At 39.7% G+C, this 144179-nt stretch overlaps 2 protein-coding genes and 3 non-coding genes across 6 annotated transcripts; all 5 read right to left on the minus strand.

Moving 5' to 3' along the window:
• Nucleotides 1-4052: 4052 nt before the first annotated feature.
• Nucleotides 4053-12358, minus strand: LOC120856981 (geranylgeranyl transferase type-2 subunit beta). The gene is made up of 9 exons (XM_040232544.1): nucleotides 12282-12358; nucleotides 11147-11254; nucleotides 10322-10519; nucleotides 8862-8967; nucleotides 7994-8046; nucleotides 7802-7912; nucleotides 7082-7207; nucleotides 5200-5349; nucleotides 4053-4642 (listed from the first exon to the last, which is right to left on the minus strand). The coding sequence occupies exons 1-9, from the start codon at nucleotides 12282-12284 to the stop codon at nucleotides 4502-4504; spliced, it is 996 nt and encodes a 331-aa protein (XP_040088478.1). The 5' UTR covers nucleotides 12285-12358; the 3' UTR covers nucleotides 4053-4501.
• Nucleotides 10119-10190, minus strand: LOC120857128. The gene has a single exon (XR_005719599.1). It is a non-coding gene; the product is annotated as a small nucleolar RNA SNORD45 (small nucleolar RNA).
• LOC120857129 lies at nucleotides 10798-10880 on the minus strand. The gene has a single exon (XR_005719600.1). It is a non-coding gene; the product is annotated as a small nucleolar RNA SNORD45 (small nucleolar RNA).
• LOC120857127 lies at nucleotides 11425-11503 on the minus strand. Its single transcript, XR_005719598.1, has one exon. It is a non-coding gene; the product is annotated as a small nucleolar RNA SNORD45 (small nucleolar RNA).
• A 24973-nt stretch (nucleotides 12359-37331) lies between the features above and the next one.
• Nucleotides 37332-78175, minus strand: LOC120856983 (medium-chain specific acyl-CoA dehydrogenase, mitochondrial). 2 transcript variants are annotated; one of them, XM_040232546.1, is made up of 12 exons: nucleotides 77910-78175; nucleotides 74626-74713; nucleotides 68454-68551; nucleotides 68278-68347; nucleotides 67062-67162; nucleotides 66194-66274; nucleotides 54845-54975; nucleotides 53120-53228; nucleotides 48361-48501; nucleotides 47686-47781; nucleotides 39869-40117; nucleotides 37332-38252 (listed from the first exon to the last, which is right to left on the minus strand). In XM_040232546.1, the coding sequence occupies exons 1-12, from the start codon at nucleotides 77937-77939 to the stop codon at nucleotides 38181-38183; spliced, it is 1266 nt and encodes a 421-aa protein (XP_040088480.1). In that variant the 5' UTR covers nucleotides 77940-78175; the 3' UTR covers nucleotides 37332-38180. The 2 variants fall into 2 exon arrangements, with proteins under 2 accessions (XP_040088480.1, XP_040088481.1); XM_040232547.1 differs by lacking the exon at nucleotides 67062-67162 and having other exon boundaries at nucleotides 77910-77990.
• Between the last annotated feature and the right edge of the window lie 66004 nt (nucleotides 78176-144179).

Consider the following 144179-nt stretch of genomic DNA (forward strand, 5'->3'; position numbering starts at 1 on the left):
GCTATGGTTCATAGGATCGCAGAGGGTCAGATACGACTGAAGGTATTAAGCACAATATCTGTAAATAACTCAAAAATAATTATCTTTTAAAAGTTTTATAGATTTTTAAGTCTATCTTCCCTACTGAACCAAAAGTTCTTTGAGAGCACAGAATATTATTATCCTCAGCTCCTAAGATAACTCAGCTCCCCGGTGACTAGGTGGTAAAGAATCTAAAATGCAGATATGGGAGAAAAAGTTTCAAACCCTGGGTCAGGAAGATCTCCTGAAGCAGGAAATGGCAATGCACTCCAGTATTCCTGCCTGGGAAATCCATGGACAGAGAAGCCTGGCAGGCTACAGTCCATGGAGTCAGAAAGAGTCAGACACAACTGAGCACGCACTGAGCACCTAAAGTAACTATTTCATCAATTTGGGTCTTGGCTCCCTCTTAAATTGGGACAAAAGAAAAATCTTACAGATTTACTATAAGGATCAGAGATACAACATGCTAAGTAAGAAGCTAGAACAGAGGAGCAGTCATTAATTAGTGGACGCTATTATTGTTGAAAATAAATAGGTGACAGAACATTTCATGAAGAAGGGGATTATACTGATAAACATGTATGTTGCCTTGAAGGAAGTGAAAGTAGGTTAATTAAGTTATAAAGTAGGGTAATTATTAAGAAATGATGAGATATAAGACCACAAAAACTGAAAACATATCCCAAGTGGACTTGGATATGCTACTAAAGAGTACAATTTTTTTACCTGCAAATAGAGTCACTGGTTGAAGTGCCACAGGATGTAAGATTTTCATTTTCCATATAACTCTAGTGACACTGTGAGTAAGCTTAGAAGAAAGAAGCATTAGGAGTTTGAGGCAATAATTCAGACACAATATTAAAAGGGCCTGTAATGGCACAGAGAAAAGGACAGAATTATTTAAAAGATAAATCTAGAACTTGTTAACTTTGGATGTTATGAGTGAGGGAATATTTGAATCACTGAAGTCTCCTAAAGATTTTAAAAATCCAATGACTGAGATAAGAGAAACAGGTTGAGGAGCTGCAGAGAGACGAATTCAATTAATCATATAGTGAGTCTGAGGATGTCCACTGGTTCCTTACTAGAAACTTCAGAAGACAGTCTGAAACAGGAATCTAGGGGCAAAAATGAGATCTGGGCTGTGGTGATAATCACGATCAGACAGAAGTAGCCTAGAAAAAAACCTCTAAGGACAAGCCAATAATTTGTAAACTAACAAAAGTAAGCATAGTTCTATGGAAGGTAGGCGAAAAACAGGGAAGAGTGGAATCAAGGAAATTAAGACAGTTCAAGACAAGACTGGTGAAGAACATTAAACAGCGGGAAGTTTACATAACATGAACTGAAAAGTGACCACTGGATTTGGCATTTGTTACCTTACCAGTGAGTGGCAATGCTGTGTGGGCAAAAGGTGACGGTTTTGTCATGGAGAGTCACTGACTATTAAACGAGTTGACTACTCCTTAAAGGGCATTTTTCACACTAAATGTATTATTCACCTCCATTAGAGAAAATGTTAAATCTGGTCTGTTCTCAAAGCTTATTTGTTTTCAAGATATCCTAGAAGGACTTGGAGGCTCAGGAGCCAAAAGGTTTACCACTCCAATCACTAAACTCGTGCACAAATTCATTCATCTGTCATGCAGCGCGGGCGGAGGCACATTACCCCGGATATGAATATAGCCTGCCTCAGAACTGAGCCATCCGCCATTACGGCCTTGTAAGAAAACCAACGTGAGGAAGAGTCCAGCCCTTAAATCACTCAAACCCACTCAATTCGCAGAGCACTCCATCCCTAAATTTCAAACAGACACCAACTGAAACTTCTGTGGTAACCAGAGGCCACGGTTCCCCGAACATCCAGAAGTTCACACAACTCCTTGCCTTGAGGCGGCAGGACGCTGGGCGGGTGCCCAGGTAGACTGCTGCTGCCGCTCCTGTCACCCGCCGTTCCAGACGTGCCTGGTGGGGAAGACGCAGAGGCGGCTTGGGCTGAAGGGCGGCTCAGAGGAGTCTCCTGGAGTCCGAAATTGTAGCGGGGACCCTGGGACCGAGCCTCTGGTGAGCAGGGGGAAGCCGCAGGGACAAAAGGAAACGTTGGTGATATGTCAGGCCGCAACATCCTTCAGAGCAATTCTGCTGTGGGACAAAGCGACGCGGGGAAAATACGAAAGCGCGGCGCGCAGAGTCGCAGTGCGCAGGCGCAGAGACCTCGCCCCAGTTTACCACGCCCACCCACATTTATCCCCATAGACCAGTACATGGAGTCTCAAAAAGTTGGGCAGGACTGAGCGACCGAGCACACAGGTGATTAAATGCTTCCTTTGTTAAAATGACTTAAAGACAGAACTGGAGACTGTACTCTCAGGTGTCCCGGTCCTGTCAACTGCTGCAGAATTTGGTCAAGCTTAATCTCTTCTAAAGAATCGCCTGCAAGGCAGGAAACCTGGATTCAACCCCTGGGTCCAGAAGATCCCCTGGAGAAGGGAATGGCAACCCACTCCAGTATTCTTGCCTGGAAAACCCCAAGAACAGAGGAGACATTAACACTTTCATAATGCGAGGTAGACCCCCTCAACTAAACGGAATTCAGGGCCATCAATCCAACTTGTGTGTGTCCATGCTCAGTAGTGACCCAATGGACTGTAGCCCGCCAGGGTCCTCCCTCCATGGAATTTTCAAGAATACTGGAGTATGTTACAAGTTCTTCCTCCAAATACAACTTGGGAGTCTCATCATTCCCACTACACCTTATTCCCCTTATCACACGACATTCTGTGCTAATATTTCCAAGTTCAGTTCACTCTCAGTCGTGTCCCACTCTTGGTGACCCCATGGACTGCAGCATGCCAGGCCTCCCTGTCCACCACCAACTCCTAGAGTTTACTCAGACTCATATCCATTCAGTCGGTGATGCCATCCATCTCATCCTCTGTCGTCCCCTTCTCCTCCTGCCCTCAATCTTCCAGCATCAGGGTCTTTCAAATGTGTCAGCTTCTCGCATCAGGTGGCCAAAATATTGGAGTTTCAGCTTCAGCATCAGTCCTTCCAATGAATATTCAAGACTGATTTCCTTTAGAATGGACTGGTTGGATCTCCTTGCAGTCCAACGGACTAAGTCTCCTCCAACATCACAGTTCAAAAAACATCAACTCTTCAGCGCTCAACTCTGTTTATAGTCCATGACTACTGCGAAAACCATAGCTTTGGCTAGACGGACCTTTGTTGGCCAAGTAACGTCTCTGCTTTTTAATATACTGTCTAGGTTGGTCATAACTTTCATTCCAAGGAGTGTCTTTTTCATGGCTGCAGTCACCATCTGCAGTGATTTTTGGAGCCCCCAAAAATAGTCTCTTACTGTTTCCCTATCTATTTGCCATGATGAGATGAGACCAGATGCCATGATTCTCTTGAATACAGACACAGTAATTCAACATGGTAGAGAAACCAGGATTGAGAAAATACTCTAGATACCATTAGATGTCCATTACCAATTCATTCAATTGTGAAATCAGATACAGAATATGAAACCACTCAGTCACCCACGTGCAGTGACTGCAGTACTCAAAATTTCCAATGATACCACTTATATAAAATTGTGTTCCATCCAATGGCTTCCAAACTTTCAGAAACACTGGTAATTCAACCCAAACTTAGTGAACTATCAAAAAACAATGCCAGACATTTCAATAACATGAAAAGCAGACATTGCTCAATGTGTTAAGAGAAATCATCACTATTCACATGTAAAATTTTTTGCAAACTTGCTTCAGCAAATTTCAACTTCATCAAGAAAAATGCTCACTAAAATAATTTTTCTGCAAGAACACAAAGATTAGTGTGGCAAGTATCAGCTTGTATTTCCTTACTGGGCAGGAAAAAAAAGCCAACAATCCCTTGGCATTCTGACATAAAATATTAAAAAGTGACTAAAGTGTTAGTCCAGATTGCAATCCTCATCTTAGTGAATTCTCTTCATTTACCTAACCCACTCTGTACCCAACTCATTAACCACAACCATGAAATATTCCCAAATTTCAGCCATTTATTTTTATTTCATCTTTAAATTCCTATGTGGTTCATCAACTCTTTATCAGTAACATTCTCACTGACAAAGACCAATCTACATTAACTATAGTTATATATAACATATCAAGGGAGTACCCAGGAAAATCAGAACACAAGACTTAATCAGCTAAAGAGAGTTCAAGTTTGCTGTTATGAAGACATACAAGAAAACAAATATACTGAAGCATAAACAAAAAAAATCAGAGTAACAACAGCATTCCAGAAGGAAAGATACAATAAAGATCTTAATTTACAATATGTATAATTATAATTTATTAAAATTAACACAATTCATGTACAAAATATTAACACGGTAGTTTGTTAAGTTTTTTAAGCACTTCAACTACTGAAATGTTAAAACACAATAAAAACTATATTAATCAACTTCTCCATCAAGGGATCTAATCTAGCTCACTAGTTCAGGCTGAACATTCACCCTCCGAAGTACTTCTTCAGGCATGCAAAAAACAGGGCTAACGGGTTTAATCTGTTCTTCTCCCAAAAGTGACAATCCAGCAATTCCAAACAGAGTATGGAAAGGATCTACCTATTAAAAAACAAGAATTTATAGAATATTACAAAATGAAAACTTCTAAAACCCTGCTTTTGAACAGAGATTATACTGGAGCCCATTGCACTCTATATAAATATTATCTTAAAATTTTCTGAAATAATGGTTTCAAACTGCACTTTTTAAACAGAGGACTTGGCACACACACTCATTTCTTAGGCATAAGTACTGTAAATGTGTTTCAGATCTTTCATACACTCTTTTGTATGTGTTAGTCACTCAGTCACGTTCGAATCTCTACGACCCCATGGACTGTAGCCTGCCAGGGTCCTGTCCATGGAATTCTCCAGGAAAGAATACTGTGATTGAACCTGGGTCTTAGGCATTGCAGGCAGATTCTTTACCATCTGAGTCACCAGAAAAGCACCTTAGTACATTTTTAAATGACATTTTAAAAGCATCTTTCAAAGCAACACTTGAAAAATACTATTTGTTCCCCACCAATTCCTAGTTTTAAAAATGTAGAACCCTTAGAATCTTAGAACAACGCTGAAAATTTTAACTGTTACATTAACAGTCATAAGTATACTTGCCATATCTCCTGGCCTATCTGCAAATCCTCCTGTTTCTTCATCTTGACATGCTAGTATGAAACTGCGGAGTTTTTCTCTATCAATCCAATGAAGCCTTCCAATTATCTTTAGGGAAGCCAACACCCACCATGAATAGCATACATCTGGTAACTAGGAGGAAAAAGCCACAAGTTGCCACAAATGTATTTTCTAAATATCTAGGGTGGGAGGGGAATCAAGGGATATATTGACAATGCAGTGTTTGAAACACTGAAATCCAAAAATTGCTTAGAATTAAAAGATAATCATTGGAAAAGAGATCAAATGCTTCATTCCACAGAACTAGAATGAGTATGCAGGCATGCTTAGTAATGTCTGACTCTGCAACCCCATGCAACACCAGGCTCCTCTGTCCATGGAAATTTTCAGGCAAAGAATACTGGAGTGGATTGCCATTTCCTTCTCTAGGGGATTTTCCTGAGCCAGGGATCGAACCCATGTCTCCTGTGCTGCCTACATTGCAGGCAGATTCTTGATTCCACAGAAACCATGCTAAATGTTTCAGTTTCAGTATTCACTGATAACCATCCATCCACCTTAATTTCTATATGAAATGAATGCCTACATGAGTCCCTTTTCCAAGAAACTGGTAAGTAAGCCTTATAAACTATGGCAATATACGTTCCACTGCCATGGGCAGCATTTTCAATTAAGTGCTGAACAGGAAGGTATACAACTTGGTTTAAAAAAATAAAATCACCCTTGCTCATCAAATCATAACTTAAATGCAGAAGACCCCACACCTTACACTGAATTTCAACTAGATCCCAGGGTGATCCACAAGAACATTAAAAGCTGTCCTAGATTGTACATGCTATCCCCACCCTCACCCATTTCCTAATTATTGAAAAGCTGCCCAGATTTTTCAATGGATTTTAACTAGGTACCACTTATGGTTTTTAAACTTATTCACAAGTAACAAGCAAGCAAAATTACACAAAAATACAATGACCCAGAATAAAAGCATCACTATGCTTTATCGTATTTTAGCTCAAGGGCCTAAACTGAAGAACAGCTTTTATATTTGTAAATGATTTTTAAAAACAGTATTGTGAAAGGAAAATGATTATGAAATTCATACTTGTCCATTAGTAATTTTAATGGAATACAACCACACCCATTCATTTTTTATTGTCTGTGGCAACAATGTTCTTCAGGGCAGCAGTGTAGTTGCAACAAGCTCATGGGGCAAAGATAAAAATATTTACTATCTGGTCTTTACAGACCCAATTTAAAGTATGTGGAGAGCTAAACAGAATTGAATTTTTCTTTGAAAATAAAGATTTTTAAATGAAAATGTTGTAATCCAGTTTTTAGAAAGAAATCTTTCTTTTGGCAAATCCATTATCCTTTCCCATCTGTAAGTGAGCATGGAGATTTCTGTACAAGATCCAAGTGTTAATAGTGGCCTTTGATTCCCAGATATGTATAATGCACGACTGTGAGTGCCCAGTATAGTTTAAAGAAGAAAGTTTCATGTAGGTGAAAAACAGAAAGCCTTCAGAAGGAATTTTATAAATAAGTATAAATTTTAAGAATTTATACTATGAATACAAACACATTTTAAAGCCCAGAGTTATTTGTCAAAGAAAATCAAAAAGTACCAGGCAATCTTGTCATGACTATCTTTTAAATGGACATCAGGATTAACAGGCATTTCAACTTTTGCTTTACTTTTGCCAAGAGCATTTTTAGAAGCTACAACTAAATTTTGCAAAGTATTAAAGTAAAGTAAAAAAGCTCATGATCAATTTATAAGAGCAATATTACAAAACAAAAGGCAAAAAAAAGCAGTCCTCACTCAAGTTTATAAAATTTAAAGATTAATCTTAAAAAACAATACCTTCTCTGGCCTTCCATTGAGTCCGCCTGATGGAAGCTGTCGTTCACAAAGCCACCAACCGAGTAAATCAGAATTTACTTGGTGCAACTGACTAGTAATAGCCAAGAATCCTGTGCAACAATAGATCTAAAATTACAGACATAAAGTACATGTGTATAATAGTTTTTCAACAGTAACACTGATTTTTAAAAACCTACTTTAATTATTAAAGCTCCATTTTCATCTAAAAATTTGCTGACAGTAAAAATCACAAACATAAACATCACATAGTTATTTGAACAAATCTGAAGCATACTACTAGGATCCAACTCTGCAATGAAAGACTACCACCAGTTTTTTCATGGCTAAGAGCAAAGTGTTTGACAATTGTTTACATATACAACGTCCTCTAACACAGGTGCTCAGGATAGGGCGATACAGAATGTTTTTTATCTGCTTACTGAAAATTAGAGAAGGGAATGGCAACCCACTCCAGTCTTCTTGTCTGGAGAATTCCATGGACAGAGGAGCCTAGCGGGCTATAGTCCATGAGGTCGCAAAAAGCTGTACATAACTGAGTAACTAACACACACACATAAAAACTAATGGAAAATCAAAATGTATTTCTGGTTAATTACAAAACTACTTATGTTTATCTGGGCCAGAAGATTTTACCAATAGGGGACTCAAAAGTCAGCAACTGTAAAAATGCCTACATTTGAATCTGGATTAATGTATTACCTGCCCAGCATGGGATTCAGAACCTGGTCTGCAACCGAATCCACCATCAAAGTTCATACATGATAAAACAAATTCGATTGCCTTTTCCACATTAATTGCATCCAACTTCCCCTGTAAACAGAAAACATGCCTTTTAAGTTCCAGAATAATCATCAAAAGTTAATCATTTCCAATACAACGTTTGAAACTTACCAATAGGGCCAAAGTTGCCACTGCACAAAAAGAGAATCTTGTATCAATTTCTCCTAAAAATAGAGCAAACCAAAGCACTATGTGTTATCAGAAGCTTCTAATCATATTATATAAAGTTAATTAAAAATCTCTGTACAACTACCATAGTTATATTTCCAAAAGTTCAGGCCTAACATGTACTACTACCATCCAGGAGGAAAACTACATCTGAAGTGTATATTCACTTACTTTACTTCTAAGGAAACTAAGTACTAGAAAATGGCTCAAAAGTACTGTGAATTAATTGCTTACCGAGCACCCAGAAAGATAAGGTAGCTAGTTAATTTCTAAGAATGATAATAAACTTACCCTATTATATAAAAGTAGATTTTCACATCCCATGAAGCAGCTGGTCTCTCCGGCCTGCACTGTATTCAGCCCTAAAGCAGAGATTATCTAGATTTATCAAGTAAAATACTACTCCCTCCCTCCACTCAAATATTCAGTAATTTTGTAAAGTTTTTTTAAAAATTATTTTCCCCTTGCCAGTTAAGTTTTTGAAAAACTTTACAAAGCCACCAAATACTGGGGAAAAAAGTTTCACCTACCTTATCTTTTAGACTTGCCCTCTCTGTTCCAGTACTCCTGTATGCTGCTATAACTAGCACAGTGCATGCTGGAACTTCCAGCAGACCATTAACTCCAGTTAGACCAGCTGCTTAGTGGGACCTGAAAAAATGAAGAACTTATAATCTCCTTATAAACTATTAGCAAAGCCCCCAACTTATTATACTTTAAAATCTGCAGCCAAGCTTATTACTGTAATAAACACCAAAGCAAAACATTTTTCTATTGGTATTCTAGGTGCCATGGATTAAAGTGACATTACCCCAAATATCTCCAGCAAAAGAACCATCTTCTTTCTGTAGACTCTGAACATATTCCACAACTTTATTTATGTCAATAACGTTAATACTATCATAGAGAGTAAGTATCTGTAACAGAAACAAACCATGGTAAGTAGATACCTCGCCACTGGTCAGTTTGTTCTCATATGTTCTTCTCAACTACCTTCTAAGTTGTCAAGCATGCATGTCCTTTTGTCTATGCACCTTGAAAACTTTTCTCAAATATGCAATTCTATTACGGAGTAAGGGCTTCCCCGGTGGCTCAGAGGGTAAAGCGCCTGCCTGCAATGCAGGAGACCTGGGTTCGATCCTTGGGTCGGGAAGTTCCCCTGGAGAAGGAAATGGCAACCCACTCCAGTATTCTTGCCTGGAGAATCCCATGGATGGAAGAGCTTGGTGGGCTACAGTCCATGGGGTTGCAAAGAGTTGGACACGACTGAGAGAGCTCACTTCACTTCACTTCATCACAGAGTAAAATTATAGGTATTACCAACAAGTCTTTAACCATTGTTAACACTGAGACTCATTTATGAAACTTATGCAGACTTTAAACCCTTATTTGTGAATCTTCACAAATACCAAAATCAAAGCTAACTCCAGATGGACATCCCTGGTGATTCAGCAGTTAGGATTCAGTGCTTTCACTGCCTTGACTCCAATTCAATCTCTGGTCAGGGAACTAAGATCCCACAAGCCAGAGCAAAGCCAAAAATTTTTTTTTAATTTTTAAAAAGTCAACTCCACAGTAAAGAGCAAAGTCGTGAAATGGCAGAGTAAAAGCAGGGAACCATAGGCAGCTTGGCATTTCCAGAAATTAGATGAGAAGATGAAACTAAAGGGAGGAAATGGCCAGCCATGTAAGAAAGCAAATGCCATGTAGGAAGTCTGACCAATACAAAAAAAGCTGAATGAAGGAGGCTTCTACACATATTGTACACAGGCTTCAAGCAGTTTATATAATCCATTATGCTATGCACTGTTCTCTGAATAAGTTCCACGTGACAAATCTTTAGAATATACTATCTGCTTTAAAAAATGTTATCATCAGGTAAGACTTACATGTTTTCTATCAGGATAGGGTATAAATCTATTGGGATAGAGTAGGTCATGCTGTACAATAAATAAATCAGATTTCAGTGCCTTAACACCAAAAGAATTTTTCTTGCTCAAAAAAAAAAAAATTCCACTTAGTGACTTCCAGACATTTACATATACATAAGATAAACATTTTACTGTCCAAGGTCTCAGTGCCATTTTAGAATTTACATCAACTTTGAATTCAGCTAATACATGCCATCACATCATTGACCTTGCTTTGAAACAGATCTCATTTGAAAAGATATGGGTAACTTTTTACATAGATAGTGATTCCTATTTTCAATTCTCTTATTCAGGTAACAGAATACACTACCAAGACTGCTGAATTTTCATTAGTATTTACCTGAACAGCACTAAGAGTATACAAAAGATGAGGATCATGTCCAATACTAGCACTTATTCCACCACACTCATGCTGACAAGACTTAATAAATGTCAGAATTTCTTCTCTATTCATGCGATGTAGTTGTCCCATGAGATCCATTACGGTCAGACCCCAATAGATGCCACTCATTCTCAAATATTCAGACATGCAATATTCCTAAAACACAGAAATTAATGTCAGTCTGAATTGGTGTCAGTTTAAAGATACTCAACACAGAAGCTAAATATCCATACTGTTATATGGCTCTAACAACTCCATAGCTGCAGATTATTCATAGGAATTCATTAGTAGAGCTGTTTCCCAACATGGTAAATAATTCAGCTCTTTCTATACTATAGGGAAAATATTTACTGCTAATTAAGCTGTTTAATTCAGTTTTCCCTAAGGATCCCAGAGATGAAAACGGGGAACATTCTTCGAGGTAAAACTTTTTCAAGGTCTCAGCATAATTCTAGAGCTTAAGTGTTATTACACATCACCATAAACTCAGGTAATACATGCCAACACATCACTGACCTTGAAAGTAGCTCAACTACAAAAATAGAAATCTATTGGCTATCTCAAAATTCTTACATATCTGGGCAGAAGGTCATCTACTTTGCCTGCCAAAGCCTCTACATAAGTATTGCTAAGAATCAAGGTTAACTTCCATGCTAGTCAACCACAGACATCAGTCCCTGGTATGCAGGAGTTGGAAACCATTTTTAAGAAACACAACCATCCTGACCAAATGATTTGACACGTTTACAGAACAAAAACTTTTCAAAACAGACGAATACATACATAATCATCTTTCTTTGAGCCATAGGATGCAATATAATCAGCATGCTTCTCCAGTAACAGGGTGTCAGGGGCATCTGACTTAATGATAACATCCTTCTGCGGTGTACCCTTTCACACACAAGAGATTTCATAAATTTTTATCTTTTAATGTTTGACCTCAGAGCATACATTTCAATATATACATGAACTCTTATTTCATCTTGCCATACAGAAGCTTTCAATTTTAAAAGTAGCTGACTAAAAAGAACTAAAGCTTTCATAAAGTTTCAGGTATTCTTCAGGTCTCAGAGTAATTCTAGAGCTAAAGTAGTAATAATCAACTTTAGATTCAGAATACATGCCAGCTCATCATCGACCCAAAAAACTACCGTCCTCATCTCGGCTTAAAAGTTAAGTAAAATAGACTATGAAAATTTTAAACTTACGATTTACACGTGGCAGAAAGCAAGCTAAAGCATTAAATAAAAACCTATCTGTCCCATAATTTGCAGTTGAGTTCTCTAGTGAGAGTCCATTAATCTTAAAAACTCAGGTTTCAAAGCACCTTCCAGGCAAGCCAACAGTTCTTTACCAGGTTAACAATTCTTTTCCGGCTTTAGTGTTAAGTTTCTGCATTTGTAACAAAACCCCGGGTGATGACTGTTGTTGCTCTAGATCGGCATTTTTCAGCTACATCTTTGTGACTGAAGCTACATTTTAAGTAGTTCGAGATCATTACCAATAAAAATGAAGCAGTTAATTTCCTTCATATCCCATTAAAACTTACTAGAACGAGACCATACCATTAACAATTCCAAATATTTCGAGCCACATATTATACACGGCTATATGGAAGCTAAGAACTAACCGGCTTTTGTGGCGGGGCAGGGGATTAAGAAAGAAGGTCGTCGAACCCTGAGTCCCGCCCGATAGCAGGAAGTCCGGCCGCAACCGCACCCGCGGTATCAGCAGAAAACGCTGAGTAACCCTTCACATTGTCTGAGGCCTCAAAATACCTTCCAAGGCCTGTGTCTTAACCCAATCATTCTCCAATACTAAGAAAACTACCCACTAGTGACTAAAGAGCTTAAATATTACCCTATTCATTCTCCTATGGACACATCTAGACAGCAATACAAAACACGTCCACACTCACCATGACTGAGAGCGAAAAGAGAACTTAGCTCGTCAGTGGGCGGACTTAGTAGGCAAGCGCCTGCGCAGAAGCGCTCCTCAGGCCCCCTCTCCGCCCCGACATAGCTGACCACCGTTCTCGCCTGAAGGAAGCAGCAGTTCCGCGGCTGCCCTAGGACCCCCACCGACTGCTCGTAGCTGTTCTCGCTGCCTGCGCCGAAAATCTCTGGCGCCAATTTTCTCCGCTCATTTTCGCCGCAGTTTTAAGACAGTTTTAAGGAATATTTAGGGCTTCGCTAAACACTGCACAATAAACTGTGGAAAATTCTAAAGGAGATGGGAATACCAGACCCCCTGACCTGCCTCTTGAGTAACCTATATGCAGGTCAGGAAGCAACAGTTAGAACTGGACATGGAACAACAGACTGGTTCCAAATAGGATAAGGAGTATGTCAAGGCTGTATATTGTCACCCTGCTTATTTAACTTATATGCAGAGTACATCATGAGACATGCTGGGCTGCAGGAAGCACAAGCTGGAATCAAGATTGCCCGGAGAAATAGCAATAATCTCAGATATGCAGATGACACCACCCTATGGCAGAAAGAGAAGAACTAAAGAGCCTCTTGATGAAAGTGAAAGAGGAGAGTGAAATAGTTGGCTTAAAGCTCAACATTCAGAAGACGAAGATCATGGCATCTGGTCCCATCATTTCATGGCAAATAGATGGGGAAGCACTGGAAACAGTGGCTGACTTTATTTTGGGGGCTCTAAAATCACTGCAGATGGTGATTGCAGCCATGAAATTAAAAAACGCTTGCTCCTTGGAAGGAAAGTTATGACCTATCTAGACAGCATATTAAAAAGCAGACATTACTCTGTCCACAAAGGTCCATCTAGTCAAGGCTATGGTTTTTCCAGTAGTCATGTATGGATGTGAGAGTTGGACTATAAAGAAAGCTGAACGCCAAAGAATTGATGCTTTTGAATTGTGGTGTTGAAGAAGACTCTTGAGAGTCCCTTGGACTGCAAAGAGATCCAACCAGTCCATCCTAAAGCAGATCAGTTCTGGGTGTTTATTGAAAGGACTGATGTTGAAGCTGAAACTCCAATACTTGGCCACCTGATGCAGAGAGCTGACTCATTTGAAAAGACCCTGATGCTGGGAAAGATTGAGGGCAGGAGGATAAGGGGACGACAGAGGATGAGATGGTTGGATGGCATCATCGACTCAAAGGACATGGGTTTGGGTGGACTCCAGCAGTTGGTAATGGACAGGGAGGCCTGGCATGCTGCAGTTCATGGGGTCGCAGAGTTGGACATGACTGAGCAACTGAACTGGAACTGGAAATACTGCTTTAAAGAATTCACCTGCAATACAGGAGACCCAGCTTCCATCCCTGGGTTGGGAACATCTCCTGGAGAAGGGAAAGGCAACTCACTTCCATATTCTTGTCTGGAGAATCCCATGGATAGAAGATCCTGTCTTGGATGCAGTCCATGGAGTTGCAAAGAGTTGAATGGGACTGAGCAACTAACACCAGGAATTGAGGCGCTTCCCAATCTGCCTGTAATGTGGGAGACCTGGGTTTGATCACTGGGTCTGGAAGATCCCCTGGAGAAGGAAATGGCAATCCATTACAGTATTCTTGCCTGGAAAATCCCATGGATAGAGTCTTTCTGGCTATAGCCCACAGGCTCACAAAGAGTCTGACTCAGCTTAGCACATATACACACATGGCTTCCCAGGAGGTACTAGGGGTAAAGAACCTGCCTGATGTAGGAAACAAGAGACTGGGTTTGATCCCTAGGTCAGAAAGATCCCTTGGAGGAGGGCATGGCAACTGACTCCAGTGTTCTTGCCTGGAGAAAGCCCATGGACAGAGGTGACCTACATTTTAAGTAGGTCATGATCATTACCGATGAGAATGAAGTAGCTAATTTCCTTCATATGTCATGATATCCAATACAGTTCATAGGGTCTAGAAGAGTCTGACAGGACTGAAGTGACTAAGCTAGTAATATTTAAACAATGGAATAACTTTTAAGAACTCGTTTATTCTTGAGACTCTTCGAAGATATGAAACGGACAGTAATTAAGAGAGTTGCGTGTAATTAGTTCAGTTCAGTTCAGTTCAGTCGCTCAGTCGTGTCCAACTCTTTGCGACCTCATGAACTGCAGCACGCCAAGCCTCCCTGTCCATCACCAACTCCCGGAGTCTACCGAAACCCATGTCCATTGAGTCGGTGATGCCATCCAACCATCTCATCCTCTGTCATCCCCTTCTCCTGCCTTCAATCTTTCCCAGCATCAGGGTCTTTTCAAATGAGTCAGCTCTTCGCATCAGGCGGCCAAGTATTGGAATTTCAGCTTCAACATCAGTCCTTTCAACAAACACCCAGAACTGGTCTGCTTTAGGATGGACTGGTTGGATCTCTTTGCAGTCCAAGGGACTCTCAAGAGTCTTCTTCAACACCACAGTTCAAAAGCATCAATTCTTTGGCGTTCAGCTTTCTTTATAGTCCAACTCTCACATCCATACATGACTACTGGAAAAACCATAGCCTTGACTAGATGGACCTTTGTGGACAAAGTAATGTCTCTGCTTTTTAATATGCTGTCTAGGTTGGTATTAACTTTTCTTCCAAGGAGTAAGCGTCTCTTAATTTCATGGCTTCAATCACCATCTGCAGTGATTTTGGAGCCCCCACCCCCAACCCCGCCAAAAACAAAAAGTCAGCCACTGTTTCCACTGTTTCCCCATCTATTTGCCATGAAGTGATGGGACCTGATGACATGATCTTAGTTTTCTGAACGTTGAGCTTTAAGCCAACTTTTTCACTCTCCTCTTTCACTTTCATCATGTAGTTAAGTGTTCAGTAAATGTTTGGGGGTGAATGTTCATGAAATGTTCATGTTCCCCTCCTGTTTGCCTTGGCCATTACAGTTGTCTCTCACCTACTCCTCCCACTTCTTTAGGAGGACACTGGTATCTGAAATATTTGGTACTTACCTTCAACAAAGAAACACCCAGGTTCCTTTTAGGAGCTTTCCACAGAATTTGGGTTTGCTAGGTGTGATCACACAGCTGTTATCAATTCTTGTTTCTCACTACTGTCATGACTATCATGACTGTCATTAGAGTATACTGGCACCCTCACATCCTTAAAATTGCTTTCATTCAGTAATCATTTGGAGAAGGGTTCCTGACACAGTGACATATGTGGGTTATCAATAACTGAGAGAGTGTTGAATCTACTGTGATAATAGTAGTTTTGTTGATATTCCAATTTATAGTTTGAAGGTACTTTACTAAATGCATATTAGTTTGGTGAGTTGAGATTTTTTTCATTAAGTGATGACTGTCTCTAGCCCTAATATTTTTTTTATTTTAAAAAGTCTGCCTTGTTAAATAGTGTGCATACCTGCCAAATGGCTTCAGCTCTTGAGACCCAATGGACTGTAACCTGCCAGGCTCCTCTGCCCATGAGATTTCCCAGGCAAGAATACTGGAGTGAGTTGCCATGCCCTCCACCAGGGGATCTTCCCAACCCAGGGATGGAACCTGCATCTTCTGCGTTGGCAGGTGGGTTCTTTACCATAAGTGCCACCTGGGAAGCCTTGGTTAAATAATGCCAATGAAAAATTAATCATGGAAATTTTTATTCAAGACAAATTACAACCCAGGAAGAGCATATCAGAAAACTTTGAGAACTGTTTCTCAGCTAGAAGTCTAGACTCAGTTGTGTAAGTTTTTTTGAGACAAAGGACTGTACACCAAATGACATTATTGACAGTTTCCTCAACCCAAGTCTACCCGTCGTTGTGGTACATTATGTGACTCCCTTACAAGATCAAGAAGGAATGTTATTTTTAAGAAGTTGTCTTGTTGATGCTGGGAGAATGTTGCTCTTTATGGCTGAGCAGGTATTCCTGCTAAGGTGGGGAGGTTTGGTCAAGGCATAATGCACAGGCACAACACAATGAAAGGAGAGAAGAGCCCAAAGGACAGAGAAGAATTTTTTTTACGTTTAAAATTTTCTTGTCTTGCCATATTATATAAATTTTATATCACAATAGTAATGTAATTTCTCCAGCTTTCTTTTGCTTCTAAATCAGATCAGAGAGGAATGTTCTACAGTGAGAGAAACCAAGGGAGAGAGGAGGAGGTCAAATCTCTTGGGAAAAGCAATGCTCAATATAAGAATAACACGAGCATCAAATCCAAAAAGTAACATTCAGATCGAGTCAATAACTGCTGAAATAATGAAAAGTAAGCCTCTCTTCCTACTTACAAAGTCATTAATCAAATATGTATTGGATGCCTGCTGCTGCTGCTAAGTCGCTTCAGTCATGTCCAACTCTGTGCGATCTCATAGACGGCAGCACACCAGGCTCCCCCGTCCCTGGGATTCTCCTGGCAAAAACACTGGAGTGGGTTGCCATTTCCTTCTCCAATGCGTGAAAGTGAAAAGTGAAAGTGAAGTCGCTCAGTCGTGTCCGACTCTTCTCGACCCCATGGACTGTAGCCCACCAGGCTCCTCCATCCATGGGATTTTCCAGGCAAGAGTACTGGAGTGGGGTGCCATTGCCTTCTCCGATTGGATGCCTAGAATGTGCCAAATATTATTCTAGGTTCTGAGAGTACAATGGTGAGCAAAATGGAAGTATATATAGGGAGCATATGTTCTAGCAATTCTTGAAATTACATTCAGCAATTCTATTGCTAGCTATTTATCCTGAAGATATACTCCCTTGGGTGTGAAGTGACTTATGTGCAAAAATATTCATAGCAGCAATTATTGTAATAGCAGAAAATTGCAAATATTTTAACTATCAAACGTTAAATAAACTATGGTATATTCATTATGCAGCCATTAAACATGATACAGAAGCTCTGCAAACACTGTTCTGGAAAGATATACAAAGTATGTTAAGTGATAACAAAAACAGAATGTACCATTTGCTACTATCTGTGTGGGAAACAGGGGGAAAAAATGTGTGGATATATTTGGGAAAGCACAAAGGAAAGAGTTGCCTACTGGAGGAGAAATGTGTGGCTGTAGACGGGATTTAAGCAAAGCTTTTCATTGAACTGAAAGTTTTTCACTGAACTGGGTTGGACCCCTGGGTTGGCGAGATCCCTGGAGAAGGGAAAGACTACCCACTCCTGTATTCTGGCCTGGAAAATTCCACAGACTGTATAGTCCATGGGGTTGCAAAGAGTCAGACATGGCTGAGCGACATTAACTTTCATTTTTCACTGAATAATCTGATACTTTTGAAACTTTGTATGTTTTACCTCTTCAAAAGTAAAAATATATCCCCTGCAAAGAAAAGTGTGGTGTTCAACTCTGTGACGCCATGGACTGTACCCTGCCAGGCTTCTCTCTCCATGGAATTCTCCAGGCAAGAATACTGGAGTGGGTAGACATTACCTTCTCCAGAGAATCTCCCAACCCAGGTATCAAACCCAGGTCTCCCACAGTGCAGGCTGATTCTTTACCATCTGAGCCACCAGGGAAGCCCATGTATATATATAAGGGGTAACGAAAGAAGGGGGTGGTGGAGATAAATTAGGAGTTTGGGATTAACACATACACTACTATAGCACAAGGAACTATACTCAATATCTTGTAATAACCTATAATGGAAAACAATCTGAAAAAGGATATACATATGCATATATATACACACATACACATATATATATATATATACTGCTCAGTTGCTTCAGTCGTGTCCAACTCTGTGCAGCCCCATAGACGGCAGCCCACCAGGCTTCCCCGTCCCTGGGATTCTCCAGGCAAGAACACTGGAGTGGGTTGCCATGTCCTTCTCCAATGCATGAAAGTGAAAAGTGAAAGGGAAGTTGCTCAGTCATGTCTGACTCTTCGCGACCCCATGGACTGCAGCCCACCAGGCTCCTCCGTCCATGGGATTTTCCAAGCAAGAGTACTGGAGTGGGGTGCCATCGCCTTCTCTGATATATATATACACACATATATATAAGCACTAGTGGTAAAGAATCTTCCTGCCAATGCAGGAAACACAGGAGGTGCGGGTGCATCTATGGACATAGTTTCATTAGCATTCAATGTATAAACTGTTTCTAGTTTTTATAATGTCATGGAATAACATTTCTGGGAAACAACAGTATCATATTTTACCTAAGACTTCACTGACTATAAGAAACACCCCAATTGCCAAGACATCAAATGTAGGGGAAAAAAATAGCCAATGGCTAGTAACAAAATTTATCCAGATTTCTGAGATATTAAATTTTAAAATGTGCATTTGAAATCAATGAAACGTAGTAACTGAGTTGTTCATTTTTTAAATTGAAGTATAAATTATTTACAATGTTTTAAGTCTACAGCATAGTGATTCAGTTATACATTTATATGTGTGTATGTATATGTATATATATGTGCATATGTATATCCTTTTTCAGATTGTTTTCCATTATAGGTTATTACAAGATATTGAGTATAGTTCCTTGTGCTATAGTAGTGTATGTGTTAATCCCAAACTCCTAATTTATCTCCACCACCCCCTTCTTTCATTACCCCTTTAGTAACCATAATTTGTTTTCTATGTCTGAGTCTATTTTTGTTTTGTAAATAAGTTCATTTGCATCTTTTTAGATTCCACATATAAGTGATATCATATAATTGTGTTTGTCTGACTCACTTCACTTACTATAATAATCTCGGTCCATCCATGTTGCTGACAGTGGCATTACTTCATTCTTCCATTAGATTTCCCAGGTGCCACAGTGGTAAAGAATCCACCTGCCAATGCAGCAGACACAGGAGACAGGGTTTGGATCCCTGGCTTGGGAAGATCCTCTGGAGGAGGAAATGGCAGCCCACTCCAGGATTCTTGCCTGGAAAATCCCATGGACAGAGGATCCTGAAGGACTGCAGTCCATGGGGTCACAAAGAATTGAACATGAGATTGACTGAGCATGCTCACAATATTCCGTTGTGTGTGTGTGTGTACGTAGAGCACATTATCTTGATCCATTCATCTGTCAATAAACATTTAGGTTGCTTCTATGTCTTGGCTATGAGTCATTTATTTCTGAAATAGCAAATGTAGAGGCAGAATATTACATGCTCCATGCTCCATATTACACTTGCAAAGTTTTATTAACTTGTATACATTTTATGACATCCCTGATTTTCTTATTCCCCTCTTTTTGGATTCAGTTTAAGCAAATGAAATCTTGTCTAAAGTTTTTAAATTGCAGCCTTCTTAACTAAGTAGTTCTAATAATAAAAGGAATTCTGGATAGGAAAGATGCAGTGTATAAGGACTAGAATTCTGGAGCAATCTAAGAGAAGCCTTTTAAGTTGGAGATGAAAACATTTAAAAGTGTAAAATCCTGTCCTTAATTACAAAAGAAGAAATATTGAGACATCTAGGTTTTAAGGTTTAAATTGGTTGCTGGAAATTGGTTTTAATATATTATTGGTTCCCTCCTTTAATAATTAAATAAAAATTTTGACATGTGTTCATCTTATATTATATACATCATGATTTTACTATTTTGAAAATTATACGTTTGCCCTGATATCCATGTAAGCAGAACATATAGAGCCAAGTAAACTGCATTGCTTGAGAATGGCACCTCAATATCTACTTAAGCCAGGGCAGTTCTTTTCTTGGCTGTCACAGTGACTTGCTTGGCTCTCACAGCCACTCCATGTGGCAATCAGGCCTTAACTGTTTTGGACCTTAAGGTAGGTTTTGCCCTCCTTACTGATTTTATGTCTTATTTTTGTTTCTGTTTCAGTCATAGTTCATAATTTAATCTCATTGGTAGCAATGATTGAGACAATGTTTTTATGACCCATTCATCTACTATAGAAGACAATTTTCTCATGGATGAGAGACAATAGAGAATCTTGTTTACCCACTCTTGTCTCTGTGTGAAAGCAGAGCTAATCAGCTAAGAATTTAGAGCCCACTGAAAAGGTGAACAACAACTTTGAGATCTGGATTGGTAAGTTTACTTGCCTATGGCTGAAGTTACTATAGATCTGAAACTTTTAAATTCTCAATGTGTATGTATTAAATCGAGGAAGGCTTTGACCTCTTATTGAACATTTATGAAGTACCTTCCAACTTCTGGACAGTGTAAACTAATAAATCAGATTATTCCTCAGATTAAGGAACTCTGTCCTGATTGGTTTATAGAGATAAATAGGCACTTATGTAAATGGATTAGTCCCCAGATTAACAGAAAAAAATTTTTAATTCTAATGTTTTGCATGAGATAGACTTCAGAGGAAAACAATCATTCTGATAGAAACCACTAGCTTAGAAACACTTTTAAAAATTCATGTTCACATAGTAAGAATTTGTTCTTGATATGAAAATGTAAAATGAAAGACAAACTTTAGGACTGTGAATTTTATTTGCCTTGGTGTGTAATACTTGAGTCTGAAAAACGCTGAAAGGTGCTAAAATTTTGGCAAAGTTCACTCCGTTTTATGGGACTTGCTTCAGTTCAGTTCAGTCACTCAGTCGTGTCCAACTCTTTGCGACACCACGAATTGCAGCACATCAGGCCTTCCTGTCCATTACCAACTCCCGGGGTTCACTCAGACTCACGTCCATCGAGTCCGTGATGCCATCCAGACATCTCATCCTCTGTCGTCCCCTTCTCCTCCTGCCCCCAATCCCTCCCAGCACCAGAGTCGTTTCCAATGAGTCAGCTCTTCGCATGAGGTGGCCAAAGTACTGGAGTTTCAGCTTTAGCATCATTCCTTCCAAGGAAATTCCAGGGCTGATCTCCTTCAGAATGGATTGGTTGGATCTCCTTGCAGTCCAAGGGACTCTCAAGAGTCTTCTCCAACACCACAGTTCTAAAGCATCAATTCTTCAGCGCTCAGCCTTCTTCACAGTCCAACTCTCACATCCATACATGACCACAGGAAAAACCATAGCCTTGACTAGACGGACCTTAGTTGGCAAAGTCTTGTCCCTGCTTTTGAATATGCTATCTAGGTTGGTCATAACTTTTTTCCAAGGAGTAAGCATCTTTTAATTTCATGGCTGCAGTCACCATCTGCAGTGATTTTGGAGCCCCAAAAAATAAAGTCTGACACTATTTCCACTGTTTCCCCATCTATTTGCCACGAAGTGATGGGACCAGATGCCATGATCTTCGTTTTCTGAATGTTGAGCTTTAAGTAAACTTTTTCACTCTCCACTTTCACTTTCATCAAGAGGCTTTTTAGCTCCTCTTCACTTTCTGCCATAAGGGTGGTGTCCTCTGCATATCTGAGGTGATTGATATTTCTCCTGGCAATCTTGATTCCAGCTTGTGTTTTTTCCATTCCAGCGTTTCTCATGATGTACTCTGCATAGAAGTTAAATAAGCAGGGTGACAATATACAGCCTTGATGTATTCCTTTTCCTATTTGGAACCAGTCTGTTGTTCCATGTCCAGTTCTAACTGTTGCTTCCTGACCTAAATACAGATTTCTCAAGAGGCAGGTCAAGTGGTCTGGTATTCCCACCTCTTTCAGAATTTTGCACAGTTTATTGTGATCCACACAGTCAAAGGCTTGGCATAGTCAATAAAGCAGAAATAGATGATTTCTGGAACTCTCTTGCTTTTTCCATGATCCAGCGGATGTTGGCAATTTGATCTCTGGTTCCTCTGCCTTTTCTAAAACCAGCTTGAAAATCAGGGAGTTCATGGTTCACGTATTGCTGAAGCCTGGCTTGGAGAGTTTTGAGCATGTGAGATGAGTGCAATTGTGCAGTAGTTTGAGCAGTCTTTGGCATTGCCTTTCTTTGGGATTGGAATGAAAACTGACTTTTTCCAGTCCTGTGGCCACTACTGAGTTTTCCAAATTTTCTGGCATACTGAGTGCAGCACTTTCACAGCATCATCTTTCAGGATTTGAAAGAGCTCAACTGGAATTCCATCACCTCCACTAGCTTCGTTCATAGTGATGCTTTCTAAGGCCCACTTGACTTCACATTCCAGGATGTCTGGCTCTAGGTGAGTGATCACACCATCGTGATTATCTGGGTCGTGGATATCTTTTTTGTACAGTTCTTCCTTGTATTCTTGACACCTCTTCTTAATATCTTCTGCTTCTGTTAGGTCCATACCATTTCTGTCCTTTATCGAGACCATCTTTGCATGAAATGTTCCCTTGGTATCTCTAATTTTCTGGAAGAGATCTCTAGTCTTTCCCATTCTGTTCTTTTCCTCTATTTCTTTGTATTGATCACTGAAGGCTTTCTTAACTCTTCTTGCTATTCTTTGGAACTCTGCATTCAGATGCTTATATCTTTCCTTCTCTCCTTTGTTTTTCACCTCTTTTCTTTTCATAGCTATTTGTAAGGCCTCCCCAGACAGCCATTTTGCTTTTTTTGCATTTCTTTTCCATGGGGATGGTCTTGATCCCTGTCTCCTGTACAATGTCACGAACCTCATTCCGTGGTTCATCAGGCACTCAGATCTAGGCCCTTAAATCTATTTCTCACTTCCACTGTATAATCATAAGGGAGTTGATTTAGGTCATACTTGAATGGTCTGAATTTATAATAAGGAGTTCATGATCTGAGCCACAGTCAGCTCCTGGTCTTGTTTTTGTTGACTGTATAGAGCTTCTCCATCTTTGGCTGCAAAGAATATAATCAATCTGATTTTGGTGTTGACCATCTGGTGATGTCCATGTGTAGAGTCTTCTCTTGTGTTGTTGGAAGAGGGTGTTTGCTATGACCAGTGCATTTTCCTGGCAAAACTCTACTAGTCTTTGCCCTGCTTCATTCTGCATTTCAAGGCCAAATTTGCCTGTTACTCCAGGTGTTTCTTGACTTCCTACTTTTGCATTCCAGTCCCCTATAATGAAAAGGACATCGTTTTGGGGTGTTAATTCTAAAAGGTCTTGTAGGTCTTCATAGAACCGTTCAACTTCAGCTTCTTCAGCGTTACTGGTTGGAGCATAGACTTGGATAACTGTGATATTGAATGGTTTGCCTTGGAAACGAACAGAGATCATTGTGTCGTTTTTGAGATTGCATCCAAGTACTGCAATTTGGACTCTTTTAGCTGACTATGATGGCTACTCCCTTTCTTCTGAGGGATTCCTGCCCGCAGTAGTAGATATAATGGTCATCTGAGTTAAATTCACCCATTCCAGTCCATTTTAGTTCGCTGATTCCTAGAACGTCGACGTTCACTCTTGCCATCTCTTGTTTGACCACTTCCAATTTGCCTTGATTCATGGACCTGACATTCCAGGTTCCTATGCAATATTGCTCTTTACAGCATCGGAACTTGCTTCTATCACCAGTCACATCCACAGCTGGGTATTGTTTTTGCTTTGGCTCCATCCCTTCATTCTTTCTGGAGTTATTTCTCCACTGATCTCCAGTAGCATGTTGGGCACCTACTGACCTGGGGAGTTCCTCTTTTGGTATCCCATCATTTTGCCTTTTCATACTGTTCATGGTGTTCTTAAGGCAAGAATACTGAAGTGGTTTGCCATTCCCTTCTCCAGTGGACCACATTCTGTCAGACCTCTCCACCATGACCCGCCCGTCTTGGGTTGCCCCGCGGACCTGGCTTAGTTTCATCGAGTTAGACAAGGCTGTGGTCATAGTGTGATTAGATTGACTAGTTTTCTGTGATTATGGTTTCAGTGTGTCTGCCCTCTGATGCCCTCTTGCAACACCTAGCATCTTACTTGGGTTTCTCTTACCTTGGGCGTGGGATATCTCTTCATGTCTGCTCCAGCAAAGCACAGCTGCTACTCCTTACCTTGGATGAAGGGTATCTCCTCACCACCACCCTTCTTGACCTTCAAAGTGGGATAGCTCCTCTAGGCCCTCCTGTGCCTGTGCAGCCACCGGGACTTGCTCAGAAAAGTAAAAGATTCCTCTTTACCTTCTGCCTAGATAGCAGAGATTTTATCTTACCAGAATACATTTTCTGTGTTCTATATGTTGAAATTCTGATGTCTTAATTATTTTTTTAAAAAAGGAAAGAAAGTTTCCTCATTTGAGAAACAAAGTTCCATATAATCATGTTATATTTTTCTGTGCTTGTTTCTATTTATTGCACCTTTGACTAAATAGGTACACAAGTGTTCTTTCTCAGGTACATATAAGCCTATCTTAAGTAATCAGGTCATTTATGACATCTCTTGATTTTGCCTTCTCAAGGTTAAATCTTAAATCTACAAAAAGAAAACTTTCAGGATATATTTGACATCTCAATGTATATTTGAAATTTCCTAGAGGAGAAAGGTTGGGAGATTGGAAAATTAAAAATTTATTCTTTCACCTCGTAAAAAGAAAGATATTTGAAATAATTAAATTTATTTCATATGCTCCATATTTTTTATTTTACCAGCACCATACTCAGGGAGCTTTATAGAAAAATTTGATAAGTATATCAGATCAACTCAGCCTTCCATAGCTTAAAGTTGTCTAGGTAAAATGTTATTAATAAAAAATTAAATAAAATAATAAAATATTATTAATATATATATGTCCAAAATTGAGAAGGCCCTGGAGCTTTGTCAATGCTCTTGTTTCCCTCAGGGGAAGTAATGGTTAGATTCTTATGAAATAGCTATGCACTGTAAAGATTTTCACTAATTTCTATTCTGATTATTATCTTACTATCTGATTATATTATATATATTTGATTATAACAATCTGATTATATGATTGGGTATAGTAATTAACTGTAGCTCTCTGTCTTGGTTTTTGGTATTTGATTGAATGCTTCTGTCCCCACACAAATTCATATGTTGAAATCTGAATCCCCAGTATGATGGTATTAGGAAGTGGGGCCTTGAGGTAATTAGGTCAAGAGTAGAGTCTACAGGAGTGGGATTAGTGCTCTTATCAAAGGGACCCCAGAGAGCTCTCTCACCCTAATTTTGCCAAGTGAAGATACAAGGAGTTAGAAGTCTGCAACACAGAGAAGGCAAAAATCTTGATCTTAGACTTCCTAGCCTCTAGGACTGTGAGAAATAAATTGTTGTTTAAACCACTTGGTCCATGGTGTCAACAGAAAAAAACATACAACATGAAAGCTGTGAGTTGCACTGATCAGATTGGCCACCATCAAAAAGTCTACAAACAATAAATGCTGGAGATGGTGTGGAGAAAAGGGAACCCTCTTACACTGTCGGTGGAAATGCAAACTGACATAGCCACTATGGAGAACAGTGTGATTTCTTTAAAAACTGGAGGTAGAATGACCATACCACCCAGCAATCCCACTGGGTTGTATGCTAGGCATACACATCAAGGAAACCAGAACTGAAAGAGACTCATGTACCCCAATATTCATTGCAGCACTCTTTACAATAGCTAGGGCAGGGAAGCAACTTATATGTCCATCAGCAGACGAATGGATAGGGGAGTTGTGGTACATGTACACAATGGAATATTACTCAGTTTTAAAAATAATGCGTTTGAGTCAGTTCGAATGAGGTTGATGAAATGGGAGTCTATTATACAGAATGAAGTAAGTCAGAAAGAAAAACACCAATATAGTATGTTATATGGAATTTATAGAATTTAGAAAGATGGTAATGATGATCCTATATGCAAGACAGGAAAAGAGACACAGATGTAAAAATAGACTTTTGGACTCTGTAGGAAAAGGCAACGGTGGGATGATTTGAGAGAATAGCATTGAAACATGTATATTACCATATGCAAAACAGACCACCGGTGCAAGCTTGATGCATGAAGCAGGGCACTCAAAGCCGGTGCTCTGGGACAACCCAGAGGGATGGGGTGGGGATGGAGGAAGGAGGGGGGTTCAGGATGGGGGAACACTCGTGCACCCAAGGCTGATTCATGTCAGTGTATGGCAGAAACCATCACAATATTGTAAAGTAATTATTCTCCAATTAAAATAAATTAATTTTTTAAAAAGCTGTGAGTTGAATTTACTCAGTGTCTTACTGAGAACTATAGCCCAGATGACAGCCACTCAAATAACTCTGAGAAACTGTTCTGAAGAGGTAAGGAGGAAGGTCAGTATACATGTTATTTTGGTGAAAGGGGTATGTGCAACCAAGTACAGATCTCCATAGAAAACTGCTGCTAGTCAGGAAGAACAGATATCTTAGTTAATGGCTTTAGTGCTTTCCTAAGTATGAGAAGATGCAAGAATCCAGGATCATAAAAAATTTCTCCTGAAAATACCTATCTATCTGAAGGTCGGTTCTGGCAGTTTTCCCAAAGCATAGAGTGCTTCATTCTGTCCTAATTCCTTTCAGGTTGTGTTGAAGGTCAGTGACTATAGTGGCTAATAGCTTAATTCTTTTTTTTTTAAATCTTCTTTAAACATTCTTTTCAGAGAGGGAAATGAAAACCCACTCCAGTATTCTTGCCTGGAAAATTCCATGGACAGAGGAGCCTGGCAGGCTACCGTCCATGGGGTCCCAAAGTTGGACACAAATGGGCAACTTTCACCAACATTAATTTTTAATTGGAGGATAATTGCTTTACAATGTTCTGCTGGTTTCTGTCATATATCAACATGAATCAGCCATAGGTATATATATGTACCCTCCCCCTTGAACCTCCCTCCAACCACCCACCCCATTCACCCCACTAGATTGTCACAGAGCACCAGGATGAGCTCCCTGCACGAAGCAAATTCCCACTAGGTATCTATTTTATATGTTATGGTAATGTATATATGTCAGTGCTGCTCATTCAATTTGTCCCACCCTCTCCTTCCTGCAAGACAGATTTCACACCATACCTGCTTCCCTGGTGGCTCAGATGGTAAAGCATCTGCCTGCAATGCAGGAGACCCGGGTTCGATCCCTGGATCTGGAAGATTCCCTGGAGAAGGAAATGGCAACTCACTCCAGTGCTCTTGCCTGGAAAATTCCATGGACAGAGGAGCCTAGTCAGCAACAGTCCAGGTGTCCCAAAGAGCCAGACACAACCAAGCAACTTCTCAACTTCACTCCTTCCCACACTGTGTCTACAAGTCTATTCTCTATACCTGTGCCTCTATGCTGCTTAAAAAATGGCTTCATTCTAACAGAACTGGATGGCAAGTGACATTTCTTTAAAACAGTAGCCTGAATCACAACAGTTATTTGTAGATGGCTTCTGTTTTATTATGATGCTAGCTTGAAGGCTCTACCTATAGTCCTACAGGTCAAAATTAGTGCATTCAGGAGGGGACAGTCTCAGAGCCTCATGGAAAGAATCCGGTACCTTGAACTATCAGCATATATATCAGAGAATAGTTTTGCGAGCATACATTTTCAAGTTGTCATAGCTAGACAGATTTCACACCATACCAGTGGATCCAATCAGGATTTCTAGAACTCTTTTGTCTTGAAGCAGAGAGCCTATTGAAAGTAGTTTACTGATCCAAGATCCAACAGAGCACTTATAGAAAACTTAATGGACTGATGAGAGAAATTTAATCATGGCTACTTGCTAGGAATATTATTTATGCGTGCAGCAATTATGTTCTATTTTTATGGATATATGAGAAAACCCTTTTTAATTTTTAGGCTCTCTCATCTTCAGTTTAGTAGACTCTGCTTTTATAAACTGGAACTTTAAAATGGAATCTGTTTCTCACTGTTTCCCAGGATTTAGAAACATTTACTAAATCTCCTTACATTTCATGGCAGTATTCAAAAGGCATATTTATTCCTGTTTACCAGGATATAAGTAAACAAATTGATTGTATAACTAAAGCCTTGTCTGTCTGTGTCAGTAGCTCTGTTGTGTCTGACTCTTTTGCGACTCCATGGACTATAGCCCACCAGTCTCCTCCATTAATGGAATTCTCCAAGCAAGAATACTAGACTGGGTTGCCATTTCCTACTTCCCAACCCAGAGATCAAATTGCCAACATCCACTTTATCATAGAAAAACCAAGGGAATTCCAAGAAAAATCTACTTTTGCTTCATCGACTATGCTAAAGCCTTTGACTGTGTGGATCACAACAAACTGTGGAAAATTCTTAAAGAGATGGGACTACCAGATCACCTTATCTATCTCCTGAGAAACCTGTATGTGGGTCAAGAAGCAACAGTGGACTAGTTCAAAATTGGGAAAGGAGTACATCAAGGCTGTATATTGTCACCCTGCTTATTTAACGTATATGCTGAGTACATCATGTGAAATGCTGGGCTGGATGAAGCACAAGATGGAATCAAAATTGCAGGGAGAAATATCAATAACCTCAGATATGCAGATGACACCATCCTAATGGCCGAAAGTAAAGAGGAACTAAAGAGCCTGAGAGTGAAAAAGTTGGCTTAAAAGTCAACATTCAAAAAATAAAGATCATGGCATCTAGTCCCATCGCTTCATGGCAAATAGATGGGGAAAAAGTAGAAACAGTGACAGACGTTATTTTGGGGGGCTCCAAAATCACTGTGGATGGTGACTGCAGCCACAAAATTGAAAGATGCTTGCTCCTTGGAAGGAAAGCTATGTCAAATCTAGACAGGGTATTAAAAAACAAAGACACCACTTTGCCAACAAAGATCTGTATAGTCAAAGTTATAGTTTTTCTAGTAGTCATGTATGGATGTGAGATGTGGGCCATAAAGAAGGCTGAGTACTGAAGAATTGATGCTTTGGAATTGTGGTGCTGGAGAAGACTTGAGAATCCCTTGGACAGCAAAGAGATCAAACCAGTCAATTCTAAAGGAAAGCAACCCTGAATATTCACTGGGAGGACTGATGCTGAAATTGAAGCTCCAGTACTTTGGCCACTTGATGGGAAGAGCCAACTCATTGGAGAAGACCCTGATGCACGGAAAGATTGAAGGCAGGAGGAGACAGAGTCAACAGAGGATGAGATGGTTGGATGACATCATAGACTCAATGGACATGAGTCTGAAGAAACTTTGGGAGATAGTGAAGGACAGGGAAGTCTGGCATGCTGCAGTCCATGGGGCTGCAAGGAGTTGGACAGGACTGAATGACTGAACAGCATCAAGGTATTATCTCATGGATCCTCTGGGTATTTTCTGAACAGTTATATATCTGTGATTTTCTATTGGCTGGGTTAACTCTTTTACAGCTCTATAAAGTTAAAAATTGTAGGAAATGGAGAGTTATGGAAATGAACCATGAACTACAACTGGTTTCTCCTTTTCACCCTACAGGTTATTAACCAATTTTACACATATAAGCAAATTCTTTTAAGCATTTCCAACTGTAGATATGTCTGTTCTTTAAGTTTTCCCTTATACAATTTAACATCTTTTTAGATCTCTCATTCATTAGTTACATGAAACCTTAAAAAAAACCACTGTTGCTTACAGGGTTCAACCTTTAATCTCCAAAGAACCTTTTATTATCTGATTACAGGGATATATTCAAATCAATGGATTTCATTCTAGAAGCCATATAAACAGTTTTTTTTTTTTTTTTTTTAATCCAGAGGGGTCTTGGAACAATCTCTTTTTTCTATATGCAAATTGATTACTCTGGTAGATTCCTTAAACATTCACTAAACTTGTCATAAAAGTACCAGATCTTAACAAAATATACCAGATGTTTTATAAAATTGTCTTTTCCAGGAATCATCAAGTCACAGATGTAGGCAATCAAAAATCATACTTGTAATCTGACCTGTACTCCAGGCTATAATGGCCCTAGCCAGTCAACATTTGTAAGGGGTGGGGAATCTAATATATAAAGTGCTAGATTTTATTTTATCTTGAGATCAAAATAGTAGAGGAAGCTAGTCTATAGATCAAGAAAGAATGCAACATAGCAGAGAAGGTAGAACTGAGAGATAGAAAAGTACTATTTCATGGGTTCCTAAAGACTATTTCGGTTTTGCTGCTGCTGCTAAGTCGCTTCAGTCGTGTCCGACTCTGTGCGACCCCATAGACGGCAGCCCACCAGGCTCCCCCGTCCCTGGGATTCTCCAGGCAAGAACACTGGAGTGGGTTGCCATTTCCTTCTCCAGTGCATGAAAGTGAAAAGTGAAAGGGAAGTCACTCAGTCGAGTCCGACTCTTAGCGACCCCATGGACTGCAGCCCACCAGGCTCCTCCGTCCATGGGATTTTCCAGGCAAGAGTATTGGAGTGGGGTGCCATTGCCTTCTCTTCTTCTTATATATACTACATAAATTATATACTGTGCATACTGCCTGTTCTTCCATTCCTTCCATAAAACAACCTGTAAGGCAGGATCTTTGTTTTGTTTATTCATATATCAAGTGCCTAGAACAGTGCTCACTAAATTACGTAATAGGTGTTAAACAAAGACCTTCTGAATGAATGAATTTTTTAATAACTCTGCCAGTTACTGAGCTAAGCACTTTATATACACTATTTTATTTAATCACTAGGGCCACCCTGGGACACATGCATTAACCTCCTTTTATTGAGGACAATAAAGATTAAATAACTTGCCCAAAGTTACAGAATAAATGAAGTAGTATATGAAGCCAGGACTTAACCTCAATTTATATGTAACTCTAAAGGCTCAATTTCTCAAAGCTGGGTTTGAATGGGAAGAGAACTAAGCTGCTTTAGGACCTAACTAGGTTGAAAGTACGTGGAAGAAGAGACACTGATTTTGGATTTAGTATAAGGAGCAGAGGCAAATAATTAACCTTTAGGGAAAGTGCTTCAATTCGCTTTGCTTCTAGTCTTATGGGGACAGAAATAAACGCTAATGGTTATCAGAAGAGAAATAAGAGACCCCACAGCCTGAGCTCTATGGATGAGAAAACATGGGTTAGTATCTTTCCTCTAAATTCATTGCTATACTTATCCCAGTGGTAAACAGCAAAATACTAGCAGGGTTTTGTTTTTTTCCCCTTAATGTTGTTGGGTTTGTTTTTTTTTTTTTATTAAAATGCTTTATTTTTCCTAGATTCTACTGGTGTAGAAAGTATTGGTAAAATTATATATGAGAAATATATCATCTATACACAAACATTTACCAATTTAAATCTGAGGGAAAGATACAGATTTCTGCCAGTATTACCATCCTTGGAACACAGCCACGTTCATTTGTTTACACATTGTCTATGGCTCCTTTCACATCGTAACAGCGAACCCGAGAAGCTGAAACAGAGATCATATGCCTGCAAAACTGAAAATATCTACTCTGGCACTTTGCAGAAGAAAATCACAAAACAAATATTAATAAAATATAAGTTTCTGGATTTCTTGCATCAGTTCTATCATTTTTCTTGATATATGTGAAAACACATGCTCTAAATTCTAGAACAAGTTATCTAAGGTTTTTGTTCTTGTTGATCATATAACTAAAAACATCTCAACAGCTTAAGTCCAAGGAAAATATGGTCTTCAATCTACTAAACAGATATCATTAATTCAAACAAACATATTCTAGTAGAATTAACACCCATTTACTAGTTATTAAATACTAGAAGATTTTAGTAACATTGAGATGTCAGTCATGAAATCCTAAAAGAGTTTAGCATAAAAGTTGAGAGGAAAGAAATTTTTTGATTTATGTTTTTAGTATCTGAGCTAACAAGTTAAAATTTAAGGAAGAGTTTGGAAGAAGGAAAACAACATTCACACATTCACATACCCAACAGACAAAAAAGCAATAATCATACACTGTCATTACTTTCCAATTTCTCCTTTATATATTAATTACCAAGTAGTAAAACCTGGAACATTTGCTTTTAATCTTCCAAGCAAACAAGTCTAATACATAAAAAAGCAAACTTCAAACTTATTATGCATTTTAAAATTCTGTAATCTATTTTCCCTCTCCCCATCATAAGATTAGTTGGTTTGTAACTCACAAAAGATCACACTTTATTTCACAAAATTAAAAAGGGAAAAAAAAAAAACAACTCTTCATTGTATATATACATGATATGAAAATCCTTTTTATAATACAGCCTAATACAGAAATCTTTTAAGTTCCTCAAAGGAATATTTAGATGTTCCTGTTTCGCAAATAAAGTGATAGGTTATACTATTCAGAATGACACTTAGAAAATAATTTTAGCAAGTTAATAAAAACAAGTATAGAAACATGCTGCAAAGGAAACAGCAGAAAGACTGAGTACAAAATGAGGTAAAAAACTTTTTTTCTTTAAACATTTTATTTCAAGAGGTCAATTTCTACATTAAAAGATGAACCAATCCAAGACAATATTCATTAACATTTCATCAAAAGCACATAGTTCATTTAACTTAGATTTTAATAGGGCTCTCAACTTAAACATCTCTACCTACACTTTTCATATCTTTGATCTAAAACTTCCTACATAAAAATTTTAAGATATTTGTTCCCCAGAAGCTTTTCCTCAAAACAAAAAAATATTTCCACATTAACATTTTCATATTTTCTCAAAATTAAATTTGCTACATTAAGAAGTGGAAACCTATCCATGAATCATTTCTATATACTATTAAATTTTAAGCCTAAGCCTTTTTCCATTTTTCTCTAAATTTCATTAAAAAAAAAAAAAAACAAGTCACACACATTTTAGTAAAACAAAAATTTCTTGTCCACACTTCTGAAGGAATTAGGTTTCAAATGTTACATATAAGAAAGCACACTACTCTCTTTAAGGGTGAGAACTTTCTGTGGCAAATGACATAAGCATGATATTAGCAATGAAATTATATAAAACACTTGATTTTTAAAAATTGTATATTTTTAATATGGAATGAAAGCAAATCTGATCACACGTCTATAATCAGACCTGTGATCTCTTTCTTAAAATATCAGTCATCAGGTAATCTCTAATAGTAAACCAATCCACAGTACTTCAAATTGCAAAGAAATGTTTCTTACCTTGCCTTCTTCTCTTTCTACTGACTCCATTCCAGCCTTCAGATCCATGAGGCACTTCAATATACTTACATTTGTCCGTATTTCACTTACATAACTTAAGTTCATTCTGGTTACTTGTGACTAAAATCTCTTAATTGATAATTATATAATCGCTTAACATATCATCAAAGGTACTTTAATATTTTCATTATATGGCTTTAGAATACAATTAAATGTCTAGAAGCTTTATGTAGGTGAATTTTTTAACTTAGCTAAATGCAAATTTACATTTGGAACATTCATATTACATGTAACTTGTAATTTCAATGTTCAGTTCAGTTCAGTTGCTCAGTAGTGTCTGACTCTTTGCCACCCCATGAAGCTCAGCACACCAGGTCTTCCTGTCCATCACCAACTCCTGGAGTCCACCCAAACCCATGTCCATTGAGTGGGTGATGCCATACAACCATGTCATCCTCTGTCGTCCCCTTCTCCTCCTGCCCTCAGTCTTTCCCAGTATCAGGGTCTTTTCAAATGAGTCAGCTCTTTGCATCAGGTGGCCAAAGTATTGGAATTTCAGCTTCAACATCAGTCCTTCCAATGAACACCCAGGACTGATCTGATTTAGGATGGACTGGTTGGATCTCCTTGCAGTCCAAGAGACTCTCAAGAGTCTTCTCTAACACCCAGGGCTGATCTCCTTTAGAATGGACTGGTTGGATATCCTTGCAGTCCAGGGGACTGCAGTGATTTTGGAGCCCCCCAAAATAAAGTCTGACATGGTTTCCACTGTTTCCCCATCTATTTCCCATGAAGTGATGGAACCAGATGCCATGATCTTCGTTTTCTGAATGTTGAGCTTTAAGCCAACTTTTTCACTCCTTTTTCACTTTCATCAAGAGGCTTTTTAGTTCCTCTTGGTTTTTCCAGTGGTCATGTATGGATGTGAGAGTTGGACTGTGAAGATAGCTGAGTGCCGAAGAATTGATGCTTTTGAACTGTGGTGTTGGAGAAGACTCTTGAGAGTCCCTTGGACTGCAAGGAGATCCAACCAGTCCATCCTGAAGGAGATCAGCCCTGGGTGTTCTTTGGAAGGAATGATGCTAAAGCTGAAACTCCAGTACTCTGGCCACCTCATGAGAAGAGCTGACTCATTGGAAAAGACTCTGATACTGGGAGGGATTGGGGGCAGGAGGAAAAGGGGACGACAGAGGATGAGATGGCTGGATGGCATCACCGACTCGATGGACGTGAGTCTGAGTGAACTCCGGGAGTTGGTGATGGACAGGGAGGCCTGGTGTGCTGCGATTTGTGGGGTTGCAGAGTCGGACACGACTGAACGACTGAACTGAACTGAACTGAACTGAAGAGGAAATGTATTTGGTCTTTGTCCTCAGTCCCTGGGTGAACTTGTAACCAAAATTGTGGTGTGCCTGTTGCCACTCAAAAGCCAATAAAGAAGAAAGTTGGGTAGAAAACAATAAATGCTGGAGAGGGTGTGGAGAGAAGAGACCCCTCCTATACTGTTGGGAATGTAAATTGGTACAGCCACTATGGAGAACAGTATGGAAGTTCTTTATAAAACTAAAAATAAAGCTAACCATATGACCTTGTATTCCCATTCTGGGGCATATATCCAGAGAAAACATGATCCGAAAAGACACACGCACCCCAATGTTCATTGCAGCACTGTTTACAATAGCCAACACGTGGAAGCAACCTAAATGTCCATCAACAGAGGAATGCATAAAATGTGATATGTACATATACAATGGAATTTTACTCAGCCATTAAAAAGAATGAAATAATGCCATTTGTAGCAACATAGATGGACCTAGAGAATGTCATACTAAGGGAAGTAAGTCATACAGAGAAGGAAAAATATAGTGTATAACATCCTTCTATGCAGAATCTAAAAGAAATGATACAGATGAACTTACTTGTATAACAGACTCAGACTTCAAGAATGAACTTACAGTTGCCAGGAGGAAGGGACAGTTAGGGAGTTAGGGATGGACATGCACACAATGCTATGTTTAAAGTGGATAACAAATAAAGACCTATGGTATAGCACATGGAACTCTGCTCTATGTTATGTGGCAGCCTGGATGGAAGAGGAGTTTGGGGGAGAATGGATACATGTATATATATGGCTGAGTCCCTTCACTGTTCATCACAACATTGTTAATCAACTATACCCCAATACAAAATTAAAAAGTTTTTTTTAATCACCTAAAAACAACAAGAAAAAAAAAAGAAGCAAGTTTTGTGGAACGTTTGCTTTATTTTGGATGCTGGAAATGGCTGGGGGTGGGAGCAAGGAGGAGGGAGACACATATAAAGCCCGACTCACCACAACGTGACAATCAGGGAGAAAGAGATTTTCTAGACAGAGAGGGCCACATGTAGAAACAGCAGTTAGCTCTGACAGTCATCTTGAAATTGGTCATGTGGTGGTCTGACCATTATCATCTTGATTGCTTTAAATACAGTTAATCTTCAGTTCCAGGGTCAGTTTATTTCTATTTCCTTGAGAAAAATTATCAGAACTGTGGCAGCTTATGTCATGGCTACAGTCTGGTCATTTTGTAGTTAACTTCTTTCACCTGGTGGGGCTTTCAGACTCTATAATACAGCTCACAGGATATGGCTCAGAATACTTTCTATAGCTTTGGAGGAGGAACTAAAGGTTCTTGACTTTGCTCACTGATTAAACAGTTACTGTTTTGTCCTGTTTGACTGCTTTTCTTTGCTTCTGCATTTTCTCACTTCTCTGATTAAATAAACTTTTTATTTGGCTGAAGTTTCCCACAGACAACAAGCAGGCGAAGGACATAGGGAAGTGGGAGTGGTGGTGGGTAAGGACCATAAGGCCCTGCTTCCCTTTCTGGTTTTTTCCCCAATATTTGGTCATGCCTGCTCTAAGTTCATCAATTCCTTGGAATTTCCTGAACAATAGAAGTATGTTATATTATTCCTAATGAGCTTCTTTCAAAAGATCCAAGTAGAGTTATGCTAATGAGGTGACAGTGTGGGACCCCTAAAGAGGCTCGGGATGGGGCTGATCACCAAAAAAGACCAAGTAATTAGAGGGTACTGTTGTGGTCTAGAATGCTGCCCACAGCACACCTCCCCCCTGCCATCCAACATATGCTGAAGCCCTTAACCGTTCTCATGTGAGCATATTTGAAGCTTTGGACTTCAGAGAAGTAATGAAAGTTAAATGAGGTCCTAAAGGTATGGTTCTAATCTAATAAAGCTGGTGTTCTTTAAGAAGAAGAGACACCAGTGCCTGCTGTCTCCCTACAGTTGTGCACAGACATGAATCCAGTGAGAACATAATGAGAAGGTAGCAGCGTATTACACAAACCAGGATGAGAGGCCTCACCAGAAACCAACCGAGATGGTACCTTGGTCTTAGACTTCTAGCCTCCAGAACTGTGAGAAAAAAATTTTCTGTTGTTTAAGTCACCCAGTCTGTGGCATTTTGTTACAGCGACCTTAGCTGACTAATGCAGGTGGGAATTTCAGCCCCACCTGACATCTGGGGAGCAAAGGAAGGCTGAAGATTCTCCATAAAAACTTGAATGATGAGATTCAGGAGTTTCCAGATTACACACTGAACTATGCTTCCAAGGAACACACTGAAGTACTGGAGGGGTGGTGCACTGGGAGAAGTTATGAAACCCTGGTGTCTCTCCTTATACCTTGCTCTTTGCATTTCCTCCTTTGTAATAAACCAGTAAGGTGTTTTATCTGAGTTCTGTGAGTCATTCTTGCAAATTATCAAACCTGAGGGCAGGGACACAGAATACCCAAATTTGTAACCAAAGTGGACAGAAGTGTGGGTAGCCTGGGGATCCAGGATTTATAAGTGGTGTTGAAAGTGAGATACCATTTCAGGTGGAGTGGGCCAGAGTTCTTAAACCTGTGGAGTCTGATGCTAACTATTCTGCATTATTGTCAGATTAAGACTGAACTGTGGATGTCCAGTTGGTATCAGAACTGGAAAATAAGTGACATAAGAAATATCATCTGGTATAACATATTTTAGTGGTATTCAACATTTAGAATTACAAACAAATAGTAAATTCACATTTGGCCCTTTCATTATTGCATCTTGATATTTTCTGTGGTATCTAATAATGCAATCTAATGAAAATATGGACAGCTAACTTTATGGAGTTCAAAATCAAAACATGAATTTTTTTCCCAACATAGTAAATAAGTCAAGTATACACTATTACATGAAATAATAAGACTTTTTGAAAAGAATACAAACATATACAAATTGACGGATACATAACACAGAACAAATTTAAGTTTATTTTTAGAGTGTATGTGCATGAAATCAGATTGTACACAACACACCAAAGGTTAACCATAGACCAACAGAGTCATATAAAAATAATTTAAGGGAAACTGTATTGATTTTTTAAAAATAAGGCAAGTGAAATGTGGGCTCAGAATTATGTGGGTTCAAAATTAAAAACTTCTATGTAACTTCTGGTCACTGTTTAAAGGGAGAATATGAACATCAAATTTTTTACTATTACTGTACAAAAGAGAAACCAAATGCTTTCCAAACTGCAGTAAAATTAATTCCTCTAATATAAGACCATTAAGTTTACAAAGTCACTGACAAGTTATTTAAATCCTAGAATATTTTCTCAATGTAAATTTTGGAACATTCTGAATACTTTATAAACCTTCTTTTCTGTCTTTGGAAAACCACTGAAATTCCAAGAAATTTCTGTTGCTCTAATTTTCAGAGGTTAAAACAACAACCTAAATGTATTTTTCTAGGTTAATGTAATTCAGGTACAATGAAACTAAAGGAAAACACATAACTTTAATAAAATCAAATGCATTATAGAACAGGCAAGTTATAAAGTGAAACAAAAGTAGAAAACTTGGGTTGGCCCAAAAGTTCATTCAGGTTTTTTCATAACATTACAGAAAAACCCAAACAAACTTTTTGGCCAACCGAGTACTATTAGAATCAGTTATACAGGTTTAGTACAAAAGAATCTATGTTAAAATTTTCATTGGAAAAAAAAACCTTAAAGCCCTTCTTCTTTCCTGGAGTTTAAATAGTAGATCATATTCTAATTACTCAAGAATTATTAACACGGTGATCTGGTTACTTTTTATACCTGCCAATGTGTTCACGGGCTATAATAAGCCTTTGAATTTGTGCTGTACCTTCATAAATCTGGAAGAAAAAAAAAGTAGGTTAAATATAGTTCATATGTAAGTCCTCAGAATTTTAGACAGTACTCTAAACTCCATTCCAATACTAAACTGAGTCAAACCATACATATGGTCTATAATCTACAGTGATTCTGAAACCTGATTTTCTGAAAACCATGAAAATACATAATTCTCTAAACATTAGTTAAAATTGTTATAAGAACTCTACCAAAATTTTGGAGGACAGTCTTAAAAGGATATTGACTTTCAAAAAGTATTTGGGATATCTAATGTTTAATGTTGCTGAAATATTTAACTAACTTTTTTGAGCTGTTTTAGCTAGTTGTCACCTTCAGTCATTTTCTATTCTTACTCTCAAACCTGATTTTTACTTTTTGTTCCTAAGGAACTGAGTTGCTAATGAAAAAAGATCCTGGAAGGATTTGTTTTGTTCAGTTAAGTATTCTTAGAAGACAGCCCTCATTTCCAGTTTAAACTTCTAACTATTTGTTCAGATGCCAGAGAAAAGTAAAAAGGTAATAATTATAGGCTCCAGGGAAGGGAGAGCATTATCAAGTAAACTTGGAACTTTAGATAAGGCACAAATTATGGTCCTCAGTTTTTTCAAATCTAAATTGAGGGGCTGCTGCTGCTGCTAAGTCACTTCAGTCATGTCCGACTCTGTGTGACCCCATAGATGGCAGCCCACCAGGCTCCCTCGCTCCTGGGATTCTCCAGGCAAGAACACTGGAGTCGGTTGCCATTTCCTTCTCCAATGACTGAAAGTGAAAAGTGAAAGGGAAGTCGCTCAGTCGAGTCCATCTCTTCGCAACCCCGTGGACCGACCGTAGCCTACCAGGCTCCTCTGTCCATGGGATTTTCCAGGCAAAAGTACTGGAGTGGGGTGCCATCACCTTCTCCAAATTGAGGGGCTGTACTGTCTAAATTTCTTTCTTTAACATTCTATGATTCTACCTCTGGATTTTGAATGACTAGATTTATCAAATAATTTCCTGGGGGTTGAGGGAAGTAATGGAGGAGATATTGAGAAGCATGGCTTATAAATACTTAAGATACATGTGGCATGAGCATTTATATCTTATTTACTAAATCACTACTATCTCTTCACTACCATCTCTAAGTTTTCTTAACCATCAATTTAATTTAGAAGACAGAGTCATATCACATTCTCTTCATGTTTTATTACCTCCCAAATATGACCTCAAGAGTTGTCAGATAAGATTCAAAATAAAATAATTTAATTAGTTTACATGATATATAAACTTTTAGGAGAGCAAAGAGTGGGTTACAATTAGCTAGGATGTTAAGAATCAAAGAAGGGTTATTCAGATAAATCTACATGTCTACACTATTTGCTTTGTTAAGTAATTACTTTGTAATTACTTTGCAAAAGTAATTTGCTTTGTTAAGTCAAGTAATCTTGCTCACTCAAGGCATTTACTTCAAAGTAACATTCTTCTTTGTGTTAATTAGTTCTAAAAATTTAGGCTCACAGCCACTTATTATGATGATTTATTATTACCTATGACATAAAATCTTTAAATAATCAGAGATCTACCGTACAATTTATGAATATTATGTTTCTTAAAAATCAACCATAAACATTTTTAACATTACCTGATAGATCTTGGCATCCCTCATTAATTTTTCTACAGGATATTCGGTATTAAATCCATTGCCTCCAAAAATCTGAACAGCATCAGAAGCTAACTGATTTGCGATATCTCCGGCATATGCCTTTGCAATAGAGGCATAATAGGTATTTCGGTGACCAGAATCAACTTCCCAAGCTGCTCTCTGGTAACTCAATCGAGCTAGTTCAACTTTCATTGCCATTTCAGCCAGCAAAAATGATATTCCTTGGTGCTAGAATTAAACAGAAAAAAGTTTAAGGTATTTATTGAATAATTTAAAATTATTTCCCCTGAAACTTTTTTTAACTTTAAAAACTAATTTTAGACTTAAAAAGTTACACTCTGCTTCCTCCAGTGGTAACATATTACAAAACCGTAGTATAATTAACATTGGTAAAATATTATCAGCTAAACTATACATCCTTATGGCAGAAAGTGAAGAGAAACTAAAAAGCTTCTTGATGAAAGTGAAAGAGGAGAGTAAAAAAGTTGGCTTAAAGCTCAACATTCAGAAAACGAAGATCATGGCATCTGGTCCCATCATGTCATGGGAAATAGATGGGGAAACAGTGGAAACAGTGTCAGACTTTATTTTGGGGGACTCCAAAATCACTGCAGATTGTGACTTCAGCCATAAAATTAAAAGACGCTTACTCCTTGGAAGAAAAGTTATGACCAACCTAGATAGCATGTTCAAAAGCAGAGACATTACTTTGCCAACAAAGGCCCGTCTAGTCAAGGCTATGGTTTTTCCTGTGGTCATGTATGGATGTGAGAGTTGGACTGTGAAGAAGGCTGAGCGCCGAAGAATTGATGCTTCTGAACTGTGGTGCTGGAGAAGACTCTTGAGAGTCCCTTGGACTGCAAGGAGATCCAACCAGTCCATTCTGAAGGAGATCAACCCTGGATGTTCTTTGGAAGGAATGATGCTGAAGCTGAAACTCCAGTACTTTGGCCACCTCATGCGAAGAGTTGACTCATTGGAAAAGACTTTGACGCTGAGAGGGATTGGGGCAGGAGGAGAAGGGGACAACAGAGGATGGATAAGATGGCTGGATGGCATCACTGACTCGATAGAAGCAAGTCTGAGTGAACTCCGGGAGTTGGTGATGGACAGAGAGGCCTGGAGTGCTGTGATTCATGGGGTCCCAAAGAGTTGGACACGACTGAGCAACTGAACTGAACTGAACTGAAACTATATATACTTTATTCAAATTTGGCCAAGTTTTCCACCAATGTCCTTTCTCTGTTGTAAGATCGCATCCAGGATTCCAACTGAATTTAATTGTTATTTCTTCCTAGTCTTTCCAAGGCTGTTAAGATTCCTCAGTGTTTCCTTCTCTTTCATGACCATTGTGCACTTGTGAAGAATACCAATTGGTTATATTTTGTAGAATGTCCCATAGATTGGGTTTGCATGATGTTTTCTCAGGATTGGAATGAGGTTATACATTTTTGATTAAAAAAAAAAAACACAAAAATTATATGGATCCTTCTGAGCAGCTCCTGGGATTTTTAAAAGAAAATTGCCATAGACAGTGAAAAATAATGTGGCACTGTTATCAGGTGTTGATGGGAAAATGATAAGGACAAATAAGATGTTTTTTATCCTCTAGAGGTTCATAATCAAACAGGGAGAGTGTTAGTCACTCAGTTGTGTCTGACTCTTTGTGACCTCATGCACTGTAGCCCACCAGGCTCGTTGGTCCATGGCATTCTCCGGGCAAGAATACTGGAGTGGGATGCCATGTCCTTCTCCAGAGAATGTCGCCAACCAAGGAATCAAACATAGGTCTCTTGCACTGCAGGCAGTTTCTTTACCATCTGAGCCACGAGGGAAGCCTAATCAAATAGGAGACTTATGTAAATATTTTCAATAGGAGACAATAAGTTACCTGTGAGTTATATGGCCAAGATATGTTATAGGATGGAACTATGTCCACCATACCTTGATACATGAAAGTTTCAAATATGAAGTATGCTTACAACTTTGGAAAAATTTATTCATGACCCCAAAAGAGCAGAGTAAACATTCTATTTAAAGAGTTAGTGAAACATTCTACATGATAGATAACATGTTAGACCACAAAAAAAAGTCTCATAAGGGTAATAAGGTTGAAATCATGTCAAATGTCTTTTCTGACCACAGTGGTAGAAACTATAAATCAAAAACAGAAACAATCCTGCAAAACACATGAAAAATGTGGAATGTAAACAACATGCTATTAAAAAAAAAAACAAACAAACAATGGATCTCTTAAGAAATCAAAGAGGAAATTTTAAAAAATACCTGGAGACAAATGAAAACAGAAACATAACGTTCCAAAATCTATGAGACATAACAAAGGCAGTTCTAAGATGGAAGTTTATGGCAATTCAGGCCTTCCTCAAGGATTAAATGAATTAATGCATGCAGTACTATTTGTTGAGAAGTTCACAGTGCAAAACATATCATAAATGCTAGAAGTATAAAGGTTTCCAAAACAGAAATTTACTACTTGTGCGGAGCTTACATTCTAGTGAGGCAGTAAGAAAGATAGCAGACAAACGCATACATGATATGATGTTGGGCAGTGCTAAGAGCTATGAAGAAAAGAAGCGAGATCTTCCCAGGTGGCACTAAATGGTAAAGAATCAGCCTGCCAATGCGGCAGACACAAGAGATACAGGTTCGATCTCTGGGTTGGGAAGATCCCCTGGAGGAGGAAATGGCAGCCCACTCCAGTATTCTTGCCTGGAAAATCCCATGGACAGAAGAGCCTGGCAGGCTACCATCCATGGCATCGCAAAGAGTCAGACATGACTAAGCACACATACATCAGTCACCGTCATCATTATATCAAATGTTTCAGGTGTAACTTTACACAGGGTAATCAACCAGACCACCTGACCTGCCTCTTGAGAAACCTGTATGCAGGTCAGGAAGCAACAGTTAGAACTGGACACGGAACAGACTGGTTCCAAATAGGAAAAGGAATACGTCAAGGCTGTATACTGTCACCTTGCTTATTTAACTTATATGCAGAGTACATCATGAGAAACGCTGGGCTGGAAGAAGCACAAGCTGGAATCAAGATTGCCAGAAGAAATATCAATAACCTCAGATATGCAGATGACACCACCATTATGTCAAAAAACGAAGAGGAACTAAAAAGCCTCTTGATGAAAGTGAAAGAGGAGAGTGAAAAAGTTGGCTTAAAGCTCAACATTCAGAAAACGAAGATCATGGCACCTGGTCCCATCATTTCATGGGAAATAGATGGGGAAACAGTAGAAACAGACATTATTTCTTTGGGCTCCAAAATCACTGCAGATGATGACTGCAGCCGTGAAATTAAAAGACACTTACTCCTCGGAAGGAAAGTTATGACCAACCTAGATAGCATGTTCAAAAGCAGAGACATTACTTTGTCTACAAAAGTCCATCTAGTCAAAGCTATGGCTTTTCCAGTGGTCATGTACGGATGTGAGAGTTGGACTGTGAAGAAAGCTGAGCGCCGAAGAATTGATGCTTTTGAACTGTGGTGTTGGAGAAGACTCTTGAGAGTCCCTTGGACTGCAAGGAGATCCAACCAGTCCTTTCTAAAGGAGATCAGCCCTGGGTGTTCTTTGGAAGGAATGATGCTGAAGCTGAAACTCCAGTACTTTGGCCACCTCATGCGAAGAGTTGACTCATTGGAAACGACTCTGATGATGAGAGGGATTGGGGGCAGGAGGAGAAGGGGACAACAGAGGATGAGATGTCTGGATGGCATCACTGACTCGATGGACGTGAGTCTGAGTGAACTCCGGGAGTTGGTGATGGACAGGAAGCCCTGGCGTGCTGCGATTCATGGGGTCGCAAAGAGTCAGACACGATTGAGCGACTGAACTGAATTGAACTGAATCAAGGGTACATTCTTTAATGAAATGAATGAGGAAGTGGATATCTGCTGGGAGGAATAAACATAAAAACAACAACAAAAGGTCACTGTGGATGACAGAAGACCACTGCAAGTACTCTGGATTTTGATCTGAGTGTGATGAGAAGATATTGAAAGAATTTTGAGCATAAAGTGGTTAAAAAAGGAGATATAAGTTTTCTTTCTAAGTATATCTTATTTCAGTCTCAAGTCCCAAATAGTATTTCTCCTCATTCATTTTCCCACCAAGACATGGAAATCATGGGGAAAAGATATTGCCTGCTAGCAATAATAATCAATGCAAATGACAGTTACTCACAAGGGATTCTTTCATATCATCCCAAACTACTCCAACTTTAACCTGGATGGAGGATTTTGACTAGACAAAGGAGTAGGCAGTTATTGCCTACTATTAAGAGATTTTATCATCCTGTAATTTGTTATCGGTGTTCCTAGTTTTACTTTTTGATAAGAAAAAGTACCATCCTCTGTTTTTGTCAGTTTTCTTTACCCACAGCAAGTTAAGCACTAGAGGATAGTGACACAGTGTTCTCTTGAAGAGAGAAGTAGTAATAACAACAATGATAAACATGGGAGTGGACAGGAGAGCTATGATTAGAATACTATACTCAATAATATCCCTTAAAACAAAACTAAAAAAAAAATCTTTTTTTTTGAAGTAACAGATCAAAGCTATGTATAAATCAGTAGCTTAATATCTCCTTTGTTTAGTTTAGAAAAGTAGTAAGCAAAAACACACTTTCTATACTTAACAGTAAGAGCCCATGGAGGCAAAAATATCATTGTGCAGATAGTAAGAATACAAAAAAGAATCTTCAGAGTCTGTAAGAAAAGGAACATAAAATATTCTATTTTGAGTTGAAAATAGCCAGAAGAATATCAGATAGTTGGTGAGAAGGACCTGAAAATGATGTTATCTGTTTACGATTAAACTAAACTAATACTTAATAATAAACATACATTTCACTAATCTGTATACATATAGCTCTGGTGACATAAATGAGCTAATATAAACTCTCCTTTTGTCCATAAACACAAAGAAATGTTTGATTTAAAAACAAAACAAGGGGGCTTCCCTCGTGGCTCATTGGTAAAGAATCTGCCTGCTAATGCAGGAGACATAGGTTTAATCCCTGGTCCAGGTAGATTCCACATGCCATGGAACAACTAAGCAAGTGTGCCACAAATATTGGGCCTGTGCTCTCGAGCCCAGGAGCTGCAACTACTGAGCCCACGTTCCAACTGTTGAAACCTCTGCACTCCAGAACCTGTGCCACACAACAAGAGAAGTCACTCCAATGAGAAGCCCGCTCACCACAACTAAGAGAGTAGACCCTGCTCACTGCAACTAGAGAAAAGCTCGCAAGTATAGTAACAAAGACCTAACACAGCCAAAAATAAAGTTATTTTAAAAATAAAAGTAAAATAAAACAACTCAAAGGAAAGAAACTAATCTCCAAGGGCCTCCAAAAATTTAATCCTGATTGAGAAGCAATGACATGGGGAAGGAAAAAAAATCAGACTGAGATTTGAGTCTAATGTGATAGGAGTTGGAGTTTTAATGAACACAGAACAGGAGACATGTGAGAATGAAAAAGATGAGGGGTTGAAATTGAGATTCTCTGCCTATAAGAACTTCTCTTTCCTAAGGAAGAACTAAAAGTCTCAGCTCATCAAGGCAAGAAGGCCACAAAGAAGCTTATTTCTTGCCCAAGACTCTGTCTGGGAGATTTAAAAAAGGAATATCTTTCAAGCATGTAATCAACGTATACAGCTATGGTATAGGATTTCACAATTGGAGAAATTCATGTGAAAAAAACAGCTCTAAGAATGCTGAAACCTCTGGGCTACCTGATAAAAAGTATAAAAAAGTACGAAAACTGGTCTCCTGAATACTTCCACAATGCATTGAAGGAAACTAATGAATGCTGCTGCAGATAAGCTTATAAGCAAAAATCAAGACAGGAAAAAACTGGTCGTAACAGAGAGATCAGATGCAGTAGACCAAAATATTAGCCACCCTAAGAACTTGAAATAACAGAAAAAAAATCAGAAAGTGACTATAACTGAAGTTTTATATAATTAAAGAGATAAAAAAGGAGAAAGAAAAGCTATGTTGAAAAACCAGGCCACCATACAAGAAAGGGTAGAAATGGAAAAGAACCAAACATAAATTCTATAAATGAAAAAAGTCATTAAATGGATTGAAGAGGAGATTAGATGTAGGGTTGAAAAAAACTGAAAAGCAAATCTGAGAAAGTTATCTAGATTATAGCAAAAATAAATTATATAATCGAGGTTGAGATACAGAAGTATACTAATCCAAGTTTCATCTATAGACCACAAATTGTTACTGGACTGGTTCATGATACACAAAGTGAGAGTAAGCATTTGTAACAATTTGATAGTGTTGTGACATTCTTGGAGAGGGCAATGGCACCCCACTCCAGTACTCTTGCCTGGAAAATCCCATGGAAGGAAAAGCCTGGTAGGCTGCAGTCCATGGGGTCGCCAAGAGTCGACACGACTGAGTGACTTCACTTTCACTTTTCACTTTCATGCATTGGAGAAGGAAACAGCAACCCACTCCAGTGTTCTTGCCTGGAGAATCCCAGGGATGGGGGAGCCTGGTGGGCTGCCGTCTCTGGGGTCGCACAGAGTCGGACATGACTGAAGCGACTTAGCAGCAGCAGCAGTGACATTCTTATATTTTATAAAAATAATGGTACACAGTTGACTGGAAATCAAAACCTATCTTCTACCAGATCGTTTGAGAACCACTGACACATAGGGATAGAAACAGGGACTGTCCACTGTACAATCAATAGTTACAGGAGTTATAGAAGAGAATACAGAAAATGGGGAACCATAAATGTTTGAAAAGGTAAGATTAAAAAGTTCTTGAGAACTGCCCGACAATCCAGTGGTTAGGACTGAGTTTCACTGCTCCAAGGGCCCAGGTTCAATCCCTGGTTGGGGAATTAAGATCCCACAATACATGCTGTGTGGCCAAAAACCAAACAACAATAACAAATAGTACTAAAATTGTTTCATTATTTGATAAACAAGAAGACATGAGAAGTAACACGGATTAAGAGCATGAAGTAGAACTCTGGATCTATGATTTCTAAATTGTGTGTTCTTGGACAAATTATTTATTCTAAGCTGCAGCTTCCTGGTCTTTAATGGAAATTGTATAAAATATGGTGGCTCAGAGGGTAAAAGCATCTGCCTGCTGTGCGGGAGACCCGGGTTCAATCCCTGGGTCAGGAAGATCCCCTGGAGAAGGAAATGGCAACCCACTCCAGTACTCTTGCCTGGAAAATTCCATGGATGGAGGAGCCTGGTAGGATACAGTCCATGGGGTCGCAAAGAGTCAGACATGACTGAATGACTTCACCGATGGAAATTGTAGTACAAACAAAAAAGAGTGTACTGGTGGAATTAGATAATACAGGCACTTAAATATTAGCTGTTCTTTTTCTTCTTAATTAACATAAATCCCAAAGCAGACAACAGATATTAATAGTAGCAGAGTCTAAAGAAAATCTACTCTTGGCACTTCCCTGATGGTCCAGTGGCTAAGACTCCACGTTCCCAATGCAAGGGGCTGGAGTTCAATCCCTGGTCAGATAATTAGATCCTACATGCTGCAACTAAGACCTAGTGCAGCCAAATAAATTTTTATATACACACACACACATATATATACATATGCAAATCTATTCTTAAAACCCACCCTGACACTTCCACTTCACATTATCTTCTTGTTACCAAAGCAGAAATAAACTATTTTTTATTTAAAAATAGTTTTCAAATATTAAGTGAAAATGAATGGTTTTACATTTGAACAAAACAAGTATAGTATTATAATTACCTCTACAAGCAGCTTTCCAAAAGTTTTTCTGTCCAGGGCATACTTGGTAGCTTCATCCAAAGCTCTCTGTGCTAGTCCCACAGCAGCAGCTGCAACCTAGCATTACATTTTACAAAGCAGAAGTTCATGTTGTCTTTAAAACACACATATAATGGCTACTTGCCTAAAATCTAAGTTAAAGTTTGCACAAAGAGAAGCTGACCTATACTTAAGGCAATAAAGAGTGGGGGAAGTGACAAGCATTTAAATTTATATTTTATATTTTATATGAATTAAAGGTTAACGGAAAAAAAAAAAAGGTTAACGGAAGGCATTTGTAAGGCACAGGATCATAGCCTAGAGATAAATCATTCTTTCTGTTTAACAGGGGAAAGCTTCTCAGGGGAAATATTCCTAATGAGCGAGGGAAGAGGAATGAGTACACATCAGCAGGAATGATTAAATTAAATGTGAAATGCTTCTTTGTAAATCTAACAACTATAGTAATTTTGCTTTTACTAAAATAATTTCTGTAACAGCAAGAATGTTGATGAATTCTTAGGAAAAAAACCCCTCCATCTTTAATAAAAGCAGATATTTAAAAAGAAATACAGACCAAGCAAATAATGTTAAAATAAAACTATTCAATATAATAAATGAAAACTCCTATAAAGGTTATTAAGCCATCTTACTTACTGGTGGTCTGGTTTTATCAAATGCTCCCATTGCAATTTTGAAACCAGCTCCCTCACCAATTAAAACATTTTCCTTAGGCACTCTCACATCTTCAAAGACAATTCCTCTTGTATCTGAACATCGCTGGCCCATATTTAATTCCTAATAAGGAAAACAATATGTAGTATGAAACATATTTTGAGCTAGCATAAATTCTTGCTTTAAGCACTGTTAAAGACTTTAAGATTTTCTGCAATTGCCTATTTATATGGAGGTGGACAAACTATGGTCTGCAATGCCTATTTTCTAAATACAGCTTTACAGGACTACAATCACACCTATTCATTTACATATTTTCTGTGGCTACTTTCTTGCTCCAATGGTAGAACTGAGTATTTGTGACAGAGACCAATTGGCCCTCAAAATCTAAAATACTTGTGTATGCTATATCTTTGAAAAAAAAAGTTTGTGAAACTCTCATCTAAAACAATGTTTCACAAACTCTGAAACTGTTGACTACAAATTGTCACTTACCTGTCAATGACAAATGGCACTTGCTGAGAGCATCTGCCAGTGACTGAACAACAAGGGCAGTCGCCATTTGCCTCTGCAGAGATTGAACCCTGTGCTGCTGCAGCTGCTGACTTTACCTCCCCAGGGAGTTCAGGGTGGAACAAGGCACTCTGTGCTCCAGGGAATCTGGCAGAACAGGTCTTTAGATGTGTGCTGTGTGCTAAGTTATTCAGTCATGTCCAACTCTTTACAACCCCATGGACTGGATTATAGCCCACCAGGCTCCTCTGCCCATGGGGACTCTCCAGGCAAGAATACAGGATTGGGTAGCCTATCTCTTCGCCAGGGTATCTTCCTAACCCAGGAATTAAACCCGGGTCTCCTGCACTGCAGGGGGATTCTTTACCAGCTGAGCTACCAGGGAAGCCCTGGTAAAGACCTACCAGTTCTTTAGATAGTTGGATATTTTCAGGAGCTGATTTCATGATCCCAGAGTCTCCTGGGAAACTTAACAGTCCTATTAAGACACTCCTCCTTCCCATTTCCCTCTAGTGGCTCAGATATTAAAGAATCTGCCTACAATACGGGAGACCTGGGTTTAATCCCTGAGTCAAGATCTCATGGAGAAGGGAATGGCTAGAAAAATCACTAAATCCCTTCATGGTGACATTAGCTCCTTGGGACTAGCAGAAAACCTCTGTAAAGTAAGCACTTGATTGCACTGAACTCCCTCTTCACCAAGATCTTATATATTGACGTTCCCTGACTGCCTCTTTGGAGCTGTCTCTCAGAACTATCTGAGGTCCTGTCTCACAGGCTGCAGTCCTCATTTTGCCCCCAGTAAAACTTAACTCACAGCTCTCAAGTTGTTCATCTTTTTTCGTCAACAAAACCAACAGTAGTCTAAAGTTTACATGTACATATTACCCACAAAGACAAATTTCATTGTATGTTTGAAGACTATCTTTTTACCACAAATGTCAGTAAAAGCATTTAACATAACTTGCTTTGGAACATTTAATTTTAGCTTAACTAATAGAGCTAGCAATGTACTGAGTAAAAGTTGAACTTCTATTAATATTTATCTCCACCTCTGAGAATTAGGTGTTCTGAGATGGAATTTACATATAGAAAAATTGACTCCTTTAACATATACATTTCTAATAGTTTTGACAGATGCATATGTACTATCACCACAATGAAGATATTTCAGCATGCCTAAAAGTTCCTTTGTACTCTCTTAGTCAATTCCCTTACTCTACTCCCAATCCCAAGAAATCACCAATCTGATTTCATCCATAAGTTTTTCCTTTTCCAGAATGTCATATAAATGGAATAAGGTGATCCTTCTGTGTTTGACTTTTCACTTAGCAAAGTGCTTTTAAGATTCATCCATGTTGCTGCTGATCAGTATTTCAGAGTAGCATTCCCCTAAATGGATGTACCATATATCCTTTATCTGCTCGCCAGCTGATGGGCATCCCTCACTGCCCTGCCACTCCCAAGTTTTCAGTAATTATAAATAAAGCTGCTATAAACATAGGTCCTTGTTTTTATTTCTCTTGGATAAATATCTAGGAGTGCTGGGTATGTGGTAAGTGCATGTTTAACTTGCTAAGAAATTGCCAGGGACATGAAAAGATACTCTTCATCACTAATTATTGCAGAAATGGCAATGTAAACTACAATGGGTACCTCACACTGGCCAGAATGGCCATCATTAAAAAGTCTACAAATAAATTGACACAGCTACTATAGAAAACGGTATGGAGATTCCTCAAAAAACTAGGAATAAAACCACTATATGACCCAGCAATCCCACTCCTAGGCATATACTCTGAGAAAACCAGAACTGAAAAAGACACATATATTCCATTGTTCATTGCAGCACTATTCGCAATAGCTAGAACATGGAAGCAACCTAGATGTCCTGGGGATGTCCTAGATGAATGAATAAAGAAATTGTGGTACATATACACACTGGAACATTATTCAGCCATAAAAAGAAACACATTTGAGTCAGTTCTAATGAGGTGGATGAACCTACAACCTATCATACAGAGTGAAATAAATCAGAAAGAGAAACATAAATACTGTATTCTAATGCATATATACGGAATCTAGAAAAATGTTACTGAAGAATTCATTTGCAGGGCAGCAGTGGAGAAACAGACATAGAGAACAGATTTATGGACATGAGGAGAGGGAAGGAGAGGGTGAGATGTATGCAGAGAGTAACATGGAAACTTACATTACCATATGAAAAATAGATAGGCAAGGGGAATTTGCTGTATGTCTCAGGAAACTCAAACAGGGGCTCTGTATCAACCCTAGAGGGGTGGGGGGATGGGAAGGGAGATGGGCAGGAGGTTCAAAAGGGAAGGGGTATATGTATACCTACGGTTGATTCATGTTGAGGTTTGACAGAAAACAAAATTTGGTAAAGCAATTATCCTTCAATTAAAAAATAAATAAATTAAAAGCCTACAAATAATGCTGGAGAGGGTGTAGAGAAAAGGAACCCTTTTACATTGTTGGTGGGAATATAAATTGATGCTACCACTATGGAAAGCAGTATGAAAGCAGAAATGGTAGTCATTCAGTTGTGTCCAACTCTTTGCAACCCATAGCCCACCAGGCTCCTCTGTCCATGGAATTCTCCAGGCAATAATACTGGAGTGGGTAGCCATTCCCTTCCCCAGGGGATCTTCCAGACCCAGATATTGAACTTGGGTCTCCTGCATTGCAGGCAGATTCTTTACCATCTAAGCCACCAGGGAAGCCCAGAAAACAGTATGGAGGTTCTTCAAAAAAACAAAAATAGGGTTACCATAGGATCCAACAATTCCACTCCTGGGCATATACCCAGACAAAACTATAATTTGAAAAGATACATGTACCTCTAGTTTCTAGTGGCACTATATACAATAGCTGAGACATGAACCCAACCTAAATGTCCATCAACAGATGAATGGATAAAGAAGATGTGGTATATATATACAATTGAATGTTCCTCAGCCATGAAAAGAATGAAATAATGCCATTTGCAGTAACTTAGATGGTCCTAGAGATTATCCTACTAAGTGAAGTAAGTTAGAAAAAGAAAGGCAAATACAATATGATATCACCTTATATGTGGAATCTTGGAGTAGTAAATAACAACTCACTCCAGTATTCTTGCCTGGAAAATCTTACGGACAAAGGAGCCTGGCAGGCTATAGTACATGGGGGTCACAAGAGTTGGACGTGACTGAGCACATATATGCAATCTAAAATACAAGACAAATGAACATATCTACAAGACAGAAACAGACTCCCAGACACATAGAACAGACTTGTGGTTACCAAGGTGGGTGGTGAGGGAGGGAAGGATTGAGAGTTTGGGATTAGCAGATGTAAACTAATATATCCAGAATGGATAAACAACAAGGTCCTACTATATAGCACAGGGAACTGTATTCAATATCCTGTGATAAACCATAATGGAAAAGAATATGAAAAAAAAGATATATATATAACTGAGTCAGCCTTCTGTACAGCAGAAATTAATCCAACATTATAAATCAACTATACTTCAATGATATATATATATACGAAAAAAGAAATTGCCAAGATAGTTATTTCCCCTCAATGTTTTATTTTTAAAATTTTCAAACCAACAGAAGAACTGCAAGGAGTAAAACGAATACCTATATACCTTTGCCTAGATTCACCAATTTTGGCACATTTGCTTTATTTCTGTGTTTTTTGTGTGTGTATAACGATTAGCTATTAGCATTATTTGTTGAATTATTTGAGAGGAAGTTGTAGATACCATGACCCTTCTTAAGAAAAAAATATAATCTGGTTTTTAATAAGCAGCATGAGAAGCAGGAGCAATGAGAATATAGACAAACTGTAAACATAAAGAATTGTATATGTATACAAATTGTATACAATTTGGCCACTCTTTCAAATGACTTGAAATGACTATTCTCAACTTAAAAATCTTCAGGAAGGAATATTTTACCCGATAACATCAAATGCAGCTTTATTTTTATTGCAACTTAATACAAACAAAATGTTTTCAATAAAGGAAACTGAAATTAGTAATTTTTTTTTTCATAACAAGATTATAAACATATGCATAATTGTGAGTGTGTGTGTGTGTTTTTCACAAACACTCAAATATTTTTCCCCTTTTGGGCCCATACTCTCAAATTAGTAATTTTTAAATTTATAGTTAAAACAATATTGGAGGCCTTGATCACTATAAGTACACACTTACCTTTCTTCCAATCTGTATTCCTGGGGTGTCTGCTTCCACAATAAAGCCAGTAAAGGCTTTACTAGCAGGAGCCTTAGGATCCGGATCAGAACGAGCCAATAAAAAATACCTAATAAACATGATGATAAAGATAACAGTATCAGATAACAACATACAACATATGATGACTCCCATCTCAGTTAACCCTCCCAACAACCCCAATTATTATTACTCCCATTTTATAGAAGAAATGAAGCATCAGAAAGATTTAAAAGCTTGCCCAGGTCATAATCTTATGATGTGGCAGAGCTAGTATTTCAACCCACATCTACTTCTTTCCCAGAAAGATTTTAAAATGCAACATGAGGAGAAAAGGCAAAAACATCCAAACATCCATGTAACCCATGTTCTAAATAGCCTGGAATAGAAGAATTTTTTTTTTAATTCCTTAAACAGCAAATTTAGTTTTTGTGCTTAAAACTAATAAAACTACCACTCATTCTACAGTTTTGCTTAATAGTTTAAAAAAATAGTAAAAACTCCTTTTCCAGTTTCACATTTTACCTAATTTGTCTTATTACATGATGAGTTGTACTTAATGAATTCTTATAGTTGTGAAAGTTTCTAGTCCCATTATTGGATTTCTCTCACTTGTTACATTGTAATCATTTCTTCACTTTTTTATTACTTGGTGATATTATGATAACTCAAAAATAACAATATCTGCTGCTGCTGCTAAGTTGCTTCAGTCATGTCCGACTCTGTGCAACCCTATAGACGGCAGCCCACCAGGCTCCCCTGTCCCTGGGATTCTCCAGGCAAGAACACTGGAGTGGGTTGCGATTTCCTTCTCCAATGCATGAAAGTGAAAAGTGAAAGTGAGGTCGCTCAGTCGTGTCCGACTCTTCTCGACCCCATGGACTGTAGCCCACCAGGCTTTTCCGTCCATGGGATTTTCCAGGCAAGAGTACTGGAGTGGGATGCCATCGCCTTCTCCAACAATATCTAGCACTCCATAATATTGAACACTCATAAAGTGGTGGACATATTTAAAGTGTTTCCTAGTCCTGCTGCCATTTTTTCCTGTTTGTTTCACGCGATACTTCAGCAAGAAACTACATTCACTTCTTAAAAGCAGATACATTGGATGGTTGATTCCTATTGACCCTTTTTTCATATTTTTTTTTTCACAAATAGTGCTATCAAATATGTTTTCCTTCAATATTTTATATTTATACAAGTGATTTTATGGCATTCTGTTGAACTTCATGTCACTATTTTTGAACTTACGTATTTGGGCCTTTTAGATTTTATTAAAGTAAAATTCTGTCCACTCTAAAAGATAATGCTTATTGCTCAGGATTAGAGAAATGTGCTATACCAGTGACTTTCCTTTTTCCCTCAGAGTCTTAGGGGAATGGCTCCAAGGAGGTTCTGGTGCAGAGTATGGAGAGTAGGTGTAGCGAGCCAAGTAGATGGAGCTCTAGCTTTCCTAATTAGATTCAACTAGAGCAAGTGTTTTTGTTTTATTTTACAAATTAAACTTCTGAGACAATTTGAAGAAATAGCTCAGGACTTAGAACTTTTGAAAATTACTCAATTATTTATAATCTTTTATGGACCATCCAGTTCCGTGAATAAAACTTATCTTAATTGTGGTGGTTAATAACAAAGGAAAGGAGAGGGGGAGATTCTGAATATGAAGTAATGAAGAAACAATGTACAGAGATGTTTTAAACAACATACCAATTAGCTTTTCCTCCATTGGTTATCCACATCTTCTGACCATTAATAATATACTCATCTCCTTTCTTTTCTGCTTTGGTTTTTATACCAGCTACATCAGAGCCTGCTACAGGTTCTGTTACACAATAGGCCTTGAATATATGGAAAAAGGGAAATAAATGTTAATTATTAAATTATGAACATTTAGAACCAGAAAGGTATCTTATTTTTTGTCAATAATTTTAAATATTTTAAAATATGTAAAAATAAAATGTTCTTACAGAATCAAACTCTTTAAATGTAAAAACATTTAATATGTAATTTAAAGCAAGATGTAGGATACCAATTATTGTTGTTCAGTTGCTAAGTCATGTCCAACTCTTTGCAACCCCATGAACTGTAGCACACTAGGTTTCCCTGTCCTTCACTATGAAGAATACCAATATCTATGTCAAAAATTAAAATGTTAGGTATCTTCAACCAAGTTAAATTCAATTTCACATGAACTCATTCATTCAAACATGTACTGAGTAGTATCTACTATTTACCAGATTATAAAAGAGGAGATGAAAATATCTTGTCTTCAAAATTTTTACAATGTAACAGTAGAGATGAATACTATAGAATACTATACTGTAATTACATATCTAAGTATTATAGTCATACATAAAGGGCTTAAAAAACTAGCTTTAGTTTTAGGGTGTCCAGAAAGCTTCCAGAGGTGATGCTTAAATTAAGTCTCAAAAAATGAAAAGGAATACTTAAAGGATAATCAGATTCTATAACATGTATACAGATTCTATAGCATATAAAGGAATGGTAGAAAATTAATCTGGGAAGAAAGGAAGGGAACAGATGACAAAAAACACTTTTATTACACTAAGTTAAATTTTTATCTGGTAGAAAGAACAGGAGCCTCTTAGGGCTCTTCAACAGAGGTATGACAAGATGTAAACAGTAATGGATAAAAGGATAAGTTCAGTTCAGTTCAGTCACTCAGTTGTGTCTGACTCTTTGCCACCCCATGGACTGCAGCACACCAGGCCTCACCATCCATCACCAACTCCTGGAGTCTACTCAAACCCATGTCCATTGAGTCAGTGATGCCATCCAACCATCTTATCCTCTGTCGTCCCCTTCTCCTCCTACCTTCAATCTTTCCCAGCATCAGGGTCTTTTCAAATAAGTCAGCTCTTCACATCAGATGGCCGAAGTATTGGAGTTTCAGCTTCAGCATCAGTCCTTCCAATGAATATTCAGGACTGATCTCCTCTAGGATGGACTGGTTGGATCTCTTTGCAGTCCAAGGGACTCTCAAGAGTCTTCTCCAACACCACATTTCAAAAGCATCAATTCTTCGGCACTCAGCTTTCTTTACAGTCCAACTCTCACATTCATACATGGATGTATGGACGAGTGGGAAAACCATAGCCTTGACTAGACAGACCTTTGTTGGCAAAGGAATGTTTTTGCTTTTTAATATGCTATCTAGGTTGCTCATAATTTTTCTTCCAAGGAGCAAGCATATTTTAATTTCATGGCTGCAGTCACCATCTGCAGTGATTTTGGAGCCCCAAAAAATAAAGTCTGACACTGTTTCCCCATCTATTTCCCATGAAGTGATGGGACCAGATGCCATGATCTTAGTTTTCTAAATGTTGAGCTTTAAGCCAACTTCTTCACTCTCCTCATTCACTTTCATCAAGAGGTTCTTCAGTTCTTCTTCACTTTCTGCCATAAGAGTGGTATAATCTGCATATCTGAGGTTATTGATATTTCTCCTGGCAGTCTTGATTCCAGCTAGTGCTTCATCCAGCCCAGTCTTTCTCATGATGTACTCTGCATATAAGTTAAACAAACACGGTGACAATATATAGCATTGACATACTCCTTTTCCTATTTGGAACCAGTCTGTTGTTCCACATCCAGTTCTAACAGTTGCTTTCTGACCTGCATACAGATTTCTCAAGAGGCAGGGATGGTGGAAGGCATACAGATTTCCCAAGAGGATAAAGGGAAGGTGGAAGGGTGACCAATGGGTTGCTGAAGTTCATTCACGTTAACTGGGTGATGGGAACTGTGAATAAAAGGCCTAAAGACACAAGTTCCTCACCCTTAAGGTACTTAGTCCAAAGAGAGCAATCTTAACAGTTCATTTTAATTCAAAGTAGTAAGGGACCATAAGGACATCAGAAATAACTACTTAGACCTACAGAAGGGTGGGAGGTGAGTGATAAGGAGGGTAATAAGAATACTTTTGGAGAAGATACAATGAATACTCATTGGAGGAGATAAGTCTTGAAGGACAAATAAATGAGGCAAGCAGATCTAGGCACAGAAGAATGAAATAGCATTGTGCAGGTCAAAGTACTAGCAGTTCAGGTGTCGTTCAGTCAGTAAGTCATGTACGACTCTTTGCAACCCCATGGATTGCGCACGCCAGGCTTCCCTGTCCTTCAATATCTCCCGGAGTTTGCTCAAATCCATGTCCATTAAGTGCAGTTCAATTCAGTCGCTCAGTCGTGTCCAACTCTGTGACCCCATGAATCAAAGCACCCCAGGCCTCCCTGTCCATCACCAACTCCCGGAGTTCACTCAGACTCACGTCCATCGAGTCAGTGATGCCATCCAGCCATCTCATCCTCTGTTGTCCCATTCTCTTCCTGCCCCCAATCCCTCCCAGCATCAGACTCTTTCCCAATGAGTCACCTCTTCGCATGAGATGGCCAAAATACTGAAGTTTCAGCTTTAGCATCATTCCTTCCAAGGAAATCCCAGGGCTGATCTCCTTCAGAATGGATTGGTTGAATCTCCTTGCACTCCAAGGGACTCTCAAGAGTCTTCTCCAACACCACAGTTCAAAAGCATCAATTCTTCGGCGCTCAGCTTTCTTCACAGTCCAACTCTCACATCCATACATGACTACTGGAAAAACCACAGCCTTGACTAGACGGACCTTAGTCCACAAAGTAATGTCTCTGCTTTTGAATATGCTATCTAGGTTGGTCATAACTTTTCTTTCAAGGAGTAAGCGTCTTTTAATTTCATGGCTGCAATCACCATCTGCAGTGATTTTGGAGCCCAAAAAAATAAAGTCTGACATTGTTTCCATTGTTTCCCCATCTATTTCCCATGAAGTGATGGGACCGGATGTCCATTAAGTAGGTGATGCTATATCTAACCATCTCATCCTCCATCACTCCCTTCTCCTTTTGCTTCAATCTTTCCCAGGATCTGGGTCTTTTCCAGTTAGTCAGCTTTTGGAATCAGGAAGCCAAAGTATTGGAACTCCAGCTTAAGCATCAGACTTTCCAATGAATATTCAAGGCTGATTTCCTTTAGGACTGACTGGTTTGATCTCCCTGTAGTCCAAAGGACTCCTAAGAGTCTTCTCTAGCACCACAATTCAAAGGCATCAATGGATTTATTTATTTTTTATCAATTATTTAAGTCTAGCCAAAAATAATGTCTAAGAGATAAGTCCGTGTAGGAAGGTAAAGGTCAGATCTAAACATAAATCATACGGATCATAGCATTAGCACTGTTGATTTATATAAAACTTAATCGACTTAAATTGCCAAATCAGTCTCCCCATTGGTGTTAAGGTTTGGTATACTCACTGAATAGCCTATTAAGTCTCCAGTTCCGGGCTTTACCTCTCCCCTGACCTTTACCCTCTTACATGGATTTATCTATTAGACATTCTTCTTGGTAATAAATACCTTAAACAAAATGTGTCCCAAACAAAATTATTTTCTGTCCATTCTTCAGAACTACTTCTCGTTTAGATTATCTAAAAGTGGCACTAGTGGTAAAGAATTCACTGGCCAATGCAAGAGATGCTAAAGATGTGGGTTCAATCCCTGGGTTGGGAAGATCCCCTGGAGTAGGGAATGGCAACTCACTCCAGTATTCTTGCTTGGAAAATCCCATGGACAGAGGAGCCTGGAGGCTATAATCTGCTGCTGCTGCTGCTGCTGCTGCCGCTAAGTCACTTCAGTTGTGTCCGACTCTGTGTGACCCCATAGATGGCAGCCCATCAGGTTCCCCCGTCCCTGGGATTCTCCAGGCAAGAACACTGGAGTGAGTTGCCATTTCCTTCTCCAATGCATGAAAGTGAAAAGTGAAAGTGAAGTCGCTCAGTTGTGTCCGACTCTTGGCGACCCCATGGACTGCAGCCTACCAGGCTGCTCCACCCATGGGATTTTCCAGGCAAGAATACTGGAGTGGGGTGCCATTGCCTTCTCTGAGGCTATAATCTATGGGGTCACAAAAAGTCAGACGTGACTGACCATGGTATCTAAAATGAGAGTGATGAAACCATTCTACTCTACTTATCATACCATGTTAGAGTACTATATTTAACTCTACGATATTTTGAGTCAACTTTAAAAAAGTGATGGGACTTTACTGTGAAAAAAAGATGAGAAAAACTGGCTCTAATTAGCTTAGAAAAGATAAGATTCACATGATAGCCATAATGAAATAGCTGAAGGGTTATATAGGCAAGGGAAAGAATTTGACTTGATAGGAGAAAACTACTATGAAATTATTCAAACTTACTGAACACCTATTAGGGTATCAGGCGGTGAAATGATAAAAAGAAATGACACAATCCTTTTCTTCAGGAGCACATAATCTAGAAAAGTGTTCTAATGGTCAGAGATACTCCCAAATGCAGCTGCTTCAGGAGCCTGTGACTCCGAGATAGGAAAACATGAGCTAGATGGTCTTTTCACAGATATGTGATAGAGGAAATTCAGATGACACATAAAGTTAACTAGATTACTCTCCTACCTGGAGATTCAAAGATGTTTTCAGCATCATAACAACAACAAAAAAGTATTATACAAATGAACTGTTCAGAAAAAATAACACTTTAAAATACCGAAATTTTAAGTATTGATAACTTTGGAAATTTTTTCCTTGAAATGTGCTATTAGACATTTCTCTGGTTTATAATGTATAGTTTTTAGAGCTTATGAAGTGTATGGGTTTGTGTTTCTATACAAAACGGACGGTTTTTGTCTTATTTGATTGCCACAGAGTAATTTGATGTTTTTTTTGGCAGAAGCCACTTTTGCTTCCATTGCAACTTGTCTTCATTCAGCTCAGTTGCTCAGTCGTGTCCGACTCTTTGCGACACCGTGAATTGCAGCATTCCAGGCCTCCCTGTCCATCACCATCTCCCGGAGTTCACTCAGACTCACGTCCATTGAGTCCGTGATGCCATACAGCCATCTCATCCTCTGTCGTCCCCTTCTCCTCCTGCCCCCAATCCCTCCCAGCATCAGACTCTTTCCCAATGAGTCAACTCTTCGCATGAGGTGGCCAAAGTACTGGAGTTTCAGCTTTAGCATCATTCCTTCCAAGGAAATCCCAGGGCTGATCTCCTTCAGAATGGACTGGTTGGATCTCCTTGCAGTCCAAGGGACTCTCAACAGTCTTCTCCAACACCACAGTTCAAAAGCATCAATTCTTCGGCGCTCAGCTTTCTTCACAGTCCAACTCTCACATCCATACATGACCACAGGAAAAACCACAGCCTTCACTATATGGACCTTAGTCGGCAAAGTAATGTCTCTGCTTTTGAATATGCTATCTAGGTTGGTCATAACTTTTCTTTCAAGGGGTAAGCGTCTTTTAATTTCATGGCTGCAATCACCAACTGCAGTGATTTTGGAGCCCCCCCAAAATAAAGTCTGACACTGTTTCCATTGTTTCCCATCTATTTCCCATGAAGTGATGAGACCAGATGCCATGATCTTCGTTTTCTGAATGTTGAGCTTTAAGCCAACTTTTTCACTCTCCTCTTTCACTTTCATCAAGAGGCTTTTTAGCTCCTCTTCACTTTCTGCCATAAGGGTGGTGTCACCTGCATATCTGAGGTGATTGATATTTCTCCCAGCAATCTTGATTTCAGCTTGTGTTTCTTCCAGCCCAGCGTTTCTCATGAGGTACTCTCCATTTAAGTTAAATAACCAGGGTGACAATATACACCCTTGACGTACTCCGTTTCCTATTTGAAACCAGTCTGTTGTTCCGTGTCCAGTTCTAACTGTTGCTTCCTGACCTGCATACAGATTTCTCAAGAGGCAGGTTAGGTGGTCTGGTATTCCCATCTCTTTCAGAATTTTCCACAGTTTACTGTGATCCACACAGTCAAAGGCTTTGGCATAGTCAATAAAGCAGAAATAGATGTTTTTCTGGAACTCTCTTGCTGTTTCCATGATCCAGTGGATGTTGGCAATTTGATCCCTGGTTCCTCTGCCTTTTCTAAAACCAGCGTGAACATCAGGAAGTTCATGGTTCACGTATTGCTGAAGCCTGGCTTGCAGAATTTTGAGCATTACTTTACAAGCATGTGAGATGAGTGCAAGTGTGCGGTAGTTTGAGAACTGCCTTTCTTTGTGATTGGAATGAAAACTGACCTTTTCCAGTGCTGTGGCCACTGCGGAGTTTTCCAAATTTTCTGGCATATTGAGTGCAGCACTTTCACAGCATCATCTTTCAGGATTTGAAATAGATCAACTGGAATTCCATCACCTCCACCAGCTTTGTTCGTAGTGATGCTTTCTAAGGCCCACTTGACTTCACATTCCAGGATGTCTGGCTCTAGATGAGTGATCACACCATCGTGATTATCTGGGTTGTGAAGATCTTTTTTTGAACAGTTCTTCTGTGTATTCTTGCCAGCTCTTCTTCATATCTTCTGCTTCTGTTAGGTCCATACCATTTCTGTCCTTTATCGAGCCCATCTTTGCATGAAATATTCCCTTGGTATCTCTAATTTTCTGGAAGAGATCTCTAGTCTTTCCCATTCTGTTCTTTTCCTCTATTTCTTTGCATTGATCGCTGAAGAAGGCTTTATCTCTTCTTGCTATTCTTTGGAACTCTGCAGTAAGATGTTTATATCTATCCTTTTCTCCTTTGTTTTTTGCCTCTCTTCTTTTCACAGCTATTTGTAAGGCCTCCCCAGACAGCCATTTTGCTTTTTTCCATTTCTTTTCCATGGGATGGTCTTGATCCTTGTCTCCTGTACAATGTCACAAACCTCATTCCATAGTTCATCAGGCACTCTATTTATCAGATCTAGGCCCTTAAATCTATTTCTCACTTCCACTGTATAATCATAAGGGATTTGATTTAGGTCATACCTGAATGGTCTAGCGGTTTTCCCTACTTCCTCAGTGTAAGTCTGAATTTGGTAATAAGGAGTTCAAGATCTGAGCCACAGTCAGCTCCTGGTCTTGTTTTTGTTGACTGTATAGAGCTTCTCCATCTTTGGCTGCAAAGAATATAATCAATCTGATTTTGGTGTTGACCATCTGGTGATGTCCATGTGTAGAGTCTTCTCTTGTGTTGTTGGAAGAGGGTGTTTGGAACCAAAGCAAAAACAATACCCAGTTGTGGATGTGACTGGTGATAGAAGCAAGGTCCGATGCTGTAAAGAGCAATATTGCATAGGAACCTGGAATGTCAGGTCCATGAATCAAGGCAAATTGGAAGTGGTCAAACAAGAGATGGCAAGAGTGAACATCGACATTCTAGGAATCAGCGAACTAAAATAGACTGGAATGGGTGAATTTAACTCAGATGACCATTATATCTACTACTGCGGGCAGGAATCCCTCAGAAGAAATGGAGTAGCCATCATGGTCAACAAAAGAGTCCAAAATGCAGTACTTGGATGCAATCTCAAAAATGACAGAATGATCTTTGTTCATTTCCAAGGCAAACCATTCAGTATCACAGTAATCCAAGTCTATGCCCCAACCAGTAGCACTGAAGAAGCTGAAGTTGATCGGTTCTATGAAGACCTACAAGACCTTTTAGAACTAATACCCAAAAACGACGTCCTTTTCATTATACGGGACTGGAATGCAAAAGTAGGAAGTCAAGAAACACCTGGAGTAACAGGCAGATTTGGCCTTGAAATGCAGAATGAAGCAGGGCAAAGACTAATAGAGTTTTGCCAAGAAAATGTCTTCATTACTACACTGTAATTCAAGAAAATTCGTATTTATTTTTATATAAATATATTAAAATAATATTCTTATTATTATTATAAATATCAAAAGATTAATTGTCTTAAAATATATTTATTTAGTATTCTTAAAGATATTAATATTCTTAAATAGTAAGATAATATATTACAATAATATTCTTTTATTCATAACTATTTATTTATGAAGAATTTATTTTGCATAATTGTATAAATCCTATGATACAATAATACAAATATAATAATACAATTTGGGTAAGGATCTGAGGGTCTACCAGTCTGTTGTGAGCAGGAGCCCAGTTTTATTCACTGTTTTATTCTAAGTCCACCTGGTACACAGTATTCAAAAATTTAGAAGAATGAGAATAACATTATAAGCTTATTAGTGATGATGCTACCACTTTATTTTTGTAGATTTTACTACCCAATTTTGCATTGTTCTCTATTAAATTACTAACTTGTTTGGTCTTACACTCTAAACGGACTGGAGGTAGTTTATATATTACATGTTTGTTTTTTTTTTTAATCACAGTGAAGTAAAAGTAAACTAGAAGAATAATATACTGTAACACATGCTTTGAAGTTCAGATAATTACTAACAGAGGACTATAAAACTGGCTCTATGCTTCCTACTTACCAAAACAAAAAATTCTACCTGTAAGTGTAAACTGGCATATAGCAAGGAATTCAGATATTAAGTGAATGGATGGATGAATGAATGGCAGTTAAAGAGAAACAAAGTTTCCCCTGGTATTAGGTATGAAAGAAATTTCTCTATTATATTGCAAAAGGGACACTATGTGAAGATATTCTTATAAAAACATAAGTACTTTATCTTACAGTATGCTTCTAAGATGTTATAGGCCCTATTTTCAGAAGAGATTTTGAAGCTAAGTAACTATATAAGATCTTACTGCTACTACATTGCTTGAAGACAGGTCTTGGGACCTCAACTTCAGCATTGTTTCAGTTACATTTCAGCTATTAATACTTCCCAGTTCCACTGGAAATGCATGGTTTTATGACAAGAGTTTTCCTTACCACTGTTAGGTTTTTTTCAGACACTTCAAAGTTCTTAGACCATGTTTGGACAAATAAGTTTACTGAAGGTCTTGCCTATGACAAGCTTGTTCCAACAGTCTAATACTTGTTTCTAGTCATCTAATACTGTATATATTTTAGGTATATGCTGTTTAAAAAATTTAACCCAATTTTTAAAAAAGAAATAGGTTTCTTATTATTTTAATATATATACAATAATACAATTAGTTTTGATTTTTGGAAAATTTTTCTGTACTAAGTGGTATTGAAAAATAATTATATAGCTCCTTGCTCTGTGATAACCTAGAGGGGTGGGATGGAGGGAGTAGGAGGAAGGTCTAAGAGGAGGGGATATATGTGTTGAGTACATATAGCTGATACACTTCATTATACAGCAGAAACTAACACAACACTGTAAAGCAATTATACTCCAATAAAAAAAATAATTATAGTGTTACCCTTATTTATTTCTGTTCTCATATCCTCAACAAGAGTATAACTGATCACACGATCTGGCAAGAGATTAAATCTTACAAATATGTACTAACCCTGTAAAGTTAAACCCAAAGACTTATCTTTTTCTGTATAAATTTTTACCATGACATTATTTTTAAAAGCAACAATCTAAGGAATTTAAATATTCAATAATATGGACTAGTGAAATAATTTATAGTACATCAATTAGATAGCATATTATATAGTAAAAAATATCACAGTATTTAAAAAGTAGAGCATAAAAATGCTTATTATATTAAAAAGGATATAAAACTGCACATATGATCATAACTGTGAAAAATACATCTGTATGTATTAAAAAATCAAATAGAATATACAGTAATACAGTAAGACAGTTATACCAGTTAACTTCATATCTGAGGGATTACAGACATTTTTGTTCTTCTTCATATCTTTCTAAATCTTCTATATCATTTTTATAATCAGAAAAAATTTTTAAATATTAATTTCTAGAAAGTTTTAAAAAACAATAGTACTATAATTTTATAAATATTATTGGGCATTAACTGAAACAGTATAAATTAAGCAATACTGTGAATTAATATACCTATTGATTATTTTCATTTTCACCCTTGGCTTCATATCTGAGTATATCAATTGCACTAGATACATATTTGAGTATATATTATGAGCTAGAAGAGGGAAAATGTACAGCAAACCTTATTAATTCAGAGATCAGAATACTTTAGGGACTAGAATGAATATATTTTTACATAATTAAAGATATGAATAACAAACAAAACTGTCAAAGAAATGTTTAAAATATTTAAACTACTTTTAAAAGACTTTAATATTTTAGAAATACCTATTTATAACTAATAATTACAAATACTCTTATCAGTACATTAAGTTCTTCTAACCATCTCTCTATGCTACAATTTTTTAGCTTGTTTCTAACATTTTATACATTACAAGAAAAGAACCTGGATGTTTCACACAATTCTTAGATAATATTGAAATTTAGCCTTCTAAGAAACTTTCATTTGTTGAAACAAATTGACAATTAAGTAGGAAATACATATAAATGTCTTTTATTAGTTTGCCTGAAATTTAGGCCCTGAAATAAACTTAAAATATTTTCAAATATTACTTTCTATTCTTTCAGACTGATTCTCACAAGTAGCTCAAAACTAATAACCATTTACTATGTTTCAGTATCACAATCAGACCCTAGACTGAAATCTGTCTGACTAATACCCAAAAGAAAGAAAAAATCCTTATGTAAAGTCACTTTCAAAATAAAAACTCAGTATGCATGTGTGTAAAATGTATGAAAATATCTTTTTAAAAAAAATCCAATTTAAAAATTAGTTGAGTAAATCTCAGAAAATTAAATAAAATCTATAACTCTCCTCCTGATGTCACTCAGTCATTCAACAGTTACCTTGTCAGTCATATTAATTTCTTATTAGTTCAATAAACTATTAGTTCAAACACCTAGAATTATATATTCAATCTGAACATCCCGACACACAACTACTCGGTTCGAGAGCTCCAGAGTGCTCCATTAAGTAGATATTTCTTGCCTGGAAATAAGTTAGAGAATTCTCATGATACTTTTCTGGCATCCTAGAAACATCATAAGTAGGTTTCTTTTTTCTGGAAACAGGCAAGAGAATAATTTTATGAAACTTTTTGGCATCCCAGAAACACTACTGTACTTAAATATGTTGCTTTTGTCTTAACATGCTATATAGCCCAATGTATATATACAGACTGAAAAGGAAAAAGAGAATGCTTATTCCTTTCTTCTTCTATTTTTATTCCTTTCTTAAGTGTGAAATAAAGTAGCTGCTGCATATACTCACACACATTAATGGCTCCTCAGTCATTCTCCCCAAATATTTCTTTTGTTGTTGATCATTTCCAGCAATAATAACAGGCATTTGCTGTCAACCAAAGGGAAGTGACATTAAAAAAACAAGATATTTTAAAATTAGGTATGTCAATTCTTTCTTTATTTCTGGCCTCGCTGCACAGCTTGTGGGGTTTTAGTTTCCCAACCAGGGACTGAACCCAGGCCCTCAGAGCAGTGAAAACTCAGAGTTGAAACCACTGGACTTCCAGGGAATTCCTAGTAAATTCAAATATAACACTATAATTCAAAACAAGACAACTATTTTCCCCAAGTGTAAGCCCAAAGAAATGGCCTTTATTCTGCCTCTAAGTCAGAGAGCTAACACCACAAGGATATAAATCTGTTAATCCAAGTATGCACATACAACTAAGTTATATAGGACTTGTTCGTAATGTAATATGTAAACATCTACTGTAGTAAAATGCACAGATAAATAATTAAATTTATAATAAATGACGTGGTACATATGATCAGGTCTCCTAAGACTTATTCACTAAACTTCAGCATTGCCAGCAGTGGCAGCAAGTCATCCCAACCCTTCTCCTGAATGACCTTATCTAAGAATTGCCACTGAAGCCACAGCCAAGTGTAGTTTCCCCACAAGGACAGGCAGGACACCAAGTACTAATGACAACAGGGTCAGAACAATCAACTCATGGAGTAAAAATCCAGGCTTCATTGCAGAACCTTGTGTGTTTTTTTTTGTCTGTTTTGTTTTGTTTTTAAAAGAAAACTGTGTTCTGCCAACTAACCTAACCTAGCAGGATTTTTTCATTAACCACAGCTCGGTTAGCCAATTAATTTTCTAAATAACTTACCCCTAGAGAATTTGCTTCAATAGCAGTCTGAACCCCTGTACATCCATAAGCCAATTCTTCAGTAATTAAACAGTTATCAAAAGTTCCAAGTCCAAGACCTCCTACGATATCAAAATGTTTTAAGAGCCCATTGTAATACATAGCATATCTCAACAGAAATAAAGGCAAATTATTTAAATGACTTGCAATACAAAAATTAGGTTAACTTGATCTTAAAAGCAAATTTACAAATATAATATCTATAACACAAGAAACTAAAAGATTTTGGGCCAGTACAGTAACAGAGTATACTTTGTTATATAAAGCTAAAATTAGTTTTAAAATTTCAAAAAGCTCTCTTACTATTTGTAATGTGGACCTGTCTTCCTGCTTCACCTTGATTTTGTAAAAATTTGATTCAACTTTGCTAAAAGTTTGACCCTTTGAGGAAAGGAGTGAAAGGAAGTCTCAATTAAATGTAAAATTGAAAGTAGAATTTAAAAGCAACAACTCAACCAACCTAGACAGAGAATTAACAAGGATTAAGTTAACATTGTGATTTAATCACTAGGTTGACTCGGATTTTTACGACCCCATGGGGTGTAGTCTGCCAGGTTCCTCTGTCCATGGAATTCTCCAGGCAAGAATAATTGAGTGGGTTGCATTTCCTTTTCCAGGGATGTTCCTGACCCAGGGATTGAACTTGAGTCTCCAGCATTGCAGGCAGATTCTTTACCATCTGAGCTACCAGGAAAACCCCACTTTGGAACCAGTTATAAAGAAGGAAGAATGCCTCTGAGTACAAGGCTTCTAAAAGCTGGCAAACGTTGAAGCAGGGGCTACTGCTGCTAAGTCGTTTCAATGGTGTCCGACTCTGTTCGACCCCATAGACGGCAGCCCACCAGGCTCCGACATCCCTGGGATTCTTCAGGCAAGAACACTGGAGTCGGTTGCCATTTCCTTCTCCAATGCATGAAAGTGAAAAGTGAAAGTGAAGTTGCTCAGTCGTGTCCGACTCTTCACAACCCCATGGACTGCAGCCTATCTGGCTCCTCTGTCCACGGGATTTTCCAGGCAAGAGTACTGGAGTGGGTTGCCATTGCCTTCTCCACTACACAGGGGCACATAGGTACAAAACCATTTAATGGTGACAAATATTTGAAAGAATGACTGAATAGAGTTTTAGAGTTTTCTTGTTCATATGCATGCTAGGATTAAAAATGTAAAGAAAGCTTACCACAACTTTCTGGAATGTGTGTATTCATTAAACCAAGCTCCCAGGCTCTTTTAATTAATGGGACAGGGTACTGAAAGAAATATAATAGAGAAAAAAGTTATATTTAAAATCTACTTATATTTAAAATCTTGTAAAATTTGTCAAAGATGTTCACTCCTTAAAGTGTATATACCTACCTCGCCGGTTTTATCATATTCTGCAGCAACTGGAATTATTTCCTCCCTGGCAAATTTACGAGCAGTAGCTTGAAATTCCTTCTGTTGTTCAGTGAATGCTAAGGGAAAGTTATTTTTAAAATATTTAAATAGGACAATGAGCTGAGAAAATGAAGTCAGTATGTGCTGCTGCTGCCAAGTCGCTTCAGTCGTGTCCAACTCTGTGTGACCCCACCAGGCTCCCTTGTCCCTGGGATTCTCCAGGCAAGAACACTGGAGTGGGTTGCCATTTCCTTCTCCAAAGCATGAACGTGCAAAGTGAAAGTGAAGTCGCTCAGTCGTGTCCGACCATTAGCGACCCCATGGACTGCAGCCTACCAGGCTCCTCCATCCATGGGATTTTCCAGGCAAGAGTATTGGAGTGGGGTGCCATTGCCTTCTCTGAGTCAGTATGTAGATATTTATAATTATAATGGAGACTTTCACCTTTGATAGCCAGAAAGTTATAGTGCAATGTGCTTTCAGACTACTCAAGATTTCACTGTACCATATAATTAAATCTATGTCAATATTAATGCCAAAAAGGTAGGTAGGATTTCTCGCTTTTACAAATGAGTAACAGATACAAACAAGTTTTTCTCTTCCAGTATTAAAGTAAAAACAATTTTTCTTAACTCTGAAGCAGAATCATCATATTTTTACTAATACCAAAATGAAACTAATATGTAAGACATATCCTGACCTCAAGAATCAATCTATTAGGGAGGTAAGACATGACCAGTGACCATATACCAATTAAACTTGTACAAAATATCAGAAGAATACCATAACTTCAATTTTACTCCTCCTTTAAACTCAGATAACTTAAGTTTACAAAGGAGCCCAAAGCAACTGACAAAAGTGGTGGGAAGGCTTCTTAAATTAATGAAAGAAATAGGGTGGCTGGACCAAGCACAGAAGCCAATTACTACTGATTTTTTTCAATTCCACACTAACATGCAGTTTTATTACAGCTGCATCCAACATTAAAGGATAGGTAAAATTTAAGAGTGATATATGATGTTTTGGGCAAGAAGAATGAAAGAAAAGACAGAAAGGTAAGAATGAAAAATAAGAATGTTTAGGACTATAGCGATAATTTGTATAGGGATGTGTGAACTAAAATATAAAAGACATTAGAAATTTGGTATTCAATAGCCTAAAATCAAATCTCTCATTTTATAGATAAAATCCAGAGTTCCAGAGAATATCAAGAAGAGATAAGAAAGCCTTCTTAAATGAACAATGAAAAGTAGAGAAAAACAATAAAATAGGAAAGACTAGAGATCTCTTCAAGAAAACTGGATATATCCAGGGAACATTTCCTGCAAGGATGAGCATGATAAAGGACAGAAATGGTTAAGACCTAACAGAAGCAGAAGAGGTGGTGAGAACATACAAAAGAACTACACCAAAAAGGTCCTAATGACCCATATAACCACAGTTGGGGTGGTCACCCACCTGGAGTCAGATAGCCTGGAGGGCGAAGCCAAGCAGGCCTTAGGAAGCATCACCACCAACAAAGCTAGCTGAGGTGATGGAATTCCAGCTGAGCTATTTCAAATTCTAAAAAATGATGCTGTTAAAGTGCTGCACTCAATACGTCAACAAAATTTGGAAAATTCAGCCATGGCCACAGGACTGGAAAAGGTCAGTTTTCATTCCAATCCCAAAGAAGGGCAATGTTCAAACTACCGTACAATTGCATTCGTTCTGCATCCTAGTAAAGTTATGCTCAAAATCCTTCAAGCTAGGCTTCAGCAGTACATGAACTGAGAACTTCCAGATATTCAAGCTGGATTTAGAAAAAGCAGAGGAACCAGAGATCAAAGCGCCAACATTTGTTGGATCATAGAGAAAGCAAGGGAATTCCAAAAAATATCTACTTCTGCTTCATTGACTACACAAACATCTTTGACTGTGTAGATCACAACAAACTGTGAAAAACTCTTAAAGAGATAGGAATACCAGACTACCTTACCTGTCTCCTGAGAAACCTGTATGCAGGTCAAGAAGCAATAGTTAAAACCTTACATGAAACAATGAACTGGTTCCAAATTGAGAAAGGAGTACATCAAGGCTATATATTGTCACTGTGTTTATTTCACTTATATGCAGGGTACATCACGTGGAATACTGGACTGAAATACTGGCTGGATGAATCCTAAACTCTAATCAAGATCACCGGGAGAAATATCAACAACCACAGATATGCAGATGATACCGCTCTAACGGTAGAAAGTGAAGAGGAACTAAAGTCTCTTGATGAGGGTGAAAGAGGAGAGTGAAAAGGCTGGTTTAAAATTCAGCATTCAAAAAATGAAGATCATGGCATCTAGTCCCATCACTTGGTGGTGAATTGAAGGGGAAAAAGTAGAAGCAGTAATAGATTTTTTTTTTCCCTTGGATTCCACTGCTGACGGTGACTATAGCCATGAAATTAAAAGATGCTTGCTCCTTAGAGCAAGGCTTCTCAGGTGGCTCAGACGGTAAAGCATCTGCCTACAATGTGGGAGACCCGGGTTTGATCCCTGGGTCAGGAAGATCCTCTGGAGAAGGAAATGGCAACCCACTCCAGTACTCTTGCCTGGAAAATCCCATGGATGGAGGAGCCTGCTAGGCTACAGTCTATGGGGTTGCAAAGAGTCAGACACGACTGAGCGACTTCACTTTCTTTCTTTCTGCTCCTTGGAAGGAAAGCTATGACAAACCTAGGCAGCATATTAAAAAGCAGACACTACTTTGCCCAACAAAGGTCCATCTAGTCAAAGCTATGGTTTTTCCAGTAGTCATGTATGGATGTGAGAGTTGGACCATACAGAAGGCTGAGTGCTGGAGAATTGGTGCTTTTGAATTGTGCTGGAGAAAATTCTTGAAGAGTCCCTTGGAGAGCAAGGAGATCAAGCCAGTCAATCCTAAAGGAAATCAGCCCTGAATGCTCATGGACGGACTGATGCTGAAGATTCAGTACTTTGGCCACTTGATGCAAAGAGCTGACTCATTGGGAAAGACCTGGATGCTGGGAGAGATTGAAGGTAAAAGAAGAGTACAGCAGAGGATGAAATGGTTAGATAGCATTACCAACTCAATGCACAGAATTCGAGCAAACTCTGGGAGACAGTGAAGGACAGGGAAGCCTGGAGTCCTGCAGTCCATAGGGTCAAAAACAGTCAGACACAACTTAGCGACTGCACAACAACAACATATCAAAATTGTGAGTGGCAAAGGGGTAGGGAAGCTTGGATCTATTATGTTTTGTTTGAGAACGTACCTTGATCCCATCACTATATGCTAGGATTTTACCTATGTCGTATAATTTAATCTTCAAATAAACCTTGTCTTATAGATAGTGCAACTGGTCACAGGTGTTATCACTATTCCTTTACTTGATCTCCACAATCTCCCTCCAAAACACTTATATCTATCTCATCCTCTGTCACTCACCAAATCACCACAGATTTCTACTACTAGTCTCTTACTATTGGGTATGAATCTGTATGTGACAAACTGAAACTAAATAGCAATGATACCAAACCTATGTTAATATCTCAATAAGAAAATAAGAAGATACAGTGTCCCAAACTGCTATCCTCACATTGATGTGAAATTTTCACTTAATTCTGTTGAAAAAACTTTATATGGATGCTGACAATCTTAAAAAATAAAAACTGAAAATGTTAACCCTAGGGAGTTTTGAGTTTGTTATTTCTTTCAGGGTATGACTTAATTATCTCAGCTGCCTTTTAACTTTTTTCTGAGACCAAGTGAATTGAGAAAATGGGTTTTTAAACTAGAGAAACGGTAATACTTCTGAAGCAAGAAGCACTCTAGGGGGCAAAGGATGCTGAAGAAAGGTGTTATTATTTCAAATTTTTTGCCTGGTCTTCATTTTTGAAAGAAAAGGGGAAGGCAAATGTTATTCTGTTTTCCCCCAACACCACATGGTTCTCCAATCCCAAGACTAAGAACCACATTTAGCACCAAACTGCTGTTCCATATATGATGGCCAAACTAGACTCTGGCTTATTAGTAGAAACCTAGCAATGTGTATCTAATAGTGTTTAAGAAGTATTTGTTGCATTCTTTTCTAAGTTGAAGACTATTCACATGAAACAGTTGATTTGTTGTTTCTGAAGATATTAAGAAGAGGTGGTAAGAATACACAGAAGAACTGTACAAAAAAGAGCTTCACAACCAAGATAATCATGATGGTGTGATCACTCACCTAGAGCCAGACAGCCTGGAATGTGAAGTCAAGTGGGCCTTAGAAAGCATCACTACGAACAAAGCTAGTGGAGATGATGGAATTCCAGTTGAGCTATTTCAAATCCTGAAAGATGATGCTGTGAAAGTGCTGCACTCAATATGCCAGAAAATTTGGAAAACTCAGCAGTGGCCACAGCACTGGAAAAGGTCAGTTTTCATTCCAACCCCAAAGAAAGGCAATGCCAAAGAATGCTCAAACTACTGCACAATTGCACTCATCTCACACACTAGTAAGGTAATGCTCAAAATTCTGCAAGCCAGGCTTCAGGAGTACATGAACCGTGAACTTCCCGATGTTCACACTGGTTTTAAAAAAGACAGAGGAACCAGAGATCAAATTGCCAACATCTGCTGGATCATGGAAAAAGCAAGAGAGTTCCAGAAAAGCATCTATTTCTGCTTTATTGACTATGCCAAAGTCTTTGACTGTGTGGATCACAGTAAACTGTGGGAAATTTTGAAAGAGATGGGAATACCAGACCCCTTACCTGCCTCTTCAGAAACCAATAAACAGGTCAGGAAGCAACAGTTAGAACTGGACATGGAACAACAGACTGGTTCCAAATAGGAAAAGGAGTATGTCAAGGCTGTATATTGTCACCCTGCTTATTTAACTTCTATGCAGAGTACATCATGAGAAACGCTGGGCAAACACTGGGCTGGAAGAAGCACAAACTGAAATGAAGATTGCCGGGAGAAATATCAATAACCTCAGATATGCAGATGACACCACCCTTATGGCAGAAAGCGAAGAGGAACTAAAAAGCCTCTTGATGAAAGTGAAAGAGACTGAAAAGGTTGGCTTAAAGCTCAACATTCAGAAAACTAAGATCATGGCATCTGGCCCCATCACTTCATGGCAGATAGATGGGGAAACAGTGGAAACAGTGTCAGACTTAATTTTGGGGGGCTCCAAAATCACTGCAGATGGTGATTGCAGCCATGAAACTAAGACACTTACTCCTTGGAGGGAAGGTTATAACCAACCTAGATAGCATATTGAAAAGCTGAGATATTACTTTGCCAATAAAGGTTTGTCTAGTCAAGGCTATGGTTTTTCCAGTGATCATGTATGGATGTGAGAGTTGGACTGTGAAGAAAGCTGAGCGCCGAAGAACTGATGCTTTTGAACTGTGGTGCTGGAGAAGACTCTTGAGAGTCCCTTGGACTGCAAGGAGATGCAACCAGTCCATTCTGAAGGAGATCAGTCGTGGGTGTTCATTGGAAGGACTGATGCTGAAGCTGAAACTCTGATACTTTGATCACCTCATGGGAAGAGTTGACTCATTGGAAAAGACCCTGATCCTGGGAGGGATTGAGGGCAGGATGAGAAGGGGATGGCAGAGGAAGAGATGGCTGGATGGCATCACCAACTTGATGGACATGAGTTTGAGTGAACTCCAGGAGTTGGTGATGGACAGGGAGGCCTGGAATGCTGTGATTCATGGGGTTGCAAAGAGTCAGACACGACTGAGCGACTGAACTGAACTGATATACTTTAAAATGGCAGGAATATATATACACGCTGATAATACAGATGTATGTATAGGGTACTACAGCTGAAGAAGAAAACAAGATCAGAAAGGATGGGTGTGACTAACTGAACAATCTACAGATGATGACAGACATTAAGTTTGTTTACAAACATATTTCAGATAATTACATATAAAAAGTCGCATACATGGACTTCTCTGTTGATCCAATAGTTAAGAGTCCAGCTTCCACTGCAGGGAATACAGGTGTAATCCTTGGTCAGGGAACTAAGATCCCATATCCCATGTGGCAGCGAATAATAAATAAATAATGAAATAGAAAGTCTTTTTTAAAAAGTTTCATATATATATAACAAATACAAGTTTAAAGTCAAAACACAAAACAAAATATATACCAAAACTAAATCCTGATCCTGGCTCATGTTGTACGACAGCTTTTGTATGTTGTGATCTCCAGTCAAAACGAGAAAGACTTCTCAGTACCTGTAAAGAATAATTTTGTTACAACAAATTGGGGAATTTAAAAATCAGTCAAGTAGAATACTGATAAGTATTTACAAGTAAACAGAGCAACTTGTTTGACCATATTCAGGAACACAGTTTAAGTCATTACTTAAATGCCTTCAACCATAATTTGATTTTTGTATTAAGTCAATTATCAGATGTTTTAACACCTATCATAAAGGAAATTTTTTTTGTAAAAAATGCAATGCAAATAAAACTAATCAGTAGCTTTGTACTACTAAAATGCAATATTTCCAAGACAAGTAAGAGTCAGGGATAGTAGTAGACTTAGAACCACTGTTCCAGAAATCTCACCTTCCAGCACCAGAACACCTTGTAACTGGGGAATTGCAATGGGGGGCAAAAATGAAATAGTATCACTCTACATTCAAGAGTTGCCTCATTTATCAACTTTGGTTCCCTGTCCCTGGTAGACTCCCAAGAATGTCTCTGGGAATCTTCCCCTTGAAGAACTCCATTTTCTAAGACATCTCACTTGAACAAAACAAATTAGCCTTAAAGCATGTTATATATTTTCTGCTGTTGTCTGTAAGTATTCTTAGAATGTTCTGAGCCAAGGGTCAGCACACTATGGTACCCTCAGTTTTGTAAATAAAATTCTGTTGGAACACAGTCAGACCACATTGTCTATTGCTGCCATCACAGCAGAGCTGGGAAACCACATGGTCCACAAAGCCAAAAATATTTACTCTCTCTTTACAAAAAAAGTTTCCTAACCCTATTTTAAACCATTACTCAACTATTTGTCTTAATTTCTGAAATCTACTCATATTTCTTCAAAAAGATATGTAAAAATATAATCAGATATTATTTTGCAACCTATTTTTATATTCATAGAAAGAAAGGATATAATCAGATATTGTTCCTTTGAAATCTATTTTCATACTCATAACAGTTCAGTATACACAAAAAGTAACCACTTGCATTTATTAAAGTTATCAAACTGGAAACCATACTGGAACTCTTGAGTAAATGTTTAAGGAGAGCCAAAATTACACAATTTACAGTTCAAGGAATTTGACAGAACAAAATTTTACTAAGCTAGACACTGAAAGAAAAGAGAAATTCAACAATCTACTAAAAGATGAAGGACTGAACTTGCTTATGTTTTTGAAAATCTGTGAAAAGAAACTGTCCACTTTGTAGATAACAACTTCAACTTGTAAACAGAATTACCTACATGTAAAGTGACAACATAGACTATCAAATGTATTAATTTAAATAACGCTTTCAATAATATATTTTATACCACAATTTTTTAATTACAGAATATAAAAATTCATATTTTCTTTGTAATTTTCATTAATTTTACTTCGGAGTTAAAACATGGTTTCTCAGGTACTCATTCTCCACCAAACCTATTCTTGTTCAGTCACATTGCATGTATTAATGCACCTGAATCTGAGTCAATCTTAAGACTAAGGAATTATTTTTATTCATATTTTGTATATGAAGAAACTGGGGCTCAGAAAGGTCAAGTAAAATTGGCCAAGGTCACTCTATTAGGAACCAGGATTATTACCTTAACATTTATGATGAAGAATTCGTGCCATCAATCACCTTGCTATACTGCTCTTTCAATTCAAGTATCCTAATTTGCTATTAGATTCTATAAAGAAAAAAAATTGCACGAAAATCAAACTAAAAACCTCTTTTAAATGTGTGTTTAGACAGCATGGTACAAAATCAGACCTCACAATATAGGTAAATGGTTTGTTGAGATTTTAAATAGGGAATTATCCGTGTATTTAAAATAATTTACAAAGAGTTTACATATGACCCTACAGGAAAATCTGTTACATAAAACAAAGTATAAAGGTAGTTACAGCCAGGGAACAATGTCCACAAACTGGTTTATTAACCTCTTTCCAAACCTGGAAAATGAGGTTAACCTTACTGGGTAACTGTCGAGATGATCAAAGTAAGTTAATGTCTTGGAAGCAAAACTGTCTATAAATGTTATTAACTCTGGGTTCTCCGCCAGAAATACGGAATTCAAAACCTCCAAGGGTAGCAACTTTAATCAAGCATTAACTTTTCAATAACAGCACAGCTATAATTGAAAACTTTTGCATGTTTCTTAGGAATTAAAAGTCTGAGTTTTATGGGAGTGTCAAAGTGGCGTAAATTTTCTGGATCAGGTTTTTCTGTATTTATTTCGTGCCCGCAACAACCCCCCGTCCCCCGTCCCCGCCCCCGCCCCGAGATTGAGAAATCCAGGTCTTTTTTTCTGGTATCAGCATTTAAAATCATTTTTAAAATCCTTCAATTTCTGCCTTCAGCACCCATTAACTTGTATAGCAATGACAAATACCGGGCAATAATCCATTAGAATTACTCTAAACCCAACACTATTTTGGTACAAGACATAACTTTCTCAATTATAAATAACATATAAATGGCAATAATATTTAAGATAGCCAACTGTATTTAGTAGCTGAGACGATTTAAAATCTGCGAGACACTAGAATAAACAGACGAGCTTCACAGAAAATTCTGCTCTGGGATTTTCTTTTCTCCTATATTTACGTACACAACCTGATACTGTAAAACCAAATGGGTCTTAAAATATATTAAGTATCCTAAGGAGAACCTGCTCCATTTTCCTTTTCCTCGTTACTTGGCAGGCACCCAAGGTAAAGACTATCTGAATTCTGCACTTTGTAGCATATACAACACAGAAGACTTCCTTCTTAGTGTAGGGACTGAGCCAAGAGAGAGTGTCCGTCAAGAGAAAATAAACTAGTTCAGCAAAGACACGGTTGTAATTTTTAGGCCCTGGCCAATTAAAAGACGGGTTTACTTCAGGATATGACAAGACTCCTCCGGGAAATCTTTGGAAGGTTCTCGGGGCCAGAGAAAGAAAAGAGATATTCTGAAAAGGGGACGCAATCTATATACGGAGAAATTGCTAAGGAGATACAGGAAACTGAAAACCCAGACAGCGTTCCGTCCCACAGTGCGAGGAATGGGTGAGCGCGAAAGGCAGGCGAGGGTCCGGAATCCTGGTTCCTACCAGGAGCGGGGTAAGGGGGTGCCAAGGCGCCTGATGATTGCACCCCTTCCTTACCACAGCTTCCCACCCCGCCCGGCCTCCTCCCGAACACCACAGCCTCCGCTTCCCACCCATGCGGAGCCCTGTTCTTCCTCTCACCCCGCAGCTTCGCCTAGACAGCGCGATCATGGTGTCTGCCGGTCGGGTTATGCAATCTCTAATCCGGTTGTGACAACTCCGCGGACGCCCCTGCCTACATTATGTCCCCGCCCACCCGCAACATTTGTGGGCGGGGCCTCAGTTAGAAGGGACAGAAAGGAAAACGAAAGAGGGCGGAGGGGGCAGCCTGCGCGGCCTAGTTGAACGCCTACTCAAGCGGCAATGCCCCTCTCTGCGGCCGCCGCCATCTTGGAGGGAGGTCTAATGTGCTCTAGGTGCCTGACGGGACGCACTGAGTTTCCCTGAAAAAAGCATATCTTCCCGTCGGTCCTTTGAATTCAGTCGACGAGCCCTGTTGGGGGAAGACTGGGGCTGACAGCCGTGCGGAGACAACCCGGAGGGCGAACGGTGGCGGAGGCGGGGACTGGGCCGACTGCAGGCGCCCAGCCCGGAGATTCAAGGGTCACATAACAGGCTGAGAATCTGGGTGAGAGGGCTTGGCGAGGAGTTTGGCAGAAAGGCGTCTGCTGGTTTTCGATCTTGACTTTTATCCGGAGACACCTATCAGACTCAAATCGTTTCTGCTTCGAGGGGTCAAAGGGTACTTTTCTCTGAAACACTGGACCCAAAGCAGAAGGATGTTTGTGATTTAAATCAAAGAAGAATGTAATCACTTGAGAGATCACAACATTTCTGAATCTTCCCAAGGCTGTTTATTACTATGACTTCCCTGGTGGCTCAGACGGTTAAGCGTCTGTCTACAATGCGGTAGCCCCGGTTCGATCCCTGGGTTGGGAAGATCCCCTGGAGAAGGAAATGGCAATCCATTCCAGTACTATTGCCTGGAAAAATCCCATGGACAGAGGAGCCTTAGGCTACAGTCTGCAGCTGCTGCTGCTGCTAAGTCACTTCAGTCGTGTCTGACTCAGTCTGTGGGGTCGCAAAGAGTCAGATACGACTGAGCGACTTCACTTTCACTGAGATAACCATGGTGTTACAATGCCCGGCAATTTGTAAAGCTGTGTATTTGTGAAAGCTAATAAAAGCCCAGTGCGAGTCGAGGGTATGAATGCTTCCCAGGGTTCCTAGTACTTTTCATTTTTGTTGGCCCCATCCTAATTTAGGGGGCTTCCCTGATGGCTTAGATGGTAAAGAGTCTGCCTGCAGTGAAAGAGCCTTAGAGTTGGATCCCTGGATTGAAAAGATCCTCTGGAGAAGGGAATGGCTACCCACTCTGGTATTCTTTCCTGGAGAATTCTGTGGACAGAGGAGCCTGACAGGGCTACAGTCAATGGGGTCTCCAGAAGTAGGACATGGCTGAAGGATTAACATTTTCAACACTTTCAACTTTCATCCTAATTTAGGCCCTCATCACTCATCCCTAAATCCTGAAGACCCAATACAGCCTAAATAAATACGTTTTTTAAAATAAAATATCTCAACAAACTAGGTACAAAGAGAATTATCTAGGCATCATAAAGGCTTTGTCTAAAATGACAATCTGAAGGTTGCTAATTTTATCATCTTCCCTGTCTTGTTATTTGTAGGATAGAGTTGAAACCTTATTGTCTAACAGGAAAGAACTTTTAATTTCTAGCCCATCTGACTGCTCCACCTCCTATTTCTCGTACTTCTCTAACATGTTTTTGCATGAACTAATCCCTCTGTACATAATACCCTGCCTCTTGGATCTCCATCTGATTTTTATTTGTCCTAAGGAAAGGCAGCTCAAATGTCACGTTTGGTGAAATTCCCAGAGCTATCTGTCAAATAAAATAATTTCTCCTGTATGCTCTTTGTACAAACCTTTTTTTTTTTTTTTTTTGAACTTTTAACTTTGTATTGGGGTATAACCGATTAACAATGTTGTGATAGTTTCAAGTGAACAGCAAAGGGATTCAGCCATACATATACATGTATCCATTCTACCCCAAACCCCACTCCCATCCAGGCTGCCATATAACATTGAGCAAAGGTCTAAGTGCTATATAATAGGTCTGTGTTTGTTATCCATTTTAAATATACCAGCGTTGTACAGACCTCTTTTATAATGTTAATAAAGGGTTAGGCTGCACATAGCCCAGTCTCTACAGAGTTATGTGCGCATAGTATAAAAATGAAAGTATTAAATAAGAGGAATTGTACTCTTTTACTTACATCTCGCCAAGGAAATTGTAGACATTCTTTATAATCCATGGTTATGATCTGTTAAATCCCTTTCTCTTCTATTGATTTATTATCTTCCATTCTGAAATCACATCTAAATGTCTCTCTATCCCTTCCTTTATTCCTTATTGTGGAGAAAACTCCCAATAGCAGCTCTTGCTTTTCTCAGTGTTTTCATTTTCTTTCCTCTCCTCTTATCTACAGTACCTGCCTCTCTTCCATCCCCTCTCTCTTGTTTTTCTTTATAACCTCAGTTCAGTTCAGTTCAGTCGTTCAGTCGTGTCCAACTCTTTGCCAGGCCTCCCTGTCCATCACAAGCTCCTGGAGTTCACTCAGACTCACGTCCATTGAGTCAGTGATGCCGTCCAGCCATCTCATCCTCTGTCGCCCCCTTCTCCTCCTGCCCCCAATCCCTCCCAGCATCAGAGTCTTTTCCAGTGAGTCAACTCTTCGAATGAGGTGGCCAAAGTACTGGAGTTTCAGCTTTAGCATCATTCCTTCCAAAGAAATCGCAGGGCTGATCTCCTTCAGAATGGACTGGTTGGATCTCCTAGCAGTCCAAGGGACTCTCAAGAGTCACTGAGATATAATTCACAGACTGTAAAATTCACACTTTAAAAATGCACTAAAGACCATGTAATGTAATGGTATTTAGTCTACTCACAGGATTATATGACCATCACAACTATCTAATGTTAGAGCATTTCATCATCCCTAAAAGAAACTCCATACCTGTTAGCAGTCGTTCCACATTCCCACCTTCTCCCTCCCTTCTCTCTACTTTCTGTTTCCCTAGATTTTCCAAATCTGTACATTTCATATACATGGAATCATAAAATATGTGGTCTTTTGTGACTGGTTTCTTTTCACTTAACATCATGTTTTCAAGGTTATCCATGTTAAATGTGTCTACTGATACATTCATTCCTCTTTATGGCTGAATAATATTCTATTGCATTGATGTATACCACATTTTACTCATGCATTCATCAGTTGATAGACATTTGTGTGCTTTTCACTTTTTGGCTATTAGGAATAATGCTGCTTCATATTTGTACATGTATGTACACATATGGATGTATGTGTATATACCTAGGAGTGGAATTGTTGGTGGCTCAGACAGTAAAAGCGTTCGATCCCTGGGTGGCGAAGATCCCTGGAAAAGGAAATGGCAACCCACTCCAGTATTGTTGCCTGGAATATCCCATGGACGAAGGAGCCTGACAGGCTATAGTCCATGGGGTCGCAAAGAGTTGGACACAACTGAGCGACTTCACTTCACCTCACTTCACTTCATGATAACTCAAGGTCATATGATAACGTCCAAGGTAAGGAGCAGCGGCTGCGCTTTGCTGGAGCAGCTGTGAAGAGATACCCCACATCCAAGGTAAGAGAAACCCAAGTAAGACGGTACTGAGAGTGAGCATCTGAGGGCGGACAGACTGAAACCACAGTCACAGACAGCTAGCCAATCTGATCACATGGACCACAGACTTGTCTAACTCCGTGAACTAGGCCATGTGGGGCCACCCAAGATGGATGGGTAATGCTGGAGAGGTCTAACAGAATGTGGTCCACTGGAGAAGGGAATGGCAAACCATTCAGTATTCTTGCCTTGAGAACCCCATGAACCGTATGAAAAGGCAAAAAGATAGGACACTGAAAGAGGATCTCCCCAGGTCGGTAGATGCCCAATATGCTACTGAAGATAGTGGAGAAATAACTTCAGAAAGAATGAAGGGATGGAGACAAAGCAAAAATGACACCCAGTTGTGGATGTGACTGGTGATAGAAGCAAGGTCCGATGCTGTAAAGAGCAATATTTCATAGGGATCTGGAATGTCAGGTCCATGAGTCAAGGCAAAATGGAAGTGGTCAAACAGGAGATGGCAAGAGTGACTGTTGACATTCTAGGAATAAGTGAACTAAAATGGACTGGAATGGGTGAATTTAACTCAGATGACCATTATGTCTACTATTGCGGGTAGGAATCCCTTAGAAGAAATGGAGTAGCCATCATAGTCAACAAAAGAGTCCAAAATGCAGTACCTGGATGCAATCTCAAAAACAACAGAATGATCTCTGTTCATTTCCAAGGCAAACCATTCAATATCACGGTAATCCAAGTCTATGCCCCAACCAGTAACACTGGAGAAGTGGAAATTAAACGGTTCTATGAAGACCTACAAGACCTTGTAGAACTAACAACCAAAAAATATGTCCTTTTCATTATAGGGGACTGGAATGCAAAAGTAGAAAGTCAAGAAACATCTGGAGTAACAGGCAAATTTGGCCTTGGATTACAGAATGAAGCAAGGCAAAGGCTAATAGAGTTTTGCCAAGAGAACGCACTGGTGATAGCAAACACCCTCTTCCAACAACACAAGAGAAGACTCTACACATGGACATCACCAGATGGTCAACACCAAAATCAGATTGATTATATTCTTTGCAGCCAAAGATGGAGAAGCTCTATACAGTCAGCAAAAACAAGACCAGGTGCAGACTGTGGCTCAGATCATGAACTCCTTATTGCCAAATTCAGACTTAAATTGAAGAAAGTAGGGAAAACCACTAGACCATTCAGGTATGACCTAAATCAAATCCCTTATGATTATACAGTGGAAGTGAGAAATAGATTTAAGGGTCTAGATCTGATAGACAGAGTGCCTGATGAACTATGGACGGAGGTTCATGACATTGTACAGGAGACAGGGATCAAGACCATCCCCATGGAAAAGAAATGCAAAAAAGCAAAATGGCTGTCTGGGGAGGCCTTACAAATAGCTGTGAAAAGAAGAGAAGTGAAAAGCAAAGGAGAAAAGGAAAGATATACCCATTTGAATGCAGAGGTCCAAAGAATAGCAAGGAGAGATAAGAAAGCCTTCCTCAGCAATCAATGCAAAGAAATAGAGGAAAACAACAGAATGGGAAAGACTAGAGATCTCTTCCAGAAAATTAGAGATACCAAGGGAACATTTCATGCAAAGATGGGCTCGATAAAGGACAGAAATGGTATGGACCTAACAGAAGCAGAAGATATTGAGAAGAGGTGGCAAGAATACACAGAAGAACTGTACAAAAAAGATCTTCATGACCCAGATAATCATGATGATGTGATCACTAATCTAGAGCCAGACATCTTGGAAAGTGAAGTCAAGTGGGCCTTAGAAAGCATCACTACAAACAAAGCATCAAGAATACACAGAAGAGCCATACAAAAAAGATCTTCACGACCCAGTTAATCACAATGGTGTGATCACTCACCTAAAGCTACCTTAATCCTTGGATTGTCTCCCCACTTTTTCATGCCCTCTGGCCATTTTACCATGGACCAGATGTATGGGCTTAAGATTAATCATCACCACTTGTTTTTCCCTCAACCATATGGAACAGAATTTAATTACTGCCCTTCCCTGGATCCATCAGTGCCAATAATCCATCAGACCAAAGACACATTCCAGGAATTAAGGACAATGGAGTGGGATGTTTACTCAAAACAAGACTGAGGTCTCAGAGTTCTACACTGACTGCCTAGTAATCTCTACCTCATCCTCACCTTAAACAACACCCTCAGTTCAAGACAAAAGAGGATGCTGAGTGAGAGGAGTGTTAGTTATAGGAGATTACCAGGAAAAGCACAGTCAACGTGGATGACTGTGATGAGGGTTTACATCCTTGCCTTCTCCACTGATAAAAATTTCTAGAGATTTGGTCATCCTCCTCTCCCAGGTGTTGAGAGGAAGTTATTGTTATTGTTTTTTAGTTGCTAAGTCATGTCCGGATCTTTTGCCACCCCATGGACTGCAGCCTGCCAGGTTCTTCTGTTTGTGGGATTTCCCAGGCAAGAATATTGGAGTGGGTCACCATTTCCTTCTCTATGGAATCTTCCCAGCTCAGGGATGGAACCCGTGCCTCCTGTATTGGCAACTGGATTCTTTACCACTGTGTCAGCAGGGAAGCCACTGAAAGGGAGTGAAAAGTAAAAGTGAAAGTCTCTCAGTCGTGTCCAACTCTTTGCAATCCCATGGACTGTATCCATGGAATTCTCCAGGCCAGAATACTGGAGTGGGTAGCCTTTCCCTTCCCCAGGGGATCGTCCCAACCCAGGGATCGACCCCAGGTCTCCTGCATTGCAGGCAGATTCTTTACCAGCTGAGCCACAAGGAAAGCCCAAGAATACTGGAATGGGTAGTCTATCCCTTCTCCAGTGGATCTTCCAGACCCAGGAATTGAACTAGGGTCTCCTGCATTGCAGGTGGATTCTGAGAGGGAGACACCTTACAGAATCTCCTTACAAAAGGAGATTTTCCTTACAAATATTCCTTGCAAAAAGGCAACTCCTGCTTGGTTTTCAGGTCGCTTCCCCTGTCTGCTGTTATTCAGAAAATAACCAGCTTGAATCAATTAATATGCCAAGGACATGTATTTCAGGGTGGCAAATTCTGCTCCCCTATAGTTTCTTTCAGGAAATATTATTGCTGCAGCCCACATTGATCTTTTCTACTCATAAATCATCAAAGCATCTGTTATGAAACCAAACTTTGGTCTGCTCACCTGCCAACCAACAATGCCAACTTACTGACACAGGATTGTAGTGAAGGAAAGTACAGTGTTTATTGAAGGTCCCAGCAAGTACAGACAACTTATGCTCAAAACACCTGAGCTCCCAGAGGGTTGATTAGTGGTGAGATAACAGTGATGTTCCAGGAATCTTGTTCTCAGTCTGAAGTCATGAAACTCCACCTGGATAGGGGCCTTAGTTCCTATGTTGTGCTTTGAGTTGCTAAGTCGTATCCAATTCTTTTGTGAGCCCATGAACTGTAGCCCACTAGGCTCCTCTGCCCATGGGGTTTCCCAGGCAAGAATACTGGAGTGGGTTGCATTTCCTTCTCCAGGGGATCTTCCTGACCCAGGGATCAAACACAAATCTTCTGCATTGGCAGGCAGATTCTTCACTGTTCATCCACCAGGGAAACCCCTCAATTCCTATAGAAGAACTCAAAGATACACTGTCATGTATTTCACTTCAGGAGTAGCAAGGACTCCACTTTACTGCTGTACTATTCTTTCTTGGGGCTTCCCAGGTGGCTCAGTGGTAAAAATTCACCTACCAAACAGGAGACAGGTTTGATCCCTGGGTCAGAAAGATTCCCTGAAGAAGGTAACAGCAACCCACTTCAGTATGCTTGCTTGGGAAATCCTATGGACAGAGGAGCCTGATGGGGTAGAGTCCATGGGATGACAAAGAGTTGTACCCAAAGTAGTGACTGAAGAACAATTATTTCTTGACTACTTTTTCTTTGCTTCTGCATTCCCTTTCTTTCCTGACTAGTAACTGTCTGAATCTACCTTCTAGAACTCAGGAAAGGTCTAGGAGTTTGCAGTCTTTTTCTACAAATAAGAAACAGAGGACAAGGAAAACCTTTTGTACCCAGGAGGGCCTGCTCAGTTTCACATTTGTTAACGTTAATTTCTACGACATTTACTATACAACAAATGTGTTCGAGACTCTATTTCTAATGAGTCAGAATTCAGACTCAGTTCTGTCAATGCTCTTACACATCTGCTTAATGAACAAAACTGTTGACTAAAAAACACACACAACCTAAATTTTGAAAATTATGTTTTCTTCAGGGCATTACTGAAGGTTATAGCCTCCAAACAGCCTCTCAACTCTAAGGAACTGTTTCAAAGAAGTAAAGAAGGAGGCAGGATAGATAGAAGTTTTTGCAGAAAAACAAAAAACAACAGGTAGTTGAACATCAAAAGATTACTGCTAGTTATAACCCAGTTATAACCCAGATGTCTCAAGTTAATGAATTTTGTGCTTTTCTACAGTATGGGCTCATTGAAATTATTCCTTTGATATGCACCTTCACTGTCTAGGACCAATATCCTGTTTTTTCCCCACCCTGAATCCCCTCAGCGTGCACCAGGTGACTCCAGAGGCTGATGGCTTTTCGACTGCAACATTCTTTGTTTACCGAAATGTCAGGTGACATTTTTTGTGCACATTACTTTGGGAAATCTTTACAAATAGTATCATTGAACATTTATGAATAATTAACAGTGCATCAGATTTTAATGTGTTTTCCATGAATACAATAATTTAATTCTTTCAACAGTCTCATGAAGAAGGAGCTGTAATCATTATCATTTTATGTATGTGATAATAGTATAGAAAGTTAAGTCTCAACTGGCAGAACTAGAATTTGAACTCAAGTAGTCTGAGTTCTTGCCTGGAGAATCCCAGGGACGGGGGACCCTGGTGGGCTGCCGTCTATGGGGTCGCAGAGTCGGACACGACTGAAGCGACTTAGCAGCAGCGGCAGCAGCAGTCTGAGTCCAAAGACTATATTCTTAATAATCACTTATTCATACATTGCGTTTAACAAAACTTTGCTGAGCAATTACTATGTCCCAAGCACAGTGCACAGTGCTGGGAATCTAAAGATAGAGAAGTGTATCCTAAAAGGTATCCTAGAAAAATACCTTTTTTTAGGAGCTTGGTATTCTAGAACAAACAAATAAAAAACTTTTGTCTTTGGCATGAAGGTTATTGAACATAACTACCACCACCACCAAACAATAAGAATACTGAGAACTTGCTTTTTCCCAGGTACTATCCCAAGTATTATGCCAGCATTAATTCACTGAGCCTCCAATCTTAAGAAAGTCATTATTATTATTATTCTCATTTTGTCAGATCAGGAAACTGGGACCAGAGATGTTAGGATGTTAAACCCAAGCCATGAAATGGAAGATCTGGCTTATGGACACAGGAAATCTGGCTCCAGAACCCAAATGCCTAAATGAATATTACCTATGAATGGTAGAGTTTCAATTTTTCTGGAGCATAAACAAACGGTATTATATTTTGTAGAATAAAAAAATTGACTTTAGACAATTCAGGAACTTGGAGAAACAGTCCTTCTGAAATGAGGTGCAAGAAGGTGCAGTTACTAGAATGGCCAGCAGAGGGTGAAGGGAGGCAGGCTTTGTAATGTAATGCTACATGAAAATGGGGTAAACTGTGCAGAACTGCTAATTGCTGAAGTCCCCTCTTGCTCTAACATCTTCTGATGGTGATACTTGTCTGAATTTCATTAGATCAGGGCAATATAAAACACAAGCCAAAAAAGGAGTGGTCTTTTCTCAAATATATGTAGATGAGATACATATCTGATTTAACATGGTGTTTATTTGAGGGTTTATTAAACGTTAGTGAAGGCCTTCTCTAAAGAAATAAGTGTAAGATGACTCATTTGAGGAACTTAAGGTCTCCCTGAAGAATTAAGATAAATAAAAATTTGGAGGATGATACAAAACATCATATTAACAGTTTTAGAGGAGTTCAGAGACAAGGAGAAATTAATGGGGTTGAAATGAAGCTGAAACACTTCATGGAAAAGGTAGTCTTATTCCATCACTGAAAGGTGGGTAGTATGTTCACGGGTAAAAGGAGAAAGGGGAAAAAATTGGTCCTTTCTTAAAATTAAATTCAGTTTCTCAAGCATTTATAAACTGTTTTCAGTGAGCAAGGTGCCATCCTAGGCATTGTGGAGAAAGTAAGAATGGGTGATACAGTCTCTGCCTGAAAGAAATCACAAATACCCTATCAGTAATAACATAAGTCAGGATAATGTCGACACATAACACAGTATGGTAGAAAAACAACAAGATGCTCTATTGGAGGCCTCTAAAGCTGACAACAAAATGATATATGCTTCTAATTTTAAAGATAGGTACCAGACCATTCATGTAGAACATTCTAAGTATATGGTCCTAAACTAGTTCTGTCAGCTTTTTAAAAGACAAATATTTACACTGAAATCAGCTCAGACTACTGTCCATTACTTTTTTTTTTTTAAGTAGGTCAGTTGGTAGGGAAGCACCAATAAAGACCATGCAGCAATAAAAACCCAGTGCGGCTAATAAAAAAATAAATACAATTTAAAAAAATAAAGAAAGTGATGGACAGTAGTCTTAACTGATTGCAATATAAATATGTCATTAAACTTTGCGCTTTGCTTTGCTTTATTGTTTTTTTATTACTTTGTGACAAGCCAGGACTTCTGTCTCTTGCTGTGCACGGAATTCTCATTGCGGTGATTTCCCTTGGACTGTCGGGTGTGTGGGCCTCATAGTTGAGGCACAAGGGCCCAGTAGTTGTGGTTCCTGGTCTCTAGAACACAGGCTCAATAGTTGTGGCCCATGGCTTAGTTGCTTCGAGGCACGTGGGATCCTCGCTGACCAGGGATCAAATCTGTGTCTCTCCTGCATCTGCTCCACTGAGCCACCAGGAAGGCCCTAGATCTGCCAGTTTTGGCTGTTCACTGAGTTTCAGTCTATACACAAAGCTGAGGTTGAAGAGAAAGAGGTTTCTTTGGAGAAGAGATGACAGAGTATTTTGCATTTCACTCACCTTCTACTCCGTCTGGAAGGGGAAGGAGAAGAATGTATTCCTCTATGGTAGAAATCCCCTCAGCTCAGCTCAGCTCAGCTCAGTTGCTCAGTCGTGTCCGACTCTTTTCGACCCCATGAATAGCAGCACGCCAGGCCTCCCTGTCTATCACCAACTCCCGGAGTTCACTCAGACTCACATCCATCGAGTCGGTGATGCCATCCAGCCATCTCATCCTCTGTTGTCCCCTTCTCCTCCTGCCCCTAATCCCTCCCAGCATCAGAGTCTTTTCCAGTGAGTCAACTCTTCGCATGAGGGGCCAAAGTACTGGAGTTTCAGCTTTAGCATCATTCCTTCCAAAGAAATCCCAGGGTTGATCTCCTTCAGAATGGACTGGTTGGATCTCCTTGCAGTCCAAGGGACTCTCAAGAGTCTTCTCCAACACCACAGTTCAAAAGCATCAATTCTTCGGCGCTCAGCTTTCTTCACAGTCCAACTCTCACATCTATACATGACCACTGGAAAAACCATAGCCTTGACTAGATGGACCTTAGTTGGCAAAGTAATGTCTCTGCTTTTCAATATGCTATAAACAGACACAAATAGAAACTTCTAAGCACTCAGAACTTGCTCAGAGAAGAGGCATTTGCTAGGTGCCAGTATGACAAGAATTTCAGCCTTGGAGAATGTGGCTCTCGGCATAACAGAATTATTGCCTTCTGTTGGGCTTCCGAGGTAGCACTAGTGGTAAAGAACCCACCTGCCAAAATAGGAGACATAAGAGATGCTGGTTCATTCCCTGGGTCAGGACGATCCCTTAGAGGAGGGCATGGCAACCCACTCCAGTATTCTTGCCTGGAGAACCCATGGACCGAGGAGTCTGGCAAGCTAATCTGTGGGGTCAGACGGAGTCAGACATGACTGAAGCGACTTAGTACCCTGCACACTGGTGTTCTAAGTTGTTTCTGGATGTTGATCTGGCTGTTATGAGGTCCACATTCTTTTCCAACCTGGAAAACTGGCAGGCTGCCAGTTCCAATGAACTTTGAATGAACTTCTGTGGAATGTATTTAAAGCAAGGTAGCTGCATTCTCTGACCTCTTTTTTATTTTGTTTTTATCAACAGCAATGTATTTACTGCTTTGGGAGTAAACAGAAGTAAAAGAAACCTTGAATAACAAAAAAGAAAGAAAACTTGAACGGAGGCCAAGCTGTCTTTTTACCTATTCTCAAACTTAGACCTGACAAACTCCCCTGTATGATTGCTACTGCTAATATGCTACTAAAAGGTACAGAATATGATAGATGCCTCCTCTTTTCAAGTCAAGGAGAATTTTTTTTTTTTTAGGAGTCTACTTGGTGAGTTTTATGCACATCTCTAGGAATGTAAGGGTCTTATCAATGATTATTCTAAAGGTGGGATGCTGTGGCTAGAATGGCCCCACCTGGTAGCTGAACACACAGGTGGTTACGTTGAGACTGGACTGTGCTTCCTCCCATAGTGGGATAAAGGTGTATGTTTTTGAGGTTTGGTAAGGACTCTGTGGAAATGATACGAACCATGTGTGCTACCTAAGGAGCAGGAACGGAGAATAGGTTCCAGAAATCCAGGAGCCAGAGAGAAAGAAGGGCAGACCAGGTAACCATGGAATTTATAAAGAACTGACAAAAGTACCCCATAGTAAGCAATTGACTACTGCCACCTAGAGGGTCCTGTCGGTAGATTACAACTGTACCTCCACAAAAACTGTGCCCCATGACCCCAGTGGGGCTTCCCTAGTAACTCAGACAGGAAAGAATCTGTTTCAAATGAAGGAGACCCTGGTTTGATCTTTGGGTCGGGAAGATCCCCTGGAGAATGAAACGGCTACCGACTCCAGTATTCTTGCCTGGAGAACTCCATGGACACAGGAGTCTGGCGGGCTACAGTCCACGGGGTCCCAGTGTTGGACACCGCTGAGCAACGAACACACACACACACACACACATACACACACCCATTACTTACCCTCCCACCCACCAGATATTAGAAACAGCGACTAGAAAATTGATGAGATGGAGCCAGAAAAGAAGACAAGCTAATTTTGACCTGCTATTCCACATGGGTTAGAGGATGTTGTTGTTTAGTCGCTGAGTATCTGACTCTTGCAGCTCCATAGACTGTAGCCTGCCAGGCTCCTCTGTCCACGAGATTTCCCAGGGAAGAATACTGGAGTGGGTTGCCATTTCCTTCTTCAAGGAATCTTCCTGACCTAGGGATTGAACCTGCATCTCCTGTTTGGTGGGTGGATTCTTCACTGTGGCTTAGTGGCTAGAAGAAATTTAAATTAGAATGGGTTTGGAGTTTGAAATTACACTCAATAGAGCTATCTCTGTGATTTCTAGCTTTTTTAGTGCTAATACAGTATTACATGGTTCTCAGTTTTTCTGAGATTTGCATTCTCCCTTTTAATCTTTAATACTGCTTTACACCTTACTTTTAAAATTAATTTTATGTTCTCATTAATGTCTGTATGAGGAAGAATATTTTCTTTTTGGGGCTCTGCTAACTTCCAGAATGCTTTCTTCATCTGTGTTCTCCTTTCTCATATTTATTTATTTTTGCCAATATGTGTTTGCAAAGTTATTGTGCCCTTTCTTTTCATATTTTTTATATGGCATATGAACAGCTTCTATTTGCTTTGCTATAGTGCGGATGAATTCCACTTGTTTAGCTATTACCTTCGTAGAAGGCAATGGCAACCCACTCCAGTACTCTTGCCTGGCAAATCCCATCGACGGAGGAGCCTGGAAGGCTGCAGTCCATGGGGTCGCTGAGGGTTGGACACGACTGAGTGACTTCACTTTCACTTTGCACTTTCATGCTTTGGAGAAGGAAATGGCAACCCACTCCAGTGTTCTTGCCTGGAGAATCCCAGGGACGGGGGAACCTGGTGGGCTGCCGTCTATGGGGTCGCACAGAGTCGGACACGACTGAAGCGACTTAGCAACAGCAGCAGCTATTACCTTAGGTTCAGAGGGGAGGGAAGAGCTCAGCTGTGGCTGTGTACAGCCTTTGCTGGGATACCTGCACTCTGCCCTCCTGAGATTTCGTAAAATGTTTCCTATGCTAAACTCTGTCCGCCTCTGGGGTTTATTTCTATCACACTAAGAATATCAATGGGTTTTGGATTATTCTTTCTGGTCATCTTGGAGCCCTGACTTCTTTGTTTCCTTTAGTAAAGTTAATCTAAAATTTTGTTTTGTTTAGTTTAGTTTTTTTTTTTTTACTGGAGTCTACTTCAATGCTATCAATTTTTCCTTTCCACAAACACCCATTTCTTCCAATCAGCAATTTCTCTTCCTCCCAACCTCCACTCTGTCTTCCTCCGAGGAAAACATGAGTCGAAAAGGAGAGTTCTGTCCTGTATCAATAACACATGTGTAGGTTACTTCCCTTCAGGCATTAAGAATGCCTCTTCTCTACTTTGCCTCCCTCAGAGACTCTTGTCCTAATTATTCCCTTTTTTTTTTTCTTCCTTTCTGCTAAATCCCCATTTATTGTTGGAAATAATCAACTCTGGCTGTTTATGATTGCTCTGCTATCCTCTCCATTTTCCCCCAGCTGAAAGAGAGTCAAAAGGTTCCCTTTTCTGGCAGGACAAACAGGTAGTTAGGGTAAAACTTTGGCACCTTTGCAAAGTTCTTTGTCTTCATATCTCATCGGAATCTCTCTTTCCCAGGTTTCAAGGCAGGTTGGGAGGGTGGTTTAAAGTTTTCAGGATCTTGTTCATTTATCTTCCCTACGTAGTTTGGAGGTTGATGTTAAAAGGCTTGCCATACTGCTCTGAGCTTTGTTCTGTACATTTTTGGAAACTTGTGTATTTTTCTTTGATAGTCCCCAATTTTTGAAGGTTATGACATGACTTTTCCCCTTGTTTGATGGCTGTTGATATGCTTTTGCTGCTTTAAAAAGTTGCTCTTTTCATTAACTATTCAAGTAATTAAGCTATGTGGAAGGGAGATTTTTAAATTTAACTGAACTCTAGTATCTAAATCTTAAACTCTCATCCCCATTCATCAGTTGTATAAATCAAAGATCATAGTGTTTAAGTGAGTTACTTGAAACACAGCTTGCAATATCAAAGAAAATGACAGGGAAGAGCCATGATTTGAATCTAGACCTGTCTCTTATCCTTTAATCATTGTTCTATTCTGGAAACCAGTGAAGGATAGTCAGGAGTTTTAAATTAAGTGACTGATGAAATGAGACATTCATTTTAGGTTAGGGAGGTGGCACATGATCTTAGAGATCTATGAGATGAATTTATAGAGAGGAAACTATGAAAGCAAGGAAACAAGCTAGGAAGGAAGGTTTTTATAAAATCAGATATAAAGCAATGAGGGCCTGAATTGAAGGGGAACCTCTTTTTTTTTTTTTTTTGTCTCACAGCCTGTGGGGCCTTAGATCCCCAATCAGGGGATCCCACACCATTGGCAATAAAAGCTCAGAGTCCCACTCACTGGACTGCAAAGGAATTCCTTCATATTTTAGAGTTTTGACTTTGGCCATCAGGGTATTGCTCCTCATAGGTTCCAGAATGCCATCAATTTTGTCTCACACACTGAAATGTGTAAAAATTTTGTATTAAACTTGGGAAACTTCGGTTTAGGTAGCAATGGAAGGAATCTCTTGTAGGCTATTTTTTTTTTAAACTGCTTACTTGGGATTTCCTGGTGACTCAGACAGTAAAGAATTTGCCTGCAATGCAGGAGACCTGAGTTTGATCCCTGGGTCGGGAAGATTCCCTGGAGAAGGAAATGGCAACCCACTCCAGTGTTCTTGCCTGGAGAATCCCATGGACAGAGGAGCCTAACTAGTTACAGTCCACCGAGTGGAAAAGAACTGGACATGGCTGAGTTTTCATTCCAATCCCAAAGAAAGCCATTGCCAAAGAATGCTCAAACTACCGCACAATTGCACTCATCTCACACGCTAGTAAAGTAATGCTCAAAATTCTGCAAGCCAGGCTTCAACAGTACGTGAACTGTGAACTTCCAGATGTTCAAGCTGCTTTTAGAAAAGGCAGAGGAACCAGAGATCAAATTGCCAACATCCGCTGGATCATGAAAAAAGCAAGAGAGTTCCAGAAAAACATCTATTTCTGCTTTATTGACTATGCGAAAGCTTTTGACTGTGTGGATCACAATAAACTGTGGAAAATTCTGAAAGAGATGGGAATACCAGACCCCATACCTGCCTCTTGAGAAACCTATATGCAGGTCAGGAAGTTAGACCAGAAGTTAGAACTGGACATGGGACAACAGACTGGTTCCAAATAGGAAAAGGAGTACATCAAGGCTGTATATTGTCACCCTCCTTATTTAACTTATATGCAGAGTACATCATGAGAAACGCTGGGCTGGAAGAAGCATAAGCTGGAATCAAGATTGCCGGGAGAAATATCACCTTAGATATGCAGATGACACCACCCTTATGGCAGAAAGTGAAGAGGAGCTAAAAAGCCTCTTGATGAAAGTGAAAGTGGAGAGTGAAAAAGTTGGCTTAAAGCTCGATATTCAGAAAACTAAGATCATGGCATCCAGTCCCATCACTTCATGGCAAATAGATGGGGAAATAGTGGAAACAATGTCAGACTTTATTTTTGGGGGTCTCCAAAATCATTGCAGATGGTGACTGCAGCCATGAAATTAAAAGATGCTTACTCCTTGGAAGAAAAGTTATGACGAACCTAGAGAGCATACTCAAAAGCAGAGACATTACTTTGCCGACTAAGGTCCATCTAGTCAAGGCTATGGTTTTTCCAGTAGTCAAGTATGAATGTGAGAGTTGGACTGTGAAGAAGGCTGAGCACCGAAGAATTGATGCTTTTGAACTGTGGTGCTGGAGAATACTCTTGAGAGTCCCTTGGACTGCAAGGAGATCCAACCAGTCCATTCTAAAGGAGATCAGTCCTGGGTGTTCTTTGGAAGGAATGATGCTAAAGCTGAAACTCCAGTACTTTGGCCACCTCATGTGAAGAGTTGACTCTTTGGAAAAGACTCTGATGCTGAGAGGGACTGGGGGCAGGAGGAGAAGGGGACGACAGAGGATGAGATGGCTGGATGGCATCACTGACTCGATGGACGTGAGTCTGAGTGAACTCCGGGAGTTGGTGATGGACAGGGAGGCCTGGCGTGCCACGATTCATGGGGTCGAAAAGAGTCGGACACTACTCAGGGACTGAACTGAACTGAACTGAGCAACTTCACTTTCACTTGCATGTACACCAAACTGTTTCAAGTTACTATGTTTCAGTTTCCTTATGTTTAAACCAGAGAAGTTTAATTAGGTGGATTATAAGTTCCCTTCCAATTCATAGTAGACAGAAGCAAGAGAATGATGTCAGCATCGTAAGACAACCCACTTTTGTCCCCTTCCTTTTAAACAATTTAATTAGGCATCTATCTATGAACAAAAGTACCTCTGTGGGATTCAACACAATACTTCAAGGGGCTGAGGAGGAGTCTGTGCATTGGGTAATAGGCAGACATACCTTGGTGCCAGCAGTGGAACAGGAGCTTATGAAGTAGCCATAGTCCGTCATGATTCTGGTAGAGGAACACCAAGATAGACTTAATAAAAGTCCAGCTTTCCCAAAGAGAGATTACAGCTCTTCATTTGAACAAAAAAGAATATGTTTTGATGTATCACAGAGAAGAAGAGCTTTGCCTGGCCTCCAAAGCAGCACAGCTGTGAAGCTGAACTAGCCAGTGGTGACCTACCCCATGGAGGAAATGGGAGAATGGTGGGTGAGTGCCTGGCTACCTCAGCTATGTGGAACACTGCTGGAAAAGCCGGTTACTGTCCTGTGGCACCCAGATCATTGAGGTTGGACCCCCATGACTTGAGGGAGAGAGAAGATCAAGGAGGCAGAAGGCAATATCAAAGGACTAATTAAGGGAGTGAGATTCCTGCTGACTACTATCAGGACTCCAGCAGGAAGCTTACTTGTGAGATGCTAGAAAAACCTCATCCAAGGATAACCCAACCTGGCCCATGGGCACCCTCAAGGCCCTGAGAGCTAAACCAGCACTTCCTCACACTCCGCAGCTGACTCCTGGTGCCTGTTCCTCAGTGCAGTAGAGAAAGCAAGCTCACCTGAACAGGGAGTCCCTTCAGAAAACTGGCCAGGGTCTGTGGGCAAGAGAGAACCCACAAACTTGAGTTTTAGCGTCACCTTCTGGAAAAGAAAAGGAAGGTTGTCAACAGCGAACTAGTGAGTTGTAAGAACCAGAAAAGACATAAAATTTAAGAATTCTGCCACAAGAGGGAGCAAGAGGAGTGAAGCAGGTATGTCCATACACGGCTGGAAAAAGCAGCTCACATAAGCTGGACCAACAAAAAAACCTGCCACCAGAAGTCAGTAAGTAAAGTTTTGAGGAGGTATCTGCCACCTCAAAGGCAAGAACAGAAATGCAACCCCCCACCCAGGAACATGAACAATCAAGGAAACTCGTTATTATCAAAAGATCACAATAATCCTCCAGCATGCAAATTCAAAGAAATGGAATTTTGCAGTTTATCTGATAAAGAATTCAAGGTAGCTGTTTGAGGAAACTCAATGAGTGACCAAAAAGTACGATTCAGTGAAATCTGAAAAACAATACCTGAACAAAATGAGACTTTTAGTGAAAATAGAAATAATTGAAAAGAACCAAACAGAAAGTCCAGAGCTGAAGAAGCCAATGAAGGTAATGAAAAATGCAATAGAGGGTGTCTGCAGCAGAACAGACTAAAGATAGAATGAATCAAAGATCTTAAAGGATGGAAACTTTGAAATAATCCAGTCAAAGGAGAACAAAGTAAAACGAATGAAAAAGAGAGAAGAAAGCCTGCATAATCTATGGGACATCATGTACAAATATTAGAATAATTGAAGTTCCAGATGGAGAAGAGGGGAGAAAGGGGCAGAAAGGCTATTTAAAGAAAAAAAAGTTGTTGAGAATTTCCCAAGCCTGGGGAGAGACTTAGACATACAAGTTCACAAAGCAAATAGATTACTCCAGTATCTCAGTGCAAAAAGGCCTTCTCCAAGGTACATTATAATGAAACTGTCAAAAATCAAAGACAAGTATAATCTGAAAACCAGCAAAGGAATAAAGGTTGTAAATTCCAAAAGAACCTCCATTAGGCTATCAGTAAATTTCTCAGCAGAAACCCTATAGGCCAGGAGAAAGTGGACTGATATAGTCAAAGTTTTAAAAGAAAAAAATGCCAGTCAGGAATACTTTATCCAGCAAGAATATCCTTCAGATAAGAACGAGAAAAAAGACTTTTCCAGACAAAAACTTTCTGAGAGACTTTATCCTACCTTGCAAGAAATGCTGAAAGGAATTCTTCAAGCAGAAATGAAGAGATTCTAATTAGACATGAAAACATATGAAAATGCATAGCATACTGGTAAAGATAAATATATAGTCAGATTTAGAAGGCTAATTCTGGGCTTCTTCGTGGCTTAGTAGTAAAGAATCCGTCTGCCAATGCAGGAGACATGGGTTTGATCCCGCATGCTGCAAAGCAGCTAAGCCCATGGGCCACAACTACTGAGCCTGTGCTTCAGAGCCTGGGAACTGCAACTACTGAGCCCATGCGCTGCAACCACTGTAGCCCATGTGCCCTATAGCCCATGCTCCACAACAAGAGAAGCCACTGCAATGAGACGCTCGTGCACTGCAACTAGAGAGTAGCCCCTGCTCTCCACAGCTAGAGAGAAGCCTGCGTAGCAACGAAGATCTAGCACAGCCAAAAATAAATAAATAAACATTTTTTTAAAACTCAAAAAAAGACTAATTCTGTAACATGAGGGTATGTTAACCACTTAACTATAGTACAAAAGTTAAACACAAGTTTTAAAATAACTATAGCCACTGTAACTTAACAAATACACAGTATAAAAAGAGATAAATTGTGACATCAAAGTCATAAAAGGAAGGAAGCAAAAAAGTGAAGTTTTTATATGCAATTGAAGTTAAGTTTCTATCAGGATAAAATAGATTATTTTATCTATGTTTTGGGTAAGTCTCATAGTAACCATGGGCTTCCCCAGCAGCTCAGTGGTAAAGAATCTGCCTGCAATGCAGGAGACTCATGTTAGATCCCTGGGTGGAGAAAGTTCCCTGGAGGAGGGTATGGCAACCCAGTCCAGTATCCTTGCCTGGAGAATCCCATGTACAGAAGAGCCTGGCAGACTACAGTCCCTAGGGTTGCAAAGAGTGGGAAATAACTGAAGAGACAAGCATGCACGTGTAATCACATGGTAACCATAACACAAAAACCTATAATAGATTTATACAACATAAAGAGAGAAAAATTAGACATACCACCATGGAAAATCACCAATTCACAAAGGTTGGAAGGAGAAAAAAAATAGTGGAAATACCAAATGGTCAGAAAGCAATTAGTGAGACATCATTATAGAGTCCTTAAACATCAATCAGTTTACTTCAGTTCAGTCACTCAGTCGTGTCTGACTCTTTGCAACCCCCATGGACTGCACCACGCCAGGCTTCCCTGACCATCAACAACATGTTCAAACTCATGTCCATCAAGTCAGTGATGTCATCCAACCATGTCATCCTCTGTTGTCCCCTTCTCCTCCCACCTTCAATCTTTCCCAGCATCAGGGTCTTTTCCAATGAGTCAGTTCTTTGCATCAGGTGGCCAAAGTATTATAGCTTCAGCTTCAGCATCAATCCTTCCAGTGAATATTCAGCTCTGATTTCCTTTAGGATTGACTGGTTGGATCTCCTTGCTGTCCAAAGGACTCTCAAGAGTCTTCTCCAACACCACAGTTCAAAAACATCAATTCTTTGGCGCTCAGCTTTCTTTATGGTCCAGTTCTCACATCCATACATGACTACTGGAAAAATCACAGCTTTGACTATAGGGACCTTTGTCAGTAAAGTCATGTCTCTGCTTTTTAATATTCTGTCTAGGTTTGTCATAACTTTTCTTCCAAGGAGCAAGGGTCTTTTAATTTCTGCAGTGATTTTTTTTCACCTCTGCAGTGATTTTTGAGCCCCCCCAAATAAAGTCTGCCACTGTTTCCATTATTTCCCCATCTATTTGCCATGAAGTGATGGGACCAGAAGCCATGATCTTAGTTTTCTGAATGTTGAGTTTTAAGCCAGCTTTTCCACTCTCCTCTTTCAGTTTCATCAAGAGGATCTTTAGTTCCTCTTCGCCTTCTGCCATAAGGGTGGTGTCATCTGCATATCTGAGGTTATTGATATTTCTTCCTGCAATTTTGATTCCAGCTGTGCTTCATCCAGCCTGGCATTTCACATGATGTACTCTGAATATAACTTAAACAAGCAAGGTGACACTATACAGCCCTGATGTACTCCTTTTCCAATTTGGAATCAGTCCATTTTTCCATGTCTGGTTCTAACTGTTGTTTCTTGATCTGCATACAGATTTCTCAGGAGGCAGGTAAATATCAATAATTACCCTAAAAGTAAATGGTTTGAACTCAATAATCAAAAAGCATAGAGCAGCTGGATGCCAAAAAACTCAAGACCCAAATATATGCTGCCTGCAAGAGACTTCAGGGACTCCCTAACCTAATCCCAAGGTGCCCTATCTTTCAGGCCTCTCTTTTACTGCTCTGCAGAAGGGAATAGCTACCCACTCCAGTACTTTTGCCTGGAGAATTCCATGGACAGAGAAGCCTGGTGAGCTACAGTCCCTAGGGTTGAAAAGAGTTGGACACAGCTGAGTGACTAACACTTTCACTTTTCACTTTACCACTCTAGCCAAGGAGTTGTTCATCAATAAACAATGAGCTAAACTCTCATTACAGTGGTTAAGAACAAAGTCTCCACCCTAATGGACCATCTAGTTTAGTAGGGATATAGACATCCACACAGTTCACCAAGATATGAAATTAAATATTAAAATATTTAATAAATATTAAATAATAAAATAAATATTAATGACAAGGCACAAAAGTCATGCTATGTAAGGCACAAAAAGGAGCAATTACTTGTCAGCAGCAGATTGGAGTGAATACCATATAGGCTAGGCCTTAAGGGATAAATAAGACTATCCCTTAAGGTGAAGATGGAAAGTAGAGTATTCAATACAGAAAAAACAATGTGAACAACAAATATGAACATATATGACCTATTTAAGGAATTGTGAAAAGCACAGTTTGATTAGAACATTAAGTGCTGAGGGCAGAGTAGAGAGAGAGGGAGCTGGAAAGGTAAACTGAGGCCAGGCAGTAGACAACTTTACGTGACATGGAGAGCTTGTACTTTGTTAAATAAGCTTTCAGAATAGAAGAATAATATGCTTTGCTTTGTGTAACAGTAACATAACCAAGGCATTTGTGAATGTGAAGATGAATTAAGGAGATCAGAGAATGGAGGCAGAGAGACCGATTAAGCTTCAAGGAGAAGAAAAGATGAAAAAATTAACCCTGGGTGTTGCTAATAACAGAGAAAAGGGGCCAGGCTACTGGAAAATGATCTTGCAGAAGCCAAAAGGATTTGACTATAAAGCCAGCCTGGGGGGATGTACATGGGAAAGTAATGGAATAAAATTTATCAAAAACTATATACTTAGATTACTTTCTTCTGGCCCACTTTGTGCATGGTTTCAGTGAAGAGCACAAAAGGAAGAGTGACACCAGAGGAGGCTGGAAACAGTCATGGGTCAGCTCATTCCCACGTTGGCATGTTGAGGATTTGGATGTTCTTCTACAAGAAGTGAAGCCCATTGCAAGGATTTTTAGTAGTAGAATGAGATGATCGGGTTCCTCCCTTCATCCTATCCATCCTTATTCTGGCTGGAATCCATAATACATTATTTTCTCTTCAACTTCTTATCCTCGCAAATCCTTCCTACAAAGCATACACTAAAGATCAATTTAATTGCCTGCCTTCTCTGGTCTTATGCATTGACTGAGTAAAATAAAGTAATTCCCAGCTTGATTCTCCTATACATACATAGTCTTCAACACTGTCTTGCCATAACAATGCTCAGAATTCTTTCAGCATCTCTTGTTATCTCTTTCTCTTAGTCTCCACAATAGGTAGGCCAAATTGTTCTATTTTTCTCAGATGTTCTTCCCCACAATTTACTCCCTCAAACTAAGCTTTATCTTATCTCCTGCAGACACTGTTAGAAAGTTTCTCAACATCCTGCCACCAATATCTGCAAACTTACCTGCACTTACATCCACTTGTATCAGTTTAAAAAGTGACTGCACCTGGAGAAGGAAATGACAACTCACTCCAGTATTCTTGCCTGGGAAAGTCCATGGACAGAGGAGCCTGGCGATCTGCAGTCCATGGGGCTCTATGACTGAGCACGTGCATGCATGAAGGTGGAGAGAGATGGGTTGGTAGCAATAAACTTGTAGAAAAAAAAAAATCTGCAAATATCAAAAAGCACAATAGCAGTTTAAATTATAAGAGATTATGTTTTCTTTCTTTTTAAATTTCTTTTTTTAAAGAAGTTTCTTGCATGAGACAGGGTGCTCAGGGCTGGTGTACTGGGATGGCCCAGAGAGATGGGATGGGGAGGGAGGTGGGTGAGGGGTTCAGGATGGGGAACACGTGTACACCCATGGCTGATTCATGTCAATGTATGGGAAAACCACTATAATATTGTAAAGTAATTAGCCTCCAATTAAATAAATTTTTAAAAAGTAAAGTTTCTCTAAAAGTTTTTAAAGAAAAATGTTAAAGTTGGTTTAAAATGCTGTGTTAGTTTCTACTGTACAGCAAAGTGAATCAGTTATATATATACATATATCTACTCTTTTAAAAATTCTTTTCCCATTTAGGTTATTATAGAGCACTGGAAAGAGTTCCCTGTGCCATACAGCAGGTCCTTATTAGTTATCTACTCAATACTAATTTATCCCTCCTCTCCATTCCCACCAGTAATCATAAGTTGTTTTCTACATATGTGACTATTTCTATTTTGTAAATAAATGCAATTTATTCCATTTTTAAAGATTCCACATGTAAGCAATATCATATGATATTTGTTTTTCTCTTTCTGACTACTTTACTCAATCTCTAGCTCCATCCACGTTGCTGCAAATGACTTTATTTTGTTTTTTTTTTTTTTAATGGCTGAGTAATATTTCATTGTATACTTGTACCACATCTTCTTTACCCATTTCTCTGTCGATGGACATTTAGATTTCTTCCATATCTTGGTTGTTGTAAACAGTGCTGCAGTGAACATTGGGATGCATGTATCTTTTTGAATTATGGTTTTCTCTAGGTGTATGCAGGAGTGGTATTGCAGGATCATATGATAACTCTAATTTTAGTTTTTTAGGAACCTCCACACTATTCTCCATAATGGTTGTACCAATTTATGTTCCCACCAACAGTGTAGGAAGCTTCCATTTCTCCACACCCTCCCCAGCATTTATTATTTGTAGATTTTTGGATGATGGCCATTCTGACTGGTGTTAGGTGATGTCTCACTGTAGTTTTGATTTGCATTGCTCTATTAATTACAGCATCTTTGATGCTCATCAAAGCATGTTAATTAGAGCATCTTGATGCTGAGCATCTTTTCATATGCTTTTTTTGGCCATCTGTATGTAAGAATTTGTATTTTCTCACATAAAATGCTTGGGGCCAAAGAATAGAGGGTATTGACAAGGAATAAGTATAATAACTGGGAGACTGGGACAGGAGTATAAAAAGTTAAAGCATCACTGGCCATCATAAGAGGAACTCAGTAGTTGCTGCTACTATTATTTTTCTTATCATGGAATTAGTCCTAAGTCACAAAGAATATCAGTAGACAAGTTGTGACTAGTCCTCAGATTTCCTGATTTAATATGCTTAGACAACCTTAATGAGGATAATGTTTCTGGCTTAGGAAACCAGTGAGTATTTAATTCCCCATAAACCATTTCCCTGTGGCTCCTTGCACACTGAGTCGGTGGCTATCATTGCTTCCAGGAAGGCATAATCCGCCTAGAGAAAATGACCTTTGCTAAATTTGAAATCTCATGGTGAACTTTCTCGAGTCCCTTGTCAGACATTTGTCTTGAAATTCAGGCCTTTTGAAAGGAAAAGAAGCCATCTAAATTTCGAAAGTGTTCTATTAACCAAGGGAAATTTTTAGTTATTTGAAAATAAAGGTAATACTCTATTTTTAAAAAGGAATCATAATGGAGAAAGAATGGAGGCTATGATCCAACAAAAGTCCCATTGTATGAAAAGTAGGAAGTGCTGGGGAAAGAGTTAAGGGGTGTGTGTGAGAGACAAGTGCATGAGAGATGAGACTGTGTCCTTTGCTCATAGTGCAACAGTGTGGGTTGAAAGTTTTGGAGAAACTTGGAAAACTTCTCCAAGTTTGAAAGCCTTTGAGAAAAACCCTGTATCAACAGAGGATGGCCACAGAAGCATAAAAATTGTGTCATGGTGTTTTAGGCAAAATAGTAGCTGGTGCATATGGCAGGAGAGATAGAGAGGTTCCTGGGAAACTCTGAAGATACAGAAAGGGTGAAAGTGAGACATGAAAGTGAAGTCAACTCAGTCGTGTCTGACTCTTTGCGACCCCATGGACTGTAGCCCACCAGGCTCCTCAGTCCATAGGATTTTCCAGGCAAGAATACTGGAGTGGGTTGCCATTTCCTTCTCCAGGAGACCTTCTCAACCCAGGGATTGAAGCCAGGTCTCCCGCATTGTAGGCAGACACTTCACCATCTGAGCCACCAGGGAAGTCCTAAATAAAGGGTAGTTTAGAAATAAACATTAATATACTTGCCAGGAAGTCACAGCAGAGGAGGTCTCAGTAGAGGTCTCTGTTCAAAGAACATAATAGTGGTAGCTGTGAGTAGGTAACTCCAAGAGGAGATCCAGATGGAATTTTGCCAAGTCTCGGAGGATTTGCAGCATCAGCGAAAGTCAATGAAAGTAGCCTGATTGGCAGGAGGAGATGGCTGAGCTTCTTGAGAGCCATCATCCTGCATTGCCTATGCCAGGAGATCTGACAAAACCCACCCATTTTAGCAGTTATCACAGTAAACATATATGAACCAATGTCCAGAGCTCAGTGAGGCAAGCTATGCATCACCCACACATTATTTGGATGCCAGGGAAGAAGCACAATATGTAGACCAGAAGACAGCCCAACTATGTTATTGTTAAGATATAAAATGAACTTCTGTGTTCAGATTTCAAAAGATGAGAGGGGAAGAGAAAGAGTAAGAGGAAAAGAACCTTGAAAAACTAAGCATTAATCTCCCAAGAGACTAGGTTTATCTTAAACTGTTTTACCGTTAACTGGGCAAAGCTGAATGTTCCGCTTCCCTCATTTTTCTATTTTGTATTTTGAAAAATCTCAAGCCAACAAAGGTTGAAAGATTTTTTACAATGGGTATTCTTATTTCTTCACCAGCATTCATCAGTTTTTAATGTTTTGCCTTACTCAGTTGATCTGTCTGCCTACCTACCTACTTATCTATCTATCATGTATTGATGTTTCTGCTGAAGCATTTGAAAGCAAGTTGCAGACATCATGGCATTTGCTTCTAAATATTAAGTTTAACCTTATGAAATTGCTAAGAAATAGTCATTTTTGTTTTCTCAACTTAATACTTCAGTATGCATCTCCTAAGAATAAGGACATTCTCCTTTATAAAAATACAAATGACATTCTCCTATATAACAATACTCCTATTGAGAGAGTCAATTCCTAGGCAGGTTGATAAGAAGTCCGGGGCCCCAGAGGAGGACAAAGGGGTCTGGGGCTCTTGAGGAGGAGATAGGGGTCTGGAGTTCTCAAGGAGGAGGAAAGGACAAACGTTTTAAATCCAGAGCTGATGCTTGCACAACAAAAGGCTTGCTCAAGGATGAGTTGCTCAAGTTTTTCCTTAAACTCTGTACCAATGACTATAGAACAATGTTTCCTGCTCGAGGATGTGTTTCTCCTTCTTGCGAAACTTCTGACTAATCCTATCATCTTAATATGTATATTATGGGAGTGGGTCCGGTAAGACCTTTTACGATCGAGACATTCTTTTGATTTACTGTAATAACCAATTTAAAAAGTATATAACTCCCTTGCTAAGACTAGTGAGGGGGGTACTCTCCGTCCCCCTTCTGATGTCTATGCCAGAAGCGTCCTCTGTCCCTTTTTCACTTTAATAAAACTCTGATACACGAAAACTCTTGAGTTATCAAGCCTGGTCCCTGGTCCCTTCAGAGATCACAAATTTGACATCATCCACCATAAGCTATCACTATATAACAATACTATATAGGCCAATCTCCTATATAACAATAACAGTATGCATCTCCTAAGGATAAGGACATTCTCCTATATACCAATACTATTAACATACGTAAGAAAATCACATTAATTGAATAATATCTAACGTACAGTCCATATTTAACTTTTTAATTGTCCAAAATGTCTGTTATATGTGGTCTACTTTCCCCACCCTGATCCAGGATCCAGTTGCATTTGATACTTATTCCTCTTTAGTCCCTCTGTTTTTTTCATGATGCTGACTTTTATGTTTTAAAAAATAAAAATCCAGGACAGTGTCTTATAGAATTGCACATTTTGATTTTATCTGACTCATTTCATCATGATTAGATTTAGGTTAAACATTTCTTATAAGTAAACTACATAGGTGATGTGTATTTATTATTGATTCCCATCAGGAGGCACATAACACTTAGTTCAGCTATTGATGAGGCTAAGTTTGATTATTGATTAAGGTGGTGACCACACCAACTCTCCATTAAAGATACAGTCTTCCCTTTTCAGTCAACAACTACTATACAGGATAATATATAAGAATATCATGTTCTCAACAACCTTTTATCCAAAGGCTTTAGCATCCATTGATGATCCTTAGATGTTATACGGGAAGTTTGCCAAATGATGATTTTCTAATTTTATCTTCTACACTTACTAGCTCAATTCTTCTTAAAAAAAAAAAAAAACCTAAAATTCTCTCGTTTGGATACCACTATGATTCATAGGGCTTCCTAGGTGACGCTAGTGGTAAAGAACCCACCTGCCAATGCAGGAGATGTTAGAGATGTGTTGGATCCCTGGGTCAGGAAGATCCCTGGAGGAGGGCATGGCAATCGACTCCAGGATCCTTACTTAGAGAATCCCATGGACAGAAGAGCCAGGTGGACTACAGTCTATAGGGTTGCAAAGAGTTGGACATGACTGAAGAAACTTCACGTGCCCCTGGATTCATAAATTTTATTTTATTCAATGTATTATAATCCATTATCATTATTTTGTATATATATCTTTTTAAACTCAAATCTTCATACTTTTGACCAGTAGACAACTACTTCAAGCTGGCTCATTTGTCCTTTTGTCCTGAGCTCATTGGTCTTTGAGGACTTCCTTGCCTTCTGGCACATCAAGATGTTCTTAGTTCACCTACTACTTCGTCTGCTACAGACCTGGAGTCATTTCTCCAAGGATCCCTCTCTCTGTCTTGTGGACAATGGTATTTAGAAACCAAGATTTGACTGCCAGTTATGTTCATTAGTATAGAGCAACACTGCTTCTAGGCCCACTAAGGGGCTCCAGAACACATCTGAGTGTTAGTGTGAAACTTTAACTCTCGCCCAACCCAACAGCCATATAATTAACTTATTAGACTTATTCCAATTACCCATACAGGAATCAAGGAATCAGAGTTTTATTATAAAAGGTAAATTAAATCATGTCTTCCTCTTCTTAAAATCATCCCCATGTAGTAAACCTCAGGGCTTCCCTGATAGCTCAGCTGATAAAGAATTTGCCTGCAAAGCAGGAGACCCTGGTTCAATTCCTGTGTAGGAAGATCCCCTGGAGAAGGGATGGGCTACCCACACCAGTATTCTTAGGCTTCCTTGGTGGCTCAGATGGTAAAGGATCAGCCTGCAATGCGGGAGACCTGGGTTTGATCTCTGGGTCAGGAAGATCCCCTGGAGGAGGGCATGGCAACCCACTCCAGTATTCTTGCCTGGAGAATCCCCATGGACAGAGGAGCCTGGCAGGCTACAGTCCATAGGGTCACAAAGAATCGGACATGACTGAGAGACTAAGAACAGCACAGCACAGTAAACTTCAGCCACATTGATCTTCCTTCAGTTCTAATGCAATAGTGTCTGGCGGTGACCAAGATGGTCCATTTTCAAAAACCTTACCCGTTAAAACTGCAAGATTTTGTATTTTTAAAGGGTAAGGTTTTTGAAAATGGACCATCTCTGGTGGCTCAGAGGTTAAAGCATCTGCCTGCATCGTGGAAGACCTGGGTTCGATCCCTGGGTCAGGAAGATCCCCTGGAGAAGGAAATGGCAACCCACTCCAGGATTCTTGCCTGGAAAATCCCATGGACGGAGGAGCCTGGTGGGCTACAGTCCACGGGGTCGCAAAGAGTCGGACACGACAGAGCGACTTCACTTCACTTCACTTCACTTTTATTATGTATACATGTGTTAGTACAATAGTACACTCAATGTAAATACAACCAAATAAATATGGTTGGAGTTGGGCTAGCAATTTTCTTTTTAATTGATGGGATGCCTATCAATTTGGAATTTGGAAACCACTGTTCTAATCCTAAATTTCCTACTGGAGTCTTTGGATGTGCTATTTTCATGAGGAATTTAAGGTTAATTCTATCTCCTCTATAAAACTGTAAATATCATGCATGCACAGATCATGTTGTTTTATTTCTCCATTGTATGCCCAATCACCTAGAACATGACTGGCATATAGTATTACTCAATACATATACACATGTCAGAGTAAATAAATAGAAAGAGAAAAGAATGGAAATTACAGTTTGGTCCATTATCAAAAATATCTCTAAAATGTTTCTTTATTTTGTGTGCTATTTATTTTGCAAGCCAATTGCTCACTCTTATATGGAGAGGTCAGTTGGTTGATTGGTAGACTGAGTAAAGGAACAAAATTATAAACAGAATTATAACGGAGGGGGTTATTGCAGACACGAGAACATTTTTAGGGTAAAGTGATTACTTGGAAGCTAGCAGAGGTCAGATTGAATATTCTGTCCTTGAGCAGGTCAGTTGGAGTATTAAGGAAAACAACTTTGTTGTTTATATATATATATTCCATAAAACCTTGCGAGTTTAACTATGGATCATACATAGCAGACTATCTCTATATAATGTCTGACTACCCTTCCACCTATACACTGCTTTACTCAGGCCAGGTCTGTGCTATTTCCCCCAGAGGAACTTCTGGATAATTTGAGCAGAGACCTAGTTTGAGGATTTCTTGGCCTTTCCAAATGCCTTCTCTTTGTTTCCTGTGGGTTTCTGTGGAGTTTAACTCTCTTAAGCATACACATCATTGTGGGTACAATAAAACTCTGTGTTAATTAACTCCATTTTAGAAGGACATAGTCCTAGAGTTAGGTGACAATTGGGAAATTGAACTAGGAAAATTAAATATTCTTTCTCATAGATTCAATTGCTAGTAGTGATGGCTGTATCACGGCTAGGCAGGTATCTCTGCAGAAGAGTTTTGCTCTGAAAGTAGTAAAGTGTTAAGGAATCTTCTTGAGAGGGTTCCATCTCAGAAACCTAGAGTTGACATTTAAGTCCCTAAATGCTGTCTCTGAATTTCATGTCTTTCTGTGCAATTCAGGCATGCTTAAGTGAAATCACATTTCTTAAGGTCAGGGTCATCAATGGAAGAACTAGAATGAGGTAAGATTCTATAAACTCTCATTCCAGGACCCTCCAACTAAATTCAGGCGAAATGTTATTGTAATGAATATCTGCGTATCTATTATAATGATCAGAGAGAAAAGGAAGATGTATAACTTAAGGTCTCACGTATCCATAATGTTGTGTGAGATGGGGTAGAAAGCCAGCCTCAGTTTCTCCACTCCTTCATTGGATGATTTTGAGTATATAAGTGCTATGGGAATTCTTTTTAGTGCATTAGTTGGACTATCTCTCTCTCTTCCTGCCATCTTTTCTCTTTTTACCTTTTTTGCCTGTAGCCACATAATCGCAGTTTCCCTTAAAACCTCAGCTGAAGTGAGTATTATGCTTTTTTTTGTATGTAAAATTTAAAAATACTAGTGTTTTTTTCAGTAATGGGGCAAGTTTGGATTCTTTTGATAGTCTTTGGTATTAAAATGATTAAAATCAGTGGGGCTTTGTTCCTCCTTTTCACTTTCCCTAAACTGCGTGCTAAGTCGCTCTTCAGTTGTGTCTGACTCTGTGTGACCCCATGGACTTAGCCCTCAAGTTCCTCTGTCCCTGGGATTATCCAGGCAAGTATAGTGAAGTGGGTAGCCATTCCCTTCTCCAGGGAATTCTTTTTAGTGCTCTACACAGAGATCAACCTCCGTCTCCTGTATTAACAAGCAAATTCTTTACTACTGAGCCACCTGGGAAGTCCAATTTATGGATAGATATTCAATATTTCAGCCAATAATAATCTTCTGAGGGTTATATTTTCAACCTTTTTACTACAGTGGCAGTAACATACAATTAATGACAATCATGCTTTTTGTAGTATGAATGATATTTTAACTTTGGTCTTAAGTATAATTTATATGACATGTTCATTTTTCCTGTTGGGCTCACTTGATACTTCCACACATTGAACATGTAGTCCTTTCCACCATTCTGATTATCTTTTACTCAATAGGTAGTCTTGACAGGGCTGGAATAATCTAAATAGAATTATTACATTACATATAACTAAAGTTGCCACTGTAGCACTGTGACTACTCTTTGAAGGGATCCATTCAGAACCTTCCTATAAAGGGAAATAGATATTAGGTCAGCTTTGTCCTTGTCACCATCAATACTTCATTATCATCATCAAATAAAATGTAGAGATTTCCTCATGCCCAGCAGAATTACATATGACTTAACATTTTTGATTTACTGTGGCCATTCTCATTGACGGCTCTAAGAACAGCCAGAAATTTAAAAACGCCAATCTCTGCGATCTATCTTTAGAAATCATGATTAAATGGACCTAAAGCCTTGATAACCTCTAATTCTAAGGGTGTAGAGACACCAACAGAATTAGATTAGTTCCAAGGATTTGGTTCAGTACCTACTCTTTGGTGATAAAACTCAATTGAGGGCTTCCCTAGTGGCTCAGTAGTAAAGAATCCACTTACCGATGTAGGAGACCCAGGCTGGATCCCAGGTTGGGGGAGATCCCACATGCCACAGAGCCTCTCAGCCCATGCACCACAACTATTGAGCCTGTGCTCTAGAGCCTGGGAGCTGCAACTGCTGAAGCCCACACGCTAGAGCCCATCCTTGGCAACAAGAGAAGCCCATGTATAGCAACTAGAGAGTAGTCCACACTGAGCACAAATAGAGAAAAGCACACACAGCAATGAAGACCCAGCACCGCCAAAAAAAAAAAAAAAAAACTTGAGGGGATGTGAAAATGGATACAGATATATGTAGCCCATAAGCTGTATATTACTGACAGTTGTGTTCTGTTTAGCCTGCCTTGTTTTGCTTTGTTTCATGTTAACCAACATGAAAAGAATATTTTATCTGGGAATCCAGATTCCTGAATCCTCTTGAAAAATGAGAATCCTCATATCCAAGGTTTCCATTCCCACAAGCCAACTTGCAGCTGTGTAGTGGTACACGTGCTCTCAGCTTTCTGAAGTTGTTACCTCTCACTTAAGTGTAGCCTACATATGTATGGGGCTTCCCTGGTGGCTTAGATGGCAAAGAACCTACCTGAAGTGCAGCAGACTTGGGTTTGACCCCTGGGTCAGGAAGATCCCCTGGAGAAGGAAATGGTAACACATTCTAGTATTCCTGCCTGGAGAATTTCATGGACAGAGGACTAGTGGGCTACAGTCCATGGGGTCTTCAAAGAATCTGGCCTCTGGTGACCAACACTTTTTTACATATGTATACTGCTTGTGTCATGTACTTTGCTTTACTGATCCCTCAGTTCAGTTCACTCACTCAGTCATGTCTGACTCTTTGTGACTCCATGGGCTGCAGCACGCCAGCCCTCCCTGTCCATCACCAACTCCCTGAGTTTACTCAAACTCATGTCCATTGAGTCGGTGATGCCATCCAATCATCTCATCCTCTGTTGTCCCCTTCTTCTCCTGCCTTCAATCTTTCCCAGCTCAGGGTCTTTTCAAATGAGTCAGTTCTTCATATCAGGTGGCCAATGTATTGGCGATTCAGCTTCAGCATCAGTCCTTCCAATGAATATTCAGGGTTGATTTCCTTTGGGATGGACTGGTTGGATCTCCTTGCAGTCCAAGGGACCCTCAAGAGTCTTCTTCAACACCACAGTTCAAAAGCATCAATTCTTCGGCACTCAGTTTTCTTTATAGCCCAACTCCCACATCCATACCTGACTACTGGAAAAACCATAGTTTTGACTAGACAGACCTTTGTTGGCAAAGTAATGTCTCTGCTTTTTAATATGTTGTCTAGGTTGGTCATAACTTTTCTTCCAAGGAGCAAGCATCTTTTAATTTCATGGCTGCAGTCACCATCTGCAGTGATTTTGCAACCAAAAAAAAATAAAGTCTGACACTGTTTTCACTGTTTCCCCATCTATTTGCCATGAAGTGATAGAATCAGATGCCATGATCTTCGTTTTCTGAATGTTGAGCTTTAAGCCAACTTTTTCACTCTCCTCTTTCACTTTCATAAGAGGCTTTTTAGTTCCTCTTCACTTTTTGCCATGAGGGTGGTGTCATCTGCATGTCTGAGGTTATTGACATTTCTCCTGGCAATCTTGATTCCAGCTTGTGCTTCATCCAGCCCAGCGTTTCTCATAATATACTCTGCATATAAGTTAAATAAGCAGGGTGACAGTATACAGCCTTGATGTACTCCTTTTCCTATTTGGAACCAGTCTGTTGTTCCATGTCCAGTTCTAACAGTTGCTTCTTGACCTGCATACAGATTTCTCAAGAGGCAGGTCAGGTGGTCTGGTATTCCCATCTCTTTCAGAATTTTCCAGAGTTTGTTGTGGTCCACACAGTTAAAGGCTTTGGAATAGTCAATAAAGAAGAAGTATGTTTTTCTGGAACTCTCTTGCTTTTTTGATCCCTACAAATATTCTATTTGCAATCCTTAAATAAAAGCATGCACTGTGAGCTACCCAGGGCCTGAGTAGCTGTGACTGTAATGCCTCTGGGTCTGTTCACTTATCTGTTTGGTTGGGCTCAACACACCTCTTTTCATAGTCTTCTGTAATAGTTGTGACCTTCAATTAAGAAAATGCATGCAAAAATACTTTGAAGTTCTACAAGTTAATCATGAAAGTGAAACTGTGAGTCTCTCAGTCGTGTCCAACTCTGTGACCCCATGGACTGTAGCCTGCCCATCTATGGAATTTTGGGGGCAAGAATACTGGAGTGTGTTGCCATTTCCTTCTCCAGGGGATCTTCCTGAATCAGGAATTGAACCCAGGTCTCCCACATTGCAGGCAAATTCCTTGCTCTCTGAGCCACCAGGGAAGCCATGTACAAAAAATAGACAGTTTGTCAACTAAAATCTTGAGTTCCCTCTGCTAATAGTAATGGCATCATGGAAGGAATAAATAGAAGGAAACAACTCCTGGTCTGAAACAGAGCTATTCTATTTCATAAGCAGCTGGTGTCATGGAATGCTACTGCTACTGCTAAGTCACTTCAGTTGTGTCTGACTCTATATGACCCCATAGACGGCAGCCCACCAGGCTCCCTTGTCCCTGGGATTCTCCAGACAAGAACACTGGAGTGGGTTGCCATTTCCTTCTTCAATGTATGAAAGTGAAAAGTGAAAGTGAAGTCGCTCAGTCGTGTCCAACCGTTAGCGACCCCATGGACTGCAGCCCACCAGGCTCCTCTGTCCATGGGATTTTCCAGGCAAGAGTACTGGAGTGCGGTGCCATGAGGCTGATGTTAAGTTAGAAGAGCTTCACAGAAGTCCTGGAAGCTGTGAACAAATAATTGTACCTCCAGGAACCTCATGTCCTCATGTATAAAACATGTAAGACAGGGCCTGCCCTCTGAATTCCCAAGTCTGTGGTCAGCATCAAATGAAATAAAGTATGTGAAAGTAATGAATGAACTGTCAGACATTATCTTAATATAGGCAATAATTAGTATTTAGTGATAAAGTATGAACACATAAAGAATGTTTCCACGTCTAATATTTACACATTTTAAGAATCTGAAAAGTAGTTTAGAATTAAATCAAAGATGGCTTTTTGGAAGAGAAAATTTTGATTAAGTCTCATTTCTAGCTATACAACAGAGAATGGGCCTATGTTGCTAATTAAAATAAGCTTGCTATTTTGTTTTTTAATTCCATTGAACACCTTTGTTGTGAGAAGAATTGGGTATTTCATATTTTCTCTAAACTACTTATCTCAATATAAACATTGTATTAAGTTAAATTTAGAAAGAGTGCAAAAAAATCTATTTTGTGACTAAAAAATCTCAGGATATTTATTAGAATTGGAAGGAATCTTTGAGATGATATTTTATAAATCAGGAAGCAGCACAGCAGGATTAAATAACTTGTGCAAATTCTCAAAGCTATGATGTTGCAGGGTTAGAATTCAAGACCAGAGACTTGGACTCCAGTGTTCTTTTTTTTTTTTTCTTCAAACTTTTTATTTTATATTGAGGTATAGCCAATTGTCAATGTTTTGATATTTTCAGGTGAACAGTGAAGGAACCCAGCCATCCATATACATGTATCCATTCTCTCCCAACCCCTCTTCCATCCAGGCTGCCTCATAACAATGAGCAGAGTTCCATGTGCTATACAGTAGCTTCTTGTTGGTTATCCATTTAAAATATAGCAGTGTGTATATTGGACTCCAGTGTTCATACAGGGGCACCACATCAATGCCGGGGCAACTTCTGACTAGTGGTACTGAATTGAATCACTGGATGTTTAGATAATCAGATTAGGTTGGGGATATAGGCAAGAGGGAAGTGCTGATAAGATCTCTGAATTAGAATGTGGGTTTTGAGGAAATCCCAGTTCCTGCAAAGAAAGAAATGAATTGGCATCTTCCCGCATGCATATGGCAGTCTCCTCCCTACTCTACTCCTTCCATCATTCCTTTAAAGCTAGGCTACCAATCCTAAAGGAAATCAACCCTGAATGTTCATTGGAAGGGCTGATGCTGAAGCTCCGATACTTTGGCCACCTTCAACACTTTGGACAACTCATTGGAAAAGACCCTGATGCTGGGCAGGATTGAAGGCAAAATGAAAAGAGGGAGGCAAAGGATGAAATAGTTAGATAGCATCAGCGACTCAATGGACATAAATTTGAGCAAACTCTAGAAGATAGTGAAGGACAGGGAAGCCTGGAGTACTGCAGGCCAAGGGGTCGCAAAGAATCGGACACAATTGAGCGATTGAACAACAATAACTTGGTTACCTTTACATTCTCAGATCAGTCAGACTTTTGCATGACCTTGCTGCCCCGACACACTGGTGAGACTCCCTTTCTGATCAGCACGCTAGAGGAGGACAGCTCCTTCCGGGTAATGAAAACTTCACATTCACAATCAGAGCGAGGAAGAACTCGACCACTGGAACAGTTTCTCCTGGAGGTCAAGAAATCACTCCTCTGCCTCCTAATTTCTCGGTTTCTGAGAGCGTGCTTTCTTTCCTCTTTTTCCGCAGCCCTAAGGGACCTGTCCTGAGTTTTCACTATAAGAAGTTTAGGGCCTGAACTAGGTCATTCTTCCAGTCGTCTGTCCCTGGGTGGCCTCTGGAACTTAATTTCTCTCCTCTCTACCACTCACTATCCAGTGGCTCTCTTCCCTTCTCGGTTCCGCAGGGGCTGAGGCATCCGCGCGTCCCGGGGCTCATCGCCCGCTTGGTATTCGGGCTCGGTGCCCGAGACCAGCTTTTTGCGGAGCGGCCCGGTCTCAAGTGCAGGTGCCAAATACTCCTGCAGTTGGCGGAGTTCTTGGCGTACGGAGACTGGTGCCTTTCGCGGGCCTACCCCGCCGCCGCCGTCGCGCCCTGCCACCTGGGGTGGGGCTGTTAGCTTCCGAGGCGCCGAGGCAGGCAGGATGCGAGCTCTATCAGAGTTGGACCGTCTGGCTTTCTCCTCCCGAGTCGCAGATGGCCGCGGGACCCCCACTTCCTCCAGCAGTCCCCTGCCGCCGCCACCATCGCCTTCCCCAGCAGCGGCGGCTGGACGACAGCGCCGTCACTGGTTGGATTGGAGTCGGCGGCTCAGACGGGACACCCTGGGGTGGGGGAGTAGGGGAGGGAGGGTGTGCGAAAGGGGGAGGTCAGTGCTGGGCGGGCACTCGGGGGACCCGGCGCTGCCCCCTCCAGCAGCAGCAGCACAGCAGCATCCACAGCCGCCGCCGCAGTCTGAGCGGCCGCAGCAGAGCGAGCGCGAGCTTCACCAGCTCCGCGCGGCGGAGAGCAGAGGGGCGGCGGCGCCCGCCCCAGCCGAGCCGAGCAGAGCCGAGCGCGCAGCCGGGCCGCCGCCGCCGCCGCCTCGCAGATGCCATCACAGCAACAAAGAGCTCGCTGAGCTGAGAGCCGCGGCGAGAGCTCGCCTGGAAGCCCTCCACGGTGCCCGCTCCAGGAGCTGGGTGACAGCAGGAGGAAACGCTCCGGGGGTCTGGGGGAGGGGAGGGGACAGGAGATGGCCAAGAAGAGAAAGCCCCCCAGCATCAAGGGTGAGTTAACGCTCCATTCTCACCTCGCTCCATCCCACCTCCCACCCGCCGACCGCCCCTGTGGCTAGCCTGTTTACATCCGGGCTTGGCCAAGTGGAAGGCTGCCTGCTGGGGAAGAGTTTTCCTTCTCCGGGATGGGGGGAGAACTGCTGCACCTTCCTTTACCTCCAAGGAGACTCCAGTAGGAGTTTGTCCCCTTTTTGTAACCCGGGGAAACCTAGAGACTCATGTTCTCACCCCACTCCTTTCACACTCCAAGAGCTTGGGTATCTGTTGCGCCTTACCGCCTCAGGGCAATGGGGAGAGAAGCGACTCGGCTCCTCGGGTCTTAACCTTTTCGGAATCAGGCTGTGTGTGCGTGCGTGTGTGTGCGTGTGTGTGTGTGTGTGTGTGAGAGAGAGAGAGAGAGAGAGAGAGAGAGAGAGAGAGAGAGTTTTTCGAGGTGTCTCTCTACTACTCTCTCCTCCCAACCTCCCTCCTCCCTCCATCCCTAGGGTGACAAGTTCTGCATCCATTTTCCCACCCTCCAGCCTCAAGAGGAGATAGGAGCTGTCTGGCTCTCCTTTCTCCCCTTGGTCAAAGGGATTTGCTACGGGTCGGGTCCCTGCAGGCTTTTCCCCTCTTCCCGACCTGCTGAGGCGGGCAGTGACTCCCGTTGTTGAGGCAGTCCCCTGTTGCTCCTTTGGAACCAGGGCTTCTAAAGTTGGAAAGTTCAGAGGGGGAGAAGCTCTGGCAAGGAGGATAAGGATGAGCTTTTGCCGGGGTGACTTCAGGCATCGCGGCGTGGTCGGGAGCTGAACTCTGGAGGGAGCCTCGTAGGCGGCGTCCAGCAGGAGCTGGGTATCCAGGAGTCGCCCAGCGCCGCGCCGCGCGCCGGGAGCTGGTGCCCTCGCCGCCCGCGACCGCAGCGCGGACTAGCAGAGGTGGCCGCTGGCCGGCTGCCTAGCGCTTCGACTCGCGCTGGGGAGCTAGCGGTGGCGGAGAGATGGTTTTGCAGCACTGCAGAGAGGTGGAAACCAGCTCGGCACCATGCGCGGTGAGGAAGCCTGTGCCGGGGGAACTGCACCGGAGCTTGGTGGGAAGGAGGAAGCAGTGGCGTTTGAAGTTGGATTTCAACCCAATGGGCCTGATAGCCCGGGAGGCGGACATTTATCGCGCCTTGGGGTTTAATAAAACAGGACCACACTGAGATGCGAAGGGATGTACTCTTGAAAATATAGGTTTGGTTTGCAGCAGCGCGCCAGGCTTTGGCTTGCTGCTTCCTTTTTTTTCCCCCAAGTCTTGCTTGTGGGAGCTTAGCTCTACTCTAGAGGTCACTAGGGGGACACAACTTTATCTTGGTGCTTCAGCTTGCCTTTTAATTGCCGCGGAGTACTCAAATCACTTATTGGAAAGGGTTTCAAACCATGATTCTTAATCTTTTAGAAGATGTTGTTACGAAACACCACCCAGGATTTTCTCTTTTCTGCTCTAAACTATAATAGATATATAATTTTAGTGCAATGCATTTCCTTAAAAATAATACAGCTCCTGTAAAATACAAAAGGCCTTAAATTTGATTTTTTCTCTCCCAATGAATTAGTACATGTTTACAGTGGTAGACGACTAAAGAAAGAATGAAAGAATATATTCATATATTCATCTACAAACAATTTTCTTATGATAATCTCAAAGAATTAGTATAGACCCAGATTGACAGGGTGCATTAGCTGCACTTTTGGTTCACTCCTTTTTATGGAACCATATCGCACCATGAATGAAACAGAAGGATTGGTTTTCAGCACTGCTGAACGGCTCTCCCCTGGCAGAAATACATTTCATACCCACCCCAAACCTGGCAGATTGTAAATGATCCATGAAGAGTGGAAAATTTTTTCCAGTTTTACAATACATGCTAGCTGGAGACAATCTTACCCTGAACTTAATCTTGGTAGACATGCAAAAAGATACAATTGAGGCCAAATTAATAAGTGAACTAGTATAGCAGTTTGATGAAACATATCTCATTACTACCCACCCCAAACACAAAGAAGTTTTTGATTTGTAAGCCAAGATAGGATTGTATTTTCTTAAATTTAACTAGATAGTGAACTAATTGAAGAGCAGCAATCAATACAGTTTTGTCATTTAAATGTTGAGGTTTTTTTTTTTTTTTTTTGGAGGAATTAATAACTAGGCTTTCCTAGGAAATGTCTCAAGAAAGTTTATTGTAGTTCTTTAAAAATAAGGTTTTCTCATACTACATGTTTTCTTTGAAAGTTATGTTATTTAACTCTTACTCATTTGTGTGTTTTTTTCCTCTCTCTACTAATGCCGAGTTTCTTTTTCTTTAAACCAGATTGCCATTTCTTTCTTAAAAGGAAAGAAACCTTTGAGAAAGTCCTTGGAGTTTCCCTTTAGCAAAGCACAGTTAATTGTGCTAGTTCAAAGGCAAGCCCAGGAAGTTGGAATCCATTTATTTGCCTCAATGTTGCGTTTTAAGAGGAGCACTCTACAAAAGCATCTGACTGCTGGCTTGCTGAACTGCTCCCAGACATCTGCTTCTAAGCTACAACCAACTTAAACTGGGACTGCCTGGTAGAAAACCAAACTGCTAAATGCTAGGGCATTTTTGTTTGCCAGTTTAGTTTTTTTGGCAGGCTGGGGTGAACTTTGTGAATAATAAACTATACATTTAGCAGCATCCTGCCTGTGTTGGTTATCCTCTATCCAGAGCTGTTTTCTCTGCTTAGATGATTTGTTAGAGCATGTGACCAGCAAGTTGCTCATTGGCTCCTGTAGTCCTTGCAACAGACACTACACATCTAGAAAGCTAGAAATCGGCCAAAGGGAAATAGTCTTCTAATACTGACAGAAGATACTAGCTTTCATTTGTGGCACTCATTAAAAGACATTTATAAAATGACTTTTATAAAAGAATATTTGTCAATCCAATATTTATAATATTTTAGTGAAAAGATGGAGACGGCAACGGCAGCCCACTCCAGTACTCTTGCCTGGAAAATCCCATCGACAGAGGAGCCAGGTAGGCTGCAGTCCATGGGGTCGCTAGGAGTTGGACAGGACTGAGCGACTTCACTTTCACTTTTCACTTTCATGCATTGGAGGAGGAAATGGCAACCCACTCCAGTATTCTTGCTTGGAATATCCCAGGGACAGGGGAGCCTGGTGGGCTGCCGTCTATAGGGTCGCACAGAGTCGGACATGACTGAAGCAATTTAGCAGCAATGAAAAGATATTCTGTAGTCCATTTCAATAAAAGTCTTGAAAGCATAGGTTAGTTATATCGATTATAGTGATACTAACCTTCCTCCCCCAGTATTATTAGTACAACAAGGATTCTCATTCACATTTAAAGGTTAAGTTATGCTTGGATTCATCTATTTATGCATTCATTCAGCAATTTTATTGACTACTGGATATGTACTAGGTTCTGTGCAAAATTAGGGATGCATTGATAAACATGATACCCAATGAAGGGTATATTAAGAGGGAGGCTTGGAAAGACTAGGTAAACAAATACATGAATAAGAAAATTTTACAATGATTAATATCATGAAAATAAAATAGGACATATTCTGGAAAGTGATTGTGGGATTACTTTATTTGTGTGTGTGTGTGTGAGGTTACTTTAGATTGTGACATTTGAGCTGGGAACCAAATGATGAGTAATTTACCTGCCAAGAGCTGGAACATTGCACTGCAAGCCTTAAGGCAGGAATGAGATTGTGGCTTGGGACGTTCAAATACAGAAGAATTGCCAGTTTGGCTGGAGTGCAGTATGTTAGGTAGAGACTGGTAGGGAGAGGCCAGACTTTTTGGACCCTAAATAAGAGTTAGATTTTAGTTTAAGTGCAATGAGAAGCCTATTGGATGCTCACTAGACATTTAAGGCTTCATTCTCATCCTTGAGGATGGTTTCAGGGAGAGCAGCTTTCCTACATCAACACCCTAGGCCAAGTAAAGTCCCAACCCAATGAACTTCACCTTTCTAAAAGGTCTAGTTGTAATCAAGGAACTGAGGCCTCCTGCTGAGAGCCCTCTTACCTGCCATATTTGGGGCTGAGATGTTGATAGCATTTCTAGGAATCTCTGCTTAAGGAAACAATTATAAAGAGAATGAGGACTATTAATAATTCAACATTTTGGTAAAAGTTAGTCATCATCCCCATTCCCCAGCCCCCAACAATCCTTTCAAAGCAAGTAAATCTTAGTAAAAGCATATTTTAATGGTAGAAGGGAGGAGTACAAAGAGCCTAGAACATTATTGTGCAGTAGGTGGAATGTGGAAGGCAGGACAAGAGGCTCCTAGGTAACAGAAAGGGGTTGGTGAAAGAAGAGTGATGCTTGGAAAGGGGGCATGAGAAAGCCTCTGAGACAACATCAGCCAGTTTATGATTTTGCCAAGAGAAGCAGAAGCCTGATGTGAGAGTGTGCCAAGAGAAACACTCTAATTCAAGCACAAAGGAAGTTCAAATCAGGGTATCTTTATGCTTTTGACTGCTTTTTACTTGTGAAGCATTTATAACAATAAAAGCACACAGGCTTTTAAAAAAACTCTTTGATTTTACTTATTATTAGGTAGCTCTTATGGATTATAAACCTCATAGATGAAAACAGCATAAAAAAAGCAGTGATAAAAACTGCTGTTTGTTGGAGGTATCTGCTTGACATCTAATTAACAAGGAAATCATACTCCTGGGTCTCTATCTTGCTGTGGAGATGTTGGCAGTGGGGAGGGGGGCAGAACATTGGGTCTGTTGGATGATTTTCTGCTCCATAAGCATTTATTCCTAGAAGGTGCCATGATATTTAGAAGACATGTAAATCATAATTTTAAAGCCCTCCACTGCCTCTCCCACCTTCACCTGTCTGCATTTTTTGCCAGCAATTAATAATGAAAACTATGTGAAGAATTTTTGTAGCTTCAGGACATTGTTTAGTCCCCTCTCCCTGTTTTCTTTGTGATCCGATGGACTCTTGAGGCTGGCAGGGCTGGTAGTACTCAGGGATTATGTAACTAAGAATGGATTTGGTCCTTCCTGGTACCGTAACACAATGTGTTTATGACATCAGATTTTTTTCATAGCATTGAGAGTCATAGCAGGTTAGAGTTAAAAGAAAGGCTCAGTGTTGATAGAGTTAGTGGAGGAATGCTATAGTAAGGTGAGTAATGCTGTCAAATATGAATAGTCTATATAAGGAATTTGGTCAAGTGTATTATTTGTAATTGCATATTATGTATAAGTCAGGATATGTCTCTCTCTATATCTAGAGAGAGAGATGTATATAGGCATATCTTGATATGTATTTAAACTAGAGCTCAGTTCCCAATGTAAATTCAGATTTCACTCTGTACATGCGAGTGTGATCATGTCTGCATTTTACATATACGGAAATTGAGACACAAAGATATTAGGTACTTTCTTGGGGTCTAAGAATAAATTTTGTAGTGTGGATAAAAGCATAACCAAGCCGTATGACACACTCTCCTTTGGCTATGTTCAGTGTTTTTTTAAAATTAATTAATTAATTTTAATTGGAGGCTAATTACTTTACAATGTTGTAGTGGTTTTTGCCATAAACTGGTATGAATCAGCCATGGGTGTACATGTGTTCCTCATCCTGAACCCCTCTCCCACATCCTTCCCCATCCCATCATCCCTCAGGGGTGTCCCAGTGCACCGGCTTTGAGTGCCCTGTCTCATGCATCAAACTTGGACTGGTAATCTATTTCACTTATGATAATACACATGTTTCAATGCTGTTCTCTCAAATCATCCCACCCTTGCCTTCTTCCACAGAGTCCAAAAGTCTGTTCTTTATATCTGTGTCTCTTTTGCTGTCTTGCATATAGGGTCATCATTACCATCTTTCTAAATTTCATATATATACGTTATTATACTGTATTGGTGTTTTCCTTTCTGACTTACTTCACTCTGTATAATAGGCTCCAGTTTCATCCATCTCATTAGAACTGATTCAAATGCATTCTTTTTAGCTGAGTTATATTCAGTGTTTTAATACCTATTTACTTTCCTCAAGATCTCTGAAGTCTAACACAGAAAGGGAGATCAATTTTGGTTTTTCATGCTGAATCAAGAGGATGATACACTTTCCTCAGAGGTATCACAACTTTATTGTTTGTGATCCACTTTTAAAATTAAAAATACATTGCTAACAAAGTAGGCTAACTGCTCACAAATGCTAAGGTGATATTGTACAGAGGTTTTAGGGCTTCTCTAGAGATAGGGAGGCCAGACAAAGTGAACAAATATTCTCATTTTTTGAAGTGGTATAAGTTGGAAAAGATGCATATGGGTCCCCTCTGAAGTAGATTCAAGTCATTTTGCCATTCACATGGAAAGCCATTTAACTGCTGTGGTAGCTAGTCTTTAAGATGGCATCAGTGTTTTTTGCCTCCTGGTGTTCACACCTTTACATACTCCTGTCCCACACTGAATTGGGGCTGTATGTGGCCTGTAGCGTGTGGTGAAAGGCTATGTTGTACATAAAGACATGGCAGCTTCTGTCTCACTCTTGTATATCTGGGGCTCTCTTATATTGCTTACTTTGGGGAAGACCAGCTGCCAAGTTGTGAAGGCACTCAGGCATTCTGGTGGAGACGCTCACGTGGGAAAGAACTGAGGCCTCTTGGTAAGAGCCAACTTCAGCTTGCCCACCTTGTGCACGACCTACCTTAGAAACAGACCCTCTAGCCCATTTATGCCTTCCAGTGTCTGTAGCCTTAGCCAACATCTAACTCAACGTCATGAGAAATCCTTACCTAGGTCTACCCAACCAGCCTATTTTTGGATTCCAATATTGCAGAAACAGTGAGAGATGATAAATGGTTACTGTTGTGCTGAACCACTAAAGTTTGTTACACAACATTGGAAAATGAATATATCTGTGGTTCATTACTTTTGTACCTTTATCTTGGGAGGTAGTGACCCTCTTATTGGTGTGTAAATAGTAGGCGAGACTGTGTATGTGTGAAAAAACATATACAGTTTTAAAACCTTCCACTACAATAATTTACTTATTTATATAATTTTTATATGTAAAGGATTAATATATCATTATTAATCTTTAATTTAGATATCTTTTATATATAAATGATTAATTTTATTTATATAATTACTCCAGGATTTCCCCTAAGCTAGCTGCTACTTCCAGGCTCCTGGGAATAAAAAGAACACTGAATTCACAATCTTCATTACTAGTCTTGGCATTGGCCCTGAATCTTGGTTCTCTTTATTACTTCAGAGAGATGGGCTGAAAACCTGAAGTCCTCTTTTCCCTGTTTCCCTTAAGTTCCTTTTAGTAGCTTGATTCCTTCTCCTCCACTTCTTTGATTGGTCCTCATTCCTGCCCTCTATAATTCACTTGGTTTGGCAGGTATCTTCCAAATAAAAGCCCCACCAAATGAAAAAATGAGAGTGATGGACTACAAATGCCCCCAAGTCCTCCAACAGGCCTCCAAACCGAAAAGACAAAAAGTCCCTTAAACCTAAAATCTCCCAATAAACCCTTCTCCAGCTATATTTGTCTACTTCTCCCTACCAAGGAGTCCCTGCCCCCTCCCAGCCCAACTAGTCCCTTGATGTATAACAAGGAAAGTGAGAAAGAGGATAAAGTAAACATGAAGAAGCCTGTGATTCTTCTACTTCAGTGTAGAATAGTAGTCTGCTTTATTTCAGCCCCTCACTCATTTCTTCATTCGCTTGACAAATATTAACTGAAGACTTACTCTGTGCTAGAAGTGCATTTGGGAATCCAAATGGAGCCTTTAGGTAGGGAACACAGACCATGAATAAACTGTTGAGATTAAAAATTGAAATGTACTATGAGGAAAAAAATAGAGCACGGTCTGGGGGATTTGGAGGGCTGGTGATGGCCTGATGAGGGAGGGTGAGCTATTAATAGGATGGTTGCTGCTGCTGCTGCTGCTAAGTCACTTCAGTCATGTCCAACTCTGTGCGACCCCATAGACAGCAGCCCACCAGGCTCCCCTGTCCCTGGGATTCTCCAGGCAAGAACACTGGAGTGGGTTGCCATTTCCTTCTCCAGTGCATGAAAGTGAAAAGTGAAAGTGAAGTTGCTCAGTTGTGTCTGACTCTTCGAGATCCCATGGACTGCATCCTACCAGCTCCTCCACCCATGGGATTTTCCAGGCAAGAGTACTGGAATGGGTTGCCATTGCCTTCTCCAAATAGGATGGTTAGGTAGACTTAATTGGAAACATAATATTGAAGGAGACAAAGTAGTTTTTATGGAGGAGGAAGAATCTTTCAGAAAGAGAGAAAAGCCAGTGCAAAGACCCCCTGGTGAGAGTATACTGGCATGTTTGGTAAACAGAAAGGAGAGTGAGTGAAATTAGTAAACAGAATAGAAATAGGAAAGGGAGGCAGAACAGTGAGGGAGGACTAGATCACATCCGGCCCTGTAGGCAGTTTTAAAGACTTTGACTTTAATCTTCAGTGAAATGAGGCATCATTGAAGGTTTTGAACAAAGGACTAATACGCTCTGACTGACAATTTGAAAAGAATTGCTGTGGCTACCATGTTGAAAATATCCTCTCAGGGCAAGAGAGAAGCTAGAAGACCAGTAAAGAGTCTTGCAATATTTCAGTTGAGAAATGATGGTGGCAACTCTCAGGGCGGTAGCAGTGGAGGGCCTGAGAAATGGAAAGACATGGAATATATTTTGAGGGTGGAGCTAATATGGTTTCCGGAACTAACAGGCTGTGTGAGAGAGATATGAGTCATGGATGATTCCATAGTTTGTGACCTGGGCTCCTAATAGGATGGAGTCGTTATCAGCTGGTATTGGAAGATTGCGGATGGGGCAAGTTTAGTGAGAAAGGAGTTCAGGTTTTTTTGTTTTTTTTTTTAGGAGATGAGTTTTGGACACATGTGAGTTGAAGTGTTCATTTGATAATCAAGTGGAGATGACAAGTAGGAGGTCAAACACATGAATCTGGAGTCTGCGGGAGAGGCTGGGCTGATGATGTGAGTTTGGGAGACACTGGAACCTAGGTGGTAAGACCTTAGGCTGAATAACTTCCTGGCAGGTGAGTGTAGGCTGAGAGACATGGTCTAAGCCCAAGGTTACTGCATTATTAAGAGGGAAGGGAGATGGAGTGGAAACTGGTAAAGGAGATTCAGAAAGAGCAACTGGTGAGTAAGGGGCAAGTCAAGAGTGTGAGGGGTCCCAGAGCCAAGGGAGAAAGTGTATCAGAGTGGAAAAGAATAATCGACTGTGTCAAATGCTGCTGATGAAGTAACAGGAGGGTTGAGAAGTGACCGTGGCATTTATTGCTGTGAAGGTTACTGAAGACCTTGACAAGGGCAGTTGGAGTAGGTCGAGAGAGCATGGGAGGAGAAGAATTGGAGACATCAGAGCCAACTCTTTTGAGGGCATTTGTGGCAAAGGGAGCAAAGAAATGGTGCTGTGGCTGGGAGTAGTAATCATCAAGAAAAAAGAAAACTTTTTTAAGATGGGAGAAATGATGGCAGGTTTCATTCCTTGCTTTTGTCATTTGCTTTGTGAGGTGGTCTTTAACTTCTCTTTCACTGTTTTTTAAAACAATTGAACTGTACATTTTTTTTTAATGGATTTGTTTATTTTTGGCTGCACTGGGTCTTCGTTGTCGCACTTGGGCTTTTCTCTAATTGCGGCAAGTGGGCCTACTCTCTAGTTGCGGTGCTTCGGCTTCTCATTGTGGTAGCTTCTCTTGTTGCAGAGCATGGGCTTTAGGGTGCATGAGTTAGCTGCCCCACTGCATGTGGAATCTTCCCGGAGCAGGGGTGGAACCGTGTCCCCTGCATTGGCAGACACATTCTTAACCACTGGACCACCAGGGAAGTCCTTTCTTTCACTATTTTAAATGTTGGCTGCTTTCTAGGACAGTTTCTTGGGGAGATAAGCAGGGAATTAATGTACAATGGTTTTATATTACTTAGTTATAAGGCTGTTTCTTTTTTGTCTTTTATTTCTGTAAACAGATTATCTTTAAAAATATTAAATATAGTGTGAGAAGAGAAACAGAAATGGATTTCCTGATGAAATATTTAATAAAATATACCACGGTAGGAGAAAGTCGCCGTGAGAGGAAAGTGTGCCAGTCCTCATGTTGCTGACTGTAGCAGTCCATTCTGTCAGCTGGAAAGCTCAGAAAGAACTAAGGACAAGTTTAAAAGTATTTTGTGTAGGGGCAAGCCTGGTCATTCTTGACCAGAGGAAATTTGGAGTGTCTTGAAGACATTTTTGGTTGTCATTACTGGGGTGATGCTATTGGTTTCTGGTGGGTAGAGACCAGGGATGATGCGAAACATTCTGTAATGCCCAGGACAGCCCTCACAACAAAGAATTATCTGGTTCAAACTGTCAACAGTCCCGAGGTCAAGAAATCCTGGGATAGCCTCATCATTTTTTTGTTCTTTCAGAGAGGAGCTAGCAAGCTCCTTCTGAAAGAGTCTGTTTAACCATTGTTCTACGTTTAGATGAGCACAGCTGTTTAAAAATTAAATTCAAATAAAGACAGATTTTTGTCTTTTTGTCTTTGCTTTCTCTCCCCACATCCCTGTCCTGCTTTCTGTTGGTTCCTCTTGTATTCTACTATTTTTATAAACTTGCACTGTTTCCCACTGGGCCCATGACATTCAGTTCAGTTCAGTTCAGTTCAGTGGCTCAGTCGTGTCTGACTCTTTGCGACCGAAGAATTGAGCACCGAAGAATTGATACTTTTGAACTGTGGTGTTGGAGAAGACTCTTGAGAGTCCCTTGGACTGCAAGGAGATCCAACCAGTCCATTCTGAAGGAGATCAGCCCTGGGATTTCTTTGGAAGGAATGATGCTGAAGCTGAAACTCCAGTACTTTGGCCACCTCATGCGAAGAGTTAACTCACTGGAAAAGACTCTGATGCTGGGAGGGATTGAGGGCAGGAGGAGAAGGGGACGACAGAGGATGAGATGGCTGGATGGCATCACTGACTCGATGGACGAGAGTCTGTGTGAACTCTGGGAGTTGGTGATGGACAAGGAGGCCTGGAGTGCTGCAATTCATGGGGTTGAAAAAAGTCGGACACGACTGAGCGACTGAACTGAACTGAAGACTAACTTTATAGAAATTAAATAATCTACTCAAAGTTATTAACTAGTAAATAATATGCATTTAAACCTAGATGTAGCCTCAATCAATTTTTTTTTTTTTTTGCATATAATAGAACAAGGATCTCATTGTCCTAATCCAACTTTTCATTTGCAGGTTACACTAGTTTTGTTCATATATAATTTTCTATAGTTGAGGTTTTATTTATCATTGCCTTTCTCCACTTGGCTACACAAGCAGAGAATCTGGAGTCATCCTTGACACTCTTTTACAGGCCTCTGCTCAAGCAAATGAAGTTGGTCATCACTATTGATCCTGATAGTATCTACTTTTCTTTACTTCCACTGTCACAGATATAATTCAGCACTCCTCATTTCTAGTAAGGATTAGAACTACCTGTACACTAAAAGGTCTCTTTGCATAAGGTCTAAATCATCTCTTATTTTTCACAGTATTGCAGATATGCTACTACCAACCTGCATGTTTGATCATTTCACAGTCCTAAAGTAATGGCCCTCCATCACCTCTACCCAGGACAAAAGTCGAAATTCCACACCAAGGTATATCAGACTCTCTAGAATCTGACCCATCAGAACCCTTCCTGCTTCATCTTTTCCACACCCACCCTAAACTTAATGACCCACCGTTCTAATACTGGGGACCACACACATACTTTTATGCTTTCTCTGCCTTTGTGATGTTGTATGTGTGTGTGTATGTGTGTGTATAATGCTGAAAATTCCTATTTATCCTTCAAACTTCAGCACAATGTCACTACTATGTTAAACTTTCATCCCCATCTTCCCCTTTGACACTCCCTACAAAAACAGTTAAACTTTTCCTCTTTGCTTCCCCCGTTACATCTTCCACTTAGGTCGTTTGTCCTCCTATATTGATTTAAGATTTAAAGTGTAGAGTTTATTTGTCCATCTGCCTTCTCAGTTCTCCAGGGGGTCTTCAGTCTTAACCTTTGCCCTGAAGCAAAAGGAACCAAAAGCCTGACAGGAAATCTGTCACTGGCTTAACATCCCAGGGTCAAAGTGTCGCTGTAGCTTACCCCGCCTCCCATTATCCTGGTAATATTATTAGGGAAGTGTGTGTTTCAGGCATGAGAGAACAGTGCCCGATGCCCAAGTAAGTCTGCTAGAAACTGTTCTTTCCTAGGGCTGCTTCCAATCTTCCTGTGTCTTGGATTACTTCTCCTGAATCAAACCTGGCTCTCTGTAAATTGTCACCTGTCTGGAGTTGGTCTTGAGTTTTATGGGATTGCACCAAAGGGTTGCCATGTGCCTGTTGTTGTTCTTTCCTGTAGGTTTCTTCGTAAATACCTACTACTAGACTATGAACGCCTTGAGAGTCCTGACTGCGTGATACTTATCCTTTAATCTAAAATGTCTAGTATAATCCTGGATATATTACAGAAATCTATGGACAGAGGAGCCTGGCAGGCTACAAGTCCAGTTTAGTTCAGTTCAGTCACTCAGTTGTGTCCAACTCTTTGTGACCCCATGGACTGTAGCACGCCTGGCTTCCCTGTCCATCCCAGAGCTTGCTCAAACTCATGTCCATTGAGTTGGTGACGCCATCCAACCATCTCATCCTTTGTCATCCCTGTCTCCTCCTGCCCTCAGTCTTTCCCAGCATCACGGTCTTTTCCAGTGAGTCAGTTCTTCACATCAGGTGGCCAAAGTATTGGAGCTTCTAACTATCTCCCTCAAAATATTGGAGGGAGGAAAGAGAAAATATCTTTTCAGATACCTCCCTTCTTTCCTCCCTCCCTCCCTTCTTTTATTATAAGTATTTTCTAATTTTGGGTCAGTCTTGTTTAACAAAAAGGAATTTATTAAAAATTATTTCATTAAAAACTGCAGATATGTAATATCAAATTAATTTTAAGAGTTGACAGATGAATTTATATATTTGTGTTAACTTTATATGTCTCACTTTGAAATTTGGGGCAAAATATTATATGCTGAAAACCCAAGTTGATTCTTATATTGTTATTAAAATTGTGAGTTTAATAATCTTTTAACTAAAATGATTTAAAAGAAAACAGTACCATAGCCTCTTTCCCTGTTTCTGTTGCATTGCTAATTTTCTTCCAAGGTATAGCACCTTTATAATTGTTAACTCAGTAATCTTCACGAGGTAAGGAAGGTCTGCAGGTGTAATTTTTCCCATTTCTAAAATCAAGGCAGCATGGAGTTTCTGTTGCTTACTGTCAAATTACACATCATTCTATCATTACATTATAACTTTTTGGCAGTGCTGCACAGTTTGTGGGATTTCAGTTCCCTGTCCAGAGATTGAACCTGGACCAGGGCAGTGAAAGCACCAAATTCTAACTACTTGACTACCAGGGAATTTGGATTTCATTGTAATTTTGAATGTCATTTTACATTTGACTTATGAACACTTTTAAAAAGTTGACCTGTCAACTTTTACAGGTTTTTCAATAATAATGTAAAATCTTTTGGACAACTTTTACAATAATAATGAAATATTATTAAGATTGGAATTCAGCTTTTCTGTTGGTCTTATTATTATTTTTGTAGGCAGTTAGATATTATGCTAAGGTCAGGAAATTTTCTATCTTTTAACATTTCATTTGGAGACTGTAATGACCTTTGGATCTGGCTTAGAAGACTCTACTGCTATGTTTAAACATGTTCTTTTTTTTTTCCTTTTGGAACTTTACCTTTTCATTTCAATTTTTCCAAAGCTGATCTATTTCCATTTATGATGTCAATTTTTCTTTTAATATGGATTGTAAAATCCATGTGATGAGTTCAGTTTTTTTTTTAATGTAACTTGAAATAACCATCAATATAAAAGTCTAAAATACTGATAGTTTCCAACCAACTTCTGATTAGCAAGCTGTGGTATGTACTTAGAAGTCATTAGAGTTAAAACTATGAGTTAAAACCCTAGATTATCTATGCTAAAAGTGGGAAAGATTTTAGAAATGATTTAACTTGATTCTTTTTGAAGATGAGTAAGCTTAGGCTTGGGCTTGCCAGGCTCAGAGGTAAAGAATCCACCCGCCAAACAGGAGACCTGGGTTCCATCCCTGGGTCGGGAAGATCCCCTGGAGAAGGAAATGGCAACCCACTCCAGTTTCTTGCCTGAAGAATCCCCTGGACGGAGGAGCCTGGTGGGCTACAGTCCATGTGATTACAAAGAGTTGAACACGACTTAGCGACTAAATAGCAGCAGCAACAGCAGCAGCAAATTTAGGCTCAGGGAGGTTAAAATTACTTTTCCAAAGTTACATAGTCAGAACTTGGGCAAGCTTGGATTGAAATTCAGATCCAACTCTTAGTCCAATGTGGCTTTTCACCACATGCTCTGAAATTGGCTGTATTGTCTACGGATGATGTGGCAGATGGAGCAATAGAGGTCTTCCAATTATGACCTGGAATTAGAGCATTATTTTGAGTCAGAGTGTGCACACACATGTGCAGTTCCTTCAAACTCAGTGTTAACAGAAGAAAGGTGCTTTCACTTATCTTTAATTCAGTTTAGTTCAGTTGCTCAGTGGTGTCCAACTCTTTGTGACCCCATGGACTTCAGCACGACAGGCCTCCCTGTCCATCACCAACTCCCAGAGTTTACTCAAACTCATGTCCATTGAGTTAGTGATGCTATCCAACCGTCTCATCCTATGTTGTCCCCTTCTCCTCCTGCCTTCAATCTTTCCCAACATCAGGGTCTTTTCTAATGAGTCAGTTCTTTGCATCAAGTAGACAAAGTATTGGAGTTTCAGCTTCAGCATCAGTCCTTCCAATGAATATTTAAGACTGATCTCCTTTAGGATAGACTGGTTGGATCTCCTTGCAGTCCAAGGGACTCTCAAGAGTCTTCTCCAATACCAGAGTTCAAAAGCATCAATTCTTCTGTGCTTTCTTTATAGTCCAACTCTTATATCCATACATGACTACTGGAAAAACCATAGCTTTAACTAGATGGACATTTGTTGGCAAAGTAATGTCTCTGCTTTTTAATAAGCTGTCTAGGTTGGTCATAACTTTTCTTCCAAGGAGTAGGCATCTTTTAATTTCAAGGCTGCAATTGCCATCTGCGGTGATTTTTGAGTCCCCCCAAATAAAGTCTGTCACTGTTTCCCCATCTATTTGCCATGAAGTGATGGGACTGGATGCCATGATCTTAGTTTTCTGACTGTTGAGCTTTAAGCCAACTTTTTCACTCTCTTCTTTCACTTTCATCAGGAAGCTCTTTAGTTCTTCTTCAGTTTCTGCCATAAGTGTGGTGTCATCTGCATATCTGAGGTTATTGATATTTCACCCAGCAATCTTGATTCCAGCTTGTGCTTCTTCCAGTCCAGCGTTTCTCATGATGCATAGAAATTAAACAAGCAGGGTGACAATATACAGCCTTGACGTACTCCTTTTCCTATTTGGAAGCAGTCTGTTGTTCCATGTCCAGTTCTAACGGTTGCTTCTTGACCTGTATATAGATTTCTCAAGAGGCAGGTCAGGTGGTCTGGTATTCCCATCTCTTGAAGAATTTTCCACACTTTGTTGTGATACACACAGTCAAAGGCTTGGCATAGTCAATAAAGCAGAAATAGATGCTTTTCTGGAACTCTCTTGCCTTTTCAGTGACCCAATGGATGTTGGCAATTTGATGTCTGGTTTCTCTGCCTTTTCTAAAACTAGCTTGAACATCTGGAAGTTCATGGTTCACATATTGCTGAAGCCTGGCTTGAAGAATTTTAAGCATTTCTTTGCCAGTGTGTGAGATGAGTGCAATTGTGCGGTAGTTTGAGTATTCTTTGGGATTGCCTTTCTTTGGGATTGGAATGAAAACTGACCTCTTCCAGTCCTGTGGCCATGGCTGAGTTTCCAAATTTGCTAACATATTGAGTGCAGCATCATCTTTTAGGATTTGAAGTAGCTCAACTGGAATTCCATCACCTCTACTAGCTTTGTTTGTAATGATGCTTCCTAAGACCCACTTGACTTAGCATTCCTGGATGTCTGGCTCTAGGTGAGTGATCACACCATCATGATTATCTGGGTCATGAAGATCTTTTTTGTATAGTTCTGTGTATTCTTGCCGCCTCTTCTTAATATCTTCTGCTTCTTTTAGTTCCATACCATTTCTGTCCTTTATTGAGCCCATCTTTGCATGAAAATTTCCCTTTGTATCTCTAATTTTCTTGAAGAGATCTCTAGTCTTTCCCATTTTATTGTTTTCCTCTGTTTCTTTGCATTGATCTCTGATGAAGGCTTTCTTTTCTCTCCTTGCTATTCTTTGGGACTCTGCATTCAGATGGGTATATCTTTCCTTTTCTCCTTTGCCTTTTGCTGCTGTTCTTTTCATAGCTGTTTGTAAGGTCTCCTCAGACAGCCATCTTGCCTTTTTGCATTTCTTTTTCTTGGGAATGGCCTTGATCACTTCCTCCTGTACAATGTCACGGACTTTTCTTACTCATGCCTTAAGTCTCAACTTGAAACTGTGTCTGACAGACCTCCTTGTCAATACTTATGTGTTCTTATACCTCTTTGAGGTTTTACTTGCTATAGCATTTATCAAATTGTACTTTAATTGCATGTATACTTGTCTTTCTTCCCTGTTGTTTTTTAGTCATTAACTCATGTTCGACTCTTTTGCAACCCCATGGACTATAGCCCTCCAGGCTGCTCTGTTTGAGGGATTTCCCAGGCAAGAATACTGGAGTGAATAGCCATTCCCTTCTCTAGGGGATCTTCCTGACCCAGGGATCGAACCCATGTCTCCTGCATTGGCTAGCAAATTCTTTACCACTGAGCCACCTGGGAAGCCCCTTTCTTCCCTGCTGCTTTCTTTCCTACTAGATTGTAAATAGCATGTGTTGTTCATAGGTGTACCTTTGATGGCAATTAGCACAGTGCCTCACTCACACGTACTGTTCCACAATTATCTCTTGAGAAAGTAAAGGAATACTTATTACATAACTTAAGAAAGGAATACATTATGGAGTAGGTATAGGGATTGGATATCTTATTGTGGAACATGTAGCCTCATATGTCAGTTCAGTTTCCTATCATGCCTGATCACATGTTCACAGAATGAATTTTCTTAACATTTTTAAAATTATCTTCCAGAGGCTACCCCCTTTTTTTCCTGGACTTTGAGACCAGATATCTGTGTTCAGTTATTACTGAGAACTCTGCCTCTCTCTTCACCAATGCTGAATCAAATCTCAGAGACAGTTTTGGGTGAAGTAGAAAAGGATAGTTTTATTACTTTGTCAGGGAAAGGGGGAGCAGCTGGCTCCTGCTTCTAAAAACTAAGTGTTCCAACTCAGAGGATTTGATGAGGGGTTTTATAACAATGATTCAGGGTTGGGGTCTCTGACAAGACTAAGGTGTGAACAGGGTTTGCAGCCCTTAATCTGACTCAGGTGGTTGGTCTAATCTTGACGAGTTTCTCTGGTCCCTGTAATCTTGCCTCAGGTTTTGGTTGCTTCTCCTTTGATTAGCAGTTATTTGAATCTGCCTTCTGGAACTCAAGGGAAGGTTTGGAGGCTGGAGTCTTGCCTACCAGAAATGGGGAACAGAAAGGCCTCTGTACCTGGGAGACCCACAGAGTCCTGCTTGGTTTCAGAATCCCAGCTCTGTGATCCTGGGCAAGTTACTTAACCTTTCTGAACTTCACTTTCCTTATCCGAGAATCGGAGACAATATCTTATGATACAGATAAATGTAAGTGCCTTACAGGACTATTGTGAGGGTTAAATAACATAACAAATGACAAAGTATCAATATATAGCATCCTGTGTGTAGTAGGTATTGAATAAATGCTTATTTCAGTCTCCTTTCTCTTTTCCTTCTTCACTTTCCCCTTCCTTCCTTCCCTCGTTCCTTGCTTCCTTTTGTCCTCCTTTGTCTTTTCTGGAAATGAGAACTATAGACAATTAGAAGCATGGTCAAAGCTAGCTTTTTATCATAGCAAACGTGCTCTACCCCATAAATTATCCTCACCCTCAAGCTTGCCTCCAGATCAGCCTCTGTTTTTTCATACTTCTTTTTCTCTGCCACATTCATATCTCTATAGTTGACAAAGTTTACCTTCTGTTTCCCCCATTGGCTTGCCTGAAATCCAGTTATTCTTCTGCGGTATGCCTGATGGGTAACATGTGTTCTGTACAAGGCAGCGGAAAAAAGAGTGGTTGTGAACTGGGAAATCTGGAAGTACCCAAGGTAGTAAAAACAAGAATGTGCTGGTTGCAGACGGTTCTAGGAGCAGAGTCTTTGGAATGACATTCAGGGCTTATTTAAAAAGAAGAGTGAAGGTCACGGTTGTTTATTTTTCTTGCTCCTGACTGTTAAGGATGCTGTTTCATTATCTTCCCATCAGGTTATGTTGCAAAATGCTTCTAACCAAGATTAAAATTAATATTTAAACAGGCCTAGTCTGACAAAGAAGAGCTGAGCCATGTAACTGAATGAAGGGAAATGATAAAGATGAGTTAAATCATTATCAAAACAACATCTGAAAGAAAGAGTTCTCCTGCCACAGGCAGTCCTGCTGAGGCACAGAAAGTGAGCTATTATGAGCAATTAGTGGTTGAATAGCTACTGGTCAGGTTCAGATTAGATTAATGGATCAGCTGGCCCAGAATTAAAGTCTTCAAGAATGTTTGGTTCAGAGTGAGACTATTTTATTTCTAAACTAACTAGCTATGTGACCCGCAGCCCCAGGTTGCAGAATGCTATCTGTAAAATAGTTATATACCTATAAATTGTTGGCAGTTAATATTTTTTCTTTGCTTTGAGGTCAAACTTTTATTTAGGAGGCTGGTGGATAAATTTAGGACCCATACTCGATTAGGTCACTTGGGTTCCTCTAATGCTGAGTTTCTCAACGTAATCACTTGACATTTTGGACTGGATATTTCTTTGTTATGGAGACTGTCCTGAGCGTTGTAGGATGTTTAGCAGCATCCCCAGTAAATGCTTAGTAGGACCCTCTCCAGTTGTGACAGACAAAAATGTCTCCTAACATAGCCAGATGTCTTCTGGACTTACTTCCTCGCTGCTTTTGAGAACCACGGTTCTGATGGAGAGATGAAAGGGAGATGGTTGTCTCTATACCTTTAGACTTTCCCATGAAAGTCCGTGGAGTTGCCATGAGAGTCAGAGAAAATAACAAAAGTTTTTTTTTGCTGTTATTTAGTTGCTAAGTCGTGCCCAACTCTTTGCAACCTCATGGACTATAGCCCGCGAGGCTCCTCTGTCCATGAGATTTCCCAGGCAAGAATACTGGAGGGTGTTGCCCATTTCCTTTTTTAGGGGATCTTCCCACCTAGGGATCAAACCTGTATCTCCTGCACTGTCTGGTGTATTCTTTAACACTGAGCGACCAGGGAAGCACATAACAAAATTTACTCTGTCCAAACTGAGGTTTCAGTCATTCATTAATTGCTTTGTTGAATGCTTACCAGCACTGTGCTAGGCTCTGCGGGTATGTAGATAAGTGTGACTTGATCTCTTACATTCAGGGTGCTTCAGTTCAATTCAGTTCAGTCGCTCAGTTGTGTCCAACTCTTTCTGACCCCATGGACTGCAGCACGCCAGGCCTCCCTGTCCATCACCAACTCCCAGAGTTTACTCAAAACATGTCTGTTGAGTCGGTGATGCTATCCAGCTATCTCATCCTCTGTCGTCCCCTTCTCTTCCCACTTTCAATCTTTCCCAGCATCAGAGTCTTTTGCAATGAGTCAGTTCTTTGCATCAGGTGGCCAATGTATTGGAGTTTCAGTTTCAGCATCAGTCCTTCCAATGAATATTCAGAACTGATTTCCTTTAGGATGGACTGGTTGGATCTCCTTGCAGTGCAAGGGACTCTCAAGAGGCTTCTCCAAGACCACAGTTCAAAAGCATCAATTCTTCAGCGCTCAGCTTTCTTTATGGTCCAACTCTCACATCCATACATGACTACCAGAAAAGCCATAGCTTTGACTAAATGGACGTTTGTTGGCAAAGTAATGTCTTTGCTTTTTAATAAGCTGTCTAGGTTGGTCATAACTTTCCTTCCAAAGAGCAAGTGTCTTTTAATTTCATGGCTGCAGTCACCATCTGCAGTGATTTTGGAGCCCCCCAAAATAAAGTCTGTCACTGTTTCCACTATTTCCCCATCTATTTGCCATTAAGTGATGGGACCAGATGCCATGATCTTAGTTTTCTGAATGTTGAGCTTTAAGCCAACTTTTTCACTCTCCTCTTTCACTTTCATCAAGAAGCTCTTTAGTTCTTCTTCACTTTCTGCCATAAGGGTGGTGTCATCTGCATATCTGAGGTTATTTCTCCCTGCAATCTTGATTCCAGCTTGTGCTTCTTCCGGGCCAGCATTTCTCATGATGGACTCTGCATATAAGTTAAATAAGCAGAGTGACAATATACAGCCTTGACGTACTCCTTTCCCTATTTGGAACCAGTCTGTTGCTCCAGTTCTTACTGTTGCTTCTTGACCTGCATACATATTTCTCAGGAGCCAGGTCAGGTGGTCTGGTATTCCTATCTCTTGAAGAATTTTCCACAGTTTGTTGTGATCCACACAGTCAAAGGCTTTGGCATAGTCAATATAGCAGAAGTAGATGTTTTTCTGGAACTTTCTTGCTTTTTTGATTATCCAACAGATGTTGGCAAATTTGATCTCTGGTTTCTCTGCCTTTTCTAAATCCAGCCTGAACATCTGAAAGTTCTCGGTGCTTGCTTTCTATTAAAGGGAGGGAGTAATGCCTTACCAGTTCATTTCCATACAAAGCTGTTAAGTGTAGTGATACATCTCAAGTCAATATAAGGTATAATGGGACTACACATTCCCATCCCTGCTTCTTTCAGGGGAACAGTATCAGTTAAGGCTTCATTGAGTACCATATGAAACTGTATTTAAAGTCATCCAACAAAATTGATCTTACTGATATCTAAACTCTAAAATTTTAGTACTGTATTTTCTGCCTATTGTTTGCTCTTATATATATATATATATATATGTATACATACATATATATATCATTAAAAAAATATCATTAGTATTCACTTGCCAGTGCAGGAGACACAAGAGATGTGGGTTTAATCCCTGGGTCAGGAAGATGCCCTGGAGAAGGAAATGGCAACCCACTCCAGTATTCTTGCCTGGATAATTGCATGGACAGAGGAATCTGGCAGGCTACAGCCCTTGGAGTTATAAACAGTTGGCTACAACTGAGTGACTGATCATCAAACATACACAGTATTTCTCTAATCCAGTGGTTTTATCCTTGGAGCAGCAGCAGTGCATTGCCTGAGAACTTGTTAGAAATACAAATTCTTAGTCTCTATTTCAGACCTTCAGTTCAGTTCAGTCACTCAGTCGTGTCCAACTCTTTGCAACCCCATGAATCACAGCACGCCAGGCCTTCCTGTCCATCACCAACTCCCGGAGTTTACCCAAACTCATGTCCATTGAGTCAGTGATGCCATCCAGCCATCTCATCCTCTGTCATCCCCTTCTCCTCCTGCCCTCAATCCCTCCCAGCATCAGGGTCTTTTCCAATGTGTCAACTCTTCGCATGAGGTGGCCAAGATATTGGAGTTTCAGCTTCAGCATTAGTCCTTCCAATGAACACCCAGGACTGATCTCCTTTAGTATGGACTGGTTGGACCTCCTTGCAGTCCAAGGGACTCTCAAGAGTCTTCTCCAACACCACAGTTCAAAAGCATCAATTCTTTGGCGCTCAGCTTCCTTCACAGTCCAACTCTCACATCCATACATGACCACAGGAAAAACCATAGCCTTGACTAGATAGACCTTTGTTGGCAAAGTAATGTCTCTGCTTTTTAAAGTGCAGTCTAGGTTGGTCATAACTTTCCTTCCAAGAGTAGGGTCTTTTAATTTCCTGGCTGCAATCACCATCTGCAGTGATTTTGGAGCCCCCCCCCCAAATAAAGTCTGAAACTGTTTACACTGTTTCCTCATCTATTTGCCATGAAATGATGGGACCAGATGCCATGATCTTAGTTTTCTGAATGTTGAGCTTTAAGCCAACTTTTTCACTCTCTTCTTTCACTTTTCTCAAGAGGCTTTTTAGTTCTTCTTCACTTTCTGCCATAAGGGTGGTGTCATCTGCATATCTGTGGTTATTGATACTTCTCCTGGCAATCTTGATTCCAGCTTGTGCCTCTTCCAGCCCAGTGTTTCTCATGATGTACTCTGCATAGAAGTTAAATAAGCAGGGTGACAATATACAGCCTTGATGTACTCCTTTTCCTATTTGGAACCAGTCTGTTGTTCCATGTCCAGCTCTAACTGTTGCTTTCTGACCTGCATATAGGTTTCTCAAGAGGCAGATCAGGGGGTCTGGTATTCCCATCTCTTTCAGAATTTTCCACAGTTTATTGAGATTCACACAGTCAAAGGCTTTGGCATAGTCAATAAAGCTTAATTAGATGTTTTTCTGGAACTCTCTTGCTCTTTTGATGATGCAGCTGAATTATAATTCTGGGGATAGGGCCCAGCAATTTGTTTTTACAATTTTTTCTACCCCTTGTTAAAATCATGCTGAAGTTTGAGAACCACCACTTTAATAATTAATTGATTATAGTATTTCTTAAATGGTTCTTATGAAATAATTTTCATAAATACATATAATATTTAAAAAGGAGAATATAATCTGCATTTTGTTATTCAGTGGCTAGATCGTGTCTGTCTCTTTGTGACTCCATGGACTGTAGCACGCCAGGCTTCTCTGTCCTCAACTATCTCCCAGAGTTTGCTCAAACTCATGTCATCTGGTCAGTGATGCCATCCAAGCATCTCATCCTCTGTTATCCCCTTCTCCTCTTGTCCTCAATCTTTCCCAGCATCAGGGTCTTTTCCACTGAGTGGGCTTCTTCATATCAGGTGGCCAAAGTATTGGAGCTTCAGCTTCAGCATCAGTCTTTCAGTGAATATTCAGGACTGATTTCCTTTAGGATTGACTGGTTTGATATCCTTGCAGTCCAGGGGATTCTCAAGAGTCTTCTCCAGCACCACAATTTGAAAACATCATTTCTTCATCACTCGGCCTTCTTTATGGCCCAACTCTCACATCTTTACATGACTACTGGAAATACCATAGCTTTGGATAATCTACATACCTATTTGAATTAAGCATGTTCTCACTATCTGTGTACATGATCTCATTTAATCCCTAAGAGGTATCTTATTGGTTCTCAGTCCTGGGTTAGCTTCCAAATACCTGTGAAACTTAAGTGCAACTCTAAGGATTGAGGCAAAAAAGCGCTTAATGAAGCTTAATTACCTAGTGAATCAGAAACCACAGTGTTTCTAATATGTACTGTGATCAAGAATCACTTAAGGTAGATATTTGTATATTTTACATACATGACTAGGAGTTCTCACATAGAAAGAGGCTGAACAAATATTTCATTATTTGCTCGGCAAATAGTTATTGACACTGAATGATTACCGAGGCTGTCTGACTTCAAGGACTGTGTTCCTAATCATTTAGGTGAATTCTATTTATGGGATCTATCAGAAAAAAATGCTTTTTTAAAGTGAGAGAAAGCTAATATTTGCAAAGTGATTTATAGTCCCTTTACAAAGAACGACAACTTCGCTATGTTATTATCATTGCTATTTTACAAATTTGGAAACCAAGGATAAGTAAGATTAAGTGATTTGCCAAAAATTACTTAGCCAGCGATACCTAGGGCCAAGAGTGTGAATCTAGGTTTTCTGACTCTGGTCTTAGCTTTTTCCCATGACTTATATTAACTGTATAGTTACAGTTAACTGTATATTTATGAACAGAATTAGAATAATGAAGGTAGTTATGTGACATCATAGGATTAATTATCTTCCTAATAATTAATTTTATTTAGAAATTGTGAAAAAATAAAACTATCATAGTATCTATGGTTGCATTTTATTTTCTTAAGTCTTAAAGAGTCAACAAATTATCTGTCCTATAGAAATGAGGACTCTAGCATTTCCATTAAGTAATAAATATATTGATAGTTGCGTAATTTATTCCTAATTGAGAATACATTGACCAATATTATTATGATACAGGATTTATATTCTGGTGTGATATTATACTTGGACTCGTTTGCTAGTAGGGCGACTGAAGCAGATGGATTTATTTGCACCAGGAAGAATGCAATTAGGATAATGTGCTGCTCTGGCTGTCATAACCCTTTTAATTACCTTTGCTTATGCCCTTTCCATCTAGGCTGGACCACAGGCAAAGCTCAATAAAATGACAGTTTCATTCTAAAGAGACAGAGCCATTAGGGTAAGGGGCTTCAGCTCTTTATTTTGGATTTCTCTTTTAGGGTAGTTGGATGACAATTCAGAAAGACAAACTCTCATTAAAATAGCTTAATTCAAAAGTCATATTACGTCTGTAACAGTATATGGAATCAAGGATGTCTTGTCTTAAAACTTGAGACCTCAAAGCTTAGGACATTGGGTGGCAATTACGTCCATGCTTCAAAGAGAGGTGCTAGACATAGCTCCACAGTTGTACTGTAGGTCGGTCAGATTACCAGTGCTGTCATCTGCTTTTCGTCTATTTAGAAGAGATTCAATTAAGATTTTTTGAAGGAAGGTCATAGGAGTAGAAAACAGTGTGGCTTTTCTTTGTTATCTTTTACAGGGAGAGAAGAGAGGTGCTCCCCTTTCCGTCAAATCAAGTCTTGGGGAGCTCACGAGTACTGCTTATAAAAGTTAGAGTTGTCTATGAAATGGCAAATTGGCATCTCAGCCCATGGCCAGTTGCTTGCAAACATTTTAGAATCTAGTGGTCTTTTTCCATGCCTCTCCCCAAGCCCAATATGAGCATTTTCTTGAGAGAACCTGATGGGCTGACCCCCCTAATTTCGAGCAAAGTGTGATAATAACCCATCTCTGCTGCTCCTCTGGGGGAAACTGACAAAAAAAAACCCAGCTAAGTAGAAGTGCCTTTGACTGCAGAGCGAGGAAGGGAGCAGTTTGTCAGGCTGTGCTTTCATTGTAATTCCTTGGAACCACGGGGACCCTATCCAAGAGGGCTGTCTACTAGAGGAAACCTGAGAGCCAGTGGTGATGATTATAATGATGGGTTGAAGAGTTCTCTGTCAATTGTAGGAAACATGCAGACGATAGGACCTTACTGAAGGTCTCTTCCCATCTCCTCACAGAGATGTCTTGTGAGATCTGGTATTTGGAAGCCTGCATGTAGAGTGCATTTAATAGTCAAATGAGAATTATAAACAAGACACATATATATTTTTATCCCTGCCATTTCCTAGGATCCAGAAATGCAAAGGACAAATATGGGGGTGGGGAGGGGAGGAAGAAGCGTAAAGGAACGAAGTGGAGCCTTCTTGCTTATCTTCTCACTGCTTCTCTTCTTCCCACACACCAGGAGTCACGCCTGAGGTGGCGTGCGGGGAGAAGCTCTACATCAAATGTAAGATTAATGCTTTGATTTAGACGAGACCTAACTTTTAAATACCTGATGGCAAAACTGTTGTGAAAAGAAATCTGAAAGAGATGCTGTCAAGGATAGAGGAGGGGAGACCTGACAGAATGTTTCACGCAGTGATAGGAGAAAAATGAGGCTCTTTCCTGATTGTTACTGAGTCCAGTTCATGTGGTAATGAAGAATGAAGGCCACTGTTTCTTTAACAGATAAATTGTAGGGAAAAGAAAAAGATAGAAGCAGATTCTGCTTTCTGAATTTTAAACAATTCAGAAAACTATAGAAATGTTTTTTTGACTGAGAGGCTAAGTTAGATAATTTTTATGATACTTTCAAACTTCAAAAATCTATACCGTTTTGGGGTGTTTGTGTGTGTGTGTGACCTTTTAGTAAGTTGTGGACAAGAATAATTTGTCAGCTCTCAGTATGCTTTTGTGCATAACTAGGGCTCAAAGATTATTTCTGAAATACTGTCTACCGTTCCCACACTACTGTATCCCATATATATCATTTTTATAAGTTTATTATAGAAGAGTTTCATTATAATTCTAAAATTACATTCTTTACTGCTGACAATGCAGCTTTTAAATCATTGGTCCTAATAGTGGTATTAACTCGCTGCATTTTTATTATTTTATGCCAGTAGACCAAGCCTTTTGAATGTAGGCCAGTTCAGTTAGCTAGCTACATCATTTCTTTAAAGCCAAGATATAGCTTAGAACAATTTTAACAGACTGCAAATTTAAAAAGCTTTGGTTTTGTTAAAAGCTCAATTATATATTATAATATAAATGCTAGATCTTCTGCCGTTTCTGTTTATTTATTTAATTAAAAAAATCTTATATTTGAGTATAGTTGATTTACAATGTTGTGTTAGTTTCAGGTGTACAGCAAAGTGATTTCTCCCACAATCTTTAAAAACTAATTTTAAAAATTGGCATGTAATTGCTTTACAATGCTGTTAGTTTCTACCATACAACACCCTGAATCAGCTATAAGTATACATATATTCCCTCCTTAAGTTCTCCTTCCGCTGCCCCCCGCATTCTGCCCCTCTAGGTCCTCTCACCATTTTTGGAAAAGCCTTTGCCTATTTAATGCTAATGGTCCTTGACTTTCTTTAGATAATGAAAGAAATATCGCTGGAGTTGTTATATGTTGAAGTTGGCTGTTTTCATGAGTTTTAAATGGGCAGATTTGAATAATGCCATTTGTGGAAGAAACTTTCAGTGCCTTAGGCTATTTCTAACTTTGTGACAATTATCCATACTTCCCAGGTGGTGCAGTTGTAAAGAATCCTCCTGCCAGTGTGGGAGACGCAAGAGATGCAGGTTCGATCCCTAGGTTGAGAAGATTCTTTGGAGAAGGAACAATGGGTTGAACTGGAGTGACAACCCTAGTATTCTTGCCTGGAGAATCCCATGGACAGAGTATCCTGGTGGGCTACATGGGGTCACAAAGAGTCAGACACAACTGAGTGCGTGGGCACACACGCACAATACATGTAGCAGGGCAGCATGGATAGTAGGTATCTGAGAAAGATTCTTCTTCACAGACACTAATCCTATCTAGTAAGTTTTGGTTTTAAACAAAATTCTTGGTGCAAGTGTAACTCATTATTCTCTCTAAGTCCTACAAACCCTTCAGCAGAAATTAACTTTAGAGGGTCATAGCCCCTCCTGATAATAAGCCTGGTTATCTAGAACTTAGTCTATTTCTTTTTCATGAACAAAGGACTATGCACTGTGTGGCTGAGACAAGATAAGAAAACACAAATATTTGCATATGACCCTGAAATCACAAGTTTGAGGGCTAGTCATAAGAGAAGCTCACCCTCTTTGTTTTAGAGGGTGACAATTCACTATTCAGGATGCTGCAAATTTTGCTTCTTACTGCATAGGTTCAGAGAGCCTATAACTGTCCATAAGTATTCTTTAAAATTTAACTTAGGATTTTGCCTTTTTATTTATTTTTTTGCTTCTTTTAATACTAGTGTTATAGCTGAGACATAGAGTTGCATTTTTTTGACCCTAGAAATATTATCTTTTTACTTTATGGTATAGATGATTTTGTTTTGTGAAGTGTCTAAATAAGAGACTCCCTGCTTTTATTATTTTACTGATAGAATGTGAGCTTATATAATGTGAGTACAGGCATAGAAAGGTTCTCACTAGACTGTTTCCAATTTTCAACCAATAAAATTTTTTTTTGCATTTAAAATTTTTTTAATGTTTACTCTAAAATTCACTGGTAATATAAGAAAAGCAAAGATTTTGGGAAATATGCTTTACCTGGCTATGTTCAATGCTAGAGTATTGTTCATGTGCTATTTTTAATTGAAGTATATTTGATTTACATTGTTTCAGGTATATAGCAAAGTAATGCAGTTATATATACATAATTGAATATTATTCTTAGATATATATTCTTTTTCAGATTCTTTTACATTGTAGGTCAACCAGAAAAGATAAATATACAAAAATATACATGCTATACTCCCTCCGGACACGACTGAAGCGACTTAGCTGCAGCAGCAGCATACTCCCTCCTTACAAAGTGAAATATTAAAACATACAAAAGCTTGTCTTGAAATCTTAAAAGTTAGCCTTTTGTGTCATCTCCCTAAATTCCTCTCGTTTCCCCCCTTTCTTCGTTCGCAGATTGAGATAGGTTGACTACTCATTTGTGTGTGTGTGTGTGTGTGTGTGTATGTGTAGATAATTGAATTTGGGCTTTTCGAAAACTTCTCTCTTTGTTAAAGGAAAGTCTATAGAGTCATTTCAGATTTGTTCTTATATATTCTGCCTTCTCCAAGCCCTATCTTTTGAGAAAGTATTTACATCTTGTGATTTCAAAAGTATTCCTAGGTCTTAACCTTCTGCATGACTCTTGACAAGAAGTATAATTAGTAGAAATGACATCTCTTAAATGCATTGGGTCAATGAAAAAAGGGTATCTATTTAGAATTCATAATGAAGAGGAATATATTAGTGTAGAGAAGAGAGTGAAGGAGATTCTTTTAAAACATTTGCTTAGTGACCTAGAATTTATTCTTATTCTATAGTCTCTGACTTAAATTTATGTATTCTGGCCAAATCCAGATGATGATTGAAGGCTTTCACTTTACTCTGATTTGTCTTCAGTAGTCATCTAAATGTAACACTTTCCGGATTGCAAGCAACTCTTTTTCCTGGTATATTAATTATCATAATTCAGAGTCCATTTCATTTCCTGACCAAAACCCCTGCCTTCAAGAAATGAAACTGTGTATTTTAGTTTTTTGGTTTAAAATGAACATTCTAAGCCCAAAGGTCCCAGTTTTTAATCAATATTACTTTTATCAGTTAAAATATTTATAATATGTATTATTTTAGTTCATATGATAGATTTTGTATGCTCATATTTTTATATTTTAAATGCTGAAATTTGG

Source organism: Oryx dammah, unplaced genomic scaffold (genome assembly GCF_014754425.2).
Source record: "Oryx dammah isolate SB20612 unplaced genomic scaffold, SCBI_Odam_1.1 HiC_scaffold_28, whole genome shotgun sequence".
NCBI lineage: Eukaryota > Metazoa > Chordata > Mammalia > Artiodactyla > Bovidae > Oryx > Oryx dammah.

Excerpts from the sequence above, each read along its gene's own strand:
- LOC120856983 (XM_040232546.1), bottom strand. The coding sequence starts at position 77,939 with ATGATCGCGCTGTCTAGGCGAAGCTGCGGG. Across the intron at positions 74,714-77,909 it reads TGTCTAGGCGAAGCTGCGGG|GTACTGAGAAGTCTTTCTCG; the intron begins GTGAGAGGAAGA and ends TATTCTTTACAG. Across the intron at positions 38,253-39,868 it reads GGGATGCCAAGATCTATCAG|ATTTATGAAGGTACAGCACA; the intron begins GTAATGTTAAAA and ends TTTTTCTTCCAG.
- LOC120856981 (XM_040232544.1), bottom strand. Across the intron at positions 8,968-10,321 it reads ATACTCTTAGTGCTGTTCAG|ATACTTACTCTCTATGATAG; the intron begins GTAAATACTAAT and ends TTTCTGTTACAG. Across the intron at positions 5,350-7,081 it reads TCAATGGAAGGCCAGAGAAG|TTACCAGATGTATGCTATTC; the intron begins GTATTGTTTTTT and ends TTTTCCTCCTAG.